This window comes from Lygodium microphyllum, chromosome 28 (genome assembly GCF_053477565.2).
Source record: "Lygodium microphyllum isolate KBCC chromosome 28, Lygodium_microphyllum_v1.1.10, whole genome shotgun sequence".
NCBI lineage: Eukaryota > Viridiplantae > Streptophyta > Polypodiopsida > Schizaeales > Lygodiaceae > Lygodium > Lygodium microphyllum.
This window is the reverse complement of record NC_141162.1, coordinates 72,313,965-72,458,143: the sequence shown is the minus strand read 5'-3', so window position 1 is coordinate 72,458,143 and position 144,179 is coordinate 72,313,965. Positions and strand designations below refer to the sequence as shown.

The 144,179-nt window shown below is 39.9% G+C and overlaps 1 protein-coding gene and 1 pseudogene across 3 annotated transcripts; one reads left to right on the top strand and one right to left on the bottom strand.

Annotated features, from left to right (window-relative positions):
• The first annotated feature begins 45,468 nt into the window (after nucleotides 1-45,468).
• LOC148011589 (dyggve-melchior-clausen syndrome protein) lies at nucleotides 45,469-98,451 on the top strand. 3 transcript variants are annotated; one of them, XM_087670056.1, is made up of 19 exons: nucleotides 45,471-46,072; nucleotides 46,176-46,499; nucleotides 47,837-48,076; nucleotides 56,454-56,520; nucleotides 56,645-56,774; nucleotides 56,867-57,011; nucleotides 57,121-57,372; nucleotides 57,492-57,576; nucleotides 59,178-59,433; nucleotides 59,975-60,100; nucleotides 60,693-60,806; nucleotides 60,934-61,052; nucleotides 61,224-61,311; nucleotides 61,413-61,505; nucleotides 96,047-96,136; nucleotides 96,272-96,391; nucleotides 96,478-96,569; nucleotides 97,486-97,543; nucleotides 97,628-98,451. In XM_087670056.1, the coding sequence occupies exons 2-19, from the start codon at nucleotides 46,313-46,315 to the stop codon at nucleotides 97,694-97,696; spliced, it is 2,331 nt and encodes a 776-aa protein (XP_087526182.1). In that variant the 5' UTR covers nucleotides 45,471-46,072; nucleotides 46,176-46,312; the 3' UTR covers nucleotides 97,697-98,451. The 3 variants fall into 3 exon arrangements, with proteins under 3 accessions (XP_087526183.1, XP_087526182.1, XP_087526184.1); XM_087670057.1 differs by lacking the exon at nucleotides 97,486-97,543 and having other exon boundaries at nucleotides 45,469-46,072; XM_087670058.1 differs by lacking the exon at nucleotides 47,837-48,076 and having other exon boundaries at nucleotides 45,472-46,072.
• LOC148011590 (uncharacterized) lies at nucleotides 87,076-88,684 on the bottom strand (annotated as a pseudogene).
• Nucleotides 98,452-144,179: the final 45,728 nt, after the last annotated feature.

Below are 144,179 nucleotides of genomic sequence, written 5' to 3'. Positions count from 1 at the left end.
GGCTTACAGTGCCCACTATCAAGGATTGTGCCTCTGTTTTCTTGCGAAAGATCTATTTGACAATTCTTTGTCTCCTAATGTACCATTTGTTATTTCATTGGAAGAGTATGTTACGACCTTGATGGAAGTGGATCCATTGCTTTTTGCAATCCATACAACTTCAACACCACTTTATTGGGTCCTCTACCTAGGGTAAGGGTTCCTTTGAACCAATCTATCCTTGCTTTTGATTCAAAAAGCCAAGGTCTTCCTAACAACAAAGGATATCATGTCCTGTAGGAATTTGGTTTGACCACCAGATATGTCAGCCAATAATCCCTTCCTGTGAGGGTTGTCTTCGCATAGGGAGAATGCCCAAAGGCTTGATTCTGCTTTAGTCTGCCAATGGGATAAGCCACTGCGTAGGCTGCATTCCTTACAAGCATATGTCACATATGTCATTATGTTTACTGATGACCCTCCATCAATCAATGCATCTGCTATAAAGCATCCTTCAATCCACATGCCAATCCTTGGGGTTCTAGGATCGAGGAAGGTGTTAGCCACATCCACTTTTTTCACCAACTCTAGGGCTTTATTAGGCTTCGTTGCTATTGAGGGAGCAATCCTTAGGCCTCGTCTTCTTGTCAATATGCTTTTGAATTTCTTTCGACAACTAGGAGACAACATTAGTAACTGTCGAAATGTTTGGTTATTAGGTCTAAAGGAGTCTAGGTCTTTGACCAAGTCATATTCTTTGAGATAGGATCCCGAGGCTTCTCCAATCGGCTAGGGGATGGGGCCACACCCACTTTTATCTTCCCTTTTTCTTCTAGGAGTGACAACATTTGCGCTTATTCTCGTTGAGGAGGTACTTCGGCATCCTCTATCTCCTGGACCTCTGGTCCTATCTCTGCAATTGTCTCTGTAGCTCTCTGTCCCTCTGTAGTGCTTTGTACTACATTGTTCTGTGCTACATTGTTCATGTTTCTCCCTAGGAAAGTTGAACTTCATTGTCTTGGTAGAGGGAACGTTCTCTTCTAGAACTATGGGTTCTCCTTTCTTTGCATGTGTTATTGCGGCAACCTCCAATGCACTTTGTCATTTCAAGCTTTAACAATATGGGAAAGCCCCCACACACAGCCACCCACAATTGCCCCATTGCAAAATACTCACCCGAACTAGTAAACTATGATGCCCAACTTGCAAAATCCCCCCTCCTCAATTGGAAAAATTGCTTTCAATGTGCTTTCTTGGATGTTCTCAATGTTTGATCAAGTCAGAATGCAAGCTAATCACTTCTCTTCCCCCTCTTGTAAGTAAATCCTCTTCTTCAGTCCTCCAAACATAGGGATATAGGACAATGATTTTGTACAAATCAAGAAAAATACATTTCCTTGTCTCACATTTCTTGAGTGGCATTGATGTTGGAAGAAGGTGCTGCAAAGAAATGTCCAATGTGAAGTTTTGAGGAGAGGCTGCTTGGATGTGGATGACTCACATGCGAGGAATCAAGAGGGGAGCTTTGAGGTGCCATCTTCCAACAACACTAGGATAAGCTTGTGGCTTGGTAATATCAGGGGTGTTGCAATGGGGCTCAACATCGATAGCACAGGCAATGTCACATGTATGGAGGGTCAGGTTTGAGACCATTTGCAGTGAGAATTGTCCTACAAGGATAGGGAGGATGTACTAATTAGCCTTTAACAAAGGTGCTCGAGCTTTGAGAGGGGTGTGTCTCCTACTACTATGCCTTGAGCAATGTGGCATGGTACCTACATTTAATTTAGCCTTACTACAGGACCTCAGAACTTGTTCTAACCCTTAATAGTTTTTTGCAACACTACTTGACTTTTGCCTTGGTGAATTCTTATATGTCCCATATCTAAATTTTACAATGGCATTTTCATCATCTAGTAGTCTTGACAGCAAACAACTATTGTGCTTGAGATGACTTGCCAAAGGGGGTAGTACACTTATGGTTGCACATGATGATAATCCATCCTATCAATGACTTTTTTATTCATCTCTAATATCAGGATGATCCAATGAATTTTTAAGTATGACTCAAATTTAGATTATGTCTCTACCTACCGCCAATTCAAATCCAAGGTATGTCTCTATCAGGCTCCATTGAATTTTCAAGTATGACTCTTTTATATGTATGCATGTGTGTGTAGGACTATACCCTAATGTTGGCTCGTTGGTCTATAGATTATAGATTAAGCTTGTTCAATTAATGTTACAGATGATCAAGCAAAAGAGTGATTGATGTGGGTGAGTTTTTTTATCACCAATACTTAGTGCCTTATTTGGTCATTAAGTACTATGTAATCCTTCCATCAGAGCAAAGAGCAATAGTGTATGTAACTTGAAATGGTTGGTAGTTGTGGAAAAGGACATATATTAGTGGGAACATAATTGGACAAAATAATTGACCGAAAATTTATCACTTAATATCGAAAAGGGGTGGTGCAAGCACTAATATATTCGGAAAGGCTAGCTGTTAGATTGGTGCAGGATAACAAAATAGGTACAAAAAAGGGGATGGTAGGATAGTGCATGTAAGCTACTGTGGCATGCTATAGTTGCTTTTAAGGAAGCCACATATCATGAAACAAAGTATTGGTGGCATATTGTGCCTGAGCCTACTGGAGCTTCTCTAGATGCACCCTTCGTGCCATCCAATGGTAAGGACTATCATGTGCAATTGCAAAGGGTGACCATCACGACCTCCACGAAGTGGTGCCTCAACTGCTACTTCTTTAGCTTCCCATGCCCTTCTTGCAAGCTTCGCATGTCGTTCTACCTCTCTTTGCTATTTGTGTACCTCTACTATTGCCAAGTTCTCTATCTTCTTCTACTCTCTCTCGAGCCTTAACTGCTCCCTGGCCTTGGCAATTTCATCCTTTTTGGCATTCTTTGCCTTCAAGCTCTCAATGTACTAGTTTGATGTCAAAGTAAGGCTATTGGTATAGTCCACAAATGCCTACCTAGGTGCACGATGGACTGAAACCTCTATCTGAGGCAAGCACAATATGTCTAGGATCCTTCTAGCATAATCATGAGGAGTTGGGATTATTAGTTGCATAGGCTCAACATGACTAGCCAATGCTTCATTGGTCCCCAATGATGTCAATGCCTCTATGGCTTGATCTTCTCTAAGCTCTTCCATTGGTGTAGTGGGAACTTGTGATGCGAGTTCTTCCATCACCCCTTCATCACTTCTAATAAAACTCATGTGTCGGGATGGCATCCCATCAAACTATATATGTGCCATATCTAAATTTTACGATGGCATTTTCACCATCTAGTAGTCTTGAGAGCAAACAACTATTGTGCTTGAGATGACTTGCTAAAGGGAGTAGTACACTTATGGTTGCACGTGACGATAATTCATCCTATCAATGACTTTTTTATTCATGCCTAATATCAGGATGATCCAATGATTTTTTAAGTATGACTCAAATTTAGGTGTGTCTCTACCTACCGCCAATTCAAATCCGAGGTATGTCTCTATTAGGCTCTATTGAATTTTCAAGTATGACTCTTTTTTATGTATGCATGTGTGTGTAGGACTATAGCCTAATGTTGGCTTGTTGGTCTGTAGATTAAGCTTGTTCGATTAATGTTACGGATGATCAAGCAAAAGAGTGATTGATGTGGTTGAGTTTTCTCTCACAATACTCAATGCCTTATTTTGTTGCTAAGTACTATGTAATCCTTCCATGAGAGCAAAGAGAAATAGTGTATGTAACTTGAAATGGTTGGTAGTTGTAGAAGAGGACATATATTAGTGGGAACATAATTGGACAAAATGATTGACCGAAAATTTATCACTTAATATCAAAAAGCGGTGTTGTGCAAGCACTAGTATCCTGGGAAAGGCTAGCTGTTAGACTAGTGTAGGATAACAAAATAGGTACAGAAAAGGGGATGGTAGGATAGTGCATGTAAGCTACCATGGCATGCTATGGTTGCTTTCAAGGAAGCCACATATCATGAGACAAAGTATTGGTGGCATGTTGTGCCTGAGATTGTTGGAGCTTCTCTAGATGCGCCCTTCGTTCCATCCAATGGTAAGGACTATCATGTGCAATTGCAAAGGGTGACCATCATGACCTCCTACACCCTTTCATAAGACTACCTGAAGTGGTGCCTCAACTGCTAGTTCTTCAGCTTCTCCTATGCCCTTCTTGCGAGCTTCGCACGTTGTGCTACCTCTCTTTGCTATTTGTGTACCTTTGCTATTGCCAAGTTCTCTACCTCTCTTTGCTATTTGTGTACCTCTGCTATTGCCAAGTTCTCTTTCTTCTTCTACTCCCTCTCGAGCCTTTTCTCCTCCCTAGCCTTAGCAATGTCATCCTTTTTGGTATTCTTTGCCTTCAAGCTCTCAATGTACTAGTTTGATGTCAGAGTAAGGCTATTGGTATAGTCCACAAATGCCTACCTAGGTGCACGACGGACTGAAACCTCTATCTGAGGCAAGCACAATATGTCTAGGATCCTTCTAGCATCATCATCAGGAGTTGGGATTGCTAGTTACATAGGCTCAACATGACTAACCAATGCTTCAGTGGTCCCCAACGATGTCAATTTTTCTATGCCTAATCTTATAAAAGCTCTTCCATTGGTGTAGTGGAAACTTGTGATGCAAGTTCTTCCATCACCCCTTCATCACTTCCAATGATGCTTATATGTCGGGATGGCATCCCATCAAACTGTATAGAGGGTGGATTAAGTGGCCTTATCCCAATGGCCCTAAAACCAACATAGATGTTGCTTTCGATGCATGAAAGTTGGAATGCCTTGGCTGCTATCAAAGCCAAGACATCCTTAGATGCTTGAGTGGTTTGTGTCCTATGCTACCAAATTGCCCTTTCTTTATGGAAATGAGTCTTCAATGATTTAAACACTATCACATCCAAAGGTTGAAGCTTATTAGAAGTGTGGCAATGTTATGATATCTACACCCCCTGAAGCAATCTTCTCAACAACTGAAATAGAAACTGTTGCCATGGCAATCAGCAATAAGCAAGTGTCTATTCATAAAGCCCATAGATTCATCAATACGTTTATGGAAATGATCCAACCATGCATAGAACAACTCCCCTTTCATCCAAGCTTTCCTTTGCATGGCCATGAGTGCTTGCCATCTTTTATCTACCAAGAACAATGCAATTAGTATCGATAACACATGGGCCCACACATAATAAGTCATGGTCATGTGATCATATAATAAATAGATAAAGAAAATCAAAAAATAAATAAATATAAAATCATTTCATTTTCATAGTAATTTCTATAACATTGCATGGGAGTTAAAAAACAACAAACACAATAATGCTACCTCATGTGGCAAATCTATACTATATGTAAGTAGTGTTGCCTCATGCAAGGAATCTACACTATCCTAGTGCTACCTCATGTAGTGAATCTGTACTACATCATCATATAAAATGTAGTATTGCCTCTTGTGGGTGAATGTGCTCTACATCGTTACATCTTGTCTTCTTGATCTTTTCAAGCACAACCAAAATTAGCCACACCCATCAATTAAAAAAATTTGACTCTAAGATCTATATTAAGCAATAAATCCACCACTAGCCTTCATTTCAACTAAAACACTTCCGTTAATCAAAAAATACTATTTATGTGTATGTACAAGAATACATTTAATATTATTATAATATCATCGCCCTCATGGCCATGTACTTGGAGGGTTGATATCTTCTTATTGTTGGGGTAAAAGGCCCTTGGGCCTGCCCGTATACACTAACCACCCATATTCTTTATTCATATATATGAGATAGTACAATAAGGATGTCATATCATTCTTGACAGCACCTACATTATGTGTCCTCTTCTCTCCCGCATCTTCCTCTTCTCTTTCTCCACTGCCATTGCATCCCCTTCAACTGGTATCAGAGCTTTGGATCAGAGCTTGATCGTGGAGCTTGGCCCGACATTACTTCAGCTCGGATTGAAGACCTAGAGCTTAGAGCTTCAATGCTAGCCATGGCTTCTTCCCCCTGAGGTAAGATTTCATCTCTCGCCTCTCTCCCTGGCCTTCATAGGCTCTTTGTAGGTATTCCTCGGCTTCATTGGGCACCTTGTATGCCCCCATTTGCCCCCTTATCCTCGGGATAACCAGCAAGCCCCACAGTAGCAGCTCACGTTTTTTTGCGCCTGTTTCAAAATCTGGCTCAAAATTCCCATTTTTCTCATATCTCGGGCATTCGAAACCCGATTTAGGCAAGGTAAGAGTCTAAAATGGGGTTTTGGCACACTCCACACGCAATGGAAATGTCAAATCTACCAAATTCTGATCATAGAATGTTTTGCAATAGATCTGGGTTGATTTACAGTAAGAAAATGTTATGCTCTTAGCTTATGTGATGCTCTTGAGGTTTGGTATTTGATGCCCATACACTTTGGGGATGTTTGCCCAATGTTTTGAGATGCTTTGGGACTTGGTTTGAGCTTCCATAGCTCGATTTATGTAGGGATTTACTGTTGTATATTGTTTGGGCAGCAAGGTTTTATCATGGACGGCTTATGCATCCATGTTTGAGTAGTGCTTGCTCCATTGTCTTAGTAGTTGGTTATTGAGCTTTCACTGCTCATCGATGCTTGGCTCTTTGTGGGTTACTCCTTGATCAATGGAATTGTTGATAGTGCTTGGGTTTAGTAGTTATGACTTTGTTGCTTCTATGTTGCCTAGCTTCTATGTTAGTTGGGTTGCTTTTGCCCATACAAGTTAGAGAGCAGTTGCTCTTGATGCTTACCCGGCTATGCACTTTGGCTATGCATTTTGTCTATTGTCATGTACTTTATAAAGCCACTTATTTGGATGTTGTTGTACAAATACTTGGGCTTTTCCTGGAGCTTGATTCTTACAGGATTTTTTGCATGTTGCCAGTCTTGGCTTGACTTGGCTTTTCCCAGATGGCATTATGTACTGCAAAGCTATGCTCATGTGTATGGTTATGGGCTGACTTTATGGCTGAAATATGTATGCTCTTATGATAGATACATTCTGCTTTATGCTATTGTGGTTGGTTATGTCATGAAATTACCTACAACTCTTCTTCATGTGGGAGCTTTTGCATCCTTGGTTGATACATTTATATTCTCCCGTCCATTAAGGTTTCATGAGCCTTTGCAGCATGCTTCTACCACTGATGTACTTGCAAATGATTGTCTTTATGAGCAGGTTCCCTTTGTTGGGATAGCCCACGTCTCCTTGAGCTCTGCGGATGCTATGGATAGCCCTATTCATGATGACTTGGATTCCTTGTTGTCTTCTACAGATTCTCCTTCTGCATATGTATGATTCCATTGTGGGAAGCTTGGGCATGTTAAAAGAAAATGTTTCAGATGGATTAGAGAGCAACAGAGACAAAGATGGACTCGACATGAGCAGAGAGTTAGAGATATAGGAGATGCAGCGGGTGTTACCATTGTTACTAGTGGTGAGGTACATGTTGTTACCCATGATGATGCAGTTGAGCATGTCCTCCTGTCATCTAATTTCCCTACAACTTTCTTGCTCAATGATATGGCCTATGCCTCAGATTGGCTATTGGACTCTATGGCATCTTGTCATGTTACCCCTCATAGAAATAAGAAAAGCTGAAAGACCTTATTAACAGTGAAGGTCTTATAAAGGATGGAGTGTGTGAGTTAATTGCTTAGAAGAATGAGAGCTTGGTTGCACCGAAGAAAATTGATTTTGATGTGTGACTTACTTCTTTGAATGTTCATCTTAATAGATTTCCGTCAATGTTAACACAAATGAATCGTTGTGTAGGCTCATCACCATAGTTTGCTTGATATATGTAATCTTTGCAAGACTTTTGAAATGAGTTGTTTGATAAAAATCTCAATTTCGAAACACATTGTTTGTCTCTTACAAATTATACAACTATTTTTAAACTAATTTAATAGTCCCTCTTTCCTTTTGTCTCTCTCTTGATTGTTATTGCTGTGACCTAGCCTCGAAGTTCTTTCATGTACTGATGCTCTGTTGTTCCTTTTAACTAAGGTACCTATACAATAGCCCTCATGAGTTTGTAATATTTCTACTTTAAAGCTTAATAGTTTCATTAAATCAATCATGATGGATACAATTTGACTAAAGTGCACTCATTACTTGGTCTATATACATAAAATAGTTGAAGCTTAAGAATGTTGAGACACAAAAATGACTTAATTATATGTTTTTAAGTAAAAAAGTGATGTCACACTTGAAAAATGAGATCAAGGTTTGCAATTGAATTTGTTATTGAGAAGTCATATACTTAAACTCTACGATTGCATTCTTGAATAGTGTACTGCTATGTCGCTCATGCTCGTGAGTTTGTGACATTCCCACCTTGAAGTCAATCACAATAGAATGGTTGAAGCTTAAATGTATTGGGATGCTTTGTATAGTTATGACATTCCCACCTTTGAAGTCAATCATAATAGAATGGTTGAAGCTTAAATGTGTTGGGATGCTTTGTATAGTTTGATATTGCAACTAGAGTACATCACACACACACACGCGCATGCGTGGGTAGCTCTGAGCAACAAGGATCATGTGTGCATGTGCTCATGCATACATGAGTATATGCCCTTATTGGCTATTGTACCTTCTATTTGTTTTGTTTTGACTAAAGTACTCTCATTACTTGGTTTACATACATACAATAGTTGAAGCTTAAAGGTGCTAAGATACAAACATGACTTGATAACGTGTTTTAAAATGGAAAAGCGATGTCATACTTGAAAAGTGAGGTCAAGGTTTGCAATTGAATTTGTTGTTGAGAAGTCATATACTTGAACTCTACCATTGCATTCTTGAATAATATATTAATGTGTCGCTCGTGCTCATTTCTTCTGAAAGGATTAAGTCTTTAGGTGCTCTAAAAGTAGGTAATGATATTTACATCCTCATTTTTTTTGAAAGCATCAAGTCTTTAGGTGTTCTAGAAGTAGGTAATGATACACCCATGAGTTTGTGACATTCCCACTTTGAAGTCAATCATGATGGAATGGTTGAAGCCTAAACGTGTTGGGATGCTTTGTATAGTTTGATCTTGCAACCAGAGTACATCTATCTCTATCTCTCTCTTTCTCTCTCTCTCATGTGGGCAGCTCTAAGTTTAGTTGCAAGTATCATGTGTATATCTACTCATGCGTACATGAGCACATGCCTTTCTTGGCTATTGTACCTTCTATTTGTTTTGTTTTGTTAATTGGCTAGGGCTTTTTTGGATGGTGATGCTTTCATCTCAAAATGTAGTCTTGTGGGATGTTCGTATTATGGATATACTCATCAACTATAGGTCATGAATTGTTGAATTGTTTATCAAGGGCTAAATAACCTTCTTTCACCTTACTAGGCATGCATGGCTATACTAGAACTAATGCATCACTATTCTTGCAATTTTGAAACTCGTACACCTTCCATCTAGGGTGCATTCTTTTCTCTCAATAATATATATTTGTACATATGTTGATGAATGAACATCCATTAGCAAGGCATTTAGGCAGTGCTTAGCTAGCCTTTAGTGAGTGCCATGTGTGCATGGCACTCTTGCATAGCCACACATGCATTTGTTGATGCATTTAGGGTTTGCGGTTGCAAATGTGTCTATCACTTATGTTTTGAATAGCTTTGAGATTTGTTTGTTGTGTGACTCTTATGTTCTCTTGAAGGTTTGGTGTGGTTATGGAACAAAGCGAAGCCACGGGAGATAGTCCAGACATAGTGCTTTCAACTCCATCGAATGCAATGGATTCAACAGAATTAAACAAAAGAGCCACAACATCATCTCTTCAATGCTTACCAACTTGGAGCCATTCGCATGGGTATGAAAGATAGTTGTTTTAATTGTGTTTGCATCAAGGTGCCATTTATATTTTTGAGGATAAACATTTGTATATTTTGTTGCAGCCAAAATGTGGGCTCTAATAGAATGAACATGTGAAAGATGAAAGAGCTAGCAAGGGGACAAGGAACGCATGTTGCTAAATGTACAAGGACTGAAAGGATTTGAAGAAACACGAGGAATACTTCAAGTTCTTCGACCTTTAAAAATATTGAGACCAAGATGAATGAGTTGATGAAAATGCAGATGGGTTTGTCATGTGTTTTGATCATGCACTTGTCATGTACTCAATGGAGTTACATGAATAGGCTAAAGGTTTGTATGGTGTTGTGTGTGTGACAAAGCACACCCAGAGTATTCTTCACCAAGTCTTGATTGATTAGGGTGGTGAAGTGAGGGCACTTTTGAAAATTATTTTTGAGACAAGCAAGTTAATGAATCTACTGGTGAATGATATGTGGGCATCATTCTAAGGGCTCGGGGATGACCACAAGCTTGTGATTTGCTAGAGGGGTTATCAGTTGCCATTCTTGCGATTTCAAATGAATGTTAGTAGGTTTGATGCCTTGCTGCAACAATTAAATTGTTAGATAAGCGATTGAAAACTAAGGAGGAAGACTTGCTTTGGGGGAAACTTATAAGCTCATGTTGTCTCACATATTTCAAAGTGCTTGGGCCAGTGCTTTTTTGTGATAATATATGCTTTTTTTGTGAAGCTTGTGTGGAATGTGCTACGATGTGCAAGACTTGCTTCGGAGGAAACTTATAAGCTCATACTATCTCGCATGTTTTAAAGTGCTTGGACTAGCACTTTTTTGAGATAATATATGGTTTTTTTTCTTGTGAGATCTGCATGGAATGTGATAAGGTGTGCAATGCTTTTGATGTAAGAAAGTACATTTGAGTAAAGTGTATTAAGTATGTATGATTTGATGTCTCTTTCTTAAGGTTTGATATGGAGTAGTTCTGATAATCCAGTGATGGTTGGTATATTTATATTTGATATATATATATATATATATATATCACACCCTCATGGCTAGTAGTGGCCTACCATTCGACTCCTTCACAAGGGAGAGTAGATCTCTCCCTCAACTTGCCTATCATGCCTCAATTTGTCCAATAGAAGGAGGGGGGAACTATATTGCCTCTCTCACTCTTGGCCTATCTATAGGCCATTGGCTTGCACCCTCCTTATGGATGAGGGAAGAGCTATTGCCTCTCTCACTCTTGACTTGTCTATAGGCCATATATATAATATATGTGTATATGTATGTATGTGCAAGGGTGAAAATGTGGCTTTTGTGAGGAGGGGATTGTCATATGTGGCAATAAGAGGGAAGGGCATGTAATATTTGTGAGTTGGCATGGAAGTAACAGTGGAGAGATGATAGCAAGGTGTGGGAGGGTGTGGGTCTAATGGTTGTCACCCCTTGCTTATTGAGTTATTATGTAATAATTTTTTCATATATTAGTATTGCTATTAAGTTATATAACATATCTAGCTAACTAATACTAAGGTCACTTAATATTTTACTACTCATACATACTAGCTCACTAACTATTTTAACTAGTACTATTACTAGCTTGAGAAACCAACTCTTCTAAACAATGGTAATAATAGCCTTGTCAATTCACTATCCTAGGTATTGTTTATTCTAGCTCACTTTATGCCCATGTTAATCAAATGACTATATTGTTACATAAAGACAAAGTTAGGTATATTACATTTTCTTCCCCTTAGAGAAATCACTCACCTCGAGAAGAACTAGGGTTTCATTTTTGAGTCACGATTTGATATACTCTTCCTTATAGGGGTAATTGATATTAGCCAATCCATTGATAAATTTGCTATGATGCCATGTGTAACATACCTGCCTCTACCTGAGCCATGCAAATGACATTTTCTCATATGCATTTCCTGAGCAACACCATTAAGACCCCTTAGGATTTACAAACTTAATTGGTTAGGTGATTTTTGAGTCTAATTTAGCAAAAGTTTACACCTTGACCCATAAGAATCAACGTAAGGGACCTATGACTAATAATCTCTTTAGGAATCTAGCACTAAGAAGGATCATTGTACAACCAATTAAGATTGAGAACATACTATCATTGTACTTGGTTCAAAGAGAGTGACAAATGAAAAGGAGTTGTGCTCAATCCCTTTATCCATAAGGCAAAATTTTACTTTCATTCCCTAAAATGGATGGTTCTTATTGAGTTCTACAACAAAATGCTATGAAGTCAACATTCATGCCTATTCCTATTTTCCTTGTTCAACTCATTAGGTCCACCCATTTGTAGGACATTGTCATCATGATGACTATCCACCTTCTTTCCACACACATGCCTAACATTTATGAGTTAATTAATTAGGGTTCCTACCACACCGTGGAAACATATAAAAGTAGCCTTCTTAAGTAACCCATCACATAAGGTTCATTGAATGCCTTTAATCACAACAAAAACAGTTAAAGATAGTCTTTTTTAAAATTGTATTTAAGCAACAACTTAACTTGTCCTCAAATTCAAGATTAAAGGGATACTAAAATCCATCCCAAATTTCCCCATCTTCTACATCCTGTCATTGTGTCTCATGACCCTAAACTTGGTTGATCCCACCTGTTACCCCTCTCTTCTTATTGGAGTCTATCAAGTGCTCATCACCATGCACCTTGCCTACTTTTGAGGGTTTCTTCTCTCATCATAGGACTAACTTGGGATTAATATTAATATGTTTAGAGCTCCCGTGTGGCCCCATGTTACCGTAGGAGGGAATCTTCCTTATGCATTTGACCTCATTGATTAGGTGACGATCTTACACTCTAGACAATAATATCTAACCAAGGTGAGAATCCATCCCTAGCAAGGCTCAGGGGGGGATTATAATGTTAGTCTCAATAGCCTCACATCACAACCATGATAGATATTTTCCATCACATCCACAATTTCCTCTATAGTATCCATAATTAACCATACAAAGGCACAAGCTTTTTACTAGACAATACATCCAATTTTATCAAACCACTTACCTTTATAGCATGATTCTTATCTTTGCATGACATTCCATCAAACAAGCATTAGATGCTAATTCAAGGATATGGTCTTCTTATAAGCACTCTTTCTATCTATGTTATTTTCACCAACTTGGGAGAATTCAACACATCCCTTTGAGTCCCTGTTATTACCTTATTCCCAAGCAATCCTCTTTTCTAATAAGGATACTAAAAGCATGAAAAATCTATGTACATAGCTGAGCCATTGATCTCACAACTTAAAATAAACCTCAAATCTCTCTCTTATTAATGAACGAACATATTGTCTTCATCATCACAATCTTTTATATTTTGTGTCATTAAACAATAGAAACTTGTGAAAAGACTTTGATTACACTATAAGTTGCTTAACTTTTTATCAACACTATCTTTCCTCATTATGAATTTCCTAAAACAATACTTTTTGATTGTGGTGGTAGATTTTGCAATCATTTTTGGGTACCACTATTCAAAAATCTAGGCTCTAAGATGGACTTTACCTCAACTTTCCACCCTAAAAGCAATGGTCACACTGAAACAACTAATACTACTATTGCTAACCTTCTTAGATCCTACACCATTGATTGTTGAACAACTAGAACCAACATTTTCTTATCATCCAATTTGCTTATAACAACACTCCACTGCTCGTTGAAGTTGTTAATGGGAAGAAAGGAAAAGTCTCCATGACCACTATAGCTATTGATGTTCCAACTGTTGATAGTTTAGCTACTGACAATAGAAAATACTTAGAAGAAGTGACTAAAAAGATTAAGCAATCACAATTAAGACATGCAACTCAAGCAAATAAGAAATACAAGGGTATTATATTCAAAGAAATCATTTAGTTTGGTTATGTATTGAAAAGAGGTGGTTGAAATCCATTCAAAGGCATCTGAAAATTGAATTAGCTCAAAGACATTATGAACCATTTTGCATTGTTCATAGGATTAATGATAATGCATTGAGATTGGGTATTCCTCCTCATTGGTAGATTATTAACTCTTTTCATATTAGCTTGTTGAAACCTTTTAAGGGAACCCCACTAATAACTCTAGTTGTAGATGATCCTTTGTTATTAGAGGAAGACACATAAATTTTGGTACCCAAATGTAATGACCCTATCTTATCAATGAATAAATGTTTCCCCCCTCCCCCATTAATCATATCCCCCTCAGCCTTGCTTGGTTACCTTATTGGATTTCTTCTCGAAAGATACATGAGTTCTTCCCCATGCATAATTACGAATGTTGAAATTAAGTCTTGTAGGAACTACGCGTGAATGGATTCCTGCAGGGACCACACATGAACAAGGAGTTAATAATATAAGGTTTTAAAATAAAACCTTAGAGAGCAGAAAATAAGAAAAAAAAGAGAAACTGCACATAAACCTTTTGCATAGAACTCCCCTCATAACCCACATTAAAATCATTCCCAATAAGAAAGGGGGAAAACTATAATAACCTTAATATAAAGGTTAAAGAGAAAATGAGAAGCTACAAGCATGGGACGATGCATGCAAAGCACACAGATGAGGGCAAGAGCGAATAACACAAAGCACATAGGAACAAGTGCTAAGTCACCCCCTCCCAAAAAAAAAATCCTCATCTTCCATATCACCCTCATTACCATCACCTTTTCCCTCTCTCCCCTTCCCCAAAAATTCATTCTTAATCACCTTTTTAATAAAAAGTACTCCCCCCCTTTCCTAAAACTCATTATTTAACCTTTAACAGAGAGTACTCCACCTCTTTTTAAATTCATTAAATGATATTTCATTAAATAAAGGTACCCCTCCCCCAATTATTATATAGTTAATGATAGTACTTCTTTCCTCTCCCCTACTCCAATAAATTCATTCAAAAGAGAGTACCCCTCTCCCATCTACCCCCGGCAGCAAAAAAAAAAAGTGACACTTGGCTAATTAGAGTTAAGGCATTCTGACACATGGATTTTTGACTTTATGACAAATACATCTTTTACTTTCCTCTTGCTACATGCTAACACCTCAAAGATCCATGACATAAGCACAATTTCCACTCCCCCTCTGTCCTCAACTATAAAAGAAAGACTGATTGTGAGTAAATGATATGAGAGGCAAGTGATAGCTCGATGATGCCTGATAGAGAGGAGTGATAAAATACAGAGGTGATGAGAGAGAGAGAGAGAGAGAGAGAGAGGGAGGGAGGGAGGGAGAGAGAGAGAGAGAGAGAGAGAGAGAGAGAGAGAGAGAGAGAGAGAGAGAGAGAGAGAGAGAGAGAGGAGAAGGTGAATATTAAAATTCTCAAAACACTTTCTTAGAGTCAATAATCCTTTTTATCTTATCCTATCCACTCTCTTTTTCTCCATCCATTATGTCTTCTAGCAACAAGGCTAGAGTGTCCTCTGAGGCAAAACCTTCCAATGTGGCAGGTCTATCTTCAGCGGACAATGTAGGGGAAATTGTGGCCAATGATGCTATCAATTTTGATGCTCAAAAATCATGTATTTTACACTTAAATGTTCAATGAAAATTTAGAGAATAATAAATTATGTATATCTTTAATAGGTAAAATTACAAGTCTTTTAAATAGCCAAAAACATAAGCATTTATTGCTTAGCAATGATAATGAGGTGGTTATAAGAAGATATCAACCCTCCAAGTACATGGCCATGAGGGCGATGATATTATAATAATATTAAATGTATTCTTGTACATGCACATAAAAAGTATTACTTGATTAATGGAAGTGTTTTAGCTGGAATGAAGACCAATGGTGGATTTATTGCTTAATATAGATGTTAGAGTCAATTTTTTTAATTGATGGGTGTGGCTAATTTTGGTTGTGCTTGAAAAGATCAAGAAGACAATATGTAATGATGTAGAGAACATTTGCCCACGAGAGGCAATACTATAGTTTATCTGATGATGTAGTACAGATTCACCACATGAGGCAGCACTACGATAGTGTAGTTTCACTGCATGAGGCAACACTACTTACAGATAGTATAGATTTGCCACATGAGGTAGCATTGTTGTGTTTGTTGTTTTTTAACTCCCATGCAATGTTATATAAATTACTATGAAAATGACATTTTATATTTATTTATTTATTGATTTTCTTTATCTATTTATTACATGATCACATGACCATTACTTATTATGTGTGGGCCCATGTGTGATACTGGTTGCATTGTGCTTTTGTAGATAGTAGATGACAAGCAGTCATGAACATGCAAAAGAAAGCTTGGATGATGGGGGAGTTGTCCCATGCATGGTTGGACCATTTCCATAAATGTATTGATGAATCTATGGGCTTTATGAGTAGACACTTGCTTATTGTTGATGGTGGCCATGGCAGTCATGTTTCTATTTCAGTTGTTGAGAAGACTGCTTCAGGGGGTGTAGATATCATAACATTGCCAGCCCACTTCTAATAAGGTTCAACCTTTGGATGTGATAGTGTTTAAATCATTGAAGACTCATTTCCATAAAGAAAGGGCAATTTGGTAGCATAGGAGACAAACCACTCAAGCATCTAAGGATGACTTGGCTTCGATAGCAGCCAAGGCATTCCAACTTTCATGCATCGAAAGCAACATCTATGTTGCTTTTAGGGCCATTGGGATAAGGCCACTTAATCCACCCTCTATACAGTTTGATGGGATGCCATCCCGACACATGAGCATCATTGGAAGTGATGAAGGGGTGATGGAAGAACTTGCATCACAAGTTCCCACTACACCAATGGAAGAGCTTACGAAAGATCAGGCCATATAGACATTGACATTATTGGGGACCACTGAAGCATTGGCTAGTCATGTTGAGCCTATGCAACTAGCAATCCCAACTGCTGATGATGATGCTAGAAGCATCCTAGACATATTGCGCTTGCCTCAGATAGAGGTTTCAATCTATCGTGCACCTAGGTGGGCATTTGTGGACTATACCAATAGCCTTACTCTGACATCAAAATAGTACATTGAGAGCTTGAAGGCAAAAAATGCCAAAAATGATGAAATTGCCAAGGCTAGGGAGGAGAAAAGGCTCGAGTGGGAGTAGAAGAAGAAAGAGAACTTGGCAATAGCAGAGGTACACAAATAGCAAAGAGAGGTAGAACGACATTCGAAACTCGCAAGAAGGGCATGGGAAGCTGAAGAAGTAGCAGTTGAGGCACCACTTCGGGCAGTCTTATGGGAGGATGTAGGAGGTTGTGATGGTCACCCTTTGCAATTGCACATGATAGTCCTTACCATTGGATGGCATGAAGGGCGCATCCAGAGAAGCTCCAATAGGCTCAGTCACAACATGCCACCAATACTTTGTCACATGATATATGGCTTCCTTGATAGCAACCATAGCATGCCATGGTAGGTTACATGCAGTATCCTACCATCCCCTTTGTTGTGCCTATTTTGTTATCTTACACCAGTCTAATAGCTAGCCTTTCCCAAGATACTAGTGCTTGCACAACACCCCTTTTTGATATTAAGTGAAAATTTTTTGGTCAATTATTTTGTTCAATTATGTTCCCACTAATATATGTTCTCATGCACAACTACCAACCATTTCAAGTTACATACACTATTGCTCTTTGCTTTGATGGAAGGATTACATAGTATTGAGCAACAAAATAAGGCCCTAAGTATTGGTGAGAGAAAACTCACCCACATCAATCGCTCTTTTGCTTGATCATCTGTGACATTAATTGAACAAGCTTAATCTATAGACCAACAAGCCAACATTAGGCTATAGTCCTACACATACATGCATACATATAAAAGAGTCATACTTGAAATTTCAATTGAGCTTGATAGAGACATACCTTGGATTTGAATTGGCGATAGGTAGAGGCATTCCCTAAATTTGAGTCATACTTAAAAATTCATTGGATCCTAATATTAGAAATGAATAAAAAAGTCATTGATAGGATGGATTATCCTCGCATGCAACCATAAGTGTACTACTCCCTTTGGCAAGTCATCTCAAGCACAATAGTTGTTTGCTATCACGACTACTAGATGGTGAGAATGCCATTGTAAAATTTAGATATGGCACATATAAGAATTCATCAAGCTAAAAATCAAGCAGTGTGGCAAAAGCCTCTTAAGGGTTACAAGAAGTTTTGAGGTCCTGTAGTAAGGCTAAATTAAATCGAGGCACCATGCCCCATTGCTCAAGGCATAGTAGTAGGAGACATGCCCCTCTTCTCAAGGCTCGAGCACCTTTGTTACAGCCTAGTTAGTACATCCTCCCTATCCTTGTAGGACAATTCTCATTGCAAATGGTCTCAAACCTGACCCTCCATACATGTGACATTGCCTATGCTATCAATGTTGAGCCCCATTGCAATACCCTTCACATTACCAAGCCAAGCTTGTCCTAGTATCGTTGAAAGATGGCACCTCAGAGCTCCCCTCTTGATTCCTCGCATGTGAGTCATCCACATCCAAGCAACCTCTCCTCAAAACTTCACATTGGACACTCCTTTGCGGCACCTTCTTCCAACATCAATGCCACTGAAGTGCGAGACAAGGAAATGTATTGTTCTTGATTTGTACAAAATCATTGTCATGTATCCCTATGTTTGGAGGATGGAAGAAGAGGATTTACTTACAACAAGGGGAAGAGAAATGATCAGCTTGCATTTTGACTCAATCAAACATTAAGAACATTGAATCAAAGCACATTGAAAGTGATTTTGCCGATTGAGGAGGGGGATTTTGCAAGTTGGGGGATCATACTTTGCCAGTTTGGGCGAGTATTTTGCAATGGGCAATTGGGGATGGCTGTGTGTGGGGGCTTTCCCATTTTGTCAAAGCTTGAAATGGCAAAGTGCAGTAGAGAGAGAGAGAGAGAGAGAGCCAATTCTATGAAAGACAATGTATCTACCTATGAGAGATTGTGAGAGACAGTTATGGAATCTTTGAAGATGAATAATATGTGATATCTTTCCATTCAAAATGATGTACTCTCTTATGTTTTTGTGGTCTATCAAAGAATTCTATGAAGAATATGAAGAGCATGATCAATTTTGTTAAAGTTAAATCCGTGGGAGAATTGTTTCTATGAAGCTATGTGAAGATTTCTTGTTCGTGGTGTTCTTTTCTTTATTGTGGTCATACTAAATATGAAAAATATGATTTTTGATGATATAAGATAGATTTTCTTGCAGTAGAAACCCGTTTTATTGGTGTTCCTCTTGGGGCTCCATGTTTTTGGTGCACAGCTAGGGAAGACTACCATCAACAAGCATCATAAGAGGCTGAAAATGAATAAAATGGCTCGATACAACCCCACTCGGACGAGTTTACATTCAGCCTAGCCGAATTGACCATTCGGACCAACCTAGCATTCGGCCCACTTGACTTGACCCTCAGCCATTTGGCCACTTGGTCCTCGGATAATCATATTTGGATTGGCCAAATTTGACATCCGACCCAATTGCATTCAACCCTTTCTCATTCGGCCCTCGGCCATTCAAATGGGTTGAATTGGACATTTGGCCCCTGCAATTTGGAGCTATTGGACCGAATTTGGATTTTTTCAAAATTTTCACCTGAAGACCATGACTAACCCAGACCACTGCTATGCCAACCCTCGAAGGCCATACGGACACCTGAAGCACCTTTCTAGCGCGAGACATAGATAAATTAGCGAAATGCGGTCTCAAAAGTGACTCTGACTGACCATCTAGAGGTCCAAGCTGCTAAATAGCACTAGATTGAGTCATAGACCCCCAACGGATCTCAATCAAGCTGAATGACGCACCAGAGACCCTAGGACCAATGAGAACGGACAGCCTATCAGGTCAAATCTGTAAATGAGTGTGAGAGCCACGTAGTCACTGTACCTTCGCACTTGTACTGTTTTCCAGCACTTTAAGTACACCTAATAAAAGCTGAAAGCTTGATTGAGCACAATGACAAACACACATCGAGTGACTGTAAATTGAGGATTGCTCGTAATTAACAAGGAATGCACTTAGACATAACCATAAAATGAACCCATCAATAGTAGAAGATATGGAGACATAGTCAGGAGATCGAAACCCCAAGCATAGGACCAAGCGAAAGATGCAATAGAGAAGCCAAAAAAGGACAAACACCATTGAAGGAGTGGATCTACCCAATCTAATCAATCGCATCGACAATTTGGTGGAGAGAGAGACCGTTAACATGGCAGAGACAAGCACTAACCACAAATGGGACGAAGAGCTTGACCTAGGCAGTCTCCTGACATAGATCCAATGGCTAGTTTTGGATTATGATCTATAGGCATGAACAAACCACCATAGTAGGATGTTCGAGGATGGCATAGTAGACCTAGAAGAGGAGAGGAGACTAGGGCAGGAACCCTTGCAGAGTCTATTGACCTACAATCAGGAACAACAAACTAAGAGCTTGTGGTAGAGCATGGAAGTTCGTGAAATTTAGAGAGTGCTAGTACTAGCAAATAGGAGTAGGACAAGCCTCGATGCTGAGAGGGAAAGAGCACTGGAAGGAGATCTTACGCTGAGTGAGCTTCTCATTAAGCGACTGCTAGAGACACACTTCCGCTGAGCAAAGTGCCACTGTAATGGCTATCTTGTTGCTTGCAGGATTAGGAGTTACCCAGGGCTCCAAGAGCCAATCCAAAATCCACGTAGTCGCGAAGCAGCTAGGAAAATACCAATCGGATAATGATCCTTAGAGCTTCATAGAGCAGTTCGAGCATGTCTGTGAAGCCAACGGCCTCACTGATCTCGCTCAGTGATCACAAGCCATCGGCTTATGCTTAGGCGGTGATAAGGGAAGAACTTGGTACACCAACTTAGATGCCGTAGAGCACAATGACTTCAATAACCTCAAGAATCTCTTCATTAAGAGATTCTCAAAGGCTGGGTACTCAAACAACCTGATTGTATGACTCATGAACGTGAAACAAAGAGATAAGGAAGACATCAAGGATTATGTGACCCATGTGAGGAGTCTCTTCAAGAGAATCCCAATGATCGAATGACCCATGGAGAGAGTGGCGTCTACAGTCTTCATCAACAATGGGATACGGGGTGAAGAAATCTACAAGGCCTTGGCAGACAACTCAAGCTTGCAGTGAGACACACTAACCAAGGTCTTTGAAGAGCCCATTAGAGTGGATGACCAGCTCAAGGAGAGATGCTTTAGGAGCTCAAGCTGAGAAGAGACTAACCCTAGGAATTCCAAGAGAACTTTAATGTCAAGTAAAGGATTAGGCCCAAGTACTCAGGACAAGGGAAAGGGCACTGACCCAAGTTAGGAGCTAGTGGAGATGAAGATGGAACTAGCCAAACTACAACAGATGATGAGAAGACCAACATGCCCTCACATTCAATGTGTGTAGTGTGGTGAAAACCACTTGCCAACCGAGTGTCAATATCCTAGGTCCTGACCTTGCACAAATTGCGGTAGGTTCGGCCATGATGCCATGCATTGCCGACTGTCCTTCCATATTCGCAACCTTACAATTATCCTTACCTAGCAAATAGGCACCAAAATTCTTTGGGAGAGGAACCCCACTAGGTCTCCCGACACCCAACGAATTCCTAGGATGGAGATAAACCCCACTAGAATACGCAAACCATCTGGACCCTATTAACCCATCCACCAAGTGACGCTCTAGCCCATTATGTGGAGGAGGCGAACAACGAGGAACCTTACACGATTTCTTATGTCTTGTATGACGAAGAGGGTAGTCCAATCCCCATGGATTACAAACCAATATCGATGATAGCGTTAGGTAGAGGTAGCGGTAGAGGCGTCCCATGTTGGACTTGTAGTCACCCATAACATATCTCCTCACGCTGCCTCGAGAGAGAGTAGGCCAACCATGACAAGGCGGATCTTAAGTGCATGAAGTGTGGAATCACTCATTTCTTTGCCGATTGTCCTAGATAGAAACCATCCTCTAGTTTTGCAATCGTGTCATTAGTCCCATTAGGATTGTTTGGTGTTGAGACACTTGACAAGGAAGCCATGCCTATCCTGTTACATGTCATGACCCATGCCTAGACAAAGCATGATAGCATATAATTGCCAGGACCTAGCAACTTGACGTAGCCTCAATTGGAAAAAAGAGTCGTAGGCAAAGGAAAAGGAAACCCGATGCAAAGGTCATGCTAAAAACGGAGAGTGCCACAATGTTGCATGCTGGAAAAAAGGTGTCAGACTCAGAGGCAGAAACATTGGCTCCTAAGATGACTAATAAGAGAAGTGCAAAGGTAGGGGAAAACCCCAACTCAAAGTGCCAAATCAAATCCATCAAGAGAGTGAAGGAGTAGGTGAAAGAGGCCAAAGAACTCCTAAAAGACACTGAACCCATACTAGAAGAGGAAATCGATGATCTCTCAAGCATAAGCATGCCAATCTCACCACCACAACCAAAATCGAGACGCATGACTGCACCACAAGCAGTGTTGCTTAGACATAGATTGAATGCTATGGGCTAGTGAATTAGTCAAGGCCATTGGCCTGGAATGCGAGATTTGGAGAAAAGCAAGCAGCCAACAACCTCCTCACCACACTGGTGACCATCCTTGTGATGCTAAGCCTAGGAGACTTGCTCATGCAGTACCTGATGATGTGGCAAGAGCTGAAATAGTGGGTTGAAGATTCGATGGAGCAAGTTGCTATTGACTTGCACGAACATGACGCAAAGATGCAAATACCAAGTCTGACGCTGCACTCAATGCCCAAATCCTTGCACGCCAATGCTTTGTAGAAAGGCATGAAAATAGATGTTGTCTTACTTGTCTTAGCTCTTGGAGATACCACAAGAAAGGGAATTGTAGACATGGGGGCAAGAGTTAGTGTGCTTAGCCATGCAGTACTCTAGGCTTGGGGTAACCCACCTGTTGAGAATGCTAGGTTTAATTTCACACTAGCTAAGGAATGAAGGTAAGGCCATTAGAGGTGCTAAAGAACTAGCCTTTGAAGATTGTAGGAGTCTAATTCTCTGTGGACTTTATAGTCATGAAAGGGGTGGACTATGACGTCTTGTTGGGCTAGCCATGGATGTGCAAAGCACGGGTCATAAAGGACTGGGGTAATGGTAATCTTCTTAGGCAATAGAACAGAGACAGTGAGGGTAGAGACTGACAACTGGAAGACAATGCCAGTTGACCTAGATGCCATCTCAGCCATGCTGAAAGGTGACACCTAGATTAGAAAATATTATGGGCCGTTGACTAAGTATATCCCTTATCCAGAAGATGAGAGAGATTGGATGCATGTGCTAGCCACTATCAATCTACCATTGTCATATGGTGAGGAGTACAAGTAGGCTGCTAAGGCAGTTGGTAAGTCCGGAGACAGACCTTCAGTGCTAGTTTGCATGATGGCTAAAAGCTCAAACGAACAACCAAACCCTATCAAATTCCATATCCCCAACAACAAGTGAGAACTCCTTGAGATCCTCAAGCATCCGACAAACAAGCTAGCAGGCAACCCAGCCGCTAACCTTAAACCTCTCCAAGATCTCTTAGATGAACCTATGTGGCGATGGACCAAGATGCATGACTTAAACTTGAGGTACAATGGGGCCTTAGTCACTGACGAAACGGAGGAGCCATGTCAAGACTTAAAAGATGATGAGCAGTCGGATGAAGATAGTGCTAACGATGAGTGCGAGGACTATTGTTCCCTTAGTGACCAAAGCTAAGGAGAGATGGATACTATAAAATATGACATTGAGGGTTGATTGATAGAATAGATACGAGTAGACTCCAAAACAAGCAAGAAGAATGTTTTTAGGATTGAGAAAGGAGTCATGTGCATGGATTGCAACTGCACATGGTTGGAGCGCATGGGAGCGATAGATTACGAGCAAGCAGGCTTAGTCCAACCAAGTGTTGCACCATTATTCAGGATGGATACACCCTTTGGGCTGCAACCTCTAGGAGAGACCCCCGCTTTTAGCAAAGATGGAGAGTTCAATTCTGAGTTGAAAGTAAGCTCAGATAGTGATCTTGAATACCTCAACCTCCTAAGACTAGATGCACCAAAGGGAACCTACTTGTTCACCCAAGGCACTGAAGGCTGAAGGAGAAAGGGAGGAAATAGACCAAGGAACCACTGGCTGTGATGAGCAAAGGAAGTTGCAAGACCTACCAAAGGGATTCACAAAGTTCAAAAAAGGCGATAGGATAGTGATCTTGCTGGGAGCCAAATGCCAAGGGCAAGCCATCGGACCAATAAAAGGACCCGCCAAGGTTAAGGAGGTCAATTTAACCAAGGGGAGATACCCCAACCTGTCTTTATAGCCGATGACTTGACTGAGGAAGAGGAAGCAAATCTCATTGCTCTCTTGCGACAGTATATAGATGTGTTTGTTTGGTCCCTTGATGAGCTGAAAGAGGTAGATCCAAGTGTAGTGACTCACAATATACCCATGAGACCTGATGCAATGCCAGTCACAAGCAAAGACCATATCCAATGAATCCCAAGCACGCTCACATAGTAAAAGGAGAGATTGATAAGCTGTTAAGAGCAGGATTCATTTATGAGATTGAGCACACGGACTGGGTCTCATCCATAGTGATAGTTATGGAAAAGAACTGAAAGATCAGAGTGTGCATCAACTACAAGAAGGTAAATGCTGCTACAAAGAGGGGCAGTTATGCATTGCCATACATTGAGCACATGCTCAAAAGAGTGGTTGGTAAAGAAGCCTAGAGTTTCCTAGATGGCTTCTTGGGATACAATTAGATGCAAGTGCATCTTGACGATAGGCAAAAGAATGCATTCGCCATGGAGTGGGGTGTCTCCTACATAGTCATGCCCTTTGGGTTGAGTAATGCACTAGCTACTTTCCAGAGGCTCATGTGTACCATCTTCAAAGACATGCTTAGAAAGGAGTTAGAGGTTTTTGTAGATGATTTGTAAGTTCACTCTATGTGGCAGGAGTACTTAAATAAGCTTCGAGTGGTCTTTAAACAATGTTGGTCGTATCGTCTCTCGCTGAGCCCCTCGAAGTGCTAGTTTTGGGTAAAGTAAAAATGCATCCTAGGGCATGTGGTATTGAAGAATGACATTGCCACAGACTTCTCGAAAGTCAAGGTTATTGTTGATCTTTCGTCACCATTCGATTACAAGGGAGTTCAGTGCTTCCTAGGCCACATGGGATAGTATTGACGCTTTGTGTTGAATTATGCATGAGGAATTGAATAAGGCTCTAACCACTACACCAATTCTACAAGCCCCAGACTAGGCAATCACCTTCCATGTTCACATCGATGCTTCAAAATTTGATGTGGGAGTTGTGTTGTGCCAACCTAGTGAACACAACCTAGACTATCCAATGAGCTTTGCTAGCAAACAACTCACGGATACAGAAATGAAATACTCAATAACGGAGAGAGAAGGCTTAGCCATGGTATTTGCTATAAAGAGAATTTGGCATTATCTTTTAGCCATGCCTTTTATCTTCTTCGTTGACCATTAGGAATTGCTTTATCTTGTTAATAAACCTTGCGCTACAGGACACATTGCTCAATTGTTACTTCAACTTTTAGAATTTGACTTCTCCGTGGTGGTATGCAAGGGGAAGTAGTACTACATGGCTGAACATATGTCCTGCATACCCATAGGAGAGGCCATTGGACAGGGCATCTTGGACGAATTGCCAGATGCGCATCTGTTTCACTTGTCTAGCATGAGAGATTTATTTAGAGTTGATTTGACGCCATATTGGGCAATTGACGTAGTCCAAGTGCTTGAGCATGGACTCCCTGATTGACCCATTGAGAAGGCCAGAATTAGGCGACTCATCCTTAAAATCCAAACCTATCAATTGATAGTAAGCCAAATTTATAGGTTGGGGCAAGACGGGTTGCTACATAGATGTGTGTGCGAGCATGAAATGCATGATGTACTAGCAAAGGCACACGGCGTGATTGTAGGAGGACACTTCAATGAAGATACAAGAGCCTACAAAGTGCAGCAGTCTCTGAGCTGTGGTGGCCTACCCTTTTTCGTGATGTAGCACAATTCGTAAGACATTGCCACAAGTACCAACTGACTAAAGTCTCGATACACAAGGATCATATGGAGCTAACCCTATCATTGTAAGATAGCCTTTTGAGAAATGGAGAATTGACTTGATTGGGTCGATTAGTCCTGTGGCACAGTATTCACAAGCCAAATACATCATAATTGCCACTGATTATCTCATGAAGTGGGTTGAAGCACGAGCAACTTGGAAGGACGATGCTACAACAACTGCCAAGTTCCTATGGAAGCAAGTGATCTCACGATTCGGATACCCCACATCGAACTACTTAGTGACTAAGGTAGCCACTTCATTAATACCTTTCTAGTCATCCATCGAAAGTCATCACCATACTATCCTCAGGCGAATGGCTAGGCTGAGTCTACTAATAGAATCTTAGTGAACGTCTTGACCAAGGTAGTCTTTGCTTCATGCAGCAATCGGGATAACAAATTAATGGCAGCCTTGTGGGCCTATCTCACAGCCTATAAAACAATTGTAGCATAGACTCCCTTTAAGTTGACCTATGTGACTGAAGCAATTTCGCACGTAGAGTTCTTCATTCCTAGCTTGAGAGTTGCTCTTCAAGAAAGATAGGATGGGAAGAAGGCATGGATAGAGCACCTAATTGAGCTCAAACTCCTATCGAAAATTTGACTCTTAGCCACCCACGCACTAATATGTGAGAAGGCAAGGCGCAAAAGTTGGTTTGACAAGCATGTTAAATAGTGAGATTTCAAATAGGGAGACTTAGTACTCTTGTGCTCAGTCAAGGGTCATTAAAAAAAGATGAAGTTTAGAGGACTAGGGCCTTTGAGAGTCTGCACCATCAGTAGAACATGTAATGTGGAACTCGAAACCCTAGAGAGGGAGGGCATAGGTTTATTCAATGGCAGTTGCATCAAGAAGTACTACCCTCCCACCCACCCATTACATGAACCTCCAATTATAGAATCTATTGTCAATGTATGAGTGGCCACAATTACGGAGATTGAAGATAAGGATGAGGAAATAGTAGAACCACCTTACCTAAGCATAACGGGTCACAGACAAAAGCACATGACCACCCTCAATGCACTGATAGATGAGGGGGATTGACTTTAATGTCCTAACTCACGAGCATTGGACCCAAATTGGCAAACCGTAGTTACAGCCCACTTATGCCAAACTTAGCCCATTTGGGGGCCAATCATATGCACTCTTGGGAAAGTGCAAAGTAGCAATCTCTATCAAGTCTGAGAGCCTACCAATGATCTTTTATGTGTTGCCAAACACTAAAGATGCATGTACGGAATCATTATTAGGATGCACGTTTGAAAAGCAAGCTCATTGCAATGTCGACTACAAGTCCCAGTGCATTCACCTCACCATAGAAACGTGCGTATAGTCACCGCTTTCAACAAGGGCTGCACAACTCCTTCAAAGTCTATAAAGCCATTGGTAGAGAAACCCACCGTCAAGGCTAAGGAAGGGGGTCATGACCCATCACCACCCACCAAACCTCAAGACAGGAAAATCATTGGAGTCAAAGCCAAGGCCTATAGACCAAAGCTTCAATGGATACCTAAACATCAAGGCTCGCCTCCTAGGAGCAAGCTCCCATGACCCTACAAGGCTAAGAACTCACACTCGAAATCCTAGAAGGCCAAGATGAAACTACCAATCTCGAGAAACGGTCAAGCCGCGATGGGTCTCCAAGACCTTATTGCAAGCTCAAGGCTATTATGAGGGTGATGCATGGATAAGGGTACTTAAAGCCAAGATAGCTAAGGGCAATACTCGAACATTGCCCTCAAGCTTGGCCATCCAAAGCATCAAGGCAACTGAGGCACACATGCCACAAGAGACTTAGGCTATGAAACTCATAAAACCTCAAAAGACTAGGCCAACAAAGCCTAAGCCAAGAGCTATCAACAAAAACTATACCTCTCCAACTTGTGCCCTAAGGCCTCAAGAGCATATAGTAGCACGATACATGTAGCTCCAACCAAGCCAGTCAAACAAGAGGCCAAGCCACAACCTCCGAAGCAACCCAAGTTGCAACAATCACCTGCTGAACTATCTAGTTCTGTCAAACCCCAACTACCAATCAGCCTTAGACTCTCTTATGAGTGGAGATAAATTCTAACCTTGGCCGCCGCAGACTTAGCAGAGAATATGGGGGATGACTTGGTTGCTTGCCTTGGACACTTGGATGCTATCTTTATGACACTTGCTAAAAGCTATGATAGACTAGATTTAGGTCTTTTGGATGAGCCTATAGCGATGGAAGTACGTACACTCCCTTATTCTTGGGAAGAATTGGAATTTGTATTCGTTAAGGCTTTTGAAGCAGTTGAGGAGCTAATTGCCACTAAGATCCCTAGAGAACACACACGCAATTGATGCCTCATTACATCCTATCACAAGAGCACTCTCCTTGCCACAAATAGAGAATCAAGGAGTTAAAATAGCTCGTTAGCACCGATTCCCCTTTCTTGAGGAGATGGTATGTTCTCCGATTTCAATGGGAGCTAGAGGGCTACCAAATTATGACTAATGCTAAGCTACGACATGCCATCGAAACCTTGGAGTATGACCCCACTTATGTAGCTCCAATTTCCTATAGGGCATTGACCACCATTTGTAATTGACCCTTAGAAGAGCACCTCCTGGCCCACGCATATCTAGATCGAATTTTGACCGAGGAGGAGTTACACATTGCTAGTCGAGTAAACTTTGGTGACTTCCTCATAGATGTTCTCACCTACATCACTCAAGCAGGCATCCGTCGTTTCGACATGGACCACTACGCTCATTTAGAATACAATTCGAATTTCTATACTTGGCTCGGGCAAAAGTAAAGCTCCCCAAGAGCATGCACTGAAGGCCCTTGACCTCTCAACCTCTAATCTTAGGAATGATTCTTCTCATTCCCAAGGGGGGAGGGGGTAAGGTAAACTAAGGTGAAATCAATAGGTGGAGTCAAGAGGCAAAGTCAAACATGTAAGGGGGAATGAAACACGCAAGGAAAAATTAAAGTCCCAATCAAAATAGATGAAAATCAACTCGTGATTAAGGAAAATGGTCATAAAATTTTGGAAATTAATAGAATTGCTCGAAGAAAAATTCTTTTTTAATGCTTAAGCATGTTCTCCTTTCCATAGAAGCACGATCAACTCTTGTTTATCTTCCAGCAAGAAAGTGTCTTAAAAAACGCTAATGGTGAACCATGGTTTTATGTCACAACTCTATAGAAACAGAATTTGTATCCTTTTTCATTAATTTGTCTATATAATGATTTATTGAATTTATTTCCTTTGCACTAATTAGATATAAAGAAAAGTGCATTGGAGCTGGCCACTGATGAGTGGTCACAGGTTATGGTGGACCCACGCGGTGGGTTAGAGAAAAGATAGTTCACACTTCCACCTATATTGATGCCAGGAGGCATATTCCACGGTGGATTCCGTGAGGTTTTACGGTGGATTATGCCAGGAGGCATATTCCACGGTGGATTCCGTGAGGTTTTACGGTGGATTCCGTAAACTTAGATGACCGGGGCTCATACGCAAAGAGGATTCTTTGTGCGAGAAGTTGATGGGGACGCCTGTCCTTTTCGGGCGTTTCATTAATTTAGTGTGTACATGGGTGATTCCATAGCGGGTGATTCCGCAAAATGCATATTAAATTAATAAACGTTTATGAGTTTAGAGTGCGCACTCGTAATAAATTAAGGTTAGGATTTATTTCTAACCAGTTGATTTATTTATGTAGCTGAAGACTGCTAGGTATTCACTTTTGTCGGTTTAATTGTGTTATTTTACTAACGATTGTGAATGCTTCAGTTGATGTGTAGAGATAGCAGCATTGGCGGAGGAAAGCATTGGAGTCTAGCGGGTTTTCGATCTTTGGACTATATTTTGATAGGCGCCACGCCTATATTTTGATTATGTCTATAGAGACATCGATTATTTATTATTATTTTGTATGCGCTTATGCGCCTGGATATGTTATTTTTATTTGGACATTGAGATTGGGCGTGCCAGACTCTTTGGGCACCGTCCATTAGCTTTATTTTCCTATTTTTGGTAGAAAGCAAACTCAAAAGCTAAAAGCTTGTCATATTTTTGTAATTGGGCTATTTTTGAGCAAAAAGATTGGAAATATACATTAAATACATGCTTTGTGAAGCGCTCACACAAGGCATGGGGGAGATTCAACCCAATTTGTCTCTTGTCTCATGTCGTGCTTGCTTTTACATTGGTGTTTGTGCTAAAAAGTAGAGTACTTTGTTCTTGGGGACCTTTGGGAATTCACTACGTGAGCTACCTGCGTCCGATCTGCGCACCAGTGGTATCAGAGCGGAGCAGAGATCAAGGGCTTCCAATCGCTACCAATCTCGGGCGAAGGCGGAGCTCCAGGAACAAACGGTCTCTACAGTCAATCTCATCGCGAACCGTCGATACAGGCAGACTTCTGGCGATCAAGAACCCCTATTTCCACTGTCAGATCGCAAAGGACCACTCTCTGTCGGCGGAGGACCACTCATCAATTCTCTTCATCAAGTCGTGGGAAACAGAGATAAGATTTCTTCATAATCAAGTTTGTTATTATCTTAAAGCTTAGTCTTAAGCTTAAGAAGCTTTATAAGCTTCAAAACTTCGAAACGATTGGCAAGAAGATCATCCCAAAAATTCCGCGCTGTGAAAAAACGGCCCCCCCCCGGGCCTCACGATCAGAAAACGGCGCCTTCTTTTTCTTCTTAAGCTTATTAAGCTTAAGCTTAACTAATTAAGCTTAAGTTACTTCAAACTCTGCAAGTCAGTGAAGGCAAACAAGTCTGCAAACTCCGGGTCTCGCGCTCCAGAAGTCAAGTTTCGCAAGTCGACACTAATCAAGTCTTGCAAGTTCTGCAAGTCGGCTAAGTCCAGCAAGTCAACAACCCTGCAAGTCTGTTAAGTCTGCAACTCTGCAAGTCAGACTAAATCAGAACTGACTAACGCGTGAAACTCCTAGAAGACTTGTTCTTTTGCAAAAACTCAGAACTGGAAAGTTGTTCGCAGCAAGCTGTTTTACCTATCTACAAGTTCGTTGAAGTACTTTCAGCAAACGGAGACAGAAATATTTCAGAATTTCTGAAAATTGAAGAAGAAAATACCCAAAAATACATAGCCTTGTAACCCCAAATTTGAGCTACGCTCATCCCGCTAACTGATTTTGAGTGAGAAAGGTTTGTTGAGTTTTACAGGATGACTACCCCACATATGGATGATCCTATGGCTGAAGACGACCTACCTGAGCCTACCATGGAACAAAAGCTGGATCTTATCATGTTACAATTGGACGAAGAGCGAAGAGCTAGGCAAGCCTTGCAAGCGCAATTGACAAAGCTACAAGGAGCGTCCACTGATAAAGAAGAACCCCAAGCTGAAGATCTGATTCGCCGTACCATCGACGCCACTCTTGAAGCACAAACCATTCGCAAGGAATCCAAGATAAGTAAACGAAGTTTCAAGTTTCGCACTTTCAATGGCATAAGAGAAGGAAAGACTGTTTTATCATTCATTAGCCAGTTTGATGACTATTTCCATGAGGAAATTTATCCTGAGAAAGATAAAATCAAGTGTGTTACTAATCATCTGATAGATAGAGCATCACTTTGGTGGAATGTCGTCCGCAAGAGCATAGAATGTCCTGCTACATGGGAAGATTTCAAGAAGAAGTTCATGCAAAATTTCCTTCCACCGCAATTTCATGAGAAGGCTATCAAGCAATGGGATTTACTTCAACAACGCGACCGTGAGCCTATACCACAGTATACAGAGCGTTTTTGGAATGCACTCTTACAGCTACGCATGCTTGAAGACGTACCAGAGACGACCCATAAGCGGAAGTACATGTCTGGACTTCTTGGACATTACTACGCTGAGGTGAATATGTTCAAGCCTGCTACCCTTGAAGATGCCATCTCCTTAGCTCACGACACTGAAGATAAGTTACGTGGAAGAGATCAACGACCGCAGTCATTCCAAGCAAACGGTAATTATGGATCTAAACAATTCAATTCAAATTTCAGAAGGTTTAATCCAGGTCGTTTTTCATCACCATCTTTCCGCAAGAATTGGCCTAAACCACCTGCATTACCATCCACTGTCAATCCAAATCCTAAGCCTATCCAACAAGCAAATCCAAATATACCCAGACTCCCAGCCATTGCAAATAATGTGACCAAAGCCAAGCCCATCGTATGCTACAAGTGTCACCAGCCAGGGCATCTCGCAGCAAATTGTCATTCAAAGAAGCCATCAGCACATATCAACTACCTTGGAGCTATGGACGAGGACGAGCATGAGGATATGCCGGATTTCACTGAAGAAGAAGATGATCCTACTACTACTTCCGACACTTTACCAGGTATGCCTACTTTACATTCATTGTTGACTATGAAATGTATGGTGCATGGAAAAGAAAGAATTATATTGCATGATGACGGTAGTACCCATGACTTTATTTCAGCAAAATTGGTAAAGGGATTGAAACTGCATACAGTACCTACGCATTATCGCATAAAAGCTGCATTTTTAGGTACTAGGTACAATGGCACACAAGAAGTTCAAAATTTAGAAATTCAAATTGGTCCATATATTGAAAGAAGAAATTTCTTAGTTGTCCAATTACAATCTAGCAACATTATTCTAGGAATGCCATGGAGACACCAACATAATCCCAATATAGATTATTCCACACACACAATGAATATAAATTTTCAAGGAAAATCTATTACATTATTTGGTATGCATGCATCTCATATGTTTCCACTGCTTTCGCATACTCAAGCAAAACGTGCACTACGCAAGAATACTAAATCATATCTCATTTGGGTGAATGAATTGCACGCAAAAGAAACTCATATGCACCCTAGACATAAGGAATTTCTTGCATATTTTAAGGATTGTTTTGCAGAAGACCTACCACCAGGTTTACCTCCATCACGTCCAGAAGACCATAAGATTGACCTAATACCTGGCACACAACCACCTTGCAAAGCCCCATATAGGCACAATCAAATAGAGCAAAAAGAAATCCAGACTCAAGTAGAAGAATTACTCAATAGAGGTTTAATTCGACCTAGCAGTTCTCCATTCGGTGCACCTGTGCTCCTAGTCAAGAAAAAGAATAATACTTATCGGATGTGTATTGACTACCGAGCATTAAACAAGATCACTGTAAAGAATAGGTATCCTATACCTAGAGTTGACGACCTTATGGATAAACTGCAAGGATCTTCTATATTTAGTAAAATTGACCTTAAATCTGGATATCATCAGGTGAGGTTAGATAGATCCGACATATTTAAGACTGCATTCAGGACACAGTTTGGCCATTACGAATTCTTAGTTATGCCATTCGGATTAACTAATGCACCTGCCACTTTCAGTAGAATGATGAACCGCATTTTTCTAAAATATCAGTATTGTGTGATTGTTTTCTTTGATGATATTTTAGTATTCAGTCAAAGTGAAAAAGAGCATTATGAGCATTTATCATTAGTTTTTCAATTACTGAAAGAAAATCAATTGTTTGCAAATCCTGACAAGAGTGAATTCTTTAAGACAGAAATAGAATATCTAGGTCATATTGTATCAGAAGAAGGAATAAAAGTTGATCCTAAGAAAATTGATGCAATATTGCATTGGCCTATTCCTAAAAATGTACATGAATTACGCTCATTCCTTGGTCTTGCTAGTTTCTATAGGAAGTTTGTACGTAATTTCTCATTACTTGCTTTACCACTGACCAAACTTCTTAAGAAAGGTATTGTTTATCAATGGACTGAAAACCAGCAGAAATCCTTTGATTTACTTAAATGTGCATTGACCAATGCCCCTGTCCTACAATTGCCTGACTTTAATAGACCATTCTTTTTAGTTGTGACCGATGCTAGCGGATCAGGAATAGGAGCCGTGCTAATGCAAGACAACCATCCAATAGCATATTCTAGTTCTAAGCTGAAACCCTCTGAGCTTAAATATTCCACTTATGACAAGGAACTCTTAGCAGTTGTACAAGCATTGAAACAATGGAAGCATTATTTAATGGGTTCAGAATTCATGATAAAGACCGACCAGCAAAGCATTAGACATCTACTTAGCCAACCCCAAATTTCTGACCGTCATATCAAATGGGCTTCATTCATTCAAAGTTTCCATCCTATCATTCAATACCAACCTGGAAAAGAAAATGTAGTTGCTGATGCATTAAGTAGAAGACCTGCAATTCATAACATTTCTATCATATCTTTTGATTCTTTGATTGCTATGAAAGACACATATCACCAGGATATTACTTTTCATTCTGATTGGCAAAAATTAGTTCAAAATAATTTCATTACTGTTGATTGATTGTCATATAATGATGGATTCATGTTCTTTGAAAAGAGACTGTGTGTTACTATTCCATTCCGATCTTTTGTTTTGAATGAAATTCATTGTCCCCCATATCAAGGTCATAGAGGTATCATTTCTACATTACGCATGTTAACTGAAGATTTTTATTGGCCGCATATGGATGCAGATGTATCTAATTTTGTTTCTGAATGTCTGATTTGTCAAAGAATAAAAAGACATCATGGTAAACAGTATGGGTTATTAATGCCTTTATCTATTTCATCTAAACCTTGGGAACATATATCTATGGATTTCATTACTGGCTTACCAAATACTAAATCTAACCATGACATGATTTGGACAATTGTAGATAGATTTAGTAAGCAAGCATATTTCATTGCATGTAAGAAAACTTTAACAGCATCACAAGCAGCACAGTTATTTTTGAAAACTATTTTTACTAACCATGGATTGCCGAAAGTGATTATTTCAGATAGAGATTCTAGATTTTGTAATAATTTCTGGATTACACTGTTTGCAAATCTAGGCACAAAGATTGATTTTTCATCTGCATTTCATCCAGAAACAAATGGACAAACAGAAGCCACAAATAGCACTATTTTAGATCTTTTACGTGCATACACTATCTCTAAACCTCAGACATGGGATACTCATTTACATTTATTACAGTTTGCATATAACAATACACCGCACACATCTACAAAGAAAGCACCTTTTGAAGTTATTTATGGACATAGATTATCTACACCTGTTGCATCTTTGTCTAATAGAATACAAAGTGCCGATGATATTGCTGTTATGCATAACACTATTTTTGATGAGGTCAAGGATATGATTGCTAAAGCTCAACAATCATATACCAAACAAGCCAACAAGAAAAGACAAGCAATGAATTTCAAAGTTGATGATTATGTTTGGCTTAGAATAGAAAAGCGTAGACTGCAAAGTGTAGATAGACATCCAGTTGTCAAATTAGCCCCTAGATTCTACGGACCATTTAGAATCATTCATAAGATTAATGACAATGCATTCAAGTTAGAACTGCCATCTCATTGGAAAATTCATAATACCTTTCATATTAGTTTATTGAGACCATTTAGAGGACAATTACCTATCCACCCTGTCTATGAAAACCCACCTTTACTAGAAGAAGAGACTGAAATCCTTGAACCAGAAGCCATCATAGACACTGATTACATGACCAGTAGAACTGGCCGAAGGTACTCTAGATATCTCGTGAAATTTAAGAACCATCCTGTAGAAGAAGCACAATGGATGCACGCTAGAGACCTAAATGCTTTCCCCACTCTGTTAGCTCCACATTGAGCTAATAGCAATTGAGGTCAATTGCTATCCCACCCTGGGGGTATGATGCCAGGAGGCATATTCCACGGTGGATTCCGTGAGGTTTTACGGTGGATTATGCCAGGAGGCATATTCCACGGTGGATTCCGTGAGGTTTTACGGTGGATTCCGTAAACTTAGATGACCGGGGCTCATACGCAAAGAGGATTCTTTGTGCGAGAAGTTGATGGGGACGCCTGTCCTTTTCGGGCGTTTCATTAATTTAGTGTGTACATGGGTGATTCCATAGCGGGTGATTCCGCAAAATGCATATTAAATTAATAAACGTTTATGAGTTTAGAGTGCGCACTCGTAATAAATTAAGGTTAGGATTTATTTCTAACCAGTTGATTTATTTATGTAGCTGAAGACTGCTAGGTATTCACTTTTGTCGGTTTAATTGTGTTATTTTACTAACGATTGTGAATGCTTCAGTTGATGTGTAGAGATAGCAGCAGTGGCGGAGGAAAGCATTGGAGTCTAGCGGGTTTTCGATCTTTGGACTATATTTTGATAGGCGCCACGCCTATATTTTGATTATGTCTATAGAGACATCGATTATTTATTATTATTTTGTATGCGCTTATGCGCCTGGATATGTTATTTTTATTTGGACATTGAGATTGGGCGTGCCAGACTCTTTGGGCACCGTCCATTAGCTTTATTTTCCTATTTTTGGTAGAAAGCAAACTCAAAAGCTAAAAGCTTGTCATATTTTTGTAATTGGGCTATTTTTGAGCAAAAAGATTGGAAATATACATTAAATACATGCTTTGTGAAGCGCTCACACAAGGCATGGGGGAGATTCAACCCAATTTGTCTCTTGTCTCATGTCGTGCTTGCTTTTACATTGGTGTTTGTGCTAAAAAGTAGAGTACTTTGTTCTTGGGGACCTTTGGGAATTCACTACGTGAGCTACCTGCGTCCGATCTGCGCACCATATATGGCCCGATTGGGCGCCTGTGACTAGAACTCACGCATATCAGGGTTAGACTCACACACAGAAAGGATTGATGCCTTGAAGTGTGGGCTAGATCCACCAGAATAGGCAGTTACAATCAACAAGATGGCATGATCATGAAATGCTTGTATAATGTGCATGTGTGGGCTGAAAGCTTGAAATGCACATTTCTTTGCATAGGAAAGTCACATGAAGATTCGGATACCATTTTTGCGATGTACACGGAAAAAGCTTTCATATGATACCCATATTGGGGGGTCCCTAAATTTTAGGAGCCTCAAATTAGCCTAAAAATGCTAGTCCTAAAAAATAGGGATGTCATTCTAAAAATAGTAAGTTCTGTACTCTGACTGTGCTTACTAAATTTGGTTGTTTCTATTCTTGACAGTATTCAACCCAAAAAGGAAGGCTATAGAGAAGAGACAAGTGTCAAGACACTTGTCACACAAGTTTCCAAGTGTCCCACCACTTGTCACATCTCATGACATGTGGCTGGACACTTGTCTTGTGCTACTCCACTTTTCCCTTTTGTACTAGCTCTCCCCTCTCCTATAAATAAGAGCTCGTTTTTTTTCATTCAACATCATTTTTCTTTGCTGTAAACTCATGTACAGCACCCACAGATAGCCAGAAACTGGCCCCATCCATCCCCATCATCATCCCCCACTTCTCCATTATCAAATTCCTCCATATTCCCTCTTCTATCACTGCTGTTTACAGGACAGCAAGCCTGTAAATTCATTACAGCACCTCCTTCTCGAGCTCTTTCTTCCATTTTAGCAACAAGAAGCAAGCCCTTTCCATGTATTGCTGATCAACGATGGAGAAAGGCTGATTTCCCCTTTTTCTTCTCTCATACTGTAAAGAAACCAGTTCTTATCATTGCATAATAGATAATGCATGTGTGTTTGTACATCTTTGCATGATCTTGTGAGAGTGATAATTACTTTTTCTCACTCTTAGGTTGATTGTAACTGAGCTCTTCCCTAAGGGACTTGGGTTGAGCAGAAATACATTCCTTCGGGGGGGGGGGGGTTGCCCATCTTCAACCCTCAATCTTGTTTCCATTACTTTTACATTTTCATGGCTATAATTTTGTGAGTAATTTTCATTTTCAGCTTTAAGTGTTCATTCTCTTTTATATTAAATCTTGAAAACAAGCGAATATCATAATTGTTAAGCATACTACGTTGTTCGGGGCGTTTACATTTTATGACAGGAGTTGAAGATGGTAGCACAACATGATCATGCCCACCGTCTTCCATTCATGGACGAGGAAAGAGTGAAGTATGGCCTCTTCCTTGAAAATTGTGTCTACAACGCGCTGAAGTCCCGAAGCATCCATAACACTGCAGAGGTGGTGGCTAAGGAGGAGGTTGTAAAAAGAGTATGGAGCAATGCAACCTAGCCAAGTACCTTGAGAAGTTTGGACAGGAGCCCGACCATGCCAAGTGTGTGGAATTTTTGAGGACCTACAACCCTGATGGGGAATGTGGGATAGTGATCGTGGGGAGGGGAGAAGGAGCTTAGCAAGTTCAAATTCAGCTCATTAAGGCCTTGGTGGAGAAGGTGCTGGGTTTGGAATCCAAGATGGAAAGGAGACAGAAGCGGGATGTATATGCCATGCCTGAACATGAGAAAGGAGAAAGTCCTGACAAACGACAGCATAAGCATTTAGGACATCCCCGACCGAGAAATCAAAATGCAGGCGAAAGTCATTCATTCCCTCTTCTCCAACCAACGATACAACTCCCTCATGCATAGAATCAATGTGCCCATGCTGAAGAGCTTGGTAGCTCATGCATTGGATGAAATAGACTGAAAGGGCTATGTGTGGAAAACCATTGATCAATCCACTAGGGCACTAGCCTTGGGAAGCAAGTCGGCGGGTGGGGAATCTCCAGCATAAAAGGGAGTTGAGAGGAAAAAATCATCATCCAAAGCCTCATTCATTGGGTATGGGGGAATCATGACTGCTCTCATCTAGGAAGCTGTAAAGGAGGCACAGGATGGGGAGGAAGGGGTTGATCAAACACATGGAAGGTCACCTCTCCATCATGAACAAGAACAATCAAGCGAGAGAACGGTTAGCAAGGAGGAGGGAGAGCCAAAAACCCGATCTAGTAGAAGGAAACCAAAACAACCCAAGGAAAAGATGGCATAGGAGAAAGCAGACATGCAAAAGGCAAAGAAGGAGTCAAAGAAAGAGGAAGAGCAAAGGAAGAGGAAAGAGAAAGAAGAGTCTAAGAGACTAGAAGAAGAATCAAGGAAAACTAAAGAGGAGAGAAAAATAAAGGTTGCTGAAAAGGAGGAGGAATTGAAGAGGAAGGAAGAGGAGGACATCACGCTAGCCACGCACTTGTCCATTGAATAGCAAGGCAGGCAAGACAAGCTAGGTGCCTTGAGCCCGCGAAGAGATGAAGACCCAAGCTTGAGTGCGCATGTGCCAGAAATGATGCCATCGACAGTGATCGAAGGCAAGGTGGGCAAAGCCCCTATTGACCCCATCCCACCCTCTTGATACCCACCACCACAGTAGCAATGCCTACTCAAGGCACCCCGACCATATTAGATGCTAGCAATCTCATGGCTTGGGTGCAGTACTTTGTCAATAAAGAACTCACGCAGGGGAGGAGTGTGAAAACCACAACCATTGGGCAGAAGAGATCGATGGCAAAGCTAGACACCGAATCAAGATAGGACCTGAAAAGACAAAGAATGGAAACCTTCATGACTCCCATCTCTACAACAATGATGCCAACTGCTGACTACGATGAAAATGTCAAAGAACTACTCTCGTAGTCAGAAAAAGCTAAGGAGGAGAAGAGAATTACAGTGGCTGAGTTGGAAGCTGAGAAGGAGTCCATGGCTGCCTTCTAGTTGGACAAGAGCAGATAGGTGGCCATATGCCAAAAAGAAATATATGAGCTGAAAGAGGCGCTTAGAAAAAAAGAAGGAGAAGACGGACAATGAGATGCAAGGTTCGCCGAAGAAAATCAAAGCTTCACGAGGATGCAACAAAACACTGTGGATCTAGGAGAGCTATGCAAAGAACTACAAGCAGAAATGGCAAATCTCAGAGAAATTGCACTCAAACGTTTTGCATAGAACTCCCCTCATAACCCACATTAAAATAATTCACAATAAGAAAGGGAAAAAAATATAATAACCTTAATATAAAGGTTAAAGAGAAAATGAGAAGCTACAAGCATGAGACGATAAATGCAAAGCACACAGATGAGGGCAAGAGAAAATAACACAAAGCACATAAGAACAAGTGCTAAGTGATAAGGTTTTTAAAAATCTTAATTAGAAAGACGGGGTGGCCTAGATTTGGCCACCAAACACTAGTGCATCTCCACACCCCCTCCCAAAAAAAAAACCCTCATCTGCCATGTCACCCCCATTGCCATCACCTTTTCCCTCTCTCCCCTTCTACAAAAATTCATTCTTAATCACCTTTTTAATAAAAAGTACTCCCCCTTCCTAAAATTCATTAATTAACCTTTAATAGAGAGTATTCCACCTCTTTTTAAATTCATTAAATGATATTTCATTAAATAAAGGTGCCCCCTCCCCCAATTATTATAGAGTTAATGATAGTACTTCCCTCCTCTCTCCTACTCCAATAAATTCATTCAATAGAGGGTACCCCTCTCCCATCCCCATCCCCTCCCAAAAAAAAAAAGTGACACTTGGCTAATTAGAGTTAAAGCATTTTGACACATGGATTTTTGAATTTGTGACAATTAAATATTTTACTTTCCTCTTGCTACATGTTGATACCTCAAAGATCCATGACATAAGCATGATTTCCACTCCCCCTCTGTCCTCAACTATAAAAGAAAGATCAATTGTGAGTAAATGATATGAGAGGCAAGTGATAGCTCGATGATGCTTGATAGAGTGGAGTGATAAAATACTGGAGTGTTGAGAGAGAGAGAGAGAGAGAGAGAGAGAGAGAGAGAGAGAGAGAGAGAGAGAGAGAGAGAGAGAGAGAGAGAGAGAGAGAGAGAGAGAGAGAGAGAGAGAGAGAGAGAGTCCCCATCTGTCCTCAACTATAAAAGAAAAACCAATTGTGAGTAAATGATATGAGAGGCAAGTGATAGCTTGATGATGCTCGATAGAGAGGAGAGATAAAATATAGGAGTGTTGAGAGAGAGAGAGAGAGAGAGAGAGAGAGAGAGAGAGAGAGAGAGAGAGAGAGAGAGAGAGAGAGAGAGAAGGTGAAGACTAAAATTCTCGAACACTTTCTCAGAGTCAATAATGCTTTTTGTCTTATCCTATCCACTCTCTTTTTCTCCATCCATTATGCCTTCTAGCAACAAGGTTAGCGTGCCCTCTGAGGCAAAACATTCCAATGTGGCAAGTCTATCTTCAGCGGACAATGCAGGGGAAATTGTGGCCAATGATGCTATCAATTTTGATGCCCAAAAATAATGTAGTTTACACTTAAATGTTCAACAATGAAGAATTAGAGAATAATAAATTATGTATATATTTAAAGGTAAAATTACAAGTCTTTTAAATGGCCAAAAACATAAGCTTAGCAATGATAATGAGGTGGTTATAAGTGAAGGGGATGCAATGGCAGTGGAGAAGGAGAAGAGGAAGATGCGCGAGAGAAGAGCACACACAATGTAGGTGCTGTCAAGAATGATATGACAGCCTTATTGCACTATCTCATATATAAGAATAAAGAATATGGGCAGTCACTATACACGGGCAGCCCAAGGGCCTTTTACTCCAACAACCTTCCACTAAAAGGTCAATGGGCTAGGGAGTGAAAAAATAAAGAAAAAAGGAAAAGAGACAAGGTGAGGAATCATGACATCTCACCCAACACCCAATCGGAAAGCGAGCTATGGAATAAGTGGGAACCTTTGTGAAAGAAGAGTCAAATATCCTCAAGTCCATGACATCTAGGAGATAAGCGATCCTGCAACTCCATACAGCGGAGTAATCCAAGAATGCTTCTCATGAAGCAAGCACAACTCATGAGTGCAAGGCTGTAATGCATAAGCATCAACCCCTCATCTCTTCTAACTCGCCCTATATCGTTACTCCATCAGCAAGGTTCCCTTCATATTTCTCTTCCAATATTCTCTCGATCCTTTGTAGATGTGGTCACCAGTAATCTCACCAAGAGAAATCAAAGCTTTTTGGCACCAAAACAGTGTCTCCACTTGCTTTTCAATCCCATCCAAGTGGCGAATGATCCTCAAGAAACTACCTAAACTATCATGCCCTCCAATATGCTTGAATGCATGACAAATTGACTTATTTCTTGTGACCTCTTTTATTTTACATACATTCATTTGCACGTTAGGAGTGCATTGCACAACATTTTCTACTTACACATTCTTGTTTGCTGTAGAAGCCTCCATACTGGACAAAAAGCACGTGTTATCCTTGAGTGATATATAAACTATTCTCTCTCTCTCTCTCTACCTAACTGACTAACATAGCCAAGATAACTAACCTACTCTCTCTCTCTCTCTCTCTCTCTCTCTCTCTCTCTACCTAACTAACTAACTAACCAGTCAACTAACCTAGGAGAGAGAGAGAGAGAGAGAGAGAGAGAGAGAGGAAGACTCTCTCTAATTAACTAACTAACTAACTAACCTATTGCTAACATGACTAATAACATAACATAACAAACCTACTCTCTCTCTCCCTCCCCCCAACTACCTAACCAACCTACTTATTAACTAACTAAGATAACTAACCTATAAAATTTGAGAGAGAGAGAGAGAGAGAGAGAGAGAGAGAGAGAGAGAGAGAGAGAGAGAGAGAGAGAGAGAGAGAGAGAGAGAAGAAGAAGAAGAAGAAGAAGAAGAAGAGAGAGAGAGAAAGAGAGGTATATGAGAATAAGAACAATAAGTGAGAGAGAGGTGAGGAGAGAGAGAAAGAGAGAGGTAAGAGAATAAGAACAAGAAGAAGTGAGAGAGGTGAAAAGAGAGAGAGAAAGAGAGAAGAAGAATAAGAAGAAAAGAGAGAGAATAAGAAGAAAGAGAGTGGTGAGAGAGAGAGAGAGATAGGCGAGGACACTCTCTATCTAACTAACTAACCTATTACTAACATGACTAATAACATAGCATAACTAACTAACTAACTAAGATAACTAATCTATAAAATTTGTAATAAGAATGAGAGAGAGAGAGAGAGAGAGAGAGAAGAAAAAGAAGAATCTCTTTCTCCCACACACTCTCTTCACCTAACTAACTAACCAACATAACTAACCTACTCTCTCTAACTAACCTCTCTCCACCTCACCCAATCTCTCTCTCTCTCTAACCTTTCACCACCTCCCTCTCTCTCTTTCTCCCACACTCTCTCTCACCACCTCTCTCTCTCTCTCTCCACCTCACACATTTTCTCACACCAACCTCCCTCTCTCTCTCCACCTCACACACACACACACACACACTCTCTCTCTCTCTCCACCTCACACACACACTCTCTCACTAACTCCTCTCCATCTCTCTTTAACCTCTCACAAACCCCCTTCTCTCTTTTTCTCACTTGCTCACACACTTTCTCTTTCTCCCACTCACTCATACACACACACACACTCTCTCTCCACCTCACTCACCCACTTTCTCTCTCTCTCCACCTCACTCACACACACACACACACACACACTCTCTCTCTCTCTCTCTCTCTCTCTCTCTCTCTCTCTCTCTCTCTCTCTCTCTCTCTCTCTCTCTCTCTCTCTCTCTCTCATCAGCCAAGAGTAATCATGAGCCATCTTTCCACCAACATCGTGTCACTTTTGCCTTTCCACCTTTCCAATTGTGAGCTGAGCTCTTTGGTCAATTCAATTTGGGTTCTATATGGGAGTTGCATGTTTGAGAGCTCTTTAGTGCTTAGGCGCCTCCTGAACTTGCAACTCAAATAATAAAGTAGTATAGATGTAAGACATCTTTTCGAAACAACTTTAAATGAAGAAGTTTGCAAGGTTTTTGAAGTATTTGGACTCATTAGCAGTATTGTTGTGATGCATAATGTGGATGGAAGATCAAAGTGTTTTGAGAGCAATTGAAAGCACAAATAAAAAATTTGTCAACAATAAAGAATGGTATGTTGAGGTGGTGAGAAATGTTCCATTTTATGTTGATTTGGCCCAGAGGGTGGAAAACGAGGGGGGTGTTGTGAGCCCTTCATCTAATCCTTGCATAAAGAATCAAGAATTAGAGAAACATGACTTGGGAAAAGAAAAGTGAAAGCAAGAGGAGGATATATTTTCCTCCACCAATGAGGCCATCCTTCTATCTCTCTAGGGGTTGCACCTATAAGAAACCATTCATATTAGATACATTAAAAGGGAATTGAAAAAACTCATTTAGATATAACGAGGTAATAAAATGACCCATTTTTCTAAAAAAACTACGGGTTCCTTTTTTGAATTGCAATAAAAGGCACATCATGTAAATCTAATTGTATACTTGAGGGGTTTACCTATAAGAAATCATCTGTATAACATGCGTTCAAAGGATATTAAGAAATACCCTTTCTTTACATGCTATAAGGCTATCAAATGACTCCTTTTACTTTACTAAACTTACGAGTCTTTTTCAAAATCTAATTAAAAAACCCCTTTTGTAAATATGATAATGTAAGTTTCACTAAATAAAATACCATTTTTTTAAAACTCACATGGTATCTTATATGTTCTATAAGGTGCATCCCTCGGAATTGTATAGGTTCACTTAAAAAATTTCAAATAGAATAGCCCTTTTGTTGATTGCATGTGGTACAATAACAAATTTCGAGGTGCACCTCTCAAGCTCTCCCACATTGCCTGCTAGGTAGTGGCCATCCTAAGCCTAGAATCTTGGTCCACTTTCCTCCTACATTAGCACTCAACAAAAGGAGGGGAATTTGTTGGCAATCACCATCAATCACCACTAGCCAAAAATGTTAACTTGACAATGCCTTCACTAACTATGAGGGAAGGTTGCTACAACCTGGCCTTTTGTTCACCATCTATAGTTTCTAGAGTAATAGATTACCCGATCAACAACTACCATCCATATGACTTTTGCCCTAGCCTATCTTGCTGCCTAGTGAGACTATCGTGCTAAATTCTTCTGCACCGCGATTGATCCATCAATAGCACTATCAAATATGGGGCCATCTTACCCTAGAGATAAATGTTCTTTGTCGTTCTTCTCATTGTCTTTCTTTACCATCTTTCTCTTTCTATATATTTGAAGTGACTCTTACTTTTGGTAGGCCTTCTTACATGCATTGCCTTGTTTTTTAGCCTTAAAAATGAAGGTCTATGTATGATGGTGATCAATTTCTAAAAGGCTAGAAGCCACACTTTGTGAGTATTGCTCCTAACTTTGAGGATGACACGGTATAAAACCAACATGTACTTATGTCAAGGAGATTGACAATAACTTTATATGAGCTCTCTCTAGTAGCAAAAACGGAGATGTATGCTAGATCTGCTTTGATGAACGACTGCACATGGAATGCCAAGTGGATATGTCTAGAGAAACTTGCTAGAACTTGGGGGTTTCAAAATATGGCTCTCTCAAGAGAGCGATGCTTGCTCCAATGATTGTCGAGCATCATGGCCTGCTACTTCCGATCCATCAAGCTACTTGTAAGCCTCATAACTGCAGTGTACATTGCTGCTATCAGTTTGATCTAGGTTTTCTCCATTGCTTTGGCTACACATGAAGCTGCACTTTGATATCTGATGCTGCGGAAAATCCAAATCTTGGAAGGGGGGCTTATGTAAAAGCTGCTTTGAATGCGAAGGCAATGAAAAGGTCACAGGAGTCAATACGATATACCGTCTATTTTCTATTTTTTCGCACTAAAAAGAAAACGAATCGCCAGAGTCAAGACTCGATAGGAGTCGATACCATTCGAAAAGCCTTGCTAGGATGAGTCTTGCGGCCGAAGGCAACGTAGGGGGAGGGCCGTTCCCAAGAAGTAGACGTGCAACTTGCAAGGCAAGCCACAGGGACTCGGGAGCCGCCACCTGGCATGATGCTTGCGTAGATATTGAGTTTTTACTGCGTCATCGAATGCCATTAGAATCGTCAATCCAGGGAGCTAAAAACTATATTTGTTGTTTAGGTGGAGGAGGAAAATGAAGAGAGAGTGCTGACCCTGTCCTGTCTGTGGGCCTCCTAGATAGATCCATCAACGTGACATAAAATGCCGTATCAATATGATAATCGATAAAAATGTGAATATACATATATCAAATCCCAATCTAACAGATGGCTTGTAAATTCTCTGGGAATTTGGCTTACATTTCTATGGAAATTTTATGGTACTTCATCTCTCTGCTTTGCAAGTCTTTCTCTGCTCTCTGTTATTTCCCGTAATTCTTCTGTTCTCTCTCTGTCTCTGTCTCTCTCTCTCTCTCCCTGTGCGCTGAACCGGCAAACCTGCTCTTATTTTCGCAAGCCTCATATCGTAGGGCCATCGTCATCCACATTGCGTGCCAAACCAAGTCTTTCGTTTGGGAGGTGTGTCTCCTATTCATTTTGCTGTCGTTCTTCTTCTGCATTTTCTGCTCAGCTAGATCTGACAACGCGACGATTATTGCCCCCAAAATTGACGGTATTGTAGATCGATTTCGAAACATTATTGCTTATCAATGGCAGTGAAGCAACCGCTTGGAGGAGATTCCGTGCGTTAGTCATTTCGCACAGATCACATGATTTGAATGATGCAGTTCACAGAATTGCCTGCACTGGCTGAGTAGAATGGGCTCTGTTGCCTCTACGCCACGAGGAGATGTGCATCCGAAGGAGCATGGCGATTATCTGCTGGGACTTTTGGTGGGAGAGAAGACATATGAGATACATTCACGGCTATGGGAACGGTTGTTGGGATTGCCATTAACACTTCAGTGGCCCGACAAAGTCATCAGCGAAGCTTGCGAAACTATCAGTAAGTATGTAAGAGGATTTTATAAGGTTGGACTGCGTTTGATTATTGCTACCTGTGAATCATGCGGCAATGAATAGTTTATGCATTTTCCTCTTCCCAGACATGAAAGCAAATGTCATAATTATGCATTTTCCTCTTATTGACATGAAAGCAAAATGTGTTGTGAGTCCGAAGACTGGGCAGGAAAGATACTCTCTGGCATCTGTTCTTGTGAGCACGTCTGCTAGTTTTAGGCAACTGTCTAGCTGTCTGCTGCAGATACCCTGTGACACCGACACTGAAACTGGTTGCTTCTGTATGCTAAGAGTAAGTGATATTTGTAGTTGGCTGTAGCTGGCTCCTGGATTAGTGGAGCAGGGGCACTAAGACAAAAGAATCCCAGAGCTTGCTAGACATGATGAGATGCTACTGGAAACTGATGCAGACTCTTCGTAGTCCACAGTGCTGCTTGGCAAGACCACACATGGCTCAGAGTTGGTACTAGACAGCAAGGACAAGCATCCTTGGGATGAGAAACTGTTGGAGAAATGTGGGATTTGGCTCAGGGTGAGATCTTCAAACTGGTAGATGGAATTCCCAAAATCATTTGCACCACAGTCCACCACAATCTACAAGCCTTATGGCAAGTAAAAGTATGCTACTCGCCCACTGTAGACTTAACTCATCATGCAAGTGTCATAGACTTAACTCATCATGCATGTGTATGACACTTGCCATGATTACTACATTAACAGCTTGTAACCCTTAGCAGTCTTCGGATGATACAGTGATCAGTATGCACTTGTTGCATGTTGTTCCCTTTTGGTACAACACACATCTAACTTTGTTAAAATAATCATTCTTGCATCAAAGAATTGTTTGGATTGAGCTTGAAAATCATGTTCCAACTTTGCAAACTCATCGGCTGAATTGTTTGCATGAAATAACAAGAATGGCTGCGACTAAATGTAGTTGTTTACGAAAGGTGTAGAGCACGGTGGCAATGAGTTATGCAAACTTATATCTGAGAAAGTGACCTTAGTTGTGGATCCATCTTGCAAGTTAATTGTGTATATTAGAAATATCGAGTTAATATTTTCAATGTATTTGTGATCTTGGTCCAAGTGTTAAGAAGAGGGTTGTGGCAGAGTTTGTCCAATGTGAGTGTTGGTTGGTCTCCTCAAATTTTGTGGACTTATATGTACCTTTTTGAAATGCCCTTTGGGAGAACGGAGTTGGAAGTAGGTGTATAAATTGTCTAAAGAGTTTCTTAAGGTGCAGAATTTTCTAATGGGTAACGGACAACTTAGATGACCGACTCACCATATCCCATTGTCATTTTACTACCGTTTGTGCAGCTAAGAACTGTGGTTTCACAGGCCATTTTTCCAAGTTATTGTTCCACCTGGGATGGAGTCTACAGGAGGCTGCCTCCACTCCTGGTTCCCATGTAGCTTTTGCAAAAGCTACCAATGCTGTTCGATTTTCTAGTGTTTTTCTCAAGTATTTTATTGAGCATCTGACATGTGAGCAGCGTAAAAGCTGCTTGTCACTTTGTTTGAACGAAAAAGAAGCTGAAGCGACCGGACTCTCAAAAGGTATTACCATCACATGTGAAATATCCATTTTTAAAGCATTCAAATCTATAAATACTGTTACTTTCTGCACTGCAATTCAATATTTAAAGATGTTATGAATGAAACTATTACTTTTCAGTCCCTCTCTATTTGCTGTTCTGTTCCTGTTGTAAGGGGGGCGGGGCGGTGGGAAGGGGTGGAAGAATTTAGTCAAATACTTCAAACTATGAAACCAAGTAGAACACTCTCAAAATGATGCAACACACACTTCTCTACAGTTTGTTCCAGGTGTCTAGTGAAACTCTTGACCACGCAAGTGGTATATCTAGGACCCAGCTTCCTTCCAACCTCTAATGACATATGCTTGGGCAGAAGCTGAGGTTCTCTGGATATTGCCTAGGGATAAGCTGGTATGGAAACACTGAACTGCCTTAATGTCAACTGGGGCAAAATGAAGAGACCTTAGCAGTGGAAGGAAAAGACAATTGTTTGGGACCTGAACTGGTGTCATTGCCCACACATGACTGTATACATTGCAGCCCTTTTAATGGCATAGTTGAAAGTCCTCTCTGTCCACACAAGACTGCAAATGAATATGGAATTTCCCAATGGTAGGGATGACTAGCTTTGCATGTCCAAGACAAGCCAAACAAGCTTCACTCATGGGACCCATCCCAACATCTTTGATGCCCAATTTGGCTGCCAAATTTGGAGAAATGAATTTGGCACAAGTATTTGCATCAAAGAAAACTAAAGCATGTTGATTCCTCACTTTGCCTTTTGTATTTGGAGAAGAAGAAGAAGATTGCTTAAGCCTCCATATCTTATGCCATTGTTCCTTCCGTTGCTCATCCATATCCTTTCTTTTCAGTTGGTATTAGAGTGGGAGTGCGGGATCAAAAGCTCGGATTGAGGAGCGCAACAAACAGAGGTCTACATAAGCGGGGATGTCAGATTTAGTGAGTATGAGTTTTGGTATAGACGGAAAGCTGCAATTGAAATGGATGTTTATGAGAGCAGTGTGATGATGCTTATGGGAAGAAAACTGTAGCAATAATGGTCAAAGAAATCAGCATATTGAGGACACAAGATCATGAAGAAAGTAGTGGTAGTTATATAGTACATGGAGTGGTAGGTTGAGGAGTGCACAAAAGATGACAAAAATTGCATTGACTTGATAGCCTTGATCTTTCTCTTTTTCCAGACATTTTTCCTTTTTACAGCCCGTTATTTTGACACACAAATTACAATTGCCACTGGTAGAGTGAGGAGAATCAAAATCACCAGTCCAATTTGAATCATTGTAAGCATGTAATTGCAGCAACCCCCCCTTGGTATAAAGCAATCCAAGAGTCCGGGTACCTTGCAAATAACGGAAAACACGTTTCACAGCTTGCAAATGTGACATGTGTGGGCTGTGCATATATCTACTCAAGGCTGAAACTCCAAACTGAATCTTTGGCCTTGTGTTGCATAAATAAATGAGGTAGCCAATTGATGGAGCATATGTATGGATGTCAAACATATTATTGTCATCATGCAAGATAGCTTAAGTCTAGTCTCCATCGGTGTGCTTACTGGCTTGCAAGCTTGGAAGCCAAATCTCTCAAGGAGTTTACCAATATATCTGGACTGTGACAATCCAATGCCTCTAGCATTATGAACAAACTGAATGCCCAAATAGTAGTGCAAGGGCCCAAAATTTGACATATCAAAAGTTTGCTGCAAATTTTTTATAAATGCTGAAATTTGATCAACATGTGTTCTTGTGAGCAGAAGATCGTTCACATAAAGGCAGATGACCAGCAAGGATCCCCTCTCTTTGCATACGTAAAGAGTAGACTCTGACGGGCTGTTTATGAACCCTTGGCTGAGTAAGAAGACATCAAATTTTGCGTAAGCTCGTGGAGCTTGTTTCAAACCATGCAAGGTTTTTTTCAGCTTGCATACCAAGTGTTTGGATTCTTTAATTGCAAAGCCAATGGGCTGTTGTACATACTCTTCTTCCTGAAGTTCCCCATGTAAAAATGCAGTTTTAATGTCAAGCTGCTTCACAATCCAACAATAATGGGCAACCATTGAAACCATACGCCTGATAGTGGTCATATAGGATGTAGGAGCAAATGTCTCCTCATAATTAATGCATTTCTTTTGCGCATAGCCTTTTGCTACAAGCTTGGCTTTGTACTTATCAATGGATCCATCCTCTTCTTGTTTCAGCTTATAAACCCATTTAGTACCAATGGCTTTCTTGCCAACATGCAATGTAACTAAGTCCCATGTTTGATTGTTCATGATAGAATCATATTTAGCTTGCATTGCTGGCATCCAATGCACACTTTGTTGTGCATCCTCAAAAGAATCAAGCTCATCATCATCATGTGTGTTTGTTGCCATAACAAACTTCATAAAATTGGCATAATCATGCAGATGTTTTTGTCTTTGAGTACAACTAGCAAGAGGAGCATTCGAATGACTATCTTGCATAGTCTACAAATACCATCTAGGTACGTACCTAGCTTCTTGATTATGTACATGCTCTTGTTGAACCTATTGTTAGCTTCCTGATTATGTGTCTAGCTTCTTGAGTATGTACATGTCACAATTTCTTAGCTTTCAGCATATATTCGTCCATCTCCATGAGTGATTGATTCTTCCTTTTTACAACCCCATTCTGTTGTGGAGTATATGTAGTTGTAAATTGATGTGCAATACCTTTTTGCTTTAGAAAGGAATTCAGCAATGAAGACATATATCCCCTCTTGGTCCAAACGAAGAGTCTTAATCTTACAGGCAGATTGATTTTCCATAAGTGCAATAAAAACAAAAAATGCATCATATACTTTTGACTTTTTAATAAATGAAGAAACCCAACAAAAACGTGTAAAGTCATCAATGAAGGTAACGAAGTAAAAACATCTACCCAATGACTTTGTTTGTATGGGTCCACATATATTTGAATGCACAATCTGCAACCTAGCCTTAACTTTGAAAGCAATATCACGAGAGAAAGAAAGCCGATATATTTTGGAAAAAATGCATCCCTCACAAATGTGCTCAAGAGGTCTTGCCAAGAGAGGTAAGCCTTTTAGCATTTGACTATGCTGCATAAGCATTATACTGTCATAATTCACATGCCCCATACGACCATGCCATAACTCTATCTATAACATAGGAGCAATAGAGTAGATGCCAAATAAATAGACTGATTAATAGAGTGAGCATCTAACACATAAAGTCCATGACGCAATGTGCCAGTGAGCACCAAAGTCAATAATTCCTTATCCTTGACCATGCATTTATCATTATTAAAAGTGATTTGTATTCCACATTTTGCTAAAGAAGAAATGGACAACAAATTCTTCTTTATCCTTGGCACATAAAAAACATTGTGCAAATGGAGAGTAGAGCCATCAATGGCTTTCAAAAGGACCTTTCCAACGTCTCTAACAGGGTAAGATGCATTGTTGGCACATTGTATTGATTTGTCGATATGAGCTGTAAGAACAAAAGTAAACAAATTCCTATGAGATATAATGTGCTTAGAAGCTCCACTGTAAAAAAACCAAGTACTAGCATCCTCAGTAGAGCTAAATGCTTTATTTGCCCAAGAAGAATCATAACTGCAACTATAAAAATAATAGCCACAGTCAATGACAAAAGATACGGACTTTGTGGTAGTAAAAGTAGAAGGTGCATCTGAAATTGACATCCCAAACTCTTTTTTCTCCTTGGCAATGCTTGGGCATCCTTAGTGTTCCATGTCACAAGAACACAGAATTTTGAGATGCTTTAATCTTGCTGATAACATTTGATTAAATTATTAATCAAATGTTCAAGGTTATTTAGGCACATGTGATGTATATGGTAGATATTCCATAGTAATGGGCCAAGGATCTCGAAGATGTAGTGGGTGCCAAAGGCAAAAGTTGTGATAAGTTATGCCAACTGGACTTTGGGGGTTAGTTGGAGTCAGTTTTGATCTTGGGATAGCTATTTGGCCAATAAGTGTCGGTGGTGATACTAGGGACTAGCACTAATTAACTAATTAATGCCAGTCTAAGGATCAACAGAGATTAGAGACCTCTCCAGGTTATGAATGGCCTAGCCAATTTAATTATGGATGAGCATATTTAATTTTGGGTAGGGTTGGGAGAGCTGAAATTGATTTTCAGGATTATTTAATTTTGAAAATTAATTAAATGATCGTATAATGTTGAAAAATAGATTTAGAAGGTTGCTACTTGGTAAAAATGCCCATGTAAACTAAGAAAACGTTTTTGGGGGATTGGGTCTCAGCCATTTAGTCAGTTTTACAGCTTGGGAGATGGAGAGGGAGAGTTGCTGGTCCATTTTCTAATTAAAGAACAACAATTCGCTGTAGAAGACGCTGGACAGTCATTTGGGGATCTTAACAAGCAGAGGACAACACGGAGTCGCCTTCCAGAGGTTGGCAACAACATTGCTGATCAGGTGACAACATTTTGGAGGTGCCTGGTAATAATTGACTTCATTAAATGTAGGTTGGAGCAGGTAGCATGTAGAATTTAGGGTTTTCTCGTGAAGAAAATCAGATTCCTCTCTCATCTTGGCTTTCTCTCACCTTCTTCAACCCATTCTCAGGAGATCTCAGTATTTCTCAGCCATTTTGACTAGATCTCAGCCAAACTTGGTGGGCAGTAGAGAGATCTTTGTTGTAAACTCTTAATTTTTGCGGAAATTAGGGTTTGACAGCCACCTCGAGACTCGTCCCAATTGGTGAAGGCATCGTAAATTGAAATTAGCATATGAAATTTGTGTAATTGTTAGGGAATTTAGATGCCAACCCATTCATTGTAATTTGGGGCAGCATTTGGCCAATTGGTGGTTTCATTTGTGCAAGTCTTGGGTGAAAAATCAAAGGGCTTTTTGGAACATTGAAGGAGATTGTGAATCTTAGCTTGTACTCATTTCATTAGCAATCAAGTTAAATAAATTTCGAAAGGGGTGCTAGTTTTGGGGCCAACATGGCATCCAATGTCCAAGATTATTAAGTTAAATTGTGCATTTTAATTTATGCTTATTTGCTTATTATTGTAATTAAGTGCTTAATCAAGGAATTACCTCCCTCTCTAGGAAGGCTAGTTTCATCCCAAGCCCATCTGAGTAGCTGATCTTTGGGGTGGTGGCTATGTGGCAACTTCTTGCCTTTGTCCACGTCCTACTACTTGTTGAGAGGTTGTTGTTGCGGCCTCTCACCTTTGTCCATGACCTCGTGCTTGTGGATGGGTTGTAGGAGCCAAATCACCAGATGAACTTCTTCCCCACTAACATAATCCCAAAGACCTTTTGCAACAAGCACATTTTGCATCATAAAGGACGACAAAGATATATGCAAAAAGAGCAATTACAAAAGATGGCTGACCTGGAAATCTTCAAATTCTTAGAAATTACAGCAAATGCCAAGCTATAATCAACCAAATTTAGTCAAAAGAACCACCAAATTGTGTCACACTTAACCAATACTGCCTCAATGTGCTGAAATTTTCTAGATTTTGGCAAATAGCATGTTGTCCAAGGCAATAAGAGTGCTCAGCAGCACTAAAAACACAAAAGCCCCAAAATTTGATTGTTCAATGTAAGTAGTTTAGTCAATTTCAGACTAGAAACACATTACATGTACCCATGTTTGCCAAAAATACAAAAGCCCAAAATTTTTGACCCAAATATCTGCAAATTTCTTCAATTCGTGCATTGAAGCACTTGCGAAGCAAAAATTGACCTGTTCTTGCAAAAGCCTTTTGCTTTGGTTTTGAAAATCGGATTAAAATAATAAAATATACATGTGGCAGTTGCGCAAATCTGAAAATATGCTAATGTGGCAACTCGAGAGCAAGCAAAACCAGTTCTGAGTTGCGTGGTTGCTAACATGGCGAGCTGGAACAGATCTGGAGCAGTTCTGGACTGCAGAGGTGCTGACATGGCAGCTCTGGACTGCACCTACAAAATTAGGGTTTTCTTGACTGTTTTGAACAGCCACTACAGGTTGCAAAGGTTGAGGAGAAGAAAGAAGGCGCGTTAGAAACACAGGTCGCCACATATAGGAGCAGCATGTGGGCTGAGCTAGAGTGAAGAGAGCAGAGAGAGAGCCGGCTAAATAGCTCTGATACCAAATGTATGATCGAAGTAGAGCAATGGAGCAAAAAGAAGTGAATACAACTGATAGAGAGAGGGAGTAGTCATAGCACGATAGTTGGCATAATAGAATGTAAAGTGCAGAGTACAAAGTACAAGCCCTGGACTTTAGGGTTGTGAAAGTGACTTAAAGTACGTTCATACACGGATGTGTGTATTGTGCAGTAAGTGACCAAACTGTGTAACGTAAATACATAGATAAAAATAAAAGTGACTGAGGAAAAAAACCTCTCGTACTACGGAGAGGATAAAGTGCCCCAGTGTCCTATGTGCGGATCACTGACACTTGTGTGAGCGTAGGCATGAGTAAAACCCAACAATTTATATTTGCAACACATGCCTTGACATACAGTTTGTAATGTCTCATGTAAGTAGGTTTATGCACAACCCATGGACAATACATTAGCAAGCTGTTAAGTGAATCTTTCGCTATTTACAAGGTACTTAGACATATGCACTATTTTTCCTTAGGGGGGAGACTTGCAACTGCAGGCTTACAACGATTTAGATTGGCCTAGTGACTCAAATCTTGACAGTCTACTAGTAGACATCGTCTCTTTTTGGGTCGTTCATGCATTTCATGGCCAAGTAAGAAGCAACCTACAATGGCTACCTTGTCTTGTGAGGTTGAGCATACGGAAGCTTTCACAACAATAATTGAATGTGTATGGTCACATAGATTCTTGGCTGATCTATATATCTCATTGGAGGATCCTACACCCATCTTTTGTGACAATTAAGAGTGCTATTGCGGTAGCATGAAATCCTATGTTCTATGCTTGCACGAAACACATTGAGGTTCACTATCGTTATGCCGGAGAAAGATGCTATGCAAGAGAGTTTAGCTTGGTGTTTGCTCCTACGCACAAAAATGTTGTAGACATTTTTACTGAAGCATTCTCATGTGAGAAGTTTGAGGCTTTTCGAAAGTCTTTAAACTTACTACCCTTTGGTGATTGACCTTCCTTGTACTTCATTACGTTGGCATTGCAGGGGGATGTTAGAATTTGCTAATTGTGGGCAGTCTCTGTTTTATTTTTGTGGTGTGAACACTTATTAAAGTGTCATTGTAGGGTGTGTAACATTGTCTCAAGAAATTAAAGTGGTGACATTAGGTTGTAGAGTAAGTAAACTTAAATGTAGTTAGTTAGTGGGTGTGGTTAGGTCACACCTTAGACCTAAACCTTAGTTGCACTTTCACCTATCATTCAATTCAGTTCAGCAAGTATACTTTGTTTTGCATCACATTGTCTATTGTCTATTGTTCACTCTCTCGTTTCTCACTTCTTCATAGTTGGTTTCGTTTTCTTTACCAAAAAAGGTCATAGAGAAGAGATAGTTGTTAGGACACTTGTCACACAAGCTTCCAAGTGTCCTACCACTTGTCACCTCTCATGACATATGGCTGAACACTTGTCTGGTGCTACTCTACTTTCCCTTTTTGCACTAGTTCTCCCTTTCTCCTATAAAGAGAGCTTGTTTTTCATCATTCTAGACCAGTTTTCTTGGCAGTAAGCTCTTGTATAGCGGTTGAAGATAATTTAAAATTGGCCCCATCCATCTCCATTATCATCCTCCACTTCTCCATCATCGAATACCTCCCTATTGCCTCTTCTTTTGTTTCTATTTTATAGGACAACAGAACTGTAAATTCATTCCGTCACCTTCTTCTTGAGCTCTTCAACCATTACAAAAAAAAAAAGAAATCAATTGCATTTATTCCATAGTAAGTGATGTATGTGTGCATGTACATCTTTATATGAATTTGTGAGAGTGAGAATTGCTTCTTCTCATTCTTAGGTTGATTGTAATTGAGCTCTTTCCTAAAAGACTTGGGTAGTGCAGAAATACATTCTTGTGTTTGGGGGGGTGTGGGTTGTCTATCTTCAATCCTCAATCTTGTCTCCCTTAATTTTATGTATTTTGGTGGCAGCATTGGCAAGCGAATGATCATTGATTATGCTGTTGGTACAATCACTTGCCTATATGTGATACTTTAGTGAATTTAGGATTTCTATGGGGATTTGTAAAATATATAGTGGCATCTATTTTTATTGTTTGTTTACTGTGAATTGTGTTCTGATGGCCAGGCCTTATCCAAGCACTATGGCTTTTAAGATCTTGTTTAACTCTTGGAAGAGAACATTTCTGGTTTTTGTCAAATACATCCAACCAGTCTAGTTCTGAGCTTCAAATTCACATTCTGTTTTCCTGTTCTGTACAGGCAATCAGGACGTAGCTGGCTTTGTTGTTTCTTCTGTTCTGTCTTTCATTTCTAGCTCAGACATCAAGTAAGTGTGGCTGATTGTATTTTGTGCAATTTACTCTCATGTGAATCTTTGCTGGGAAGAAGGAGATCTTTCTGCGGATTGATATTTTTCTTGTCTATTTATGCTTTTGTTTTCCTGTCTGAAGTCCTTCCACATATCTGTTGCATTTGGAAGTTGGGAACCTTTTGCTGGTCATGATGTCAACACAACTACATTCATCTGTCTCTCTGGGACCTCAGGATGCCCATATTTTCCTTAATGCAGCTATGAAGCAGGTATTCTGATTGGTCTGTTTTCTATACACTTGGGTTGACTGCTGTTTTGTTAGAGGCTTTTTTGTATAATAGACTACCACTATGTTGTGCAGGAAAGAGCTCTTGTGGGCCTGGTTGTACGCAAACTACTGCTGTCGTACATAGCAAGAATATCTCTACCATCAGATGCGGCACAGTTTATGAATCTCTCCAAGACCAATCAGCAAGGAGTGCTTCAAAGGGTTGGTTCAGCAGCTGGTTAGTGTTGTTGATGACTCTTTTGTAGAAAGTGTGTGGTTGCTAGTTGTTGGCTGATGAAGCTACATATTTTGTAGTAAAATTAAACTTGAGGTCATTTGTGCTGCAGCCACAGTTTTGTGGTTACCATACTATACATATAGTTACTTGGTCAGCTCTAATAGTAATGCTGGAACAAGCCCTTTGGCTGAAAACAGTTTGCTCCTACTCTTGGTCCTTGTACACTATCGCAAAGGTCATCAAACAGAGGAAGTGCCAGAGAAAACAGTGGAAATAAAAGATGCAGCAACAACAGTGGCAGACCCAGGCCTTTTTTCAAATCCTTTCGCCCAAGCACTTGATCTGGCAAGGGATACTGAATGTACATATCTTCCAAATTTCACTTGATTAATCTAGGTATGCAAAATAATAAAACGTACAGTGGAGGAATGGGAGCTGTACAGAGTTTGATTTAGTGCTTGTTTTTGTATTGTATGACAGTTGAACTTGTGGATGTTGAGAGTAATACAGAAGATGGATTCTTCACAAAGATACCTTTTGCGCCACTTTATGATACCCTTGGATCGTAAGTTGCTGTTGTGGCAATTCTTTACATTAGTTCTGTAAGCAAATTACATTTCCACCAGTAATGCTTTTCAAGCATGACTCTTAATACATTATGGATTATACAGTTTCCTTTAGTAGCACATAAGGAAGAGAGAATAGCATGCAGAGTACTTACTAAAGAAAGGAAAATTATTCTGATGATGGCAGATGGTCAGACACCTTTCGTTACTATTAGGTCTAATTTTCAATGAGTGGACCATGTATGGCAGATGGGGCCCTAATAGATCAGCCACATCTTGGAATTGGATCAGCATAGAAATATAAGCCAGGGCCAGATCAAGCCCAAAGGGCAGCTGTGAGCTAGATGATGGTAGCCGTGAGATTGAAGTTGGAGACACTAGGTGTCATTTCTGCGTTGCCTGTGGCAACAGCAATGCGAGTCTAAGTTGTGTGGCGGGCATGTGGTCAAGACAACTTGGAGGCATCCCAAGAGCCCATTGGGCCTGTACCCAGTCATTCAAGAGGAGTCAACTCTCCCTTGTTAACCTGGGAATCCTTTGAACAGTCCTCCAATAGGGCATTTATAAGTGTCTTGTCACAATTCGCTGCTTCCACTTATTGCATGATACATCCTATCTCAGTAATCCAGTATTTTAAGTTCTGAAGGATTGTGGTCCGAAGATGGGATTGTGTTGCAACCAAAGCAAAGTGCTCTCCTTAAGGGCTTAATTGCACATGAGATAGCTTATAGGCCTCACTTCAGCATCCTGGGACAAGTGCTTTGTCACACCCAAGTTTGTATCAGCAGCCACCCTCCTTCCCATTGTAAGGGTCATAGTGGTTGTTTTCACAAGAGTTTCCTCTCCTATCAAATGAGGCCTTTTGTTGTAGTTGCTGGTCTGGTGCACTCCATACCCTTCCATTTTGGTGGAATTGTGATAGGGTTAGAGATGGAGCCGGCTGACCAGGGCCACCCAGTGTCTCTAGCTTGAGGACCCAAGTGTTGTGTTTGTGCATGCACCTAACTAACTTTTAGAGCTTTTGGTCTTTTGTATTGCCTTTTCTTTTGTCTCTTTTCTCCTCTTTTTTTCTCCTTCAATTTCTTGTCTCTCTAGAAGTAGGCTGCAGGCACAATGTTTAAACAAGGTAAGTCTTGCTCATCAAGTACTCTTTGATGGCCAGCAGATCTGGATAGGGGATTGTGAAAAAGGGATTAGAGTAATGGCAAACTAACTCTTGGCCATATCCCCTAGCAGCTCTAGGAAGTAAATCTTGAAAAGAGGTAAATTTTTGTTCCTGCTGCCTTAGCCCACCAGCATGCTTTTTGATTGGATACCTTTTAGGAGATTTCGGGTTTGACCTTCTTTTTCCTACTCTTGTTGTACTTGTGAAATATGCGACTTACTAGGGAGTCTCTTCTGATACCAAGCTCCATGATACTGTGTGTGCTAATCATAGGAGCTCATTTGCTAAAATACAAAGCAATATTATGAAGGGACATGCAAAACTATATCTTTGTCCAACACCTGCACATGTTGTTACATGGATCATGTGGGACTTCCTAGGAGTTGTCAATTTAATAATTGCTTTTTTCTGACAGTCTACATGTTTTTGGTGCAGTTGTTTGATGGACGAATGTTCAATTCTTCTTTTGTACTCTTTGGTTCGAGGCAAGTCAGCTTTCTTGGAATATGTTCTTGTGCGAACTGATTTAGACACTCTTGTAAGTACATCTCCTTACTTAATACACGCATATGAGCTGCTGTTAGTCATTGTTAGCATGGTTCTTTGTTCAATTCTTCTTTTGTACTCTTTGGTTCGAGGCAAGTCAGCTTTCTTGGAATATGTTCTTGTGCGAACTGATTTAGACACTCTTGTAAGTACATCTCCTTACTTAATACACGCATATGAGCTGCTGTTAGTCATTGTTAGCATGGTTCTTTTTTTATTGTTCAAAATAGAATCTCAATGGGCTAATGAGTATAAGTGATGTCTTGCTTGTTGGCACTTCACTCTCAGTTTCAGGCTGTTGCATGGGCTATCAATGTAGGTTATGACTCTAGGCCTAGTAATATTTAAGCATGGTTACTGTTGTGTGATGAGACTCAGTTTCATACACTGGAAAACATATATTGTTTTGTTTGTTGAAATTAATGGAAGATGTGCTGTTTTGTCTGTTGGAAGGTTTGTATGGATACTTTGTGAAGTTCTTAGTTGCTATATGAAACAATTTTCTTATGCACAAAGCGGTTGCATTTTATCTTTCAATGTTTATCGTGTATGTTCAAAGTGTTTATTCGGTTCAATGTAATGTCCCTTTGGTTTTAAGGTTGTTTGGTTCAGTGGAATGTCCCTTTGGTTTTAAGGTTATTTGGATTCTTGAAATGTTCGATGACTAATAAGGATTTTGTTTGCAGCTAATGCCATTGCTCGAGATGCTCTATGATGCTCCAAGAAAGACTCCTAAACAAATTTATATGCTGCTAATTATACTTCTCATTCTCAGCCAAGATTCATCTTTCAATGCAAGCATACACAAACTTGTAAGTGCTTTAGGTCTTGGGTGCTGTTTTCTCATATATTACTCTTATGATGTGTCATTGGATGTATGGGATTAGGCAAATTACCCCAAAGGCTTAGGCAATATGCGAAGATTGTTTAGACATTTCAAACACACAAATGATTATGAGCTTATATCTGATATTTAGGTCTGCATGTTTGGATTAATAAGCATTCAAGTGGCACACACTTATTTGTCTACTTGCTTTTATATTCAGCTTTAAATCCTGGATTACTACAGTACTTCAGTGTAACAGTGAGGTGTTAAGCTTGCATTTTAGATTGCTTGAGTCATTAAGTGGTCTTCTTAGTCATATTGCTCTTTTCTGAAGCTGTTGTTGGTAAATTATGAGTTTGTGTTTACGTCAGCTGCTGAAAATCAATAATAGGGCCTGGGAAAAGTTGGAAGTTAAGGAAAATAAGTCACAATGGCTACCATAATTAACACAAATGTTCACCAAATTCCAGCACATTTTATCATAGACATGCACTGTCATCTATGTAAATTCAAAAATTGGGGTGGATGGTATGATGTCGTGATTCTTATGTGAAAGTTTTTACCTGATGATTATACAGGTATTGCCAAGTGTTCCCTGGTACAAAGAACGACTTCTGACCCAGACAACTCTAGGGTCATTGATGGTTGTGATATTAATACGAACTGTAAAATATAACCTCTCAAAGTTGCGGGTGAGTAGAATAATCACAAATTTGTGCAACATAGGGATTCCTTCTGCAACTCCTAATTGTATCTTTCAACTTGTTCTTCATCCCTCTGAAAATACTTATTATTACAAGTCTTTCTTTTCTCATACAGGATGTGTACTTGCACACTAATTGTTTGGCAACTTTGTCAAATATGGCTCCACATGTTCATAGATTGAATTCTTATGCGGCGCAAAGGCTAGTGAGCCTTTTTGATATGTTGTCACGCAAGTAAGAAACAAATTGTGTGATTGTAGCTATTTGTTGCTGCTTTGCTGCCTAACTGTGCTCAGTTCTTTTGCTAATTTGCGAGAGCTTGTGCTATGTGCTAGTTAGTATTAGCTGAGTGAAGGGACCTTATTACTTAATTATGCAAATAAACATGTTTTGGTTTTTTTGCAGGTATATTAAGCTGGCAGATTCTGGTATTAGTTGCAAAATATCCTTGAAGTCAAGCTCTTTGGATGGGTTGGAGATGGGAGATGATGTGGTGAGACTGAATTTCTGTTGTTTGGACAATAATATTTATGATGCACATTGTTGCTCTGGCTAGCATGCCAATTATGCTGGTCCTTTGGTTCTTTTGTGCAGCCTACTGAACTTCACATCTATACAGATTTTTTGAGGATAGTTCTTGAAATAATCAATGCTATCCTCACATATGCTTTACCCCGGAATCCAGAGGTAAGTTCTTATTTTCAGCTAAGTTATATAGATATTCTGATGTGTCTGTTCCTATTAGTTAATGCAAATTGCATTGGGTGCATATTAGAATCCACAGCAGGGGGGATGGGTGCAAGTCTACCAAGGCCCTGCATGTGGCGATTTTGATGTATAATGCATGGGGAATCAAATCCTGGCTAACTGAGTGAGAAGGTACTGCCTTTGAGGATCTGGTGACGGGGGCTTTTGTGGTTGGTAGTTGAAAGTTGTGACTGCAGAGTGGCTTCACTGTGGAATACTCTCTTTGGGGAGATGATGGTCCTCCTCCAATGTGAAAAAATTCAATATACACGTTTGAGAGATTGATTTCCTCCTTGTTGCACTGATGAAGCAAGTTAATCTGTGTATGCATGTGCATGTTGATAGTGGCTGCTTGATGGATCTTCTTTAGCCTGCTCCCATGAGAGCCACCGGCTGTTAGACAACTCTCTCTTGAGTTTGTTGTGCACTTGTTCATTTATTTATTTTCTTTAGAGTACTTATTTTCTTTTATTTTTGTGTTTTGCATTTTACGTTTTTACGTTTATGTCGAGTTCTCTGTGTTTCAGTCATGGTCGTACTCTCTGTGTTTTCTTTTGCAAACCCTAGCATATCTCCACATAGTATTAGAGCAGATGCTTTTCTAACGAGTTACTTGAGGCTATCGTGGATTGCTTGGTTGGTTCTTGATTACACTATTCATCGTGTGTTGACTCATGATGGCTCAGACCACTTCATCTTCTAATCCTTTGATGTTTTCTTAGGCTATTCCTGCAATGAAGGCTTTGTTGAGGCATTATGATCTTGATTTGGGGGGGGGGGGGGGGGACAATGCTTCATCTCCTAATCATTCTTTTAGAGATCATTCACCAAGGCCCAGCTCTTCTTTGCCTCATATTTCTTCACAAGGTGTGTCTCAAGTTGGAGCACTTTGCTAAAGAGATTGATCACCTCTCAGTTGAGGAAAGATTATTTACTCCGGACACAACCGAAATTTCGAGTTCTTCACAAACAATCTTGATGGCAATTTTGTACAATCCATTTTTGTGTGATTTTTATATGTGTATATTGCTTCTTCAATCATGTAGAGAATGATTGTAAGTCATCTAGGAGACCTTGTTGGGTATTAATATGGATTTGAACAAAACTCTATGATGAAAGATGTTTCACAAGGTAATCATTTATCTTCTGTTTCATTTGAGTACGAGTTTGGTGCTTTACATTCACCTTCACAGTTACTACCCTTTCTTTCTACTTTCACTTTATATTTAGATTCATCTTTGTTCAATCTAGAATTCTACTTTAGTCCTGCCGTAGGTTATCTCGTCTTAGCTCACGTTGTCTTTGATGTACGTTTAGGTTTTAGGCCATCACTATACACTCAAAGGTGTACCACTTTACATCGTGGTGCTTTGTTGCCAAGAATGCCATTTGTGCACTATGCACCACCTCCATATTTGCCAGTATATCACTCTATCCTTTCATCCTATTGTTTGGGGAATCCCCCTCTTGCACACTGTACCACTCTTGGTTGCTCAAATGCACAAAACCCCTCCTTTTGTTGATGAGTCATCTTCTTCTTTTGGGAGTGAAAAGGAATCACCTACCCATATAGACACTGTCCCATCCTCCGTGATTGCTCCTAAATACATACCATATTCGAATGTTGATAGTCTCCTTATTTGAAGAAAAAAGGGAGTGGTAAGTCCCATCTTTACAAAGTCCTCGCTAGCATTACTTGCCTAAAAAGAATAGGTTTTGTAAATTTTTCCAGAAACCCTGTGAAATGTCCCTCTAGGATCCAACTTGCATGAGATACGACGCAAGCCAAACTCACCATAAAAGGGGTTGGATATCGGACTCACCTAGTTGTAGAGCCGAATGGGCTCACCCTCGAGCCTTGGAGCTAGCAGCACCCTGGGCCACAACCACATCCCAAGGGTTGGTGTCCCATACCACTAGCCTATACCATCCCAGTGTAGAGATGCATCAGCCGATGGGCCAAGAGTCTGAGAGTGGTGATCACAAAATGAATGTGCTCAATAAGGCCTTGAGTCCTATAAATAGTCTATGGCTGCCTTAACCCAAAGTACTCTTAGTCCATTTGCACTAAGTTACTTCATGGCGATCGTGACCAATGCTACTAGCACCCATTCGGATGTCCAAGGACATAACACTTTCCTCTTGATGAATGATTGCTATCCTTAACAAAATCCTCAGGAACAAAGTGAGGAAAACGACTCTTCAATGAACATATTGTACCGACTCCTAAGTAGCCTTTGCCTTTGGGTGGTTTTTCCACGTGACCAAATACTCAGGGTAAACGGTTTGATGGGATTGTTTAGTCAAAGGTCAAGAACCATTGAGTGGAACACAATGAGCAGTATCCTCAAGCCGCGGGACTTCCTCAATTAGGATAATCTACCCTCCTTGTCCGAGTCATTCTTTCAAACGACTCACATGATACATAGGGTGAACTCGAATTTCTGAAGGTAAGTTCAACTCATAGAAAACACTACTTATCTTGGTAATTTGGAAAGGATTTCAATGTTAGACATGCTTAATGTTCTACCCTCATAAGGGGCTAGCAATGATTCATGGTACCCTAAGTTGTAAGGCCTGCATTATGAGGAGAACCCATGTGTGAGCTTGGATATTGGTTGGGTCTTGACTTATACGCCAAATGAGGTGTACGTGATCATATGGCAAAAAGGTGACCTTTGTGGATCTAGCCTTTGGGTTAGATAGAGTGGTTATGTTGATAACAACTTGAGGCACAATGCATCGAGTTGCTGGGGGTGGGAGTTATCAAGGACCTTATTTTGGGGTCTGCAGGTTGCAAAAGTGGCCCCTAGCTAAGAGGACTTAGGGGAGCTAGTACTCCCCCTGACAAGGGTTTGGGAGCAACGACTTCGGCTCGACAGTAAAGGAAATATTCCTTGGCTGACTAGACTACCTTCTCAAGTTATAAAATGAAGATTTTTTCAAAGCCACTGCAAATCTATTTTTCATCTAGTCAGAGTTCTTCTAGCTAGCCTTATGCTCTTCGCCTATTATTTGTTTGGATCGCCATCTAAGCTTTAGAGTGGAAGCACATGGGTGGATAGAGCCATCTTTGTATCAATTCATTTGAAATTAAAGCAGTTTTTGTTCTTCTCATATTTGCTGTGTATTCTTTACTCCTTGCTTAGATTTTGTCCATTGCACCATGTAATTTTTACATGTTATCAAAGCTGGGGGGGCTCTAAGGAGTGAAGAGTACACGAGAGGCAAAGGCTTTAACAGTGAAGAGGAGAAATGTCATCTACTACATTAGGTAGCGGTGTCGGCGCATTAGGCGGTAGTGCTATTGTATTGATAATTCAAACACTAAGGATTTGTCCATCAACCTTCAATGAAGGCAAGTTAGATGTTACAAACTACACTTTGGAATTTGAAAATTACAACCGTCCTTGATTCTTATGAGCTTTTGGAGATGGTGTTGGGGATTGTCCTAGAATCCCAATCCACCTGTGACCTATCAAATTCTAGTATTATGATTCCTTCAAATGTGGAAGATACAAAGCTGCTCTTATAGTGTTTTGATCTTGATTCAACATATACAACCAAGGCATTAGAGGCTTAAAATATATTGAGAAGCTAGTATGAAACGTGAAATCAAGCAAGGATTCAAAACTTGGAAAATCAACTAGCAGTAGAGAAGTTTAATGAAGGAGAGACAACTGAAGTATTCATTGCTCGGATCAAGAATCTGCGTGGCCAAATGGGTGGTGTTGGGATACAAAAGACTAGTGAGGAGCTGGCTCAAAGGTGTCTTCAGATTTGTCCACCAAAGTCTTATGGATTGGAAATTGTCCTAAATACTCAAGTGAGGCCCCAAGCTTTGACATTTGAGGGATTTTGTGCACTACTAATGGAGGAGTTACTTCTTAAAGTTTGAGAATGTAGCAGTAATGGAGGTGTTGCATTCTCCGCCAATGTGAAAGGCAAAGCTGATTTCTCTACCAATGGTGACAAAAAGAAGAAGGGTGCTAAGAAAGAGTCAAATAAGGAGAGTGCTTTTACTGTAAGAAGAAAGGACATGCAATTGTAGATTGTTGTGTCAAGAAGACATATGAAAAGAGTGGCATCGTGAAAACTAAAGGGGAGAAGACAACCAATATGGTTGAAGCAAAGTTAGAGTTATTCATGGCGGCCATCGAGAAAGTGTGATTTTGGGTGCAAGGAATATATACCATTGACTCATGGGTATTGGATAGTGGCGCCTCCTGTTACGTAACCAATAAGAAAGGTCTATATAGTTCTATGCAACATCTATAAGAATCCGTTTCTGTGACAGTTGGGAATGATACAAAATGCCTTGTTGAGGGCACATGTATCATTTTTTTTGTTGCTGCAAATGGTGAACAAAAAAATCTTTTAAATGTGCTATATATTCTAGAGATCAAGAGAAATTTGTTATTAGTTGCTTCTATAACTGATCTTGGCCATGAGGTGAGGTTTAGCAAGATAGGTGTAGAAATTATTGATAGTGTTGGCAAAGTTGTTAGCAAAGGAAAAATAAGGAACAACTTGTATGAAGTGCGTGCTCTTATAGCATCGTTGGTGTGGGCATGAGTAAACTTTGGCATGAAAGATTTAGTTATATTGATTTTGTAGTATTAAAAGAATGCATAAGCAAGGTATGGTTACTCATACTTGCAATAATTGAAAAAAGAACCGTGTGAAGCTTGTATGATGGGTAAGCAACAGACAAAGGCATTTCCACAAAATCCCTCTAGAGTTGGTGCATGCTAACTTGTGCGGTAAAATGCTTATACAAGCCTTGGGGGGATCTTTTTATTTTATGTTGATCGGTGATGACAACAGTAGAAAGATGTGGGTGTACTTTCTTTGTGATAAGGCGCAAGCTTTTGGTAAGTATAAAGAATTGCTAAATCTTATTGAGAATGAAGCATGGCAAAGTGTGAAGTAGTTTAAAAGAGATGGTGGTGGTGAGTTCAACTCAAAGGAGTTTGAAAACTTTTGCAAGAGCAAAGGGATTAAGCATCAATTGATGACACCTTATATACCTCAGCAGAATGGCATTGCTGAATGCTGAAATCGCACCATTGTGGAAATGGCAAGGTGTATGCTTAAGGGCAAGGGATTGCCTAACTAGTTTTAAGTAGAAGCTATTAATATTGTAGTCTATATTCTCAATCAGAGTTACATAAAGGCTCTTAAGAGAAAAACTCCTCATGAGATCTATATTGGTAAGAAACCATCTGTCTCGCACTTTAGAACTTTGAATGTGAATGTTACGCATGTGCTTCAAAGGATAAGAGAAACAAGTTAAAATAAAAAAGCACAAAATGTATCTTCTTGGGTTATAGTGATTAGCAAAAGGCTTACAAATTGTATGACCAAGAGCAAAGAGGATCATAGCGAGCCATGATGTGGTGTTCAAGAAGCTGCCATATATAGTAATGGAGGAGGATACAAGTTCTTTCAGTTTATCATCTAGCAAAAAAGTAGTCCATTATGAACCTATCCTAAGAGCTGTCGCCACCCTGAAGGAGGAGGTCACCGGAAAAGCCAGTGCTGAAATGGGTGAAGTAGCTCTATGATCATAGTAATCCTATGCTTATCACTATTGAAAAAAGGACAAATGGATGAAGGAGGTCCCAGAGAATAAAGAAGCAAAGAAAGGTTTTTGCTCACATAGTCAATATGGCCTAGATGGCTGAAATTATGAGAGAAGTAAAGGAGCCGATAGACTTGGTAGAAGTACTTGCCGATCCAGTATGGAGAGTAGCTATGCAAGATGAGTATGACAATATAATGAAGAATGATACTTGGGAGCTAGTGGATCGGCCAGATAAAAGGAAGATTATTGGCACCAAGTAGTTTTGAAAGGTAAAATACAAGACTGATGGAAGCTTAGAAAAGTACAAAGCCAGATTAGTTGCATAAGGATTTTTACAGGTTGAAGGATTTGATTTTCAAAAATCATTCGCTTCAACTACTAGCATGACTACTATTCACATAGTACTCGCAATGGCCACTCATAAAAAGTGTGCAATTTATCAAATGGGTCTTAAATCAACATTCTTGAATGGTGACCTCAAGGAGGAGGTGTACAAGGCTTAACCATTGGGGTTCGAGACTCCTCATTTTGAGAACAAAGTTTGTAAGCTACAAAAGGCATTGTATGGGTTGAAACAAGTCCATAGAGCATGATATGAGGGGATATATAAATTCTTTTTAGGCTTGAATTCCAAAAGATGTGTCTCAGATGCTAACTTGTATGTTTGTGGGGGTGGTGAAAAGTCTGCAGTGATTGGCTTATATGTGGATGACTTTCTTATGATTGTCTTATATGTGGATGACTTTCTTATTATAGGTGACTATAAAGATATGATTTATCAAATTCAAGTCTTTGAGCTTTGAGTTTGAAATGATAGACTTGGGCTTGTTGCACTATTGTTTGGGGATTAAAGTTTTGCAAGAGCCTACCAAAATCTTTATCTCTCAAAAGAAGTATGCATGGGAGATCTTAAAAGCATTTAGCATGACTGAGTGTAAGGAGAGAGCTACATCTATGGAGGTTAATGTGAAGTTATTCATTGAGAATACACTAGTACTAGTAGACAGTGGGAGGCATAGGAGGTTGGTTGGCAGCCTTATCTACTTGTGCAATACTAGATCATATATCAGTTTTGTTGTTGGTGTTTTGAGGATATTCTCAAACAAACCACGAGAAAGTCATTGGAAAGTTGGTATGGAAGGGCTTAGATACTTGAAGGGAACTCTTGACTATGGTATCACATATGATTCCGGAAGTGCTTGTGGGGAACTGTAACTCAGATTAGGCAGGTGACAATCATTCTAGGAATTCAGTTTTTTTCTGGATATTGTTTCTCTTTGGGTTCAGGAATCTTCCCTCGGGTTAGTACGAAGCAACCAATTGTGGCACAGTCTTCTATCAAAGTAGAGTACAAGGCAGCTTGTTTTGCTACATGTGAAGCAGTATGGTTAAGGAGGATTCTATGGCATATAGAAGTACAGGATGAAGATTTAACAGTACTAAGATGTGACAATCAAAGATGCATCGCCATTGTCAAAAATCCAAATTTTCATGCATGTGTTAAACACATTGAGATTCAGTATCATTATTTTTGTGACTTGATCGAGGACGGGAGCTCTCATCTACTATCCAATAGAGGAGAATGGAGTAGGTATCTTCAGCAAAGCTCCTATGAAGGATCTACTTTGAGTTCATCTTTAGAGACTCCGGGTTGGTTCGAGGATGTAGTTCACTTGTTGTAGATGGACATTGAGAGGGGTGGTGTTAGATATCCTTAATGTCCCACCCTTGTAAGCCCCCACCAATGATTCATGGTACCCTAAGTTATAAGGTCCCCATTACCAATAAAAGATGTTTTCCAAGGAGTGTTTTAATATAAGCTTTCCACACAACCCAAAAATGAGATGACAAGGAGTGCTAATAAAGTAATTGCCTTTGTCTGAATACTAAACTTGACGAGAAACTTTCACAATTTACAGCCAAAACACGAGCACATCTAATCCATAGTCAACTATGAATCTTTTAATACCACAGACACATTGTGTCTCATAAAATGTAGAGCGTCTTTACCTCAAAAGAAATTCACAAAGATTTTTGAAGAGATTCTCACTCAAAATCATCATATCTTATTTTTTATTGTGATGATACATGGATCCTTTAGCATCATGCTCGTAGAAGTTCAAAAAATATACAAGTCGAGGAGAAGCTATATGTGAATCCTGGACATTGATTGGGTCTTGGTTTGTACGTCAGATGAGGACTTATATGACTAGATGCCGAAATGGGGTGACCTTTGTGGATCTAGCCTTTGGGTTAGCTAGAGTAGTATGTTGGTAGCAACTCCTACCAGAATGCATCGAGTTGCGGAGTGGGGGAGTTATCAAGGACCCCTATTTTGGAGTTCGCAGGTTACAGAAGTGGCCTCTGGGTGGGGGCGTGTCTCAGGGGAGCTAGTGGCCTCTTTGACGGGGGGCTTGGGGCAGTGCCCCTGGCTTGACGGTAAAGGAAATATTCCTTGGCTAACTAGGAAAGGTTCATAATATGGTTGGATAGGCCGACTAGGCTATCTTTCTGAGTTATAAAACGAAGACCCCTTCAAAGCCAATCGTAAATCTATCTTTTATCTAGTCAGAGTTCTTTCAGTTAGCCTTGAGCTCTTCTCCTATCATCTATTTGGATCACTATCTAAGCTCGACAATAGAAGCACACAAGTGGATAGGGCCATCTTTGTATTAGTTTATTTGAAATCACAGTAGTTTTTGTTCTCATATTTGCTATGTATTCTCTACTCCTTGCTTTGATTGTGTTTGTTGTATCATGCAATTTTTACACGCAATACCTTGAAGATAATTTATAGCACTTACTGGTAGTCATTGAATCAGAGTCCTTTGGGACTTTAAGGTAAATCCACATGCCTTCTTGGAGCACCCTAGGAGTATATGCTGATTAGATAAAATGTGGCATGGTCCTTGGCCATTTTAATGCTTTGCCTCGTAATTGTCAACATCTCTTGCGTATCGTGTAGAAAGTCGACTATGGATTGCACTTATACCTCCCTAAGCTCTATAGCAATTGGTGGTTTTGGCTCATAATCATATATAAGCATAAATTGGCTGTAACCAATAGCCGAATGCTTAGCATTGTGATAAGCAAACTCAATTTGACAAAGATAACACTCCCAATTAGATTGTTTATGAGAGACATGCACGAAGCATATCCTCCATGGTTTGATTTGCGTCTGTTCAGTTTGCCTATGGGTTTTTGGATGTTGGGAGGATGACATAGACAATCAAGTTTCCAATTTTTGAAGATTGTTTGCCAAAAATGGCCAGTGAACTTAGGGTCTCGGTCATTGACTATTTCATTGGAAAAACCATAAAGTCTATTAAGGTGTTTGATAAAGAGACCAACCAACTCATGGCTTTTCACAGTTGTTTTTGTAGGAATGAATTGAGCTATTTTCATCAATTGGTCAACCATAACCTTGATTGCGTCATCACCTCGATTTGTATTATTTGATTTGATGGTACTATTTGATTGAAAGATCCAAGTTTGATTGGACGTGATAAACTTGGTTAGCGGGCACCATGTGGAGTCATAGTCTTTGCATGAAGTGAGAAGAAATAAAATTACGAGTAGAATCATTATCAAATAAAATTGTAACGTCTTGGGTATTTATACGCCTTATGACCTTTAAAAGATTATGTGGGCCAAAAACAATTTTAGTAATGAGACTATTGTTGCTATTGCTAGCACTAACAAAACATTTTTCGAATAAAATTTCAAGAGAACTACATGGAGTCTTAAGAATATTTATTGAAGTCCTTGAAGTAGACTTCACTTTTTTTATCTGGGAACATTGGCGATTGCCGCAAAAATGACCGGTGTGAATAATGATCCTTTGGCTGATCCTCGTTGCAAGTGACATTACACTTGCCGTCCTTTTTCTTATGCAACTCTGAGGTGGGCTGATGAGTTGCTATTGAGGTAGACGACTTCTTTGACTTAAAGATCGAGGCAACTTGATGGGAACCTTTATTCTAAAAAATGGATTGAAAATCAATCCCAGTCGTTGGCTTAGGGCGTAAGCCCATCCACCAAATGTACGCCTTTCCTTGTAACATGATTTGTATTTCCTTGATGTGTTATGCGTCATTGAATTGATACAAATCAAAATGCGCTGTCCATTTGGCCAGCCATGAATTGATCATCTCATCACATTTCTTCTTCGCCCCTTTAAAGGAATCAACTTGAAATTGAAGAGGCAACATCCTCATGGTTGCGGGCACAAATGGAAAATGGGGAGTGTGTAACTTGGCTAATTGCTATTGCATTTCCTTTACTTAGCTTGGAGGATCGCCGCAATGGACAAATCTCCTTTGGACTTGAAAGAAGAAGAAGCTTCATGATGCTACTTGTATGTGTCTTTAGGTTCTCAGGAGAAGCCAGATAGACATCCTTCATGTGCAGAGATTTAGTGGGAATGGGCGTATCAAAGGGAGAGACACAGGGAGAAGACATGGTATTGACAAGAAGAGAGGTTTTGAGAGAGATTGAGAGAAGAGTTGATCTGGAGTTCAAGGAGTGTGAGAGAGAAAAGCAAAAGCACTAGAAAGCAATCTGCTTTAAATGCAGGATTGAGTCCTCCTTTTTTTGGGTGGGTGGAAAGGAGAGGGGCAGCTTTAATCGGACCGTTTTTGTATTGGTTAAGGCTTTTTTTAAAAGCCACGTAGATGCCAATGAAACGTCCCCTAGGATCCAACCTGTATACGAGACATGATGCAAGCCAAACTCACCATAAAAGGGATTGGACATTAGACTCACCAAGATGCTACAATATAGATTTTCTTGCAATTATTTCCGTATATTCTTGGTGTTCTCTAGAGAGCTCTGCGTGATAGGGGGCCTCACAAGGGGGTCTGAGTTGGGTTGTGGGTGGTTGAAAAAATTGGGGATTGTGGACCAGGGTTGTTTCGATCATTTTGAGTATCTAAATGACCATATTAGAGTTCATATGACAAAGTTATGGCTGAAACAACCTCTCCAAGTCCAATGTGATCCATAGAAGGAATGTGATGAGACCAATATTGACTCGGGGCGAGCGAAGTGGAAAGCTCATTTCAATTTGTACCGGTTCGATGATGCTCAACATATTTGATAGAGATTATGTTACAAGGGAAGGTGCACACTTGGTGGGCGGGGCTGTGTCCGAAGGCAGAGACATGGGCCGATTTTCATTTGTTTTTTGGAAATTGATGATTGGATTGAAAATTTTTGCCCGATTTTTTGAGCTTGGTATGGGGAAGAAGACCTAGGATGTACATTCATAGGAGTTTAAAGATCTTCTTCACAAAATGAAGGCCACCTGGATGAACTATATGTGTTACTCTATATGCAATATCCTTTCGGGTTTTTGTTGGACTATCAGAATGAGGTTCTCCGTAACTCTTTACATTCCCTAGAGGATGTCTACAGGTACGCCAAAAGCTTTGATGGCACTTTGATTGTGAGTAAGGCCAGCCATGTGATGGGTGGGGCCTATGAAGAAATGCTATAAACATAGAAAATACAAAACCAATTGTATGACAAATCATAAATTGATGACACAAAACACAGTTGGGGTTGGGGTAACTTAGAGACAGTGAACACAATGTGTCACGGGGACGTGAAATTTTGAGATGCTTTAATCTTGCTAGTAACATTTGATTAAGTTACTAATCAAATGTGCAAGGTTGTTTAGCACATGTGATGCACATGGCAGTTGTTTCATGGGAACGGGCCAAGGACCTCGAGGATGCAGTGGGTGTTAAAGGCAAAAGTTGTGTTAAGTTATGCCAACTGGGTTTTGGTGGTCAGTTGGTGCGAGGTTGGACCCTAGGAGAATTGTTTGGCCATTAAGTGTCAGTAGTGACACTAGGGACTAGCATTAATTAATTACCACTCCAAGTTGCAAATGGCCTAGCCAATTTCATTCCAGATGGGCATGTTTAATTTTGGGTAAGGTCAAAGGGCTGAAATTAATTTTCAGAATTAATTAATTCTGAAAAATTAATTTAATGGCTGAAAATGCATTAGGAAGGCTGCCACTTGGCAAAACTTTCCCATGCAACTAGGGAGAAGGCTGTTGGAGGGTGGTGGAAGCTGAATGGTAGCCATTCGGAGCTTGGTGGAGGGAGAGGAGGTGATCAAATTTGGCTCTGAGAGGCGGCGATGACTGATCGCGCACCGCGACAGGACATGGGACAGCAGGTTTTCTCTTCCGCCTCAAGAGAGGCGGCGGTAGGAGAGGAGGGCTCGCCAGTTGAGCTAGTGTTTTACCCCCCTTTTGAAGCTGTTGGTGCCATTAGATTTGTCATCAAAGCTACGAATCAGAAGATACATTTCAGCTGATTTTCTCTCTTTCATCATTCTCTCATCTCCTCCAGTCTATGCTCAAGTATTCTCAGCAATTCTCAGCCATGGGTAGTAGAGTATAGCCAAATTTGGTGGACAGCAGAGAGTTTACTGCTGAAAACCCTAAATTACAGCAGTAATTAGGATTTAGCAGCCACCTTGGGACATGTGCCATCAGTCAAAGGCATTGTACACTAAATTCAGCACCGGAAATTCGTGGAATTGTGAGGATTTCAGATGCCAGCCCGTCTATTGTGAATTTGGGGCAGCATTTGACCAGTTGGGGTTCCATTAGAGCAAGTCCTGGGTGAAAATCAAGGGGCAATTTGCCCGAATGCATTGCTGATTATTGGAACAGCAAGGGGCTTTTGAATCAGCCAAGGAGATTGTGAAATCTCGGCTTGTAATTTATCCATCAACAATTGAAATTAAAGAAATACCGAAAGGGGCGCCAGTTTTGGGGCCAACAGGTTGTCTACTGTCCAAGTTTATGAAGGTAAAGTGAGCATTTCAGTTTATGTTCATTTGCTAATTGCTGTAATTAAGTGCTTAATCAAGTTAAACCACCCTATCCGAGAAGGAAGGCTGGTTTCACAATGAATAATGAAGTGAACGGCTTCTGAATATATAGTGCTCATGCAACAAATACACTATGCAGCGAATACTGAACCTCAAACTCTTGTATCTCTGGGATCAAGGCAGAGGTTATGAGCTAAAGAGTGTGTTGTACTCTAAATAGATCTCGAAATGCAGCAAGGCAGCCTTTGTGTGTTGAACACTAGCAAATGCAGCCACATAAGACTGGAGCTGATGCAGACAGACAATAGGAGAGAGAAAATCTAGCGACTGTGCAGAACACGTAATCGCAAGCTGACTGTTGATGGGCGAAAAGTGGAAATCGACGGTAACAGTGCAGATGCTGATGACAATAGCTAGAGGGGAGAGATTGGCTGCAAATGCAAGTAGGATGATGATTGTCATAGCTCCTACTGATGACAACTAGATGTGGATGATGGTGATAGTGAGAGTGAAGAGTTTGATAGCAATACATGCAAGTTTTTTAATGATGGCGACAACTCCAGTAGGTAGATGACAGGTGGAAGAGGCTGGAATTAGGCGCCAAATAGATGCAGATTGTGATGGAAGGCTTTGACTGCGATGCCCTCCACGAACGGGGTGTGGGCAGTAGAGATATAGCTCTTGAAACCTACAAAAAGGAGAATGAGAGAGAGTAGTGGGTTGCATATCTATTTATAAAAAGTTTGGGGCACTCGAATTAGGGTTTTGCATGTGGGACACAGTAACTCTTTAGGATTGCATTTCTTTTTAAAATAATAAGATTTATTCATTAATTAAGCATGTTTTGGAGCCTCTCTTAGGTCCAAAATTGAGCCATGAGAAATAAGCCCTTGTTATTTATTTTCTTTTATCCTAAGGTGTCCCACCCAAAAGTAGTTAGGGCATCGAGCAAAGGGTGTATGTTCGTTGCTTAGTGATCTACCAAGACTATAGAGGTGATGGTTATCTTACCAAAGGCAGATGGAATCAACAATTAACTGTTGTTTAAAAAAATAAAAATAAAATTAGGGCTTTCTTTTAGTTTATCACAAGATTTAGCATTAATTGAGAGTTTCAAATTAGTGTTCGTCCCATTGAGTCACTGTGTCCCAAAGTATGAAAGGAGGATGGATAGTCTCACTACCTTCATAAAACAAGCAAAACAATCCCACACACTACTTTTTTTTTTTGCAAGTAAAATGTGGCTGATTATATTACTCAAAAAATTGATTACATCGGAGTGTTCATGCTCAACAGACTAGCTGGAGTTGATACAAAATCACAAATACATTATGTATACAAGCCTCTCAAGGCGGTCTGGGGGGAATGGGGGCAAGAAGCCATGGGGGAGGAGGTATATCGCCAACTGGGGCTGGGGCTGCCTGCCTTTGCATCATGAAAAATAGGTCATGGCCTCCCCAAGTGCGCTTGAAATGACAATGGAGCTCCTAACGAGCCTTGGACTTGCCCTACACCTGATTCCATTGGCCATGGAGGGAGTGGATGATGGAGGTCCAGAGCTCTGCTAATGTCGCCTATGCTGAAAGTCTCTCTCTGCCGAAAGCCTCCTGACACCGCGTCTTCCAGATATGCCATCAAGTAAGACTCCCTATGATCTCCCATACCTCCGAGCGGTCTGCTGTGGGCTCCAATACCTGGCGGATGGGTAGAGCCTTCAGACCCACCACTGCGCATGACCGTGCTTCGATAATGAATATCGTGTCTTGCATCCCGGTCTCATACAGAAGGTGACGGCCTTGGGTGACTGCCTGCCAACAAAAAGCTCCCCATGAGATACATCCAAGGTTGGGTGCTGTACAACAAAGGATGCGACATGCTCCTCTCCACATGAGCTGCGCCTTCTCACAAGACCAAAGGCAGTGCTTTGGGTTTTCCAGAGGCTGTTGTGTGCAACGCTTACAACCTCCCTCCTGCATCTGGGCAAGCCAACTTCCCACCGCCAAGCCTCCATGTGCCACTAGCCATAAGAAGTACGACACCCTCCTCGGCTTCCAGCTATTCCATAGGCGGTGCTAGAAGGTCCGTCAGAAAGGCTCCGTGATGCTGTGCTCCGCCCAGTGCCTGCTGCGTGACAGTGCCAATCCATATCCTCTTGCATCAGTACATGTCTGCCAATCCTGGCAGTGTACTCTAGGAACCAAGGTGGTTTCTTGGCGACCGCTGTGGCCAGCCATAGCCACTCTCCTGGATCCCACTCCAGCTCATCAAGTGGTCTGCCCTCCCAGATCCAAAGACGCCACTCCGTGAGCTCCTTCCAGAAAACATAGGGGTCTAGTCGCCATGTTTTCCCCTGAAGGTCCACCACTCGAATCCTCCTCCACGAAAGGGTGGCTATCCCCTCATCCTACTGCCCTTTGTCAAGGGCCAAACATCCCCCCTCTTGCACGGCGAAGAAAGTCCCCTGTGGGGCACCGCCCGCTCTACCTGCCACCTATAGGGGGATGCCTGCTTGTGAAAACCTAGCTGCCCATACCTCCCTGAGCTCAATCGGCCCTCGTATCGAGGGAGCAAGCCACTCCAGAGGTATTGCTGTGTCTGTCTCCCTTCTCAACTCCACTCCTCTTTGGCAACTTGATACATGCTGCAGCACCTTCTCATCCGCCATCCTATACACCTCCCGCCATGTCTTGATGTTACGAGTCGGGCCGGCCTCCCAACTAGCCCATTGGATGTGGGGGTGCTCGCCGATTTGTGCCCTTTTCTATCTTTGACCTGGGGGTTCCAGATCACTGGCTGACGGTCTATATCCTCCTGGCAGCCTGGGAGGCTTTGGATTAGGGCCTTACGGAGGCCCTACCACATGCGGAGTAAGCTGCATAGGAAAGGTGATCTTGGGGGGGGGGGGGGGAGGGGTGATTTGGGTTGACAGAAAGATCCATCTCAGGGACGGCCTCCACTCACCGCCAAGCCTCGGTCTACAATCTTGAAGACCCTCCTGCAATAGGACCTTCCAAGTTTGCCCTCCTGGTGTGAGGCCGTAGACTACTAGCTTTCCCAAGAGGGCTATACTCTGATATTCTGGGTCTATGACTCCAAGTCTTTCTCTGACATATGCTATATGATGGTCACCCACGCCACCTTGGCCCTGGAGTCCCTGGAACCATCTGACTCTGATCAAAGGAAGTTGCGCACTAGGCGGCAGAGCTGCACTACGCATGATGAGGAGAAGCACCAACATGAGGCGATGTACCAGGCTGTCGTTAGGAGTACCTGGTTGACCACCAGGGCTTGGCCGGCTAGTGAGAGACGAGCCGTGCTCCAGTAGGTCAGTTTTCTCCGAATAGAATCAAGGACAGGAAGAAACTGTTGGGCAGGAGTGATGTCGAGTTTCACCTAGAATCCTAGGTACTAGACGGTTTGCCCTTTGCTCACCCATCTAAATCCCAGGTGGACGCCCCACTCTATGCTAGAGTCCGGGTTTGTGAGGAAACCAACCGACTTTCGCCAGTTGATTTTCGCTCCTGTTGCAAAAAAGAACACGTCAAGAGCGAGCCTCTCTCTCTCTAGCATCAACTCATCGTCCTCTATGTAGAGTGTTGTGTCGTCTGTATACTATGAGTCCAACAACTCAATCTCCTCTCTCACTAGAAGTCGGAGGCCGCGTAATCCGCTCACATGTGACTTGAGGAAGTGAGACATCGCCTCTGCAAAGAGTAGAAACAGGTATGGGGCCAGGGGGCAGCCTTGTTGAACTGATCTCTCCAGCCGAAACTCCTCCCCTCGCCTTCTGCCTATGAGAACCCTGTTGGTGGCCGATCTATAAAGGGCGGTGACTCCACGAATCCAAACTTGGGGGTATCCAAACCTCACCATGGTGCCCTCTAGGAAATCCAGTCCACCCTGTCATAAGCTTTCTCGAAGTCCAAGAGTAGTACGGCTAATCTCGGTCCACTGTGTTGAGCCCACTCTGTCGCCTCAAAGAAGGTAAATACATTGTCTAGGATGCTCCTGTCCTGGACAAAGCTTATCTGTGTGTCATGGATGATGTCTGGAAGCATGGGGCGTAGTTGCTTAGCAATCATCTTTGCCAGTGCCTTATAGGCCACTGACAATAAGGTGATCGGTCTCCACTGGGAAAGCTCCAACCGGTCTCCCCCTTTGGGGAGAAGATTGATAAGGCCTGCTGAAAGACTCCCTGGCATCTGTCATCCTGAAGTGAAAATCTCCCGGAAGGCCATTAGTAGGGGGTCATTCACCACTTCCTAGTAGGTGGTGAAGAAGGCCTTAGATAGGCCATCCTCCCCCGGGCATTTCTGCCCATCCTGTGTATGGAAGGCCTCCTCTAGTTCCTTCTCTGTGAAGGGGGCTAGGAGGGAGCGTCCCATCTCCTCTGTGACGAGGGATGGGATGTGATCCCAGACCTGCTGTCTACATCTCTGTCCTCTAGCTGAAGCTGTCTCCTGCTAGAAGAGGCATGTGTAATAGTTGGTGGCAATCTCCATCACCTCATCTGGGCTAGAACGAGTCCTCCCATACTAATCCCGAAGGCTGCGTATCTGCTCTCCTGCGGTGCGAGGCTGGTGCACTTGGAAGAACTCCCTGCACATCGTGTCCCCCTTTTGCGCCCAGAAGGTTGTCGAGGTTTGGAAAGAGAACTCCAAGCGCTTGTCCTTTAGGCCAGCAATGGCTGCTCGTGCGCGCACCTCTTGTGCGTAGAGGGTGGGATCCCTTGGTGCCTCTTATAATAATCTTTGCGTGGCTCCAAGGTCCTGCCGGAGTGCTCTCTCCTCCTCCTAGCTCTGCTGCCTGGCCTGTGTGGCTGCCTCTTGGCAGATTCTGCTTGACTCGGCTAGGACCTTTGCAACCTCCTCTCCTATCCGGTCCCTCTTGTCCCACTCTCTGGTCCAAATCTGCTCTATTTGTCTCGCCACCTCCTCCCTCCTATAGATTGAGTCAGGGATCTGACAGGATCGTGTGTCTAGGGCGGATGTCGGGGGATCAAGTGTTAGGAGAACCGGGCAATGATCGGACAACGTGGTGCTTGCCAACTGCTCAATCTGGCCTCCACGAGAGCCTTCCCACTCTCCCACACAAAACTTGTCCAACCGCTCCAGCAGGGCTCCATCTAGACGCCTGTATCCCCAAGAGAAGTCCAACGAACTCTCCCTCTTGTGGAAGGCAGGGTCTCTCCAAGCATCGCGTGCTCCTACTACTAGTAGAAAGACCTCCCATGCCTCTTGCTCCTCCCCAACCATGCCGTGGTAGTTTTTGCCTTTGCCCTGCTAGTCCTCCAAGGCCTCCAGGTTGTTGAAGTCTCCTCCAACGATCTAGGAGTCCACCTTTGGGAGTCCATCCATGATCTCCACCTAGAACTTGTTGCGTGCCCTAACCTCCGTAGGGGCATAGACATTGAGGACTCCAAGGTACGAGTCCCCAATATCCAATTTGATCCATAGAACCCTCCCTGCCACTATTACCCCGTGGCTCGTACACAAGCGCTGAGACTTGGGCCTATAGAGGTGTATACGCCTCCACTCCTGCCGTGGGCACCTATGACGTGCTCCTAGTAAGTGTGCAAGCTGCCCGAAAGTACCTTCCCAATCTGTTGGGCCTGGGTAGGGGTGAGCTTGTGCTCTTGTAGAAGTAAGATGCCGATCCTTCCGGCAAGGTCAGGGTGCAGCTCGTGCCAAACAATCAACTTCCTAGAACCACGTGCCCCACTGTAGTGGAGACTATTCACATTCCAGGATGCAAGGTTCAAGCTCATGGGGAGACCTGTGACTGACAGAACAGGCATCTGTACGGTATGGAGGCTGTTGATGAGGAGGAGAAGCTATGAGGCATGCAAGTACGCTTTGCCGCGGTCTGGACGGCGAGTTCCACTCCCCCATGGTAGCCCTCGATCGGACCATAGGGGTGATAGATGCTCTAGGTGGTATTATCAATGCATCTATCAACCATGCTAAGAGTCGTGACTCTGTACACTGGTACAAACGAGCCGCCTGTGCCAGGTGCCACTCAATCACATCCCTCGGAGCTCACCACTGTGGAGGAGCTTGAAAGATAATGCTCAAGTGTGGGACCTCGGTACCAGCCCACCAGTTAATGCCCGTCATGCAACCAAGCCACTGTTGTGTAAACAATGCTAGTCCTTCTTCTCCCATCCACTGGAAGATGTGGTCTGCTACTTGACTCTTCAACTCTTTCTCTACCTGTATAGCCGTCCACTCCCCTGAGTGAGAGGATTGAAGAAAAAAGGCGTATTTTGGTCCATTCGATTATGCTAGTAGATAGACCTTGCTCCTCCTCGACTTACGGACCACGAAGATCCCCATCTCTAGATGTAGTGGGAACTCTCCGCGCTCCGTAACTCTCAGGTAGGACCATGGGCCACTACGGAAGAACTCTTGTGGCAACAACTGTGCTTGTCTCGGGAAAGTGTGACGACCAATAGGGACGGATGAGCTGGTGGCTGTATGGGAGCGAGAAGACTGCTGGTGCGAGGAGGATGTAGGCGTGTGTGGCTCATCACCTCATATGGGAGGGGGGGGGTGGGTCTGGGGGGGAACACCTGTACCGGGTGCGGATCAGGGGGGTGCTCGGTAGGGGAGGTGGTGGGGGGGAGGAGGATTGAGGGATGGTGGGATGGACGGAGGTGCATGGTGGGTTTGGGGGGGGGGGGGGGATTGGCGGCCCTGGAAAGGGGGGGTTGTGGGCCAGGGTCAGTGGGGGTGGGGGCTGTGGGATCTCAGGTGAGGTAGTCTGTGGCGTGGGTGGTGGATGTGGGGGGCTGCGGTCCTGTCGGGTAGGGCGGGAAGGGGGGGGGGGGTTTTGTGGAGTGCTCTGCCAAGGGGGCGTTGCTCGCTCACCTGCTCCGTGCTGACGAGGCTGGGTTTGAGGAGCTGGCTGCACCCCCCCTGCTCTCTCGCTCTCTGTCGTCTTTGGACTTGTATGAAGCCGTTAGTGTCCACTTGCGGGCCTATCGGCGGAGCCGCCTTGGCTCTGAAATGCGTATATTGGTGCCTGGTGTCCAAAGTCGTGGTAGTGCAGACACTACCATGGCTGCCCCGTCACGATGACCTACTGCCTAAAGGCATGCTCACCCACCTCAATTTCTAGGAATTGTGGGATATTCTTGACCCCTTTCATTGCCACCCATACCTTTGGGACTCTTGTTGTTGTCACTGCATCCACGAAGGACAATGCCGAAGAGCCATCCAAAGTCTTCCACCAACTGGCGATACTCTATCACCAGGCCGGGAAAAAGAAGGGTGATCGGGTGACGAAGAAACGTGTTGTGGAGTGCAAATGCCTCCACAGTAAAGCCATTGTACAAAGGTACCATGTATATGACCCCTTTCGTGGACGCATATGGTGAACTAGCAAGTAACTCGCGAGCTGTGTCTGTCAAACCGAGCCTGACCATGAAGATCCCTTGGCCCATTAGGATCGCCTCCATGATCTGCACTGTGTCGATGTGCAGTGTGGAGTGAAGTCAGTCCTGAAGCTGGGCCCTGGTTGGGGAATGTTCTACTACTTGACCATAAATCGCTATTTCCTTTAGCTCCAGCTCCTTAGCTCAGATAGCTAAGAGCTGCTCCTCAGAGAGGATGGCACACAAGGTGTTTGACTGGGGGGCACTCGGTAAGTGTGTCGGCGTTTGGCCTGAGGTTTCCATTGTGCGACCCTTCTGAGGAAACTAGCAATCACGTCGCGGTGCTACCTGAGGGGGAAAGTTGCTGCAGGAGAGGGAGTAACTGGAGGGTAGGGGGAAACAATGGTGAGGGGGGAAAGGCTGCTATCCCACATACTACTAGGATAAGTGTCTAGGGATTACCTAAGGGTGTGCGTGCCAACCATATGGAGAATATGTGAAGAGACAAGCAATACGATGGATGAGCAAGCAGGACAAGCATAGCTAGTATACGAGCATAGGGTAAGAAATTGCCTTTGGAGATTGCAATATGCAATGCCACAAGTATGGTGAATCTAGAGTCACCACTGCAAGGGTGATAAAAAAGGGATAAATGCGTACAGATGTATGTTTACATGAATAAAATGCCAATGCATGGGGTAATGCAAAGGAAGATGCAACTTTTCATGCTTATGCAGAATGCGATGCAATGGTGCTACTTGGACAGTGCCCTCATAGCGGAATTGTTCACTTCTCCAAGCGTCCTTTGACAATCATGCCATTTTGACAATGTGGATGAAGTTAGAAATTTTCATAATGTATAATACAAAGTAAATAAATGTCTGAAAGTGAAAAATTGTAAGCATCAACATTGTCACTATCAAGAGAAGGAAAGCTCTCCCTCTCAAACAAGAAGGAGAAGTAAGAGGGAAACACCCTCTCCTTGTGAGATTGAAGAAGTACAGGAGAGGATATCCAAGCCAATCCGTGGTAGAAGGTACTATAGAACTGACCTATTGTCCACCTTGGTCAAAATATTTGTAAAATTATCATTGGACGGTATAAACATTAGGCAAATAGTGCCTAGCTCAATTTGCTCTCTAATGAAATGAAAATGAAGTATCACATGTCGTGCTTGAGGGGTGATGATCGGATTGTCTGCAAGGGCAATGGCACTTTGCTTGTCGCAGCAAACAATTGTAGGTGTCTCATAAGGAAATTGAAGTGCGACCAACAAGTCTCTCAGATAGATAGCCTTGGTGGTACCATCGAAGAGAGCTTGATAAATTGCCTTGACCGTGGAAGCTACTGTCTTCTCCTCCTTACAGCTAGTCCAAGAGATGGATGTTGTGTCCAAGGTGTGGAGATAGTGGCCATGGGAATACTAGGTGTCAGGATCTCCCACCTAGTAAGAATCAATGTACCCTTGCAAGCATAAACCATTACCATAAGTTAGTTCATAATTATAGGTACACCTTATATATCTTAACATACGAAGCAAGTAATTTAATGAGATATTCTAGGTACATTAAAATATTGACTCAGCAAACTAATTGAGTATGCAAGATGTGGCCGAGTATGTATTAACCAAAGCAATTTTTCTACAATAGAACGATAGGTGTGAGGATCAAAAGGTTAACGCAAGGTATCCTTATGCAGATGGATAGTGGGGTCAGGAGGTGTGGCCATAGGCCATGTTTGATTAGTGCAACATTGTTGCACTAGCTATAAGGTGTACTTCTACTATGACAAAAAGATACTTCCCTTGGATCCATCCCCTAGAAATAAGACAACAAACCTAAGTCAAAGATAAGTCGCTCATCACGAATGAGCGCAAAGTTTTTTCTTGATTTTTGCTATTGCCACAAAATTTGAGCCAATGAGGAGTATATCATCATTTTATAACAGGATATAGTTGACCCTCGCGCTAGTGGTGCACACATTGAGATTTGGATCACAAGGGGTAGAATGGTATCCATGAGTCTGTAAGAATTTGCCTATCTTGTGGTACCAAGACTTTAGCGCTTACTTCAGCCCATAAATAGCTTTTCTCAAGCAAAATATCTTATCATTCCGGTCAGTAGAACTCAAGCCGAAAGGTTGCTCCACATAGAGTTCCTTCTCCAAATAATCGTTCAGAAGGGCACTTTTGACGTCTATCTGATAGATCAACTAATTGTGGTGAGCAGTGAGCACAACCAATAGAGGAAATGATGTCAATCGAGTGGTAGATGCAAAGGTTCCCTCATAGTTAATGCCATGCTTTTGCTTGAAATCTTGCACTACAAGGCAAGCCTTGTATTTGTCTTAAGTACCATTAGCTTGGTCCTAAAAATCCACTTCGTCCCAATTATTGGCATGTAACAAGGGCAATCCACCGAGGTCCAAGTCCCATTTTGGTCGATACTATCCAGTTCCTTCTCCATGGCCTCATGCCACAGAGGGTCTTAGAGGGCCTCCTACCAATTTTCTAGCTTAGAATTTGTAATGTAATTAATGAAGCTTGAGGGATGAGCCGAGCAAATCTTCTAGGGTTCTCTGGAGTGGAATTGGGCGAAAGGATTGCATGAATTCTACATGGTTTGCTGGTACTAGTGAGGTAACAGGTCTCCTAGAGGGGCTTGGGAGCTGAAGTATCTGTAGGAAGGATAGGAGTGGGTAGAGACCTGGCTCATAAGGCATGATGTCATAGGATGTGAGCAGAGGTGAGGGCGTAGAGTCCGGCGTAGAAGACTATAGGATTCTCCTCTCTTCAAAGAAAACATCCCTCTTAATAATCACCTTGCTCGTCTGAGAATTGAACAAATAGTAGGCTTTCGTTTTGGAAGAATAGCTCACAAAGATCAAGAGATTTGCTCAAGGGGTGAGGTTTCCTATCTTGTCATTTGGAATGTGTGTATAAGCACAACTATTGAAGACTCTGAAGTAAGAAACAACATGCCAAGAGTCAAAAAATGCCTCGTATGGAGTCTTTTTAATGACCGCTGCAATCAGACATCGGTTGAGGATGTACATTGAAGTATTTACAGCCTCAATCCAAACGTGCTCGAGGAGCTTTGCTGTGAATAGCATAGAGCGTGCCATATTCATAATTGTCCGGTTCCTATGCTCTACGACTACATTTTGTGCAGGGGAGTTGGTAAAGGTGAGCTAGTGAGCAATGCCCTGCTCCTTTAGAAACTTAGAGAACTCGTGAGAGGTAAACTCGCCACCAGAGTCACTCCCTCATAGTACCCATATGACGATCAGTTTGGTTGTGAACCAGTAGCACCCAAGCATTGAAATAAGTGAACGTATTGGACTTGTGCTTAATTAAATATACCCACATGTACCCATAAAAATCATCCACTATAAAAAAGAAGTACAATGCACCATTCAAGGTGGCAGTGGATGTGAAACCACAAAGATTGAGATGAATGAGCCAAAGGGGTTCCTCAGTACGGGTGGTAGATTGTTGAGGGAAGGGTGTGTGATGTTGCTTACCTAGCTGATATGCTTTATAGAGCTCTTGAGATATTTTGAGGCGTGGAAGGCTCTCAACCATCCCTTGATGTGATAGCTTACAAAGAGTCGTAGCCAAGATGTCCTAAGCGAAAATGCCAAAGATACTCGAAGTCCGTGCGCCCCCCAAAGCTGTGCCTTTTTGTGAGCAATCACTAAACTAGTTAGAGTTTAGGACCTTAATTGTGGTCGCTATGAAAAGGAAACTACTCGCTCCAACTGGCAAAGCTGCTAAACGGTCAACAAGTTTACCCCAAGTTGGGGGACATGATAGACATCATCTAGCGAAGCTAGTACCTGACCTTGGTCAATGGGAAAACTGACATGACTCTAGGTGTGTATCTTGATTGAGGAGTCGTTTCCTATGTAGACTCTCCTAGATGCAGGGGCTCGAGAAATGAAAATGTGCTCTATACGAGTCATGTAATGGGTACTTGCACTATCCATGAGCCAAATAAGTGTTGATGTGCTTGGCTGTGATGAGTGGGCCTTTGCAATCACCTCGTCAGGAGGCAAGTTGTAGATGTAAACGAGACTCACATTTGATGTCTCGAAGGAGGCGATGTGGGCATATGCAGACTAGTTAGACAAATCGTCTGGAGTTGAGTAGTTCATCGACTATGATGGATGACTAGTGGTATTGTGGGTTTGGTTGTGTTACTATCCGTGCTAGGGTTTACCACCACCTTGCTTCCCTTGTTGGGGTTTACTCGACTGGGGTGCGAGCGTCCGATTCTTTGATTTTGGTTGTGTGCCTCTTGCCTTAGATCAACACTTGTCCTCATAATGGCCAATCTTTTGACAATGTTGACAATACCTATTCTTCTTAGGTACATTCTGTCATCTAGGCTTGAGAGGTGATTGTGTGGATCCTTGGGATTCACTAATCTTGGTTTCATTTTGATTTTGATTTGAAGTTTTTTTATCACTGCTCTGTGGTTCCTTTTGAGAAAATGCAACAAGAGTCTTCTCTATTGAGGACGTGTTATGAAATTGATCGAACAATGGTGCATAATGCAAGAGTTGACACTCAAATTATGAAATGTGGGTATTTGAGGCTATGGAATCACCTGTTGCACAAAATGGAAGCATTTTCTTGGTAGCTTGTTAAGGAACAGGGTAACGTGATCATCAAAGGACTTACGAGCCCTAGTGGTTGAGAACTCAGTAAGAAGACGCCGATTCTCAACCAACTTGACTTTCAAGTTATCCTTGTCTATGATTTTAAAATTTTGGAGCTCATGATCCAAATTGATGTGACGGGTTCTATCCCGAGCTGTATAGTAGTCAATCAAGTGCGCGCAACACTCGGATGCTAAGTTGACATGCTAAAGCTAAGAGTGAAACTCAAGTAATAAGCCATGCATAAGCTCGACAATAGCGGAGGTGTTACGTGCCTTCCATGAGTAGGTGACCAGGTATGGAACAAGTGCGGGATCTGGTTGGGGTTCCAACCATAGAAACATGAAACGGGGAACGGGGACGGGGACGGAGATGGGAACGCCAAACCTAGGGAACGGGGACGTGGGAACGGGAACGGCATTTTAAAAAAATCAAAATTCATGAAAAAAAATTAATATTTCACTCATAATCCATGTGGACTCTGGAGTGTTAAAACTTAAAACCAAGGTATATAATCCACAAGGACAAATCATTTTAAGTTTTAACTTTGAGATATCATGCATTATTCTAAAACTACTCATTAGAAATTGAATTGCAACTTACAAGGCTCAAGAGGTAAGCTATTCAATTATAAATAATAAAATCCATAATACATATGCCGAAAATTATAAATGATAAAACAATGAACAATGAACTAAACTTAAAAGTCTAAGCTAAAAGAACATGCCTATGGTACCATTGCCAAAAAACTTAAAAGATTACAAATATGAAATTGAAGTCTAATCTTTGAAAGAACATGCTCATTGCCCCAAAAAAGACTGTGAATATAAAGTCTAATCTCTAGACTAAAGCAAAATGCGGCATGCCAAAATAGCCCAAAGGGCAACTGTAAGACTGCAAGACTCAAGTACAAATATAATATCGGCATGGCACAACTGTCAACAACCCAAGTGTCACAGTGTCATCAATGATCATAATATCATATATAATGTAAATGTGTCATGTATCATGAGACTCGTGATAAGTAAGCTAAATCAAAGATCATGATCATGATCTGAGGCTGATCTAGCCACTCCTGAAGTGCCAGCCTCATCATCATGTGTACCATGAATTGCTGCATCTCCCTCAACATCAGCATGTGTCTCCTCTTCTTGCTGCATCTCCCACTCTGTGAATGGATCAGGCTTTGTTGTCATACTGTTACATAACATCCTCAAATTAGCACTAACGAATACTAGATCGTTTGCCCTCTCCACACCAAGACGGTTCCTCTTCTTTGAAGCAATGTGAGCGTAGGTACTCCACAATTGCTCCAAACAAGAGGAGCTAACTGAGTGACTCAAAATACGGATGGCTAGTTGCTGCAACTCAGGACCATCCAAACCATAGTCCTCCCACCACAAAGCTGCCCCAATCTTACAGCGATCCTCCTGTGCATCCCCACAACCAAAAGAACCCCGAAAGGTCCTATAACATGAAAGCTGATCCTTGATCTTTCGTCTAGTGCCATGATCAGGCACTAGACGAGACAATATTAGTCTCCATGCATCCATAACCTCACTGTCATTCTCCTGACCCTTGCCCTGGAACTCAGGATCCACAACAAATGCAGCTGCATGCATGGGTGAGCTATAGGAGTTCCACCTCGTCACAACTAAATGGTGTATTTCCTCATACGCCTTATCATTTGGTGCCAACTCTTGCAACTTTTCATTCAGCCTGTCCATAGCCTCATATACCTTGCCAATGCAAGGTTGCATAGCATCCATAACCCTCAATAAATGTACAATGGGTGATACCATAGCATCTATCAGCTTTACATTATCCCAAAAAGTGGAGTTATTTACTTTCTCCAAGCATAAAATACCTGTAGGAGTATCTGCCAATGTTGATGAGGTAAACTCATCACTAAGAAATAACTGCCTCAAGGCACCACTGCATTCTCTTAACCTGCCTAGCATCAAGAAGTTAAAGGCAAATCTGGTATCAGAGTATTTTAAAAGTGTCTTCTTCGACCGCAAAGAGAAGTGATGGCGAAGAAACTGGTGATTCAAAACAAAGCTAACCATTTGAGCTCCTTGCTCTATGACAGGTGCAATCCATTACAGGTTACCAATATCCTTTAGTAGGTTGTTCAAGCAATGAGCCATACAATATGAAATTGTGATATGTGGATAATATCCCTGAATAATAGCACCTGCTGCCCTATTTGCAGGCTCTCCATCTGCAACAAATCCCACAACATGCTCTGGGCCAATAAGCTCAACACCTGTAATCTACTCTGCTGCAAGTACATCTGCTGACTTTCCTGTCCCCGACGCATCATGTGAAGATATAAAATACATTTCCCCACGAGAATAAGCAACCATACCATGAATGGATCGCTTGCGTGTATCACTCCAACCATCAGCAATCAAGGAAACTCCATTTTTAGCCCACATGCTCTTTCTAGTCACTGCTGCTTGCTCAACAAGGCGCTTTTCCTTGTCGAGCAAAGTGGTGCGTAAGGTCTCTGATGATGGAGGTACATACGAAGGGCCATACTCACCAATCTTCTTGCACATCAATTTAAAATACTCTGACCTGGCTGCACGAAATTGAATGTGGTCATGATAAAAAAAGCGTGCCACTGATGTATCCACCTCTTCCTTTTTCTTGGGATCCCAACTAGCATCAAGTGTGCTTTGTCTACGTGCAACATGTGGCGTTGTTGATGCCATGGCCGATGCAATGCCTGTAGTAGGTGTGGAGGTAGCACTTCCTGATACTGACTCTGCTCTAGATACATCTGATGGGGATGGTGTCACAAAAGTTGTAGGGTCAACTGCAACACGTCGTGGTCTAGATGCAAGATAAGCTTGTTGACCTGCTACACGGTCACGAAGCTCCCTTTGCTTCTCCAAGGTCACATTTGGACAAAACTGCACCTCTGAATTTGGCTCATGTAGGAGATGAGCTCGGACCCGATTATGCATAAATATTAAAATTTAAAATGGAACAAGTGGCAATTGGTAGTCCATATTCTAATATTTAAGTAACTTTGAAAAATTAAAATCAATAAAAATTTGAAATACAAATGCTCGGCTCAATGGATTACCGTGTTTGCTCCACTAGTTCGCTTGTATGGGCAAAGCTTGCAAGTCCATGGTCGAGATCCTCCACCACTCAAAGGGCAGTCAGCATTTACTTCTTCCCACCGTGACCAATCATCAGACCTTTTTCCTTGACCACCAACCCGATGAGCGGGGCGGGAAGATGAAGCCATTTATGATTTCAGGCTGAAAATTGAAGGCTTTAGGTTCAAGAGTCGAGAGAAAGAAAAATTGAAGGCTGAAAATTGATTATTGAAGGCTCGAGAGAAGGGAGAAGGCTCAAGAGTCAAGACTCACTCAAGAGTCGAGAGAGAAGGGAAAGGGAGAGAAGGGAGAAGAAGAAGAAGGTTCATGGAAGAAGGAAGAAGAGAAGGGAGAAGTGAAGAGAAGGTAGAAGGAAGAAGAGAAGGAAGAGAAGAAAGAGAAAGAAGAGAAAGAAGAAGAAGGAAGAGAAGGAAGAGGTTGGAGGTGGGAGGAGAAAGAAGAGAAAGAAGAAGAAGGAAGAGAGGGAAGAGAAGAAAGAAGAAGAAGGAAGAGAAAGAAGGTGGCTGGGCCCTGGGGCCTGGGGGCAGGATGCAGGCGGGTCTCGCGAGCAGAATGCAGGGCCTCAGGCAGAAGCAAGCGGGAGCAGGAGAACTGGACCAGGCGGGAGCAGACGGGACGCAGGAGAACTGGGCGCAGGCGGAAACTGGGCAGGGCGGCCCGTAGGTCATTTTGCCACGTGGCGTTCCCTGTCCCGTTTCAGACAGGGAACGTTCCATCGTTTGGAAACGCGGTCCGCGCTGCCGGGGACGGCGATTCCGCGTGCCAAGGGGCCGTTCCGGCCGTTTCCTGTCACTATGGTTCCAACCCTTGCACTAAAACCCATAGGTTCTGAGAATCTAAGACATGCCTCATCAAATTTGACCAAGTGGTGTAGTTTGACCCATTGAAACGATTCTTGTCATTAAAGCATGCTTGGTGGATGACGAGCTCGAACTATGAGGTGTATGTGAAGGTGGATTGGTGGGGTAGGGTGGAGGATAAGATGGTGGTAGTGGCGGTGGTGGTGGATAAGAAGGAGAAGGGGGTAGCGTTGGATAGATAGAAATAGGTTGCTGATGTCCAAGGAGTGCTGATTGAGGTGGAAGTACCGAACATAGGTCCATATTATACTGAAGATGGAGATGGAGGCGCTGGGATATGATAGCCCTGTCCAAATGTCGGATGGGGAACAACATAATGATTGGATGGTCCACTAGGTAATGTATAGAGACAAAGTGCGATACCAAACGATCTACACTTGAGTATGTTTGGGATGCACTCCTAGAGGGAGAACTTGAAAGTGTGTGTGGGAGGTAGAGTCTTCGCCACATGTACACCACTTGGAAACGGGTATGTAGAGATCTAAAAGGTTGTGCCTAAATGTGTAGAACCCGTTGGTGTGGTGTGTGGTGGTAAATGTGGTGCACTTAATGGAAGCAGAAAGGAAGGTGCAACGAAAGATGAGGGAGGGATGGATTGGAGCCCAAATGGATTAGTAATTGATGATGTGGGAAACATGGTTGATTCCTTTTGTCCATTAAATGCATTGAATGAAAATGCACCTACTCCAAATTAACACTGAGAAATAAAATCATTCGAAGGAAAAGGAAGGGAAGGAATACTTGCAAGTTTTTATTTCAGCTTCTTATCTAGTTTTGAGTTCATCAAGAAATACCTTTTTTCCTCATTACTTAGAAGCCAAAGGTTATTTTGAAGAGTTCCTTCTTGACGAGCATCCCCTGATCTAATAGAAAATACAGAATCAGTTAGCATAGCATCTGACATAATTGGCTTCGTTCTTGACATTGGAGAAATGAAGTTTTGTAGAAGTGGAGTGTAATCCGAGTTAGGTTGCACTTGTGAACGGCCAGTCCGTAGTAGGGATTCCAAAGGTCCTACAATAGCATTAGTTGTATGCACTGAGTCTAAAGGAGATAACTCATGCTTACCTTCAATCTCCTGTTGAGCCCTATGCATAAGGATGAGGTCGTACTTAGTGGCGGAAATTTGATATGGTCTGTGGACTCCATTAGTGTCCAATAGTTTTGCATCCATGTTAGATCGAGAAGTAGCAAGTTGGGAGGCTTACTCCTGATGGTTTCTGTCCATGCTAGGCTGTGGAGATTGGAGTGGTGGTGTGAATGTGTTCGAAGTTATCGACCCTTTTGTCATTCTTGCTTCTATAGATGAGCTTTCTCATCAAAGGTCAAGGTTTCTCAAAGAGTACCTAGCTATGATACCATGTGAAGAAATGCCCTAAACGTAAAAAACACAAAAACAATTGTATGACGAAGCACAAACTAATGACACAGAACATAGTTAGAGTTAGGGTAACTCAGAGACAGTGAATACGATGAATAATGAAGTAAATGACTATTGGATATACAGTGTGATATAACAAACACACTATGTAGTGAATATTGAACCTCAAACTCTCGTTTGTTTGGGATCAAGGTAGAGGTTATGAGTTGGAGAGTGTGTTGTACTCTGAATGGATCTTGAAATGTAGTAAGAAAGTCTTCCTGTGTCGAACACTAGCAAACATAGCCACAAAAGATTGGATCTGATGTAGACAGGTAGTACGAGAGAGAAAAGTTGGAGATTGTGCAGAATGGCCAAACACAAGCTGATTATTGATAGGTGACAAGTGAAAATTGATGGTGACAGTGTAGATGTTGATGATGAGAGCTAGAGGAGAGACATTGATTGCAAATGCAAGTAGGATAATGACATCTATAGCTCCTACTAATGGGGATTGGATGCAGATGATGGTAACAATGAGTGAAGGCCCTGATGATGGTGATAGCAACAAACACAAGTTTCTTGCTGATGGTGATAGCTCCAAGAGGTAGGCGACAGGTGGAAGAGGCTGAAATTAGGCGCCAAATAGATGTAGATTGCGATGCAAGGCTTTGATCGTGATGCCCTCCGCACATGGGGTGTGGGCAGCAGAGATAAGACTCATGAAACATGTAGAAACGAGATTGATAGAGAGTGGTGGGTTGCATGCCTATTTATAGAAAGTTTGGGGCACCCAAATTAGGGTTTTATATGTGGGACAAAATGACTCTCTAGAATCACGTTTCTTTTTAAAATAATAAGGTTTATTAATTAATTAAACATGTTTTGGGGTTGTTTAAGGCAAACTGATGCACTTTTAGCTCAATAGGCCCATTGAGCCACCTTTATTTTTAAACCAAAGAAAATCTCTACCATAGCAACAACTCATTAGTTGCCTTTAGAGTTGCGTAAAAAGAAGAATGGTAAAGTGCAGAGTGACTCACGCTCTAAAGATTGCTAGTTTACTTGCCATTAGGTGGGGCACTTTTGTGGAGATAGAGAGTGTACATAGAACAAGAAGGTGAAGTCAATTTCAAAGGCTTTGATAAATATTGTAGAAGTTCTAGGTATTTCTTTTGAATTTTTAGCAAAGGATTGCTTTGTTAATGTTAGTAGGTGTAATGGTTGTTCCATAAATAAAACTATGTTTTGCACGCATGAACTTTTAAAGTTCATTGACCATATTAATGGCCTGACAACTATAATTTTGTTTGAGAATGGTTCTACTCACAATATTCTTTCTTGTCGAATGGTGTGTAGACTTTAGCTCCACATGGCACCCATTGACCAAGAATATTGTGTCCCTTATCTAGAGGGCTTGACTTGGATTGTTGGGATTGGATGGTGGTGAGATTGGATCCTTCGATCCAATAGTACCATGAGTCCATGAACTTTCGATTAATGAGCTTCAACCATATTGATGTCATCCTTTGCATGCTATGCTTCTATGATAAATTTTCCTCTTTACACATTGATTATCAAACGTATGTACTTTCTTTCAAACTTGATGATTGCTATCATAGTTGTCAAGTACGAAAGGTATCATCGGTATGATAAAATGTGGTACTAAATGGTGCCTTTTGTTTTTATAAGGTATGGTATGATATTAATATGAAAAAAAACTTGATCTAAAAAAAAAATCACTGAATGATAGAACACATGTTTAAAGTGAAAATAGCCATTTCATTATAAAATAAGATGAATACAGGAGGGTGGCTTTGCGGTTGAATGTGCTGCGCGCAACATGCAACTAGAGTCTAGTATATGCATGGGTGATGGATGATAGTGAAATTCGGATATAATGATAGTAGATATGAAAAAGAGAGAGGCCTATGAATCTATGATGAAGCATTACTATCATCATTATTAGAACCATCTGAGTGCTCATCAAGAGTGTTTGAAGATTACTCCTTGGCATCGGATGATAAGACACTCTCATACTTATTCTCACTGATGAGGTTACGATCATCATCAAATGATGGCTCTCTACGCGCCGGTTGTGTAGGCTCCGGGGGGGAGAGGGGAGATGATGTCATCATGAGGCATCGGATGATAAGACACTCTCATACTTATTCTCACTAATGAGGTTACCATCATCGTCAAATGATGGCTCCCTACGCGCCGGTTGTGTAGGCTCGCGGGGGGGGGGGGGGGGGAGATGATGTCATTATGAGGCATGGGATGGGAGCTACTAGAGCCCCGCCTCACATATGTTTGCAAGCCACTCGAACCACCCCTCCTAGATAGCGGAGGGCGCTAAATGACCATGCCCATGCTACCACCTACTCGAGCTCCTTGCGCACGAGTATGTTGATTGCAAGTATCACGAGTATTTGTTGCTATAAGCTCTCTATAGAGGTCCATAAGGATCATCTCCTCCTCATCCACCTTGTGATGTACACTTGAAAGAGTGTTGCATGTCAACTTGAATGTATCAATATTCACCTACACAATGTACATAAGATTGTAAATGCGAAAGTCTAAATCGTAAAGTATAAACTTTAAAGTTTAAAATAATAAATTTAAAATTTTATGATTAAGTGCTTACTTGCTTCGGACTACCCATGCTCATCATAGCCCTCATCATGCATAAGTTAGTATGGCAATAGACTAGCTGCCCTAATTGTTGCGTGCTAAGCCAATTACGAATCTTCGTGTGAATGAGAGAATAGGTGCTCCAGTTTCTGTCACATGTATTCGAAGAGCAATCTTGAGCAAGGATTCTCATTGCTAAGAGCTAAAGGATCTTCAACATGTATCCAAAGTTTTGCCACCAAAATAGAGGCTTCACAAGTGACTCTCTCCTCCAACAAGTGGGAGAAGCAAAAGCTATATGCCCTCTTTGATTTGCGTAGCATCCTAGTTTCTCCAGCACTGCATTGCGATCATCCACGGGGACCACACAAGTCAAATATGTAAGTTGGTTCGAATGGAGCTCTATATTGTCCATGTCCCGCTAGCGACTTGTAGGCAGAATGTACCAATGTTGCAAAAGCATGGATGGGCTTACGCATCCATACCCATCTCCTCTCTGCTATCTCTAGAACATGTGCATGTTGTGTCTTCGTTATCACCGTGCAAGCATGTGCCTCCATCAATGCTGCTTTAAAGAAGTGAATGAGAAAGCCCATGATGGACCCCTTACAATTGCTCATATGTAACACCCTATAAAAGGGAGTCATGACAATGACAATGGCACAAACTTTCTGCCAAAATTGCTCATTGAGGCGTGAGCATTGCATGGCTTTGGCCTCCTCTGTCTTATGTTCATCCCACTCATTCCATAGAGTGGACACCACTGTTTGGTGCAATGTGGACCGCACCTCATAAAGGTGCTTGAGCAACAAGGACATGTAAGCAAACCAAGTTGAAGAAGGCTTCTTCAACTTTAGTGTGCTATGCTCGTGATACATCACAAGCACCTTTACCTTTACTATGAAGAAGGTGACAACTGATGTAGCTTTGCAAACGGCCCTCTTCACCCACTGGAGCTTTCCAATGTCCTCCACGAGCAAGTCCAAACAATGACTTGCACATGGAGTCCACACAATCTTGAAAAACTCGGCTTTAAGCAAATGGCCCATGTGCCAACAATTTGATGCATTGTCGGTAACAACTTGCACCACATTCGAGGGGCCCACCTACTACCACAAATTACAATACTTGGAGAGAGAGAAAGAGAGAGAGGGCTGCCAACGAACTAGCTTGCAAAACAACTATAGTTATGGGAAATGGAAACTGGAATGGAAAAAATTTGGAGTTTCGGGGAGTTTCCAGTAACTATAGGTCCATAGGGATGAGAAAGGTAAAAATGGAAACGCGACCGGAAACAGGAATGGAAACAGTGAAATGGCAAAAATGTGGTGTTTGGGGGCATTTCCATGTAACTATGAAAATAACACTAGCTAATAACCCATAGGTAAAAAGCATCTGCATGAAGAAAGGGATTAATTGGCCCTCTTGGCCGAATGAAATATGACAAGAAAGCACTAAGTGTAGCAAAACAATGCTGATCTAAACCCTTGATCCTTATAGAAACTCACCTAAAGCATAAAGCCTAGACCAAGGGATGGGCCACTAAGGCCGTACACTAGATGCATCAAGTTGTTGGCCAACCCTCTACATAAATAGCAAAGGGCGTTTGATGAATATGGTATTGAACAATCCGATGCATCCATGAAAGTATTGGACGGTGATCTATTGCTACTTGACTCATTTTATACAGCATAATGATATCTTGGTCAGAGATGATTGAGTCCCTTGGTGTACAGCAATCTCCTTTGTTCCTTTGCCGCTACTTTGTATCTTTTTGTGCATGATGGCCTAGAGCAATTGTGCATCTTGTAATCTTCCAATCTTGTCCTTTTTCATAATTAATATAATTACCTATTACAAAGAAAAAGAGAATTAATACAACTACCCTTTACGGGGTGCTTGGAGAGAGAGAGAGAGAGAGAGAGAGAGAGCAAACATTATCAATCAATTGCTATAGTCTATTGGAGGATTTATTGCAATTATTTGTTATGAGTGGTTACCTTGGATGTAGTAGGTGGTATATGCTCTTCTTCATCAACAGGAGCTTTTCCATCCTTTTCGAGATCATCCACGATTCTATGAGCTTATTGAGAACATTTACACAGTAAGTGTGCTGAACGAATTTGAATTGCCGTAGTCCTGCTTTTAGCACATTTTTTGGACTTTTTTATTTTTCAGAAAGAACTCTTATGGTATCTGAAAACTGCAAGCAAAGTTACATTCTGTGTGTATTTTGAAGGTTCTTGACTTCTTCAATTCCCGGATGGATGCTCAAAGTAAGGAAGGAGAATGGTCAGTCGAAAAGGTACTTCAGGTGATTATTGCAAATACAAGGAGCTGGAGAGGAGAAGGCATGAAGGTAAGCACACTTGAGTGTTTTGAGAGCTGCTTTCGTGCTCAAGTTTTATGGTTAGTAGTTTTACTGTTTTGCTTGTTTATTCACAGATGTTCACACAGCTGCGTTTCACATATGAAGAGGAGAATCATCCAGAGGAGTTTTTTGTCCCTTACGTTTGGCAACTTGTTGTGACTCACAGGTGAGGCATCGATGTAAAAACAGCTTATCTTAGCACATCAACCCATGTAGTCCATTGTAACAATGGCAGATGTGAAGCTATCGGTAACCATATTTTGTTTTTTTCTTGTTCTACAAAGTGATCAAGCTCACTTTGTTTATGTCTCTTTCAATTTGAGTTAAAATTTAACTTTTCGATGAGTGATTTTATAATGTCTTCTTGTGCATGCTATCCTCCTCTATAATCTTCCTGTTGCTACTGTATCTATGCTTATTCTTAGTTTCTTGATTGATACCTGGTGCATTATATTTGTTGAACTAGTCCATAAATTGAGTGTTGGTCCATTTCTACCTCTTACAGAACTGGTATGTATTTCTCCTGTGTTCATGTCCGGAATCTGGATGTGTTCGTCACAATGGCTGCTTCATAATGTTCTGATAATTCATTACTCCCGAATTCACATCCAATTTAGGTCTCATCTGACAATGATGTTAACATAAGTGTCTCCAGCTAACAGTCAGTATGGGCATCAGGGAGGAGTCAAGACTTTTATAAAATGAGAGTGGCCTTTGGCCCTCCAGTAGCCTCTAAAGGTAGAATGCTCCATCAAAGGATGGTTTGAAATGTTTGTGTTGCCATGCTTTCAATATGATGAAATTGGTGTAAACATAGTAGTCTTTAGATCAAAGTTCGTAAAGGGAGATTGTCTGTATGAGTCTCAGACTCTCATATCATCTGTAATTTTCAGTGTCTTGTTCTCTCTATCAAGAATGCTTGAGACTGATGGACTGTGTCTTTGTGATAAGCATACAAATACTGTCTGCTGTGTTATCAGTATGATTTTTTCTAGGATGTTAGAACCTAATTCTGTGAGACGTCTTACATGATTGAGAGCTAGACTGGGGTTTTATTTGACTCTTTACCGCATTATTTCTAGTGGTATCGCTTGGGATCTGGATGCTATTTCTCTCTTCCCACAGAGAGCGACCCTGGAGGTGTGAATAAAGATAATGTACTGTGGATTAGATTGTTTTTCTATGCCGGTTGATATGTTTTACATGATACTAGGATTGTGGCAGGTTGATAAAGTGGAGAACTCTACTGTGAAAAGTTTTGAGTTGCCAGCTACCCCTCCTGCAGAAGTATAGATATGTGGTAGCTTGGTGCATACACTCTTTATTGAGGCAGAAACGGCAGCTCAATCTGAAGAGCAAGGAATCAAAGATCAGGCTCCCAAATATATTAATGAAGTGCAGATGTACAGTTACAACTAATAGCAAAGCTGAGCTTCAATAAAGAAATTGGATGCTACTAATATAATGCACAGCTTGGTGATGCATTCTAAAGAAGTTTAGCTGAGCTGACCGGTAGTTCACAGGGTTTCATGATGTTGACCCATTCACTTCTCCAGCATGTTCAACTGAATGTGTAAAAAGGCCCCGATGGATGTTGACAAATAGTCTCTATCAGTTCTCTGTTGGCAACAAAGGCTCAGTGCAGTTGTGGGCTCTTGAACTAGAAATGAGATGGGTTTACCTGTGGATGGAATTCTGTACAGAACAGATAAGCTGACCAAACATTGTGCAATTGGGATACTGCAGATTGTCAGATGTGTAAGGAGGGCTATTTGACCACTGTTAACAGGACAGTATCACCTAACTCAGGAGGTGTTCAGCTCACACTGTTCACTCATCTGGTTTTATTCTATATGCTTGATCGCATTCATTCACTTGTAAAATGTGGTATCTGCTACCTAGAGTTTAGATGTGCACCTTGCTAGCTGGTTCACTATACAATGAAAACTGTAGTCATTATACTTGGCAGATGTGTTATCAACTTCAGCTACGAATTTGTGTTTCAAAACCATTCTCTTTAAAGACATCATGGGGCTCACTTTTATGGTTACTTTTGTACTACTGTACTTTTTGAAAGGGTGTAGCTTTTCTTGAGTCTATAGGCATATTTGGTTGATCCTCTGGAGGATGCTGAGCTTTCTTATCCATTTTATCAAACCACATGCCGTGATCTTCACTGTCATTGCGGTTGTTGATACAGCAGGGTATCGTGTTAAATTTTACCATGCATTGGCTTCTGCAATACAACTGAGGAAATGTAATGTACGCCTAAGTGTGAGGCTAGGGAGTCTGCTACAAGCAAGATTTTATTAGTGTGCTTTTGCACTGTGGCAGTACCACAGCCATGCTTAGTAATCCTGAAGAGATAATTGAACAAAATATTATCCTGCTCATGGGACGCTGGTGGTGTTTCTTAAAAGATTGAAACTTGCTTGGATTAAGAGAGTCTTTGTATGCATACACTTGTATTTACAAGGATATTAGCATAATTGAGGTGCATACTGGGTCCCTTTTTGACAATGATTCAGACGTTTATTATATTCAAGCTTACATATGAATGTCCAGAGTGCAAATTGAGATTCGATGTAAATGGACTACTTTTATCTCCTGTGGTGGTGGACTTTTGGGTTTGAAATCAATATTTTGTTTGAATGGTGCTTCTTTGCTGACGCTTGACTAGCTAGCTAGGTTTACAGGTTTTCAGACTACCGTTGTATTTGAAAAATTTCTTTTCCCTTGACCTGAACATTGTAATAAGCATCAGGTGAAAGTTGAGGTTGCTGCATCTAGTGGTATCCAAAGGGAACTCTCTCAGTCCCATGGTGTACTTGGTGGCTTAGCCTAAGGATTGAGTGAAGTGGCTATCAGATATACAGGTGAGCAAGGTTGATCCTTATTTTGGTTATTTCCCAAACTAGTTCTTAAAGCAAAGCACCCAACAGACTTGGATTCAGCATGCTCGAGGGTGGAAATGGTGAAGATGTCTTGATTAGTAGGAAGACTTTGAGTAGATTTGTGATGCTTCTTTTGCAAGAACATTTCTTTTCCATTTTCCACTTTGTTGCTTATTCTTAAAGCATTGAAGTAGTAATGGCAAGGTTTGACTTTTTTATTCCTTAATAAATTGACGTGATATTGCGTAAAACTATCATGAAACTTTGTAAGGTTTACCCTTTGGTAACGTTGGGCATGTAATCTCTCCTTAGTAGAAATGTCGAAGAAAATATATTATACACAGGTACATACATGGTTTACAAGTAGATCTTTTTGACGAGTTCTAGTAGTTTGATGTTTGTAGTTAGTATTTTGCACTATTATGTTTGAAGCTCACTTTCAAGCTCACAATTCGCATTTGCTTTCACACTTTGTGTTCAAATTTACGTTCCTAGATTGCATTCATGCTGGCCTTCATAATTTTGTATTAGTGGTTTATAATTTATATTTGCATTTGCTATATGCGATCATGTTTGCATTAGGAATTTGATGTGCAACTAACAAGTTTTGACATTGCTAGGAAGTACAAGTTTATGCCCTGAATCCTAAATAGGGTTATCAATGCTCCCAATCGAATGGCATATATTTGGTTTGCAATGGAATGTAGGTAGAAATAAAGATTTTAGCAAACAAGGTTAAAACATGCAAGTCCTAAAAGACATACTTTTCTACCTCTTCAATGTATGCATGATAAGCTCTTGTAAATAATCAGAATTGCAACAAATCTAGTAACCTAAAAGTTGAGACTAAAATATATTGTAAGGAGAGGGCATCTTCCACATTGCCAGTTTGTAGTAGACCATGCAAAGAATGATCTCTCTAAGGGCTTAGTCACATTTTAATAAAAGCGCTAAATGCTGTTGCTATAAGCACTTGACTTGCAATCAATATTTGTTGCATGTGCCACAAGCGTTACTCATTTTTGTTGATTCTCAATATTTGTGTTTCATTTACCCATTCTTAATAAACATTTGTTACTTTTGTCTACTCTTCTCTCTTTTCTACTATTTGTATAATAGGATTTGATATTGATTCTAATTTTAGAATCGATTGTTATTGTAGTATAATCAACGGAGGTAGAGTACGCTCCTTTTGTGCAAAACAACTTATAGATAAAATTGCCTTTTTATGCATTGCCAAAATTTTTACGACTGATTATGCATTTTTTGTTAGGAGGAATTCATATTTTTCAATATTTATCATTTTCAATAGGTTTTGATGATCATAGATGTATAATCAAGTGTTTTTGCAGAGATTAATACATGGCAGACCATAGATTCCATCTTGTTTTCTACAAATTGTTTTATAGGTAAAATTGCCTTATATTTGTGTTGCCATAATTTTTGTGTTTTAGTTTATTTTCGTTTTTATTGAGAGAGTGTGTTTTGCCAACATTCGGGTGCAATATAGGGTTTATGTGAAGCATGTAACTCTTGATGCACTGTGCTATGGTGAGTTCTCCTTTTGTGTTAGATGGATTGGGTGTTTTAGAGGTCGAGGTTAAGAAAAATTTCCCAAGTGTAATTCTCGTGCCTATTTTGATCTACATGCCATTTGGTTGTTGTCCCCATAACTTGTATTATACTACCTATATATCACATAATGTACTAATTCATAGAACATCTTAGTTGCCAATCAAAAGTGTCCACTTGGATCTCCATGCCAATTGGTTGCATCCTTGTAACTACAACCATGTTATCCATATGTTCATGCAATGTATTGAGTCAGTGAGAAACTTTATTCAATACAATGAATTCTCTTTTTGAAAAATTGTATTTTTGAGTATTTCTATGCTATTCATTGCATTCAATTTTCTGTAAACATGTTGATCAATGTGATGGTTTCAAACTCTCAAATTAAGAGCATGTTTCAAATAGTCAACCCTCATCTCATGGTCTTGGGCAACCTCCTCCTAGGCAACACTAGGTAAACAACATTATACACCCTTTCCACAACAGTCTATCACTTGTGCTACTGAACCCCTTAGACTCATTGATATAGATCTTTGTGGTCCCACATCCATTACTGCCTTAAATGGTGCGCTATACTTCTCTTTGACAGTGGATGATTTCTTTAGATACATGTGGGTGTACTTCCTCAAGCACAAGTTTGATGCTTTAATGTATTGCAATGCTTGGGTATTGCTCGTTCATAACCAAATTGGTCGTATGTGGATATTTGATTTCTATGGTATAATTGTGATTGTTTACATGAATTGCCTAGGTCATAATGCTAGAGAGAACAAACAAATATTTTCTCAATGGAAGCGTGCAATAGGAAATATGTATCAAAGCATTTGCAAAGAGAGATGTATCGAATCACCTTGTTGCTTAGCTAGCTTTCCTTTCCAAATACAAGTACTTTGTCATGCATCAAATTTTATGTTTGTTATTTAAGTATTGTAGATGGAGGATGCTAAATTTAAATGGATTTGCCTTGACCAAGACACACATGATAGTACAACTATGGATGTTACTATCATTTGAGAGGGTCATGTAGCAGATGGAGACAATTAGCCCTTGAGTATAATGGGTCAAGAAATTGTGATGTTAATGGAGAATCCATTTGCTAACATCTGATTTCAAATTTGTAATAACATAAATTTTGTACCCTTTAGCTTAGGAAATACCTTAATTGGGGTTGGAGTATAAAATGCAAGAGTGTGCCATTGTAATAATCTTTTAGCATATTTGTAAATTTCTCCGTCTCTTGGAGTTCGAGGGTTCTTGCCTTTTCCACTAACATTGAGGGTGAATACTCAATGCCTACCATAGCAAGAGGTGGTTTTCTTATAGTAGCCTCTCATCCATGATTAGCATTGTACCATTGATTCACTTAGCTATGGGCTCATTGTGGCATGGATTTAACACATTTTCTTCTATTGTATACCTATGGCCATTTGATTCATTGTTGTTTCCTAAATTTCTTGTTATTTTAATTCAATCTAGACTAAGTTCATTTCAAAGATATCAGAGCCTTGAATTTGATTCTTGGCAAGGTTGTTTTCAAGCCTAGATCTGGTTACCAATACCATATAGGGTAACTAGAGTTCAAGATTTGGTTACACGACTTGGTACAGTTTAAACAGTGACTAGTCAAGGTTTCCTACAATTAGTATTCCCTATTTTTGGAGCTCTTGGAGAAGATCTGAAGAAGAAATGGAGGGATAATGGATATTTTGGAAGCTCATGGATAAGGAGACCCATTTTGAAGGTTCCAAAACTAATCATGGTTAATAGAGCTTTAAAAAAGCTTAAATTGGATTACTTTTTGCTAATCAAGGGTTTCCCTTTTCTCTCTCAATCTATCCCAAGCTTTCATAATTGAAATCTGGTTGAGATCTTTCTCCCTTGTCAAGATCTTCTTCCACCGAGTGCAGCACTTCATTCTTGACTTCATTTGGAGCATTTGGAGTTGCTTATTGACCAGAGATGGAGCGGTTTAACCATGAGAGAAGAGCAACAAACTCAACATGATTTGCATCGTATTTTTTGGGTTGCATCCTGGTCCTCTTCTGTAGCTGAAATCTCATCTTTGATGGGCTGATGATTGATCCTTGGCACTTCTTGAAGCTTCTACATTAAGCTGATGACAATCTTTAGGGATTGTAACATGATTTAAGGTTAGCCATGGATTATTTCTCCTCCTCTTGGGTGTGTATTCAGGACAACAGTGAATATTCAATAAATTTCTTCAAGATTTCATGGGGCTTTCACTTTTTAAAGCTCATGGAAGCATTCTCTTGCTTTATCCTTTAGAGATTGAGCTATTTTTTCTTCTTCAAGATTCTTCCAAACCCTAGCCATGGAGTTTATGGATTCTTATTCTAAACTAGGATTGAGGCATCTTTTGAAGATTTGGACTAATCTTCATCAAGAATTGAAGCATCTCTTAAAGCTTTGATGTAATATTCAACTCTACTCTTGAAGACATTGGATTAGATTCATGGTTATTTGGTCATTCTTTAGTCAATATAAGTAATTATGGATCAATATTGGCATTTTTGAAGCTGCTTGAAGACTTCAAGTGAATTGTTAGTCAATGGCATAGCTTTGTTAATGGCAAATCATTATTCGAGTTGAAGTTATTACCTTAAGAGATGGACACACCACAGAAGGTACAAGTGGCAAATGGAGCTCAAGATTTGGGCAAGGAGATATGCCCACAAATGTCCATTGAGCTATCTTGCACCATCATGATGGACTTGATTGTACTAGATATGGATCCTATAGACATCATCATTGGCTGTGATTGGCTTAAAAAGATTGGAAAATTTTCCTTCGATCTTAATCAGATGTTTATGGAGTTTACTCGGAACAGGCAATAAGTAACACTTAATGACATAGAGAGAAAACAAGTGGAAGTAATCAACAAAAAGAAGATGAGGAGAGAGATCAATGGCAATGTCTTGTATTTTCAAACTTTTTCTCTCAAAGGTGGATGAAAATAAAAAATATTTAGCACGACAATAAAAGAGATTGGGTGAAAACATGCCATCTTAAAACCCGAAGGTATAAATCCTAAGCTATCTGTGACTGGAGAGCAACAATAAGCACCTCTCTTTATCATACTAGTATGATCTTCTCTACTAGTAAAATATAATTAAAATAACAGATAGACCCCCTTTTTAATTAAGGAAACCCTTCATTTTTGAGAAAATATTGACCCAAGAATAAAAGTATTGACAGGGGTTTGAAGCTTGCTATGGCAAAAACGGATTATTATCCATCTATTTTTGTAAAACCATTTGGTGTCCAAGGTCTTACTCGTTAGTAAGTTGAGTCTCACCTAGACTCCCACAGCAAAGATCTTTAAATGTCTTTTCTCTTTTGGAACGGATTCAGACTACCATTTTGGAGATTCATTGAAGATGTTGTTAGTTTGTAAACTTTTGGAAGAGTTTAAAGACATATTTTAGCCTCTTACATCATTGCCATCTAAGAGATAAGTGGACCATCCTATTGACTTGACACTTGACACTAAACCTATCAATAAATCCCCTTATAGGTTGTCAAGCTACAAGAGAGAAGAAGTGAAGAAATAGATTAAAGACTTGTTGGAAATGGTGTTTATTTAGCCTATTTAATCAGCCATTGCTTCTCCTGTACTATTTGTTAAGAAGAAAGATGGATCTTACAAGATTTGCATTGATTATAGGGACCTTAATAGGAGCATATAAAGAACATGTACCCAATCCCCCGCATTAATGATTTGTTGGATGAACTCAAGGATGCAAAAGTGTTTACCAAGACCCGCATTAATGATTTGTTGGATGAACTCAAGGATGCAAATGTGTTTACCAAGATTGACTTGAGGTTAGGCTACCACCAAAGAAAGATGAAGGAGGGTGATGAGTGCATGATGGCTTTTAGAATAGAAAGGGGTCTCTACCACTTTTTGGTTATGCCATGTGGGCTTTCCAATGCACTTGCTACTTTCCAAGTTGTTATGAACAACATTCTACAACCATTCTTGTATAGATTTATCTTGGTATTCTTTGATGATATTCTCATATACAATAGGAATAGAGAGGATCATTTGAAGCATGTACGCATAGTCAGTCCTTCTTACATTAAGATGACACATGATTTTTGCAAAGGAAAGAAAGTGTACTTTTATGGCTAGTGAGATAGAATATTTGGGTCATATCAAGTCTATGAGCAAGAAATGCTAGCCATACTTCATGCCATAAAGAAGTGGCATCACTACATTTATGGTAGCTATTTCAAAGTCAAAAGTGATCATCGAGTGCTAAAGTATTTTCTTTAATCTCTCTCCTAAGCAAAGAAGGTGGGACTTTGAGATCTTTTATATAGCAGGCAAGGATAATGTAGTGGCAGATGCATTATCTAGGATGTGGGCATTTTTTGTTTCTACTATTTCTACGATCCAAGACATATAAATGAATAATATTTGTTAGATAAACAAACAGCCAACATCATGAAGAAATTACAGTGAGGCAATGAATCTAAAATTTTCAATTTCAAGTGCCAAAATGGACTTCTTTGATTCAAAGGCAGAGTATATTTGACTCCTTTGTCATCTTTTAAGCAAAGGATCTTACAGGAGATACATTCTTCTCCTTTGACAGGGCATATTGGTTTGTTTGAAACCTTTGATACATGACATAAATGCTTTTATTAGAAAGGACTTTGGAAAGACATCAAAGAATATGTGATGTAGTACTTACCATGTCGATGGAATAAAGATTCCAATTTGTTGCCTAGTAGTCTACTTCAACTATTACCCACTCATTCCACATGGTAAATGGACTGATATCAACATGGATTTTGTCACAAGACTACCTACCACTAGGAAGGTTTGGAATATTATTTTTGTTTTGGTCGATCATCTTCCCAAATCAGCCCCTTTTATACCCACCAAACTCCAGTATTTAGCCAAACAAGTGGTAGATCAATTTATGGAAGGAGTTTTCAGACATCATGGTTTATCTATGAAGATTGTTTCTAATAGAGATACAAAATTCATGGGGATTTTTTGGAAAAGCCTTTTTACTTCCATAGAAATAAAACTAACTCCAAGTACAGCTTACCACCCACAAATTGATGGTCAAACTGAAAAATTCAACAAGTGGTTGGAAGTCTACTTGTGACATTTTGCCATGACACACAAAATGGATGGGATCATTGGATTCATCTTGTGGAGTTTTGCTACAACAACACATACCACATGAGTATAGGCATGTCACCCTTTGAGTCTTTATATGAGTACAAGGTTTAAGTACCTTCAGTATCGTTTCATGATGAAGTGAATCCCCTTGCTAAAGAAGAGTCACCAAGGAATTTGTGAATCTCTCTACCTAGAGGGGTGTCTCATTGACACATGAGGAGATGAAGATATAGGATGAGCTAAAAAATGTGAAATTTCTATCTATCATATATTTTCATGCAATGAAACTTGACTATAGGGTGCCTTAGGTCCTTGGGGAGTCTATCAATCAAATCTCAAACTCCCAAGGGCCTCATGTACCCTATGGCCAAGTTTTGTCACATTCTGATAACTCTAAGTTTTGTCGCATTCTGATAACTCTAAGTTAGCTATTAATCATATTGTTGATTTGATTGCGTTGTTTATGATATACTATATACAAATGAGTTCGCATTGAGGTGGGGAGAATATCAACATGTAGATCAATGGAATGATTCAACTTTGAAGGGGTATATTGACAACCTTGTTGATGATATGGTGGTCATTCACAAGAAATGCTCACCATAAGCGGATGAGAAAATTGTGATGATTTGGGCCTTAACCGTGTTTGGACCTTTTTGAGCCAATACTTGTAAGATATATCTTGGAGAAGGTAGTGCTATCAAGCGGTTAAAGCATCTATATTTTGTTTGACGAGGTGGAGCAATGCATGTACTTGCTATGTTAGGTGAGCTTACAAAACTATTAGATCCACTTCTCTTGGAGGAAGAGTTAAAGGGAAAGTGTGTCGTTTTTGAAGCAAAGAGGGAACTTATTTTTTCATCCAAAGCTTGCTCCTCTCTACCATTGAAAATGAATGAATGAGAGTCCTTATTGATATAATAAACCAGTTCTCACGGAAAATTAAATAATTAAAAATTCATGAAATACACCACTCTTGCAAATAAATACAAGAAATACACCATGTTTGCAAGGTAGCCATAGCCAAGGTAGCTAGGCATGAAATAATATTGCCATGGAAGGCTGAGAATCATAGATGTAAGCTGCAACATGAATACTCACCTCATGTCAAGGTGGGACATGGTATGTACCCCATATCTTGGTGGCTAAGAGCATGCACCCTCTTAGTTGGAGGGAGGAAGGAACCTCAAAGAAAGTATTGCTTGAAATGGGAAAAAGGTCCCTCACAAGTTACATCTCCACCTTTTATACTTAGCCCTAGCCTACTCTAGACTAATGTGACTTATGCTTTATTACAAGCCATCCCGGCCTAAAAAAGCTTTGTCGTCAAAGTTGAATTGGGAACAAATTACAAGGATGATTACAAAGATAGCTTGAAGCGTTTGGAATCATGTTGAAATAAAGCTCCATGTTGATGAAGATAAGAGAAGTTGATGAAGATGGACCACATAAATGGAATTGATTGTTGTAAACTGTCCAAAACGATAAGGACCATAAAACCTATGAGCAAGTTTGTTGCATCCTCCTTTAAGAGAAGCATAACGTGACTTGGGAACCTTCAAAAATATCCATTCATCTTCCTCAAAACCCACATGTCTTCTTTTCTCATCCACATAGACCTTCATTGTCTCTTGAGCTTTATGAATGTTGTCCTTGTATTGCTTCATAAGGGTCTCCATCTTTTCCAACTCCTCACGTGCTTGTGGATTTACAGCTTCATGAAATAATGCAAAGGGTACTTGTACTTTGTAGCCATATAAAGCTTCAAAAGGAGACATTCCAATGCTCATATCGTAAGTATTGTTGTAACAAAACTCCGCATTTTTTGTCTCATGGAAAAAGTGCCTCAAATAAACCTCTAGTCATTTGTTAACTCTTTCAGTTTGCCCATCCGTTTGTGGGTGATATGCGGTACTAAGAGTCAAAAGAGTCCCCATTGAAGAGAACAAACTCCTCCAAAAGCTGCCCATAAACTTACTGTCGGAATGGAAAAAAATCTTCATTGGAAAACCATGAAGCTTGAAAATACATTCCATGAATTGTTGAGCCACTTGCTTTGCTATAAATTGGGCCTTAGTAGGGATGAAATGGGCTGATTTAGTCAACCGATCAACTACTACATAAATGCTATTCCACCCATGCTTAGTTGTAGGCAATCCCACAATAAAATCCATAGAGATATCAGTCCACTTGCCTTGAGGAATATGAAGTGGCTGAAGTAAGCCATTGGGTAGAAGAGATGACTATTTATTTTGTTGACACGGAAGACATTGCAACACATAATCCTTAACATCCCGCCAAATGCCCTTCCAATAGAAGCTCTTATGGATGTTGTCAAATGTTTTGAACAACCCATGATGACCCGCTAAAGGTGAAGAATGCATCTCATGCAAAATACGGTCTTTGAGAGATGATTGTGGTGTCAAGTAGACTCTACCATGATACCATAAAAGACTATTGTGCCAATTAAAATTGGGATACCCTTCTCCTTTTCCTTGCTGAAATTCCTTCATCATCTTTGATGCTTGCTCATCAAGATAATATTCTTCTTGGATGTCATGAATCCAATCCTTATGTACGATTAAAATTGAAGATAAAGAACATGCCCACATACGTGACAAAGTATTCGCCACAACATTATCTTTTCCAGCTATGTAGGATATTTCAAGATCATAGCTTTGAAGAGTAGCTAACCACCTCCTTTGTTTAGGGAATAAATTTGGTTGATGGGTTTTGTGCTGGGTAGCAAGTCAATAAGGTGGTCTACCTCTGTCTTTGGAGGCAAAGATGATGGTTGCTGAAATAAATCTTTATATTCTTTCAATAGCTCTTCCATTCTTGGATCCTTTTGCTTTAAAGAAGACGATGGCTTATTTGGTGACTGCTCTTCATCCACTTTCGCAAGAAAAAGAGTGAATATGCATGACTATGCATTAATTTCTTTATGCATCTTCTTCCTAGAGATGAGTTCCATTTTCTTTTGACCAATGCCCTTCAATATCATAGGCTGTCCATTCCATTGGAATTCCATCAGCATGTTTTGCAAATCCAAAGAAAATTTTCCAATGGTTTTCAACCAATCGCAGCCAGTGACAATATCTATGGGACCCATTTTCAAAGTGATCAAGTCCACTTCCATAACACATGAAGAAGATAGGGTAATAGGAGTGTGTAGGCATACTTCATTACTTGATTCATAAGCTCCATTAGCAACTTGAATCTTCAATGGCACTTGCATTTGTTGAGGAAGAAATCTCAACCCATGCAAAGATTTGGTATTAATGAAGCTATGGGTGCTGAATCTAGACCAAAGATATATTTGTTTAGCTTGGCCAAATCATCAATCCCTTTAATGTACATAGAAAGATTAAGGAACATGTTAGAGTAATCACGAATGGACATGCCTCGTTGTTGAAGGCCATACCATCTTCTTTGCAATCGTTTTTTTTCCATTGGAGAGACAAACACTTTCAACATTGTCTTCTTAAAATCCTCCCAAGAAGCAAAATTGTGACCAACTCTTTGCATATATGCGCGTAGCCTTCAAGATGGAGTGTTGCAAAATAGATCTTGGCTTCATCAATGCGAGGGAGAGGTGTGAAGTACATGTAACTTGTTTACCCATTCTTCCCACTTTGTTGGAGATGCATTATCCCCCTTGAAGTTGGAAATGATAATACTTTCTTTGTACTTCATTTCATTATAAGTTGGCTGGAAATTGTTGGAGTGTTGCCCAAAAGATGATTGTCTAAAAAAATCTCTATTCACTGAATCTCTTCCAAAAGAATTTGGTCTAGGATTATTACCACCATGATTTGGTTGTCCCAATCCAAAAGAATGATGCTGTCCATTAGTGGGCTGACCATAAAATAACTTATCTTTGTTGGTGATATCATGAAATGACCTTCTTTCATAAAATCTTCCACTCTTATCATGAAAGTTCAATTCTTTTTGCTTGATGGTAAATTGAGAGGGAAAAGATTTGTAGAAGGGGTCACATCCATGAAACTCCTCATTCTCCTCTTCTCTTATATCCTCCTCTTCTTCATAAGTAGCCTCATGTCTTGGGTTGAATTGAGGGTATGCATGGTGCTTTGATGATATTGGTGGTTGGTAATGAGTACTCCTCAATGTAGATGGCTCTCCTTTCTCGAAGGTTGACATAATAGGCCTATCAATCCCCTTTCCTTTCATATTGAAGGGCTGGACTGAAGTATTTTCAATATGAATAGTGGATTCATTTGGTGCAGAAGATGTGGGTTGAGTCTTCAAATCCTTGATAGCTGCTACTATATCCTCAAATCCCCTCTTCATGAACTTGACCAGCTGTTGCTGAAGTCCTTCATCCACTTTGTTGGATGTATTCTCAACCTTCCCCAAGGATTTGGAAAGTTACTCATATTGATCATGCATCCCAATGTTCAACATACGCATCTCTCTTGAAAGCATGTGCTCTTCAAAAGGTTTGTGAGACAAGGGATTTCCATCATTACCCAATCGTGCACTTAAGCATAGGTGCTATCAAAATGATTGTGGAGAAGAAAACTATTAAAAATAACATGCTTAGTATTGCACCAATGCCAATGGTTTATTGATCCAAAAAAATGTTATATATCAGGGATACTCTAGATTTAGTAATATCTTAGCTTGCAATAGGGTATATGGGTAGAATGAACTCAAACAGTGCACCCATGTCAGCCTGTCTAGGTGCAATCCACTAGATAAGTAAATTGGCCATAACTTTTGCTCCCGATGTCGGATTACTAAAATTTTTGATTCAAATGAAAGCTTAACATCCCCTCTTCAAATCAAGCTATTAAGATTCAAAATCAGATCATGGAATTTTTTTCTGTAATAGGACTTGTGTACCTATCTAGAGAATTCCTACAACATGTTAACACCCTATAGGAGCCCTGTTTACCATGAAATGAATCTTGTATTACTTGTAGACCTTCAAAGCAATCAATAGACCTGTGATGGGCATTAAGGCACCTATAAGTATCCAGTAAACACATGCAATTGATAGGTACCTGTTGGAAAGACTTGTAAATCTGCCCAAGGATGTCACAAACTGCCATGTTCAGTACCCGTAGTTTTCAAATCTTCATCCACTCTTTCCCAAGTGGTCTTATGTAGTCCACCACTTGTGGTGAGGGATAAAACGGCAGGATGAGCACCTAAATGGGCTCTGAAACTCCGGAAGGTGTGCAAAGTTCCTTCTGGGTCAGGTTGTACATCCCTATGGAGTCTTAAATAGCAAGGGAGGGTCACCTCTCTTTTGTCTTGCTATCTCATCCGGATTCAATCTTTTTCCTTGGTCAAAATATACATGGTAGATCTAGTATTCTATCAATCAAAGTATGATATGCATGGATGAATCAAGATATTTCCATTTCATAATATGCAAGAACAAAATGGAATAGGACTGAATTGAAATGGATATGGATAAGGAATACCTACAGCAGTGACTCACTACTTTACAATTCTATTCCACTTACCGATTGATTCTTATTTTAAGCCATATTGCATTCAATCACATCAAGTAATTCAAGGTTAGGATTAGCACAATTTTTCCAACAAATGGAAGGAATTAGCAACAATTGGCTTATTGATTTTTATTGGGTAAGATGAAAATAATTCAGCATGACATCATTCAGCCCTAAGTTGGGTCTACATGCAATCAAATGGTAATTCTTAAATGAGATTACTCTTAATTATCCCTTTTCAACAAATGGATGGCTTAAGCAATTGGATTTTAAAGGGATTAAGAGAAAAATTAAGAATTACCTATTGTATTGTTGAAGTAGATGATTATGGAAGCTCCAATACCCATTTGAGACTTGAAATTCTTGAACTCCTGCTTGATGTAGCCAAGAATATCCTCAAAATGCAATCCCCATGATGAATATGTAGCTCATAGAATCCAATTTCTCTTCAAGGAAGCTCCAATATCCAAAAGCTTGATAGAAGTGATCCTTGTAGCCCAAATGTGGTTGGAAATTTGCAAGGGAGTCAATGATAAGCATCAAAAGGGGTGGAAGACTTCAATTCTTGATAGAGAACTCTTCCATTGTAGCACATAAGCTTGCATATGTTGCCCATACACTTGTAATGCCAAGAAGAAGCCCTATTCTTGCAATATTGATGCAAGACCATGAATTCTTGATATAATCACGTGTATAGAAGCTTTAGGATGCATCAAGCACCAAAAGCCCCATGATAACATGCTTCAAAGATTAAAAATTTTGAGAATTCAAGTGACTGCTCTATTTTGACTCATTTCAAGAGTAGAAATGCTCTAATCTTGCAAGAAATCTTCAATGTCTGTTCAATGAGTGCTGAAGAAGCTCAAGGATGCTTGTTAGAACAAAAGCCCTTTGACATTTTGAAGAAATTTAAGAAAAAACTCAATGATGTCCTGAATCTGCCATAGCCAGGGTTTTGAAAGCTCAAGAATGATCAAGGATGATCACGGAAGTGTGAAGAAACCATGTATGCTTGCTGAAGATCTTCAATAATGATTGCTTAAGCTTGTTATGCCTTGGTTTCTTCTTAACATGGTTGATTTTGTGAAGGAAAGAGGCTGGGAATCAGTGCAAATTGTGCCAATTGCTCCTCTTATCCCGGAAGATCAAGTTCACCTAGGCTAAGCAATAGGCTACTCTACATGAAGCTTAAAGCACAAGGAGTCAAGCTCTAATGTCTCCTTAGTGGGAAATGGTCATTGAAAGAATATTGAAGCAGTAGAAGCCATGGATTCTTGGAGAAAAGTTTGAGAGGAAGAAGAGAGAGAAATTGGTCCCAAAAAAGCAATCAAAGTTTAACTTTTGTAACCCCAATTGGACTCCAGTTAGGGTCAACAACCTTCAAAATGGACCTCCATTTGGAAACATCGTACTATTTCGGACAAGAACCTCCATCTTCCTCAAGATCTTCTTCAAGAAACCTGCAAAATTACTCTCGACTTGTTGCAAAGAACTCTGATTAGTCACGGTTTGAACTGTACCAAACCATGTGACCAAATCTTGGTACTCCAATTAACCGGTTCCTGTACATGTGACTAATTTCTCCAAGAAAACGACTCTTCCCATGGATAAAATTCTATGCTCTAATACCAATGTAATAAACTAGTTCTCACAACAAATCAAATAATTGGAAATTCATAAAATACACCACTATTGCAAAGAAATACAAGAAATACACCATGTTTGCAAGGTAGCCATAGCCAAGGTAGCTAGGCATGAAATAATATTGCCATGGAAGGCTGAGAATCATAGATGTAAGCTGCAACATGAATACTCACCTCATGTCAAGGTGGGACATTCTATGCACCCCATATCTTGGTGGCTAAGAGTATGCACCCTCTTAGTTGGTGGGAGGAAGGAACCTCAAAGCATGTATTGCTTTAAATGGCAAAAAGATCCCTCACAAGTTACATCTCCACCTTTTATACTTAACCCTAGCCTACTCTAGACTAAGGTGACTTATGCTTTATTACAATTGGCTATTGACTCTTTGTACTAGTCATTGCTATCAACTATCGTATGTATTTTTCCTGATAAATATAAGGCATTTTGTTTTGTCCCAAAAAATTCAAATTTATTAAATAAATATGTGGTTTGTGTAGGTGTGATAATAACATGTGGTACGTGAATGATACATTTGCATACGTTGGCACAATCCAATTAAATTATGTAGACACGTGGTATGTATAATTGTGATTGTGTATATAAAATGACATAACTCGTATCCGTACTGATCACTACTTTCAATGCATGCATACATTAAACATAAATTAATGGTCATGCATTTTAGGAAACAAAACAAGTAGCTTTACTTTAATTCAATTGAATTGAGTACATATCACATAAGACAAAGTATTTATTATATATTTCATTGTTGCAAAGTATACATAGTGTATTGGCTTTGCAAGGTATTATGTTGTGCCACTTTTGCATCACTAGTGGCGTAAGCCTATGAAAGATTTTCCTTGCCATGTTGAAGCCAAACGATAAAGTTCATATCTTTATCGTCAGCGATTGTGATGGCCGCTGGCTAAGTATAGTGGGACATGTTGATAAGAAACCCCTCTATAGCTGTTTGCAGGGCCTCCAAAGCTATGGTAGTCCACTTAGGTGGTAATGGTCAATTAGCCACTCGTGCCCAAAACCTTCCTAGTCTCTTCAATTGCAAGTCATGTATAACTTCCTAGACGAGCTTTTGGAAGGGCGTTTTGGGATTTAGGAGTATGTACCCTTGTTTATCTTCCATAAGGCAACAATGCTCGATATCCATCTCCTCTCCTTCTATGATGGTCTTCATGCTTTTGGGGGGGGGGGGGGGGGGGGGAAGCACTTGTTGCAGTTTTAGAGGAGCCTTTACCTCATGCACTAGGTGGGGCATGGTGTAGGGATTTTGTAGGGAGAGGGCAAATAGCTCGCTTGGTGTGTGTCATGGGAACTATGAAATCAAGCTGTAAATGGGAAGAAGAAAGAGCTTTTGGCCCATTTGAACCCCTAAGCAGGTTAATGCAACTTCATACACACAATCCATCTTGTGATTGTAAATGCATAACCTTCTATTGGAATACAATGAAACTTTACATGCGCACCCGTTACCACAGGGCAGTGACATGATTTTTTAAACTAAAAATAATAATGGCTCTTGGTCACCTAATGGTGGGTGCATGCGTGAAGTTTCATCATATTCTAATAAAGTTTGGTATCTTTAAAATTATCCTATACAAAATTATGGATTGATTGAGAAATTAATTTTGCAATCACTTGCTCTTAGAGATTTTGCACTTGATAGACCGAGTAAAATCTAGAACAAGAAATGGCAAGTTTTCACACGTTTTTCCTTTTGAAAATGACAATGATAGAAAAAACTATAACTAAGCACTTAATAATACAACAAATATGTATATTAAAGTTGCGAGCAAAGAAGGAGAGCAAAAAATAATTCATACTTTTAAGTGAGTATAACAATTCTACAATGGAATATAGTCATGAATCGAGTGCATATAAAGAATACTATTCCAAAAATGATAACATTATAAATGATATTCATTCCATTGAAATGAATGCATCTTGTACTGCTCAAAGATTTTTTACAAGTTGGAAGTCCTTGGATGTTACAGTAATGCACTTTGCATATATTTGTAAAATGCTGATCATTAGTCATTAAGTCTACAAAATAGGCCTCTATAGCCTACTGTAGAGCATGAAGATATTCTTTTGTGAAGTGATCGGTCTATCTTGACCTTGTGCCAAAAACCACCTTCTACCTTGACCTTGTGCCAAAAACCACCTTCTACTTTTTGTTCAGTAGAGGTCTTGTATAAGCTCATGAATAAGTCTTGAGAAACTAGCCTTTGGAATGATGAGATCAAAAGAGCATTGATATTTTCAGATTTCTCTTATAGCCATTGTACTTGGCCTCCACTTGTGTTTCTTGTGGGAATGCTAAGGAGGACCCCTCCCAAGGTGGCTTGAGGGAGATAAGTTAGGTTGAGAAGGGGGTGATCCATTGACAAGCTATGAAGTGTCATTGTCCAAGACTGCATTTGAGTAGGTAGATACTCCATTGAGTTGAACATTATATGGGGCTCTGAGAGGAAGCTTCTTTATGGCTACCTTAGGTCTAGCCATATTTTCTACATAGTAAGAGATTTGAAACCTTAATGAAGAAGATAGAGTGAAACCCTAATACATAGTGCTTAAACTTTAAGAATCATTCACTCACACACACACACACACACACACACACACACACACACACACACTCTCTCTCTCTCTCTCTCTCTCTCTCTCTCTCTCTCTCTCTCTCTCTCTCTCTCTCTCTCTCTCTCTCTCTCTCTCTCTCTCTCTCTCTCTCTCTCTCTCTCAAACAATGAATTGCGTTTACACTAAATGAATTCTTCATATTACTATCCTAGCTCTTTTTGAACCCATTTGTTGCCTTCTCGCAGCCTTGTTTCTAGCCACTTGGCATGGTTTTCTCTGGCACTTGACATTACACAATTCAATCATGTCTGCAATCGATTCATTAACGGTTTCATTTAATTTCTTTTGAAAGAGTTGAGCTTCATCTACTATTATGGTCATGTATCACCATAAGATAGCAATTGGATAATTAGATTGCTATCATTAACCTCTCCACCATGATTGATTTTTCTCTGATATGCACCATGTGCTATCCAATGTGAATTTTCTATCTCTTGTGTGGACCAAACTCTGATGCTTCACTTTTCTGCAAAGTATGGCTCATGTACCTCAAGGATATGCTACAAAGGCAGGTAATACACATGAATAGGAATATGCTCAATAATTCATACACTTCTAAAATCTTGGCTTAGTAAGCACCATGTAACATGTAATAAAACTTTTATCCCATGCTTGCACTTTCGTAGAAGCTATGTACAACATAAATGAATTTTTGCTTATCTCCATTGCCAAACACTATCTTTCAAAGTAAGGGAGCCAATATATTGAGACTAATTCAAAACTTGGATTTTTCCAACCTTGTTTTTTCTCCATTACTTAGATTAAGAAGCATGATAGCCTACAAAATATGACATTTTCTTTCTCATGGATAGGTAGTGAAATAGACTTCCTAGCCTTTGCTCCTCTAAAGTAATGGTTTTTGGCAAGTTATCATATTTTTCTAATATCTTTCATCCTTTACAATTTTTAATTGATACTTGTGTAGCCCAATCTTTGATAGCATTGATTCCATATGCTTACATGTTGCAATGGTTTCTTTTTTGGCTTGCATCCTATAAGCAAAGCAAATATATTCACACACAATTTTTTCCATAGTTCTAACAAAGGAATGCAATGAACAAATGTGAACATGATCCAATGGAATGTTGAGGACGGGCTTCCAAGTGGGGTCTTCTTTATCACGTGTTGGTGCATCACCTGCCGCACTTTGCAAATTCCTGTTTCTATGCTTTCCTTCCACCCTCTTTGTCAAGTAATATAGACATGGATATTTTGCATTTACACCATTGGAGACTCAAAATATGCATTTTAAAGTTTTCAAGTCTCTTGTGAGATGCCATTCAACCAAGTATTCACAGTACCCTTCAAGTGAGAGCATCTTGCCATGTTTCTCACAATCAATGATGTTTGGAATGCTTAATGTAGCACCTCAAATATATTCTTAGGAACTTCAAATGTAGCAAGCCACTGCACGTGGTGCTCTAATTGAAGACTAAAGTTCCTTAGGTCGCTCTTATTGAATTATAAGGTTCTATTCATCAAAGTTACACTAACTCTTTTGACCATTACTCCCTTAATGACCTCACTTTCATCTAATTTGATGACAACTACAATTTACCACTACATTTCTCAAAAAGACATATTAGAATACATTACCATTGGTGACTGCACCTTGCATAGATCTAGATAGTAATTATTAAGTTCGAAAAACTTAACCTCGTATGAATTTTTTGTCCCAACCTTTAGTGTTTCCACATCAAGAACATACATTAGATCTCCTATCAACTCCAAAACCTTTATGTTAAGTAGTTGCACGCCTCTATTAACTTTGAATGTCTCAAAAGAGACACGATTCTATTTCTTTTCAGCACATGATCAAACCCAACCTTCGCATGCTTGAATATTTTTGAGTGTGTCCTTATGCTAATGCCTGCCCAGTCACAAATAAATTGTGCATTCATAGCTAAGAGATCATTTGAGATATCTTGTAGCATGCACTCAATCACCTTCTCCTTCATAGTCTTAAAGTTTGGATTGCTCAAAGTGTCTTCTAATGTATTTGCCTTTAGCAATCTTCAAATGGATGATCCAAGCTTGCCCTCATCTAAGTTTTCATTCTAAGCTACTTTGTATGCTTTGATACGTCACTCCCATTGACTGTTGTTCACAATTAACTCATTAATTGGTTTTTCTTTTATTTGTGCTCTTGTGTCAGCTTGCTATTAATCTTTCTAAGGTCATACAATTGTAGCTTTGCCTCCTCATACAAGATGCCAGTGTCATGATTAGTGTCTTGCATTGTGATAATTTGATTATCTTGTTGAGTTATACTTTCATTCAGTCATTTCACTTGTTCTATGATCTATTGTATTTGAAGTTGATGTGTAGTGATTACATTGTGAATTTTTTTTATTGTTGTATGATAGAAAGTGAACACTTTAAATGCTTGATCATTGAGGTGCCTAGTGTAACCAAGCAATCCATTTTCACCCTCACTCACATACATATCTTAACAAGTTTGTGATTCTTGAGAAAACTCGAGGTTTATTGGTTAGTGGATCAATTGGATAGATACCCCCATCAACCCACAAGTCCATATGCTTCAATCCCATCTACATTTAGCTTTGTAGAAGTTAAGGGTTAACACTTGTATGCTATCGTTTTGAATAACATGGCATATTCTAGCTCTATCTCAATATGAACTCATTTTTCCTTGTGGTCATTTTGCTTATAGCTTGTACCCAAGTTACAGATATATGAATTAATTATACACATTACATAGAGATGCTTATGGAAATAAGTGGTTTGATATGTATGGAGTGGGATCAGAGAGGAATAGATGGACACACTGAGATAGACATATTGAGCCTATGGAGGTAAACTAGAGAGGCACATATAGACACACAGAGAGGTTAATGAAAATAGTTGGTTGGGTGTCTATGGAGATAGGTTTAAAGGGATACACAAAGATGTTAATGGAGATAGCGATGCATAGATAGACACACAAATATGCCAAAAGAAAGTAGCCATCTTAGTGTGTAAGAGAGGATGAATAGACATTGTAGAGTTGTTGCATATACTAGTTATTGATAACTAATTGTGAGCAAGAGAGGTTAGGGTAGTTCACCATGTTAAGGAAGGATGCATAGACACAAAGAATAGGTCATAGTAGAGCTATTAGAGAGTACTATGTAAAATATTACACGGCGCATCGAACAGAATCTGAGAAAGAGATAGAGAGTACACAACAGATAAGAGGAGAATCAGTAAATTCTTTAACTTCAAACAACTGATACAAAGATGGCTCTGTCCACACGTGCGCTTCCACTGTGTGAAGCTTAGATGGTGATCTAGACAGAAGATAGGTGAAGAGCTTAAGGCTAGCTGGAACAACAACTCCGACTGGGTGAAAGATGAGTGAGAGATGGCTGCGAAGGGGTTTTGCTTTTATAGCCCGTGAAGGTCGTTAGGCCGGCCTGCTGACCGACCTACCATATGAGCCTCCACTAGTCGGACAGGGAATATTCCCTTTACCATCGGGCCGGGGACGCTGCCCTCGGACCCTCGCCAGGGGGGCCGCTGGCCCCCCTGGGACCCCCCCAGCTAGGGGCCGCTTCCACGGCCCCCGGACCCCACAATAGAGGCCCTTTTTAACTCCCTTACACCGCAACTTGATGCAATGCGCCTCGAGTTGCTACCAGCTTAACCACTCCGTCTAACCCAAAGATTAGACCTACAACAGTCACCTTTTTGCCATCCGGTCACATAGACCTCATCTGATATACAAGTCAAGACTCAACCAATGTCCGGGCTCACATTTGGCTTCTCCTCATAATGGGGGCCTTACAACTTTGAGCACCATGGATCATTGGTAGCACCTAATGAGGGTGGGGCATTGATCATATCTAACATATTGAAGTGGAGCAAAATAGCTTAGAGAGAAGGCACATCCAATAGTTTTTGGATTTTAGAAAATTCAATGTTACCTCCAAAAGCATCTCCAAAAAAATGAGAAAATTGAGTAGTGGGTTTGTTTTTTGATCAAAAGATAGAAATCTTAAAATTTTAGTTTTCTTATTTTTTATTAAAAAATGAATTATGCCACATCTACTAATAACTTTGCATTAAAACTAAGCACCACACTCCTATTTTGAATATAAAATTTGGTTGGAAAAGACTTTATGAATGAGGAGATCAAAGGAATATGAGAAAATCCTTTGTGGATAATATAAAAAAGGAAAAACGAGATTGCAAAAGTGAAGAGAGCTTATTTTACTATTATTCTCTCCATTTTTCCTTATTTTGAGGAGGAGGGAGGGGTCACTAAAAGCCCTATTTGTGAGTTCATTTTTTTCCTAATGAGAAGAGCCAATCCTAGACAAACCCAATCTTGCCTCCTTAACACGTATGGAGATAGAAGGGATACAATACTCGGTACTCTTTCATGTGCTCAAGTATTTGGAGATGAAGGAGAAAGAACTGTTATCGAATCTCATAAGCACGTGTAGACATAGTGAGTGAAATCATAGTCGTCTAGGAGGCTATTGTTGTAGCTATGTAGATTATAACATTTTTTATGCTAATTTTTTAGCTTTATAGTATGACATTTTTAGGCCCGAGATTTCAACTACGAGGGAATTTCTTAATCCCTTTGCTCAAAAATTCATTGAATGAATCAGGAATTAAGGGCATAAGATGAGCTAGAGAAAATTAGTTTTCCAAAAATAGTATATCCTATTGTGACGAAACTTGATTGGGGGGACATTAGGTCCCGGATGATAGCATCTTAGGAAATTTTTCTTTGCCTCAGACCACAACCATATAGCTCACATTTTTCTTTGCCTTAGACCACAACCATATAGCTCACAACTTGATATTGAACCGACATTAGGTCCCGGATGATACAAAACTACTTTGCTTCATCTAAATAATTCTAGATTTATGAAATGAATGTGTGGTGCACATGCATGTGATAGTAATGTGATGTATTAATATGTATTTATATGCAAGAGCACATGGTACGCTTTCATACAATAGTGTTATGCAACTCCATTAGATAAACATTGGTACATTTAGTTATCATGATCAAGAATCAACTAGGTAGAGGGGTGTTACTTATCTATGTGATAACATAATCTTAATTCAATCACGTGTAATTTGTGTTACTAAAACAACATGTGGTTATGCTTGGCAACTAAATAAACACAACAATTAAATTTACTCAAAATAAAGGTAATGAATAAAAAATAAGTGAGACATAAATATAAATATATAATTCATTGCAAAGAATATTGTACAAGGCAATAACTTCACAATTTTCTTAGCATGGTGATACACAACAAAATCTCATGTTTAAGTACCATAAGATTGAGGTCCCTTGCATTGAGAAAGGCAAATAATGAAGTTCATATCATTGTTAGTCTCACAATGACTCACTTTGCACGGATGGCTACCAGCTACGTGTTGTTGAAGAGATCGATGAGATATGCCTTTGCTTGTCCATCCACTTCCATGGTTTGGACCATCTGTCACTTGGTCCCAAAACTTTCCCAGGCTCACCCATGGCAAATCCCTCAGGAGCTCTCGAACAACTTTTTGGAATGGTGCCTTGGGTATTAGGAGCTCATACCCACATTGTATTTGCCTAATCTCTTGCAAGGTTATAGTAATGGTCTCCATCTTCTCTCCTTTTTTTGTGGAGATCTATGTGGAGTCTTAGAGGGTGCTTCACCTCTTATAGCTAGTGTCCTAGGGGGCATTGTGTGCAAGATCTTGATGGGGTTATGGTGAGCGGTTTGCTTGGTGCATGCCATGCAAGCCCAAGGAGCAAAGAATGGAGAAGAGGAGGAAGCTAAGGAGGAAAGAGTGAAGGTGATAGAAAAGAAGACTGAACTTTTGACACTTCAAAAACCTAAAATTGGCTATATATAGTGTCATATGAATGATTCATTGTATGATTATAAAATGATCATATTTTCATCAGAATGCAACGAAAGTCAATGTGCACACCCACTCTATGTCTAAGAACACACAATTTTTTTTTGGCAAAAAAAGCTGGGAAGGCCTTGGTTCGAAGTGTGGTGTCTAGGGAATTTTGCTTGCCTCTTCCAAGCTAACCTATATAAATCCAAGACCTTCTAGTTTTCACAGGAATTATTCAAATCACAGAAAATCGAGATTACCACCCTAAATCAAGGTATGATAGGTATTGTAGACGATATGATGGACATAATAGAGATTACTAGTCTCGGTTTAGAAGACATTTTCAAAGACATCCCAAACAAAAGAATGTCAAATGCTACATCTATGGTAATCCCAACTGTTTGGCAAATAAATGTCCACAAAAAGAAAAAGACCAAAATTTCGAAGGAGACTCCAGACAAAAATTTAATATCCACCATTATCATTTTGACGATTCATTGTCAGATTCAAGTAGTCTTCTTTCTCTTAGATGCATCTAATTATTTAGAATATGATGCTTGGTCTCACGATCCCTTAGGATATGACTTATCTATCACAGATGAGTGGTATGTAGATTGTTTGTTTCTAGTGAAGTGTCTCTCTTGTCTCTTGATGATATTAAGAGTAATCTCAATAGTGCCTCTACTATTCAGATTCTAACCATGATTCAAACTATGTTGCAAAAATTTATCAGAAGACCTAGAGGAAGAAAAGACACAGACTCACTTAGTGATTCTTTTCATTTAGTCTTTTCAGCCACTAAGTGGACAAAACAATAGAGTGAAGATGATGAAGATATAGACAGAGTCCAAACCATCAATTCTCTAATTTCAACTTGGAAAGTAAAGAGAAATATTTCAACACTGAAAGTAAAGAGTAATCTCAATAGTGCCTCTACTATTCAGATTCTAACCATGATTCAAACTATGTTGCAAATTTATCAGAAGACCTAGAGGAAGAAAAGACACAGACTCACTTAGTGATTCTTTTCATTTAGTCTTTTCAACCACTAAGTGGACAAAACAATAGAGTGAAGATGATGAAGATATAGATAGAGTCCAAACCATCAATTCTCTAATTTCAACACCGAAAGTAAAGAGAAATATTTTCCTTCTTCAATTCCCTCTACTTCAGATCTTTCAATATCTTAGAGTGCAAGAAAGATGTCTCCTCTGAATCAGACAAAGAACAAGATTCTACGTGTTCTAATGCAAGCTCTAGTAAAGAGAAAGGAGAAATAAGAAACTCAAATACAAGATTAAGGGAGAGTTGTTTTTGAATACTCATGATTTCATGAGAAGATGAACTCTTAGCATAAAGACTATGAAGAAAGCCAATATTTTTGTTCCCCATAAATTGGAACAAATTTATAAGCCCAAAATTCTTTAGCAATTTGTAGAAGAATTTACTTTTTCTTTGACCTCTACTTCCAAAGAACTAATTGCATTAGTTGATGCTCTCCAAGATATGCAGATGCACTTAAAAGTCTTTATAAGGTCTTCTAAAGATCTGTCAAATCCCAAAAACAAATTTCTCAAGAAACTAGAGAAGTGTTCAAAGAACTTACAAAAACACTTCCTCAAGCCACATAATCCTTACTAGTGAAACCCTCTCATCCTAATCCTTTCCCAAATATCAGAATCATCAATCAAATCATGGCTACTATAGATCACAAACAAAGGCACACATTGAGTATCAATGCTCTTGAAGGGAACATACCATATAACCACTATCAGTATCAAGCTAAAATCCTTTGGCAAGTTTAATTTGTTTGTAGATAGCCTGATTGATATAGGCTCTAGTCTCACCATTGCTCCCTTAGAGCTTTTCCCCCTAAAAGCTTTGGAGCAAAGAATCTCCATCCTTATGAATTTTTCCAAACAAGCGCATTACACTTTCTAGCATTGCTAAAGCCTTTCTCCATTTAGGAGAGATCAAAGTCCCTTTTGAAATTCAATTGATGAAAAAAATGAGGCACGATCTCCTTATTGGTATTAATGTTTTATAGTTGGTGCCTTACACTTTTTGGGCTAAACACATTTCCTTTTCTTGTAATGGGAAAAAGACAAGCATTACTTTGTTAGAAAGAATGGGTCCAAGTATTTACATTATCTCCTAACCTTCTACCTGGAACAAAGTAGAACACAATTTGGTTACAATAAGACTTGCAAAAACATCAAATAGGAATAACCAAATCAAATAAGCCCTTCAATAATTTATGTCCAAAGTTCCCATTTTCTTCCAAGAGAAAAGGCAAGCGTTTTCAATTCCTCTTCCCCTAAAAGGTAATGCAGTTCCTACCAAAGCTTTGCACAAAAGCATGAAAGAAGACGACTTGCAACAGTGTAAACAAGAAATGCAAGAACTCTTGCAAAAAGGCTTGATCAAACTCAAAAATTCACTTGGTCTGTCAAGCTTTTTTATGTAAACAAGCATTCAGAGTAGAAAAGAGGCAAGAAAAGGCTCGTGATTAACTATAAACCTCTCAACACATGTTTGATTGGACATGGACATTCTATACCTCTCAACACATATTTGATTGGACATGGACATTCTATACCTCTCAAAGATCTCCTGATTAAAAAACTTTGCAAAGAAAAAATCTTCAATAAATTTGATATTGATTCAGGATTTTGGCAACCGCCCCCTAAAAGCTTCTAATCACTTTAAGACAACTTTTTGTGTCCCCTCATGGACACTACCAATTGACAATATTACCTTTCCAAACTACGGTTTCCCCTATCTATTTTCAAGGATGGATGAATGACCTATTTTCAAAATTTTCATTTTTCTTAGTTTATATTGATGATATTTTGGTGTTTTTTGAGACAATGATAGGACATCTCAAACCCCTCCATCTATTCATGGAAGTAGTCAAGCATGGTGGCATGGTTTTATCACCAACAAAATCTACTCTTTTGCTGCCAAGGTTGATTTCATAGGTATTCAAATCCATCATGGCACGATTGAGCTCAAAGAGCATGTATTAAAGGAAATCTTAGAATTTCTTGACACATGGTCTAACCAAAATTAGTAGGTTGCCTTAATTGGATTAATTCCTTAACACCTTGACCATTTTGGTTAGGTGTTTAAAATGGAACTGAAGGATCACTGTTTGAATGAGCCTTCTCCTTAGCTTCCTTGGTTCCCATTTGCATTTGCATCCATTGGGAGAATTAAGCCATTATTTGAGGATTAAATTCTACTAAATTTTCAATTTAATCCTTTGTTTGAATAGTGGAATCCATCAACTTCTCAATGGAAGACTTTGTTTGATTAGTAGACAATACCATATGTTCCACTCTAGATAATAGCTCCATATGCTTGTGAGCATGTCTCATGTTCACACATGGTATTATTGAGTGCACTAGTTTTTCCTTGCATTTGAGGCTCTTCAAGGCCCTCTTGAGGTGTAATTTTTCAGCATGGAATCTTTGATTTGCTGAGCATACTAATCCTGGGCACCTTACTTTTATTGTATAACCTACCATAGTAGTGCAGTCTTATAGTACCCCCTATCAAAAAATTGGCTATAACTTGAGCTAGGAAAATCCAATTCCAATTTTTTTTCGATTAAAATCAAAGCAAATGATGTCCTCTTCAGGATGAGCTATAGCATGTTATAATAGGTTTAGGAAGAAAAATTCTGTAATTCAATCTCTAAAGCTAAACTGTCTAGGCATGCACCTTGTTTAAACATGTAAGTACCGTGTTTCCACAAGTGAGATTAAAATGGTAATACCTAATGGCTATCAAAACTTGTAGAAAGCTAGATAGGACTTGCGGGCACCATGTAGTACCTACATCTATACTTTAATGATGAAGATGGTACTTGTAATAACCCGTATATATCCTCTAGTATCCTATAAATCCACTGTTTCACCTTGTTTTGATGTTCAAGATACTTGAGTCTTTGAACTTTCTTTAATATTCAATTTCCACTCTTATACCTGTGTGAAGGATAAAACCACATGATAGGCTCCCTACACAGGATGGGGCTCCGAATCACCGAGAGGTGGGCAAAGTTACTCTCGAGTTGGTTGGTTGCATCCATTTGGGATCTTTAATAGTGGGGGGGGGGGTCACCTCTCTATTGGCCCAATATCTCCCCTGGCATCCACATTTTTCCTTGGTGGGAATATCAACATGGTAGTGGCATGTTACTCTAATCAATCAGTATGATATACATTACTGAAAATTTTCATTTAGATCTTTACATGAAATGTAAGAGAATTGAAATTTGGCAAAATGAATGGGAAAAGGGTCTTACCATGTCGTGACTCACTACGGACTTACCCTTTTACAATGGATTATGATATATTTGACCATGAATAAACAATCATTAGCAAATCAATGGATTGGAGTAAGCAATCTTATCAATCAATGGGGTTTAATCAATTGGATTGAATGCAATGCTAGAATTTCAGTTAGAAGCTTCTAATTCACAGATGGGATCCAATATGCATCAAATAAACAATGCATTCTCCATGAGTGGACTGATTTAAGCAATGATTGGTAGAAATTTGATGAAAATTTTATAATTCTTTAATCTCTCAATCAATTGGATGAAGGTCAGCAATTGGATAAATGAGAGAGATTAAGAATTGAAGAGGAATACCTTTTGTATATTATGAAGGCTTGAATGCTCCCTAAATGCTTGATGAAGCTTTTGGTTGTCCATTGTTGCTGAAATAATCTTCAATCCTTGTGCATTTAATGCTTGGAAGCAATCTTGAAGCTTCAAATGCTTAAGACTGAAGCATTAAACTTGTTTCCCCCAAATTTTGACTCCATAGAAACTCTTGAGCTTCAATCCTTGGCCATTCTTGCTTAATCCTTGCAAATTCTTCAATAATCTTTATTGAAACGAATCCCCAAGATGAAACGATAAAGAATCTTCAAGAAATTGAAGCTTGAGCTACTGAAGCTTTTATGGATGTCTATGGATTGTTCATTTAGGGTTTCAAGAGAGTGAAATGATGAGAAATAGAGCTTCATTTGGGAGTCTGAACATTAGAGACTTAAAGTATTGTGCACCAATAATAATTTAGAAGCATCAATGCTATCTAAGAGTTGTAGAAATGATGAGGAATAGGGCTAAAAAATTAGTCCAATTTTTAGGTTACCTTTCTACACATGTGGCTATCCACACAGTTAGCAAAATAGTATGGTACTTGTAGGGTTTGAAGTCCGGAAGGTCATTGTGCATGCCATTGTTGAAGAGAAGCAAAGATCAGTGAATGAGAAGAAGATCTCTGCTGAAAACTCCACGAAAACTTGACAATAGCTTGTGAAAAAAGGAAAAAGAGAAGCCTCTCTTAAAAAATAGCCATAGTTTGTTCCCCTTCTAAGTCCGGTTAACTCCTATTTGACCATATTACCTTCAAAATTGCATGAAAATTTGATGACAACTTGCTGTTTTATACTTCCACCACCACGTTTATGCCAAAGATCTCTAAATATAGTCTTCTTCCAATTGTATATGTCCTGTAAGCCACTACTGGTCAGACTATCCAAGTCTTGTACATGTAGCACTTGTCTGAAATTGTTATTTATAATGAAAAATCGGACTGAATATGAAGAAAAGAGAATAAAGATGGATCAAAGACCAAAGCTCTAATACCACTTGTCAAGAAGTGAATTGGAGAGAGAGAAGAGGAGAGAGAAGACTACAAAAGAGAGGAGTGCATAAGAGAGAGAAAGAGAGTAACAAGGAGAGAGAATAACAGAAAGAGAAGAGAAGCCATAAAAGTTGTGAGCAAGGTGTTGAGGAAAGAGATGGTAATGTATTAATGTTTCCAAAAGTTGTGAAACATTACATGTCTCTCCCCTTTATACCTATGTCAGTGTGACATGGTATTACTATTATTTTTGCACCAAACATCTCTTCTTCCCAACTTCTTACACTAAAGGAGCTCAGAGAAGGTGAACTGGTTTAGGATTATAAGTCACTTGATTTTTTGTTTGAGCTCTAGTAGTGTTGGCTTAGCCTATACAAAGTACTTGCATTGAATTCTAATGATTCTGTACAAGTCCAAGTGATGTGTACCTTTGAAGTTCCCTTTCTCATCAACAATGGCTCTTACTTAAAGAAGTACTATCCTCCTTGCATTCATGACAAGCAAAGCACCCTACATCTCAAATTACAAACATCAATAGGCCTTAATAGTGTGCATAAAGTAACATGGATAAAAACTTAGGATGGTCTTTCCATGCCTTGTTATTCTAGTAATGGCACGTGTAATATTCCTACCTGCATATGAACTCCCCCTAATAATTAAAATAATTGAATTTTTAAAAAACATTTTCCACATTTTTCATCATCGAATAGGTGGTGGGGGGGAATGAAGATGATGACGACGCCGAGGAGGAAGGAGGCGATGGTCACTAGGGGGAGGAAGAAGGTGATGATGATGAGGGAGGAGTGGAAGAGGATGCTAATGAAGAGGAAGAAGACGATGACAAGGAGGAGGCCACGTGGCCAAACAACCCCCCTTAGAGTATAACGGCCAGTCCGCAAGCCACCGCCACCATGGACAATGACAAGTGGTGGGTGGTGTCACCACCATCACTCCACCTCCTCCCCCCCCCCCACCCCCCATGGAAAAGAGAGAGAGGCCTTGATGCCCTATCATGCTGCACAGAGAGAGAGAGAGAGAGAGAGAGAGAGAGAGAGAGAGAGAGAGAGAGAGAGAGAGAGAGAGAGAGAGAGAGAGAGAGAGAGAGAGAGAGAGAGAGAGAGAGAGAGAGAGAGAGAGAGAGAGAGAGAGAGAGAGAGGGTGTGTGTGTGAGAGAAGGAATATTCCTAGGTTCTTCTTCTTATCCCCTCCTAAGAGGGTGGCCACATGCACCTATCTTTTCCCCTTCCCCGCAAGATTTTCCTCCACCCCCACAAGCTCAAATTTTCCCCCAATTGGCCCCCGTTATTTGAGTAAGGAGCTGCTGAAGTCTTGTGGGAATCACACCTAAAAGAGAAAAAGATTGGGAATGGTCCCCAAGCAAAGAATGTCGAGTGTAGGTGGAAATCCTACAACCGGCACAATGAAGCCTCGGGCAAGGGCATCACTACTAATCCAGTTGTGGTATTGGTCATAAGTAGTGTATTTCAAAATTAATAGATGCTTGCTTTGATTCCTGCATGAGATACATTAGAACCACAAGAATAGGTCAACTCAGAGGATAAAGTTCATCCCAAATATTCGAAAGATGGAGTTTGCAAAGCACTTGTATCAAGAGAAGTAAAATTGCCACTAGATGCTATGCGATAAAATTCATGCATAGCATAATAATATATAAGGCTCCAAGGTATTCTCGACTCCCCTTTTCTTGTAAATAATAGATATGTTTTTCCACCACACTGAAGGTATGTTGTAGCTTGCACGCTTGACGGATGGCATGCTAAGTGATCTAGCCTAAGGAAATTCATCCTAGAAACTCTAGATCTTTTCCCAAGCTCTTGCTAATAACATGAACTAATAACTCATAGATTGGGATCTTGATGATATGTGTAATTAGTATAAACAATGATCATAAGGATTATAACTAAGATGCCTTGAGATCCGTTCGATAACTACTACCTTCATCTATCCAATTCGGGTTTAGGCTAGGCATAAACAACAACTCCAGGCCTCAAAGGCAAGTGGAGAGCTCAAGGATTAGGATACCTTGAGACAAGGTAAAGACTAATACTTTTGTACTTACTGGAAAGAAGGTTGGGGTATCGATCAATAAATATGCCCTAGTTGAAGGGAGGGAGTGTTAAGTAAATTTTGCATAGAATCTCTTAGATCCCAAGGGGGAGAGCAAATATGCAATGGAAAAGTTATCACGACTACTGTTGCAGTGTGTTGGAAAAGAATACCATTGTTTTTGTTGGTTGATCGAACAACACCCTAAATGCTTTTGCATTGAACTGATTGTTGGGTGGTGGTTTGGATGTTAATTCCAAATGCTTGTGATTCATGGTAAAATTCATGGCAGGGGTTTTTGATGACAAGTTACCATGGGAATAAATGAATGTTTTCTGAAAGATGATATTAGGGCTGAATGCCTTGTTTGTGCTTAATTCTTAATTGGAATAATTAAGGAAATGTTCTTTGCATGGGTGGATCACCTCCATGATCGCACCACAGATTAACCCGAAAAGGGCACTGCTCGATTCATGGGCCGAAGGTCGAGTATTGAGAAGGCCAACCACAGAAATGGTGTTTCACTCCTAGGTCACGTGTGTGTCATTAGGTGGAGCTTTGGACACCCCTTGCCAACAAGTCCAGAACGATGTTGAGGACCTCTGTGGCCCCAACGTCTATGGCATTTGAAGATCCTATTCTAGTGAAAGGATGGAAATTATGGTGCCATGTGATTTGGGCCAGGTACTTCTGTAGGGTAGAAGGGATATATAATTTATCCTGTAAGGGCAGGAGACAAAGATTAAGATGAAGATAAGTTAAGGAATTTGTTTGAACTTGTTTGTCAAAGGATTGCTTGCTCTGTATTCGTGTTTGTGCCGTAAATTACACGAACGACCCATGTTTCCTAAAAGGCTTAATTAAGGAACCTAATTTTAAATGTCGCTCGTAAATGTGATAGGACCTAATTAAATAACTAAAGAATGCCTATTGAGGGAAGCAGGTGGGAGAAACCCCCGATGGGTCTATCCTATGGTAGGGTGGTCCCAAAAAATTAGGAGGCTTCTCACAAGGTTTTACTAACGTTCAACCCTTAGAAATTGTTAGGTTAGAACCCCGATTCATACCGTTTTAGGGGACCGGAATGGGACTATGCCTTATGGGTAGAGAGGTTGAGTGGCACATCCCTCTCGTTTCCCATTCTCCTTGAACCAAGTGCAACATGAATTTGCTTCAGCTTGGGTTTCTTTGCGAAAAGTAGGATGTCCACGATCCGATGCTAGAATGCTGTCAGGAGACCTTGACCACTAGGAATCCAAATTTTAGGTCGATCCCAGTGGGTACGGCTACGAGCTTTTTGTTGCGAGGTGAACTCAAGAAATCCTTAGCGAAAAACCCCGTAACATTCCATGGGAGTGTCGGATAGCATCACTTAGATTTGTCTCTCGATGGACCGCTAAAAATGTATCTGGAGAGCTGGGCATGTCACAACATGTTTGAATCCTTTGCAATGAGAGATGTTTTATATATGCTAAACATCAATATGATGCCATTTTTATAATATGGTGGGTTAGAAACATTATGAATAGGATAGCTATCATGTGTAAAACTCATATTTTAAGTGGCCTTTTCAACTGTAGCCAATAGTAGGGCTCGTTCCTTATGTGTGACTTTAAAGGGAACTTACATATGAAGATGAGCTTAGCAACTAAGATCACAACCCATAATAGGTCTCCTTGCTTATCTTGGTCTTAAAAGAGAACCTAAGTTTTTTATTTAAAAGACACATATTTGAAGAAACATAGAAATGATACTTGGCTAAGACAAAATGCACTCTTGTAGATCTCAAACATATTCTCTAGAGAGACCATGTGGCTAGTGGGTTTAACTTTGAGTAGGGAGATTAAACAACAAATAAAAACACATTGTAAACTCTTTTGATGGGTAGTGAAAAGAATTGTATTTGAATAATTGTTCTCTTTCATATAATTGAATAGGTAAAATGCAAAAATTTTACCAAACAAGCAAAAACTTAAAAATTTGACTATTAAAAATAACAACTTTAGTTTATTTTGCATGTACACACTTTATCTTTCATATTAGCTTTTAATGTAAATTAATGCGCAATTTTTCATGAGTAGGAGTATCTACCAACCTACCAAGCTTTTTAGCTTGATTAATATCCGTCTTGTATCAAATGCATTTTCAAAAATTTATATTCAAAAACTTGTACAAAAAATCCATGGGTGCTTATCTAAGGATAGAGAAAACCAATATTTCATGCAACTTCAAATCAAGTAAGAGCATTAGTCAAGACAAAAAATTAAGCTAAGTAGAGATCCTCAGTGTGTGGAAGAATTGTGTTGAGTGTTACATCTTAAAGTTGGATTTCTAGTGATTCGATTCAAAGCACATTTTTGTGATTTAACAAAATGCACATAGCATGATATCTCTATTCAATTGGCATTTCTAGATAGCTCATAAGTGGAGTTAGGTAAATTTGTGTAACTCCTAGATATATGTAAGTCTCTATGAAAAGTATACACCTATTTGCTGTAATAAAGCATAAGTCACCTTAGTCTAGAATAGGCTAGGGTTAAGTATAAAAGGTGGAGATGTAACTTGTGAGGGATCTTTTTGGTCATTTCAAGCAATACAAGCTTTGAGGTTCCTTCCTCCCACAAACTAAGAGGGTGCATGCTTTTAGCCACCAAGATATGGGGTGCATACCATGTTCAACCTTGACTTGAGGTGAGTATTCATGTTGCATCTTACATCTATGATTCTCAGCCTTCCATGGCAAATACTATTTCATGCCTAGCTACCTTGGCTATGGCTTCCTTGCAAACATGATGTATTTCTTGTATTACTTTGCAAATATGGTGTAATTCATAAATTTCCAGCTATTTGACTTGCTGTGAGAACTAATATATTACATTGGTATCAGAGCATGGACTTTGATCCATGGGAAGAGTCATTTTCTTGGAGAATTTAGTCACAGGGACAAGAAACAGGTAACTAGAGTACCAAGATTTGGTCACAGGGTTTGGTATGGTTCAAATTGTGACTAGTGGAAGTGTTCTTCAACAAGTCGAGACTAAGTTGGTGGAATTTGAAGGAGTCTAAAGGAAAAATGGCGGGCTCAAGGCCATTTTAGTAGGTTGTGGTCCATTTGGAAGTCATTTTGGAGATTTCTTGGACAAAAGGATAACCTACAGACTAAATGAGGTAAAAGAATAGTTGCTTTTGAGAAGCAAAATTTCTCTCTCCTCTTCTCAAGCTTTTCTCCAAGAATCCATGGCTTCCACTACTTCAATCTTCTTCCAATGATCTTTACTTCCTCATGAGACACCAGAACTTGATTCTCTGTGCCATAAGCTACATGTAGAGTAGTCTTATGCCTTGACAAAGGCAACTTCCAATTCGTAGGACAAGAATGGCTATTTGCGCAATTTTCGCTGATCTGATCCTCTTCTCCTACATGAAAAATTTCAGCAAATAAGCTTGGCTATGGCTTTAGCAAGCTTTGACAAGGATTCTTCAAGTCTTCCAGCAAGCATACTAAACTATCTCGCACTCTCTTGATCATTCTTGATCTCCCAAACTCTGGCTATAGCAAATTTATGATAGCAATGAGTTTTTTCTGAAATTTCTTCAAAGTATCAGAGGGCTTTTGTTCTAACAAGCATCCTTCAGCTTCTTCAGCACTCACTGAACTGACATTGAAGATTTCTTGCAAGATAAGAGCACTTCTACTCTTGAAATGAGTCAAAATAGGGCAGCCACTTAAATTTTCAGAATTTTTGACATTTGAAGCATGTTTTCATGGGGCTTTTGGTTCTTGATGCATCCTAAAGCTTCTATGCATGGGATTATATCAAGAGTTTACGGTCTTTCATCAATATTGCAAGAATAGGGCTTCTTCTTGGCATTGTAAGTGTATGGGCAGCATATGCAAGCTTATGTGCTTCAATGGAAGATTTCTCCATCAAGGACTGAAGTTTTCTATCCTTTTGGATGCTTATCATTGATTCCCTTTCAAATCTCCAACCACATTTAGGGTACAAGGATCACTTCTATCAAGCTTTTGGATATTGGAGCTTTCTTGAAGAGAAATTGGAGTCTATGAGCTACATATTCATAATGGGGATTGTAATTTGAGGATATTTTTGGCTACATGAAGCGGGAGTTCAAGAATTTCAAGTCTCATATGGGTATTGGAGCTTCCATAATCATCTACTTCAATAATGCAAGAGGTATTTCTTAATTTTGCTCTTAATCCCTTTAAAATCCAATTGCTTAAGCCATCCATTTGCTGAAAAGCGATAATTAAGAGTAATCTCTTTTAAGAATTACCATTTGATTGCATATAGACCCAACTTAGGGTTGAATGATGTCATGCTGAATTCTTTTCATTTTACCCAATAAAAATTAGTAGCCAATTGTTGTTAATTCTTTTCATTTGTTGGAAAATTTGTGCTAATCCTGACCCTGAATTGCTTGATGTGATTGAATGCAATATGACTGAAAATAAAAATCAATCAGTAAGTGGAATAGAATTGTAAAGTAGTGAGTCACTACTATAAGTATTCCTTACCATATCCATTTCATTTCAGTCCTATTCCATTTCAATTCTTGCATATCATGAATTAGCAAGAATATATTTCGACTGAGGAAAAAGGTCGAAGCCAGATGAGATAGCAAGACAATAAAGAGGTGACCCTCCCTTGCTATTTAAGACTCTGTAGGGGTGCACAACCTGGCCCGGAGGGAACTTTGCACACCTTTTGAATTTTTAGAGCCCATGTAGGTGCCCGTCCTATCTTTTTATCTCTCACTGCAGGTGGTGGACCATGGAAGACCACTTGGGAAAGAGTGGATGAAGAATGGAAGACTAGTGGTGCCAAACAAGATAGTTTGTGACATCCTTCAACAGATATACAGGTCTTTCCAACAGGTACCTATCAGTTGGAGGTGTTCCTTGGATACCTATAGGTGCCTTAAAGCCCATCATAGGACTATTAATTGCTTTGGGGGTCTACAAGTAACACATGACTCATTTCAGGGTGAAACAAGGCTTCTACAGGGTGTCAACAAGTTGCAAGAATTCACTGGATAGGTACACAGTTTCTATTACAAAAAATTCTTTGATGATTTGACTTGGGATCTTGATAGCTTGATTTGAAGAGGGGATGTTAATATTTTTTTTGAATCAAAAAGTTTAGTAATCGGATATCGGGAGCAAAAGTTATGGCCAATTTTTTGACAGGGGGTCTAGTGGAAGCACCTAGACCAGGCTAACAGGGGTGCACTATTTGAGTTCATTTTACCCATATATCCCATTGCAAGCTGAGACATTGCTAAATCTGGAGTATCCATGATATATAATCTTTGTTTGCATCAATAAATCATTGGCATTTGTGCAATACTAAGCAGGTTATTGACAGTTTTTTTCCCCACAATCATTTTGACAACACCTATCCTTAATGGCCAAACACGAGAAAAGATCAAGTCATGGAGACCATTCAAGAAGATATCAAAGAATACATCAAAGATCAAAACAACACTAATGAAGCCCTCAATCATGACCAACAAGATGATGATGTAAGCATTGGTAATGCTCACAGTGCATGATTGGGTAATGATGGAAATCCCTTGTCTCACGAACCTTTTGAAGATCAAATGCTTTCAAGAGAGATGTGTATGCTGAACATTGGGATGCATGATCAATATGAGAAAATTTCCAAATCTTTGGGGAAGATTGAGAACACATCCAACAAAGTGACATCAGCTAGTCAAGTTCATGAAGAGTGGATTTGAAGATGTAGTAGCAGCTATCAAGGATTTGAAGACTCAAGCCACATCTTTTACACCAAATGAACCCACTATTCATATTGAGAATACTTCAGCCTAGCCCTCCAATATGAAAGGAAAGGGGATTGATCAGTCTATTATGTCAACCTTTGAGAAAGGAGAGCCATCTACATTGAGGAGTACTCATTACCAGCCACCAATATCATCAAAGAACCATGCATGCCCTCAATTCAATCCAATATGTGAGGCTACTTATGAAGAAGAGGAGGAAATAAGAGAAGAAGAGAATGAAGAGTTTCATGGATGTGACCCATACTACAAATATTTTCCCTCTCAATTGACCATCAAGCAAAAAGAATCAGACTTCCGTGATAAGAGTGGAAGATTTGATGAAAGAATGTCATTTCATGATATCACCAACAAAGATAAGCCATTTTATGGTCAGTCCACTAATGGACAACATCATTTCTTTTGATTGAGATAACCAAATCATGGTGGAAACAATCCTAGACCAAATTCTTTTGGAAGAGGTTCAATGAATAGAGATTTTTTGAGACAATCATCTTTTGGGCATCACTCCAAAATTTCCAGCCAACTTATAATGAAATGGAGTACAAAGATTACAATTTTTAACTTCAAGGGAGATAATGCATCTCCAACGGAGTGGGAAGAATGGGTAAGCAAATTAGAGATGTACTTCACACATTTTTCTCGCCATGATGAAGCCAAGATTTATTTTGCAGCACTCCATCTTGAAGGCTACACGCATACATGGTGGAGATATATGCAAAGAGTTGGTCACAATTTTGCTTCTTAGGAGGATTTTAAGAAGGCAATGTTGGAAGTGTTTGTCTCTCTAATGGAAAAAGAAAGATTGCAAAGATGATGGTATGGTCTTCAACAATGAGGCATGTCCGTTCGTAATTACTCTATGTTCCTTAATCTTTCTATGTACATTGAAGGGATTGATGCTTTTGCCAAGTTAAACAAATATATCTTTGGTCTAGATTAAGCCCTCTCTTTGGAAGTAGGTGCAATGCAGGCCAAGACAATTCATGAAGCCATTTTATATACTGAAAGTATGGGCAAAAATATAGAATAGAATCAATGGGGGTTCAGCCAAAAAGTGTAGGGTATTCATTACCTAATCACCCTTCAAGGATTGGAGCACATTTCAGCCACAGCAAAGGGATGCTTATAAGCAAGAAGGCAAGGGAACTAATACCTATAACACTAATTACAGCAAGTTTCCTACATATCCAACAGTCTATGGATCAAACCAAGTGGAGGAAATGGTTATAAACCAATGGCAGAAGCAAAACAAAGCTTTGCAAGGGCTGAAAATGCACAAAAGGGATCTTAGAACAACACTTAGCTGAAATGCAAATCCAAAAATAGCAAGCCTAACTTTGTCATCATCGATGAGCCGGATGAGAATGAAAGTGAAGAGGGGAATGTATTTCATGTGGAAGCAAACCCTATGGTTGAAGAAATGCATGATGAGGATGAAGAAAATAATGATGAATTCTATGATATTGTGGATAGTTTTCCTTTTGATCCGGATGGTTCTTTATGTGCCATTTCTCATGGTGCTTGGACCGATTGTAAATGAGAAAACACCCTTAGACTTAAGGGGTTGATCAATGGTAGAACAGTTCACCTTTTGATTGATAAGGGCAGCACCCATAGCTTCCTTAATACCAAATCTTTGCATGGGTTGAGATTACTTCCTCAACAAATGCAAGTGCCGTTGAAGATTCAAGTTGCTAATGGAGCTTATGAATCAAGTAATGAAGTATGCCTACACACTCCTATTACTCTATCTCCTTCATGTATTATGGAAGTGGACTTGATCATTTTGGAAATGGGTCCCATAGATATTGTCATTGGCTGTGATTAGTTGAAAACCATTGGAAATTTTTCTTTGGACTTGTAAAACAGGCTGATGGAATTCTAATGGAATGGACAGCCTATAATATTGAAGGGCATTGGTCAAAAGCAAGTGGAACTCATCTCTATGAATAAGATGCGTAAATAAATCAATGCATGGTCATGCATATTCGCTCTTTTTCTTGCGAAAGTGGATGAAGAGTAGTCACCAAATAAGCCATCATCTTCTTCAAAGCAAAAGGATCCAAGAATGGAAGAGCTATTGGAGGAATACAAAGATTTATTTTAGCAACCATCATCTTTGCCTCCTCCAAAGAGAGAGGTAGACCACGCCATTGACTTGCTGTGCCCAACACAAAACCCATCAACAAACCTCCCTATCGCTTGTCAAAGTTTGAAATGAAATAAGTGGAAAGACAAGTGAAAGAGTTGCTACAAATGGGTTTAATCAGTCAAGTCAATCTCCGTTTGTGTCTCCTGTACTCTTGGTTAAGAAGAAAGATGGATTTTTTCGTCTATGCATTGATTATATGGAGCTTAACAAGTCCACGGTGAAGAATAGATACCTGATTCCTTGCATTGATGACTTCTTGGATGAGCTCAAAGGTGCAAAGGTCTTCACCAAGATTGATCTTTGTTCGGGCTATCATCAAATTTGAATGAAGGAAGGGGATGAGTATAAAGCAGACTTTAGGACTAAAAGAGGGTTACACCACTTCTTGGTCATGTCATTTGGGCTTTCAAATGCGCCCGCTACTTTTTAAGCACTCATGAATAAGATATTGCAGCCTTTCTTATTCAAAACAGTCATTGTATTTGTTTGATGATATACTCATTTATAGCAAATCCAAGGATCAGCATTTAATGCATGTGCAAGAGGTCTTTGACACATTATGAAGACACACTCTTTGCCAAAATGTCAAATTATTCTTTCATGGAAGATGAAGTGGAATACTTGGGTCACATTGTGGGAGAGCAAGGCATTCATGTGCATCCTAACAAGGTGAAATGTGTTAAAGAATGGCCTACTCCTACAAACTCTACTTCCTTGAGGGGTTTCCTTGGATTGTCTTCATTCTATAGGAGGTTTATAAAAAATTATGCTCATGTGGTGGCTCCTTTGACTGATAGGATAAAGAAATAAGCTTTCTTTTGGGACTTCATAGCCGACAAGAGTTTCAATGAGCTGAAATCTCTATTAGTTTCAGCACCTATTCTTGTATGCCCAAATTTCTCTAAGGAGTTCATTATATGTGTGGATGCTTGTGAAAGAGGAGTTGGGGCTCTTTTGTATCAAGACCATGGAGTTATAGCCTATGAAAGTTGAAAGCTTGATGACAAGGAGCATCAACTACATGTCTATGAACAAGAGATGTTGGCAATTTTGCATGCTATCAAAAAGTGACATCACTATATATATGGCAGCCATTTCAAGGTGAAGAGTGATCATCGTGTGCTGAAATACTTCATTTTTCAACCAAATTTGTCCCCTAAACAAAGGAGGTGGCTAGCTACTCTTCAAAGCTATGATTTTGAAATATCCTACATGGTTGGAAAAGGTAATGTCGTGCTGGATGCTTTATCACGTATGTGGGCATGTTCTTTATCTTCAATTTTAATTGTACATAATGATTGGATTCATGACATCCAAGAAGAATATTTGCTTGATGAGCAAGCAACAAAGTTGATGAAGGAATTTTAGCAAGGAAAAGGAGAAGAGTATCCCTCTTTCAATTGGCATAACGGTCTTTTATGGTATCATGGTAGAGTCTACTTGACACCACAATCCTCTTTCAAAGACCGTATTTTGCATGGGATGCATTCTTCACCTTTAGCGGGTCAGCTGTTCAAAACATTTGAAAACATCCATAAGAGCTTCTATTAGAAGGGCATTTGGCGGGATGTCAAGGATTATGTGATGCAATGTCTTATGTGTCAACAAAATAAAGACTCATCTCTTCTACCCGACGGCTTACTTCAGCCACTCCCTATTCCTCAAGGCAAGTGGACTAATATCTCTATGGATTTTATTATGGGATTGCCTACAACTAAGCATGGGTGGAATAGCATTTATGTGGTAGTTGATCGGTTGACTAAATCAACCCATTTCATCCCTACTAAGGCCTAATTTACAGCCAAGCAAGTGGCTTAACAATTCATGGAATGTATTTTAAAGCTTCATGGTTTGGCAATGAAGATTGTGTCTGATCGTGACATAAGTTTATGGGCACTTTTGGAGGAGTTTGTTCTCTTCAATGGGGACTCTTTTGACTCTTAGTACTGCATATCACCCACAAACGGATGGGCAAACCGAAAGAGTTAACAAATGGCTAGAAGTTTATTTGAGACACTTTTTTCATGAGACACAAAGTGCATGGGACCAATGGCTCCATTTTGTAGAGTTTTGTTACAACAATACTTACCATATGAGCATTGGAATGTCTCCTTTTGAAGATTTATATGGCTACAAAGTACAAGTACCCTCCGCATTGTTTCATGAAGATGTAAATCCACAAGCATGTGAGGAGTTGGAAAAGATGGAGGCCCTTATGAAGCAATGCAAGGATAATATTCATAAAGCTCAAGAGACAATGGTCTATGCGGATGAGAAAAGGAGACATGTGGAGTTTGAGGAAGATGAATGGGTATTTTTGAAGGTTCCCAAGTCACGTTATGCTTCTCTTAAAGGAGGATACAACAAACTTGCTCATAGGTTTTATGGTCCTTATCGTATTCTCAAGCGAGTTGGGGATCTTGCTTATCAACTAGACTTACCTTCAAACACAAGAATCCATAATGTCTTTCATGTGTCTCAGCTTAAAAGGTATGTGGGACCTCAAATTCAAGTTCTTGAAGAACTACCTCCCTTGGATGACGATGGTTTGATCATCTATGAGCCCGAGAAGATTATTGGCAAGCGGGAGAAGGTTCTAAGGAACCGTACTCTTATGGATACCTTATCAAATGGAAGGGTTTGCCTATCAAAGAGTCTTCATGGCAACAAGCATCATATTGGGAACAATTTCCATGGCTTCAGCAAGAGGACAGTTCATAAACACGACAGTAAATAGCTTGTTGTATTAAATTTCTGTGAGAAAGTAAATTGTCTTATCAACATCAAAATTTGATTTTGAAAGCGTGGCTGGTTATTACATGTTGTCCTCTACATTTCTATCTTGCACATGGAAATCGGTCACTTCTCGCTCAAGATATGACCAATTTTGTACTATAGCATGCCTTGGACAGTTTAAAGCAGTCTGTTCCATTTATGTGGTCCATCTTCATCAACTTCTTTGATCCATCATCAACATAGAGCTTTATTTCAGCATGATTCCAAATGCTTCAAGCTATGTTTGTAATCATCCTTGTAATTTATTCCCAATTCAACTTTGAGGACAAAGCTCTTTTAGACCGAGATTTCTTGTAATAAAGCATAAGTCACCTTAGTCTAGAATAGGCTAGGGTTAAGTATAAAAGGTGGAGATGTCACTTGTGAGGGATCTTTTTGGTCATTTCAAGCAATACAAGCTTTGAGGTTCCTTCCTCCCACCAACTAAGAGAGTGCATGTTCTTAATCACCAAGATATGGGGTGCATACCATGTCCCACCTTGACATGAGGTGAGTATTCATGTTGCAGCTTACATCTATGATTCTCAGCCTTCCATGGCAAATACTATTTCATGCCTAGCTAGCTTGGCTATGGCTTCCTTGCAAACATGATGCATTTCTTGTATTACTTTGCAAGTATGGTGTAATTCATAAATTTTCAGTTATTTGACTTGCTGTGAGAACTAGTATATTGCATTTACTATTGGGACAAGGATTTAGATAAATATATAAAATCTATCTATAGTAGTTGAGATATTTTCAAATGGAAGAGATATTTGAGCTAGAAGATTTGTATCCACAAGTGGCTCACTTATCACAACTATTTTCCATCCTATTTTGTATTGATGCAATATATGAAGCAAGTATTCCATTGTATCGATATCTCTCTTATTCTCTCGCCCTCTCTATCACACATTCACAACATGGTAGTAGAGCACTAGGTTTGAGGCTACACTTGTCCTTATCATCTCACTACCTTCCACAATAGCTTCTCATCTTCCATTAGCAAATGTTTCCTAGAGCTTCTCATCTTCCATTAGCAAATGTTTCCTAGAAAAGTAATGTAGTATTTCTCATTTCATTGCAAACTTAGGATGGCACAAATTTGGATCATTACATCTTGCATTACTAGATATCTAGATTGATAGTTTCATTCTTCTTAGTCTACATCCTTGAGTCTACAATTCATTGCATTTTCATTTAAGCTTATAGTCTTCATCTACTTTGTACTAAGAAATTGCTACTACGACAAGCTTCAATCAAGGCTCAATCAAAGGAGAAAAGGATCTCAATAATAAGTATGTGTATTAAGGACTATTGGAGCACATACAACATGCCAAGTCAAACTCTACAAAGAGGTGATATATTTCTTAGTGCTTCAATATGCTTTAATCAATGCTTGGCAACTATACTCACATAATGACAAGTTAGTTTCTACATTGTCTAGTAGACAAGGTGTAACATACTCAAAAGTTTTACGAGAAAATATAATTAGGACCAATAACCCTATTCACCATCCGTTATTATCAAAAGTGATTAGACTAAGTCAATTAGTGATTTTTGAGACAAAAATGAACTTTTAACAAATTAATTAAAATTTTTCTTAATTTTTCTTGGTTGAAATAAATCAATTTAGGATTTTTGAGATTTATTATTGGAATTCAACATAACTAAACTAATTTCTTGACTTTTTTAATCAAGTAAAAATATTTTTATAATTTTATTTATTTTTTGAAAAATTTAATAAATTTATATTCAACATTGAGAATTTAATCAATTTATAAACACTTTGTTCGTACTCAAAATCTCTTTAACTATCCTTAATAATATCCTATATTTTTCACAAATTTTAAAGAATATTTACTTTTTTAATGTAGTGGAATAATTTTGTTTACATGCACAAATAAAAAAGAAATAAAAAAGAAAAGAGAAAAAAAGGAAGAGAATAACAATAAGGTTAAAAGCCTTAGTAGAAAGAATTGGGGGGGGGGGGGGGGGGGGGGGGGGGGGGGGGCGGGGGGTGATTGAGAGGTGATTAATGCAAGGGAGGGGTTGCCCTCCACCTCCCCCCACCTTTAATAAGCATAATAATATGTAGTAAATTAATTAAAATTTTTTGTTTCTCATATAAAACAAAAGAAAATCCCTTTATAATAAAATAAGAGTAGTTCTCTCATTCTTAAAACTCACAAAAAAATGAAATCCCCTCCCCCAAAGCACCCTTGCTCCCCCTCCTTTCCCAATAATGTGTGTGTGTGTGTGTGTGTGTGTGTGTAGGAGAGCCCTTCTCATTTTCAACACACAATGACGAGGAGCCAACTGTTATGAGTAAGTGAGGGAATGATAATCAAGAGTTAGAGGTGAGAAAATTTTGCGTGAAAGAGCTAAAAGCTATTCATGTGCAGTTCTCCTACCTCAAAATCCTTTCTTTTCTTATTCTTCTTATCCACCATGGCCCCTCACTAATGTATCGATATAGCAGGATCCTTATGCAACCATGATGCCAAAATTTTGACCATTAATACGGTTGAGGTATAGTATTTAATTCTTTATTGTCGATAGTAATGGAAATAATGCTAAACTTTCTAGAAAAATTAGGTTAAAATAAAAAATATTCCTATTTTTTAGGTTTTATTAAGTTTAGTAGTAAAAACTCTTTTAAAATTAATAGAATAATTTTTATTTTATTATCCTAGAATTTTTATGTTTTAGAAATTAAAAATATAGTTAAAATAATATTATTTTTAAAATAATAAAATTAAAGTTAAAGAAATAAAGAATGAAAAAAATCAATTAAAATGACTAGAAAGATTAGTTTTCTGAAGTTTGAGTCAAGAAACTTAGTTAAAATTTACTATGAATACTTAGAATCATTGTGTAATTTATAAGAAAATATTATTTAACACCTAGGTTAGGTCGTTTACCAAAAATGGTTTTTCTCATAAACTAATTTTTATAAAAAACTTATTTTTTTCTAGAAATTATCATTTTTATGATTACTCACATAAACTAAGGTAGTAATCCAAATTGCTAGAATTTTTATCTTCTTTGCAAATAAACAATGTAGTTTAAATAAGGTGCGTTTACATGCGTGAAAACAAAATTATGTTCAATAGAGTACATTCACATGTAATAAAATACTTGGTTTATTTTCATGAGTAAACGAACTCGAAATAAGGTGCATTCACATGCTCAAAACATAAAACATGTGCAAATACACGAGGCAAAATTTGTGTTGTGAAATCATGGAAAATTTCTATTTTTTTATTTCTTGGAATTGTTTTGAAATGATTGATTGGTAGAATAATTAGCATTAGTGCCTTTAAGTATGAGAGAATTATACTAATTACATCCATGGCTTGAGGAGCTAGCCGAAAATGAAGCGTGTTGCCATCCTTAGGACCACCTTAGTTACTCTTCATCTAGAGTATTGTACATTGCCTAATGTGGTTGATGACTGCTAGGTATGTTTTAGTTTGTCCCTATAGGAAGGTTCATCCTTATGGCAGGCAAGAATGAATGGGGCTTTGGTTTGAGTTGTAATCTCTATCTTGGACCAACACAATGAACTTTGCCTACTATAATGAACCATGACATCAAAATAGAACAACAAACATATTCACCAAAAGCCACTCCCTTTCCTTAGAAGCAATTGCTCAAAATGATGTGTTTGAATTGCTCAAAATGCTATGTCCTGAAGATTTCTGGGATAGATGCCTCTCAAAAGCAATGCAAGCCTTGCCTGAATTATGTTGTAAGCCATGAGAAGTTTGTATCTTCAATGTTGGTTTATGAATGCATTTGATCTTATCTCTAGACACACTAATATGGTTTAACATTTTCTTATTCTCTTCATCATGCTTTCCAAATGCCATAATCTCCTATGCAAATTTGCCACTGTCTATTGTGCAGAGTGCATAAATGTCTTGTTCACAAGAGTTTTAATAACTCTTGCATTATGCTTGGATCATCTTTAGTTTTGTATTGATATTTCCTTATTGATTTGAAGGATCCACTTGCATCTT

Excerpts from the sequence above, each read along its gene's own strand:
- LOC148011589 (XM_087670056.1), top strand. The coding sequence starts at position 46,313 with ATGGGCTCTGTTGCCTCTACGCCACGAGGAGATGTGCATCCGAAGGAG. Across the intron at positions 48,077-56,453 it reads AGCGACCGGACTCTCAAAAG|GCAATCAGGACGTAGCTGGC; the intron begins GTATTACCATCA and ends TGTTCTGTACAG. Across the intron at positions 61,053-61,223 it reads TTTGATATGTTGTCACGCAA|GTATATTAAGCTGGCAGATT; the intron begins GTAAGAAACAAA and ends GTTTTTTTGCAG.